Source organism: Pleurodeles waltl, chromosome 3_1, assembly GCF_031143425.1.
Source record: "Pleurodeles waltl isolate 20211129_DDA chromosome 3_1, aPleWal1.hap1.20221129, whole genome shotgun sequence".
NCBI lineage: Eukaryota > Metazoa > Chordata > Amphibia > Caudata > Salamandridae > Pleurodeles > Pleurodeles waltl.
Window position 1 is genome coordinate 1,153,001,593 of NC_090440.1, and position 144,179 is coordinate 1,153,145,771.

Sequence of the window (144,179 nt, forward strand, 5' to 3'; positions counted from 1 at the left end):
TAATTATGACAATGGTGGTATAAGCTGCTTACCGCCTCGGTGACGGCCGCCAAAAGACCGTTGCCGCGGCTACCATCCGTCTGCCAAATTATGACCACAGCCGGACTTCCGCCACAAGAAGGGTGGAAATACAGCTGTGGCCATACTGGCAGATGGTGGTAACGTGGTGCTGTTACCGCCAGCACCGCCATGCCAGTAGATCGCCGATAGCGGTATTATGACAAATAATACGGCATGGCAGTGTTCTGCTGGCGGTAGCAGTTCCCCGTCCTGTTCCCTGCTGGAAGACCCCCTGGATGCAGGTAAGTTGGGCTTCCGACAGGGGAGAGTGTGGGGGGTGGAGCCATGTGCATGAATGTGTGAGTGTGTGCATGAATGTGACTGTGTGTGTAGTGTTGTTTGCATGGGTGTATGCATGTGTGAGAATGCGTGTAAGAATGGAAATGTGAATGCGTGTCTGCATGTCAGTGTGAATGTGTGTACGGATGTGTGCGAGAATTAATGGATGCATGCGTGAATTAATGCGTGTATGTCAGTGTGAGTGAGTGTGTGTATGCGTGGTGCGTGTCTGCGAGTGTGTGTGTATGGGGGACCAGAAGGGGGAGCATGGATGGAGGGGGGATATGGGGGGTGTTTGGGGGGTGGGCGAGCCTCCTACCAGTGACAGGGAAGCAATTCCCTGTCACTGGTAGGGCCTACCACCATGGTTTTCGTGGCGTTGCGAATCCCACAAAAACCATGGTGGGAGGCAGGCTCATAATGCCACCGGTGGTACAATAGCGGCGACCAGGCTAGAGATTGTTATCTCCGGCCCAGTGGCTGCTACCGCCATGGCAGTAGGAATGGTAAATTGGCTGCAGCAAACCCGCCAATGTCATAATGTGGCAGTATGTACCGCCAGCCTGTTGGCGGTACTACCTCCACATTATCACCTACTGTCGGGGTCATAATGACCCCCAAAAGGTCAAGGGTAGGTATACCGTGCCCCCTAGTCCTTTTTAGGTGGGACCAAGTGGGACTCACCCTGATGTCAAAATCATATTTTTTAAAAACACATTTGCAATTATGGCAAATTCACAGTGTTTCAGGCACTCTACTGTAAAATATAAAAAAGAACACCCAGTAAGACCAGGGCCCGTGGAGAGCATCACATTCATCTATACAAGGGAGGGTGGCATGCAAATTCCCCCCCCACCCTCTCGAGCCTGTTGTTAGTCCCAGGGACCCCATCCCTAGAGTGATACTTTCTTTAAAGGGGAGGGAGGTGTGCAGCCTCCTGGAGTTTAAAGGAGACCCCAGGGATCCATCCACCAAAGCTGATTGTATAATTAGGGGAGGAGGGTATATGAGCCCCCAAGCCTCATTGAGGCCTCAGGGACCCAATCCCATGGGGTTGATATGTAAAATGAAGAGGAGGGGAAGTGCGGCCCCTCCTCCCTGAGCCATTCTGATGCCCCAGGAAGCCTATCCCAAGGACCATTTTTTAATTAAAGGGGAGTGGGGTGCATGTAGGAGGCTGGACTGGCTTGTAGTGAGTACCAAGGGGTACTTGCACCTTGCACCAGGCCCAGTTATCCCTTATTAGTGTATAGGGTGTCTAGCAGCTTAGGCTGATAGATAATGGTAGCTTAGCAGAGCAGCTTAGGCTGAACTAGGAGACGTGTGAAGCTACTACAGTACCACAAGTGTCATTTGCACAATATCATAAGAAAACACAATACACAGTTATACTAAAAATAAAGGTACTTTATTTTTATGACAATATGCCAAAGTATCTCAGAGTGTACCCTCAGAGTGAGGATAGCAAATATACACAAGTTATATGTACACAGTACTAAAAATATGCAGTATAGTCTTAGAAAACAGTGCAAACAATGTATAGTTACAATAGGATGCAATGGGGACACATAGCGATAGAGGCAACACAAACCATATACTCCAAAAGTGGAATGCGAACCACGAATGGACCCCAAACCTATGTGACCTTGTAGAGGGTCGCTGGGTCTATTAGAAAATAGTGAGAGTTAGAAAATTAGCCCTCCCCAAGACCCTGAAAAGTGAGTGCAAAGTGCACTAAAGTTCCCCTAAGGACAAAGAAGTCGTGTTAGAGGAATAATGCAGGAAAGACACAAACCAACAATGCAACAACTGTGGATTTCCAATCTAGGGTACCTGTGGAACAAGGGGACCAAGTCCAAAAGTCACAAGCAAGTCGGAGATGGGCAGATGCCCAGGAAATGCCAGCTGCGGGTGCAAAGAAGCTTCTACTGGACAGAAGAAGCTGAGGTTTCTGCAGGAACGAAAAGGGCTAAAGACTTCCCCTTTGGTGGACGGATCCCTCTTGCCGTGGAGATTTGTGCAGAAGTGTTTTCCCGCCGAAAGAATGCCAACAAGCCTTGCTAGCTGCAAATCGTGCGGTTACCGTTTTTGGACGCTGCTGAGGCCCAGGAGGGACCAGGAGGTCGCAAATTGGACCAGCAGAGAGAGGGGACGTCGAGCAAGACAAGGAGTCCTCTCTGAAGCAGGTAGCACCCGGAGAAGTGCCAGAAACAGGCACTACGAGGATGCGTGAAACGGTGCTCGCCGAAGTTGCACAAAGGAGTCCCACGTCGCCGGAGACCAACTTAGAAAGTCGTGCAATGCAGGTTAGAGTGCCGTGGACCCAGGTTTGGCTGTGCACAAAGGATTTCCACCGGAAGTGCACAGGGGCCGGAGTAGCTGCAAAAGTCGCGGTTCCCAGCAATGCAGCCCAGCGAGGTGAGGCAAGGACTTACCTCCACCAAACTTAGACTGAAGAGTCACTGGACTGTGGGGGTCACTTGGACAGAGTCGCTGGATTCGAGGGACCTCGTTCGTCGTGCTGAGAGGAGACCCAAGGGACCGGTGATGCAGCTTTTTGGTGCCTGCGGTTGCAGGGGGAAGATTCCGTCGACCCACGGGAGATTTCTTCGGAGATTCTGGTGCAGAGAGGAGGCAGACTACCCCCACAGCATGCACAAGCAGGAAAACAGTCGAGAAGGCGGCAGGATCAGCGTTACAGAGTTGCAGTAGTCGTCTTTGCTACTATGTTGCAGTTTTGCAGGCTTCCAGCGCGGTCAGCAGTCGATTCCTTATCAGAAGGTGAAGAGAGAGATGCAGAGGAACTCGGCTGAGCTCTTGCATTCGTTATCTAAAGTTTCCCCAGAGACAGAGACCCTAAATAGCCAGAAAAGAGGGTTTGGCTACCTAGGAGAGAGGATAGGCTAGCAACACCTGAAGGAGCCTATCACAAAGAGTCTCTGACGTCACCTGGTGGCACTGGCCACTCAGAGCAGTCCAGTGTGCCAGCAGCACCTCTGTTTCCAAGATGGCAGAGGTCTGGAGCACACTGGAGGAGCTCTGGACACCTCCCAGGGGAGGTGCAGGTCAGGGGAGTGGTCACTCCCCTTTCCTTTGTCCAGTTTTGCGCCAGAGCAGGGCTAAGGGGTTCCCTGAACCGGTGTAGACTGGCTTATGCAGAATTGGGCACATCTGTGCCCAACAAAGCATTTCCAGAGGCTGGGGGAGGCTACTCCTCCCCTGCCTTCACACCATTTTCCAAAGGGAGAGGGTGTCACACCCTCTCTCAGAGGAAGTTCTTTGTTCTGCCATCCTGGGCCAGGCCTGGCTGGACCCCAGGAGGGCAGATGCCTGTCTGAGGGGTTGGCAGCAGCAGCAGCTGCAGTGAAACCCCAGGAAGGGCAGTTTGGCAGTACCAGGGTCTGTGCTACAGACCACTGGGATCATGGGATTGTGCCAACTATGCCAGGATGGCATAGAGGGGGCAATTCCATGATCATAGACATGTTACATGGCCATATTCGGAGTTACCATTGTGAAGCTACATATAGGTAGTGACCTATATGTAGTGCACGCGTGTAATGGTGTCCCCGCACTCACAAAGTTCAGGGAATTGGCTCTGAACAATGTGGGGGCACCTTGGCTAGTGCCAGGGTGCCCTCACACTAAGTAACTTTGCACCTAACCTTTACCAGGTAAAGGTTAGACATATAGGTGACTTATAAGTTACTTAAGTGCAGTGTAAAATGGCTGTGAAATAACGTGGACGTTATTTCACTCAGGCTGCAGTGGCAGGCCTGTGTAAGAATTGTCAGAGCTCCCTATGGGTGGCAAAAGAAATGCTGCAGCCCATAGGGATCTCCTGGAACCCCAATACCCTGGGTACCTCAGTACCATATACTAGGGAATTATAAGGGTGTTCCAGTAAGCCAATGTAAATTGGTAAAAATGGTCACTAGCCTGTTAGTGACAATTTGGAAAGAAATGAGAGAGCATAACCACTGAGGTTCTGATTAGCAGAGCCTCAGTGAGACAGTTAGTCACTACACAGGTAACACATTCAGGCACACTTATGAGCACTGGGGCCCTGGGTTACCAGGGTCCCAGTGACACATACAACTAAAACAACATATATACAGTGAAAAATGGGGGTAACATGCCAGGCAAGATGGTACTTTCCTACAGTGCACAGCCCCCCTCCCAAAGCCATGCTATGGCCTAGGCTTCTGCCCAGCCCTTGCAGTAGGGCTGCTTGCAGAGAGCTGTCAGGCTGCAGGGCCTTGGGGCTTTCCTGGGGTTCCCAAAGAAAATTACATTCATGGGTGTCCTGGGCGACAAGCGCTGCTTTTTATCTCAAATATTAAATCACTCATGACATGACATCATTGATAAAATCAATGACATCATTGATAACAACACTGTGCATGGCAGAGGCAAGAGTTATATTTAGTAACTAGTGAATTTCAGTAGGAATTGTCATTTAAATTTCACATAACTATAACATCCCATTAACCTTTGTTTTTGTTTGTTTTCGTTTGGAAGCCACACTACTTTAACTATAACACACCTTCTTCATGCACTGCTTAAAACATTGTAAATTATCTCACTTATACTATACAAAATAATAATATTTACAAGAACAGTTATGACATCAGAAATCAAATCTTTTGTGACAACAATTTAATGTAGTGTGGCTACAGAGGTGAACACACTGCGTATGGAGGTGCATGAGTGATAATAAGTTGAAGGTGTTGTGTAAATTAAAAATTTAATGTATATGTTTAAAAAGTTACATTTTTGTGTAGTTTAGGTTTGGTTTGTAGATAAAGAATGAATAAAGTGATATTGATTTAAAGGTGGTGAGTACATTTATAAATGTAAGGCATACATATAACTTAAGATTTCGAAATGTGTGAGTATTTTAAGTTTGGTTTGTATATAAACAATAAGTAAAGTTTTCCTAACTAAAACAAAGGTTTAATATTTGTTTTTTCATTGAATGTCAATGTTTTTTTTTTATTTTTAATAAAAATGTGTTTAATTCATAGAGTTTACTGACATCGAGTGGAATATCATTAAGTGGAGTGTAGTACAATAGAGTGCATGAGATTGCTGTACAGTGTACTGATGTGGAGCATAGTGCTGTACAGTGGAGTAGTAGTAGGATTTGGTACAGTTGAGTGGCACACCTTGGCATAGTGTACAGTGGAGTGGTGTACAATGGAGTGATGTAGTGTGGAGTGTTGTACAGTGGAGTTGGGTGAAGTGGAGCGGAGTAGAGTGGAGTATCACACAGTACAGTAGAGTGTAGTGGAGTGGCAAAGCGTACAGTGGAGTAAATTGTTATAAAGTTTAGTGGTATGCTGTATAGTAAAGTGGCATGGACTGCACTAGAGTGGACAGACATAGTCTAGAGGTGAGTAAATTGCTATAAATTGGCGTGGGATCTTGTACTGTACAGTGGAGTGTGTGTCTTAGAGTGGAGTAGAGTGTTGTACATTAGAGAGTGGGGGCATCGAGTGGAGTGGAGGTTGTACAGTGTAGAGTAGGGTCAAAGAGAGGAGTACAGTACTGTATAGTGTCACCACTGTAGTAGAGTCTTGTACAGTGGTTTACATAGAGTGGAGTAGACTGTGGTACAGTGGGGTGCTGTATAGTGGGCTGTAGTACATTGTCATAGAGTGGGGTAAAGTGTCATATTGTGGAGTAGAATGTAGTGGAGTCTAGTGGAGTGGCATAAAATAGTGTGGAGTAATGTGTTTTAGAGTAAAGTGGTATGGGTCGAGTAGAGTGGAGCCCTGTAGTATATAGTGGAGTAAAGTGTTGTAGAGTGGAGTGGTGTGCTGTACCATGGAATGAACTGGTGTGTTGCAGACTGTCTGAAAGTGTCATAGAGTGGAGTAGAGTAGAGTGTCATAGAATTGATTAAAGTGTTGTACAGTGTGGATTAGAGTAGAGTGGAGTACAGTATGGTAGTGTGGGGTGGGATAGGCTGTCGAAATGTTGAGTGGCATAGAATAGCACACAGTAAGTAGCATAGAGAAGAGTAGTGGACCACAATGGAGCAGTGCCTCACAGAATAGAGTATATTAATTGAGGTGGAGCTACATAGAGGGAGTTGCTTAAAGTGTAGTAGACTGTTGTAAAGTGCTATGGAGTAAAGTAGAGTGCTGTACTGTGGCACTGAGAGGAGTACATTGTACAGTGTACTGCTATACACAGTGAAGTGGCATAGAGTCAAACATAGAGTCGAGTGGCATAGAGTGTAGTTGTGTATAGTGGAAAAGCGCATAGTTGAGTGGAGTTGAGTGGTGTACAGTAGAATAGTGTACATTGGAGTGGCGTAGAGTGTAGTGTGGTACAGTATTATAGCGTACAATTGAGAAACATATAGGGGGTTATTACAACTTTGGAGGAGGTGTTCCATAGGATATAATGGACTCGTAATACGGCTGGTGGTATATCCGTCACTTTACCATCACTTTTGGGACGGATTAACACCTCCTCCAAAGTTGTAATAACCCCCATAGTCCAGTTATGTAGAGTGGAGTGGTGTATGGTGGAAAGTGGTACAGTTTAGTGGCATACAGTACAATAGCGTAGAATAGATTGACATAGAGTGGAGTGGTGTAGAGTTGAATAGCATATACTGGTGTAGCATAGAGTAGAGTGGCATAGAGTGGAATAGCATATAGTGGAATGGTCAACCACGGGCAAACTCCAGAAGAGGCTGCAACGCATCCAGAACGCCTCCGCACGCCTCATCCCAGACATCCCCCGCCACTGCCACATCACAGACCACCTGAAAAACCTTCAATGGCTCTCAGTCAAAAAGAGAATCACCTTCAAACTCCTCACCCACGCTCACAAAGCATTGCACAACCAGAATACCTTAACAGACGATGCTCCTTCTACACCCTGACCCGGCATCTCCGCTCTGCCGACCTCACCCTTGCAACCGCCTCACACGTCCGCAGAACTACAACCAACGGTAGATCATTCTCGCACCTCACCGCCAAAACGTGGACCAGTCTTCCCACCCACATGCGCCAGACCAAAGACCTCCGTACCTTTAGGAAACTTCTCAAGACCAGGCTGTTCGAGCAGTAGCAGCACCTCTCCCCCTTTTCCCCCCCTTCCTCAGGGCCTTGAATCCCTCACAGGTGAAAAGTGTGCTTTACAAATTCCTGATTGATTGATTGAATGATGAAGGGTGAAGGGGCTTAGAGTGGAGTGGAATAGAGTGGAGTTGAATAGAGTGGATTTGCATAGAGTGGAGGGACATAGGGTGGAGTAGAATGATGTAGAGTGGAGTTGCCTAGCTGTGGAGGAGAGTGAGGTGGTGTACAGTGGAGTGGCGTACATTGGAATAGCATATAATGGAGTGGCATACAGTAGAGTTACATGAAGTGACATTGAGTGTAATAGTATACAATAGTGTCATACAGTGGAGGTGTGTACAGTGTAGTAGTTTAGAAGGAATTGGTGTACAGTGGAGTGGCATAGACAAGAGTGTTGCACATTTGAGCAGCGTACAGTGGAATAGCGTATAGTGGAATAGTGTACAATGCAATGGCATGTAGTGGAGCATAGAGTGGAGTGGCATCAATGGAGTGGTATAAAGTGGAGTGGCGTATAAAATGGAGTGGCACACAGTGGAGTATAGTAGAATGGACGTGCATAGAGTGGAGTGGAGTGAAGTAGAGTATAGTGGCATTCAGTGGAATAGCAGAGAATTGTATCTCGTAGAATGGAGAGGCATGCAGTGTAGTGGTATACAGTGGAACAGCATAGATTGGAGTGGAGTACAGTGGAGTAGAGTGGAATACCATGGAGTGTTATAGAGTGGAGTGGTGCAGACTGACATATTGTACAGTGTGATAATGTACTGTGGAGTATTGTAGATTGGAGTGGTATATGGTGGAATAGCATAGAGTGTGGTGAAGTCGAGTGGAGTGGCATCAATGGAGTGATATAAGGTGGTGTGGCGTATAAAGTGCAGTAGCATACAGTGTAGTAGAATAGAAGTGTGTAGAGTAAAGTGGAGTGGAGTGAAGCAGTGTGCAATGGAGTGCTATGAAGAGTTGAGTGTAATAGAATGGAGTAACATACAGTGGAGTAGCATACAAGAGAGTGGCATAAAGTGGAGCGAGGTGTAGGGTAGTTGTGTACAGTGGAACAGCGTAGATTGGAGTGGAGTACAGTGGAGTGGTGTAAAGTGGGATACTGTTGAGTGTTGTAGAGTGGACTGGTGTAGAGTGCAGTGTAGTACAGCTGTCGCGTAGATTCTCATTATGCTAATGAGGCTACTGGATTTGGGTGGCAGAATCGTATAGACTGTGGGATGCTAAGTAAAATTCCACACCATGTGATACCTATCACCCTAATCCGGGTTTCCAGCTAACTAGCATTGCCTCATCTCCACCCAAGAGCAGAGATGATTGTGGCAACTGGGCGCATGACAAGAAAGACTCCTCAGGGGAATCGTGGTCAATCAGATCCCATCCCTTTCCCTCAGTTATATTAGTCTCACACAGGCAAAGTCAACAGAAGCAGAATATTGTTCAATAAGGGTTTATTGAAGACACTGCATCTTAGATAAAATGGCATGTATTGGAACTAGGATGATAAAACACAATAAAAGCAATAAGGTGACCAGGAGAGTGAAACAAATAAAGGTCACACAATGCTGTCACTAGGAGTAGGATATAATTCTCCTACTTACGCTATGTTAGAGCACAGCATGATAAGCCTAGTCTGCCCTTCAGGTTTCCCCCTGGGAAAACATCATACCTCATAACTAAGTAGGGTAGCCTGTAGTCTTAGAAAGACACCGCCCCCATGTAGGCTAGGGGTTCGGCAGTCTAAGCAAGCAGCTGTAGCGAGGCAGTCATCAATCATCAATCAGCATGCAGTCATTTTCATCTGGCTGGAATCTCCCTCTAACGTGTATGGGACAAAGGAGTGTTTTTATAATAAAACTGTTGACATTCTAAGAAATGGTCCCCACATATGAGTGTATGTTTCTGTGAATGTTGGAGACACAGCGTACCGCTTTTGTCGGCAACCTATCTGACTGTAGCCTTGAAGAAAGCACAAAGTGAAATGAATGTCCTACTGAGAACGTAATGCTTTCCTAAGTGAAAGACAAAGTAGCTAGAGAGAACTAAAACAACACCGCAAATGTGGCTATTGCTAGAAAAATAATGCGATGCCTGAATAAAATGTTACTGGGCTAAAGTGCACAATGGAAGGCCTAGTTTGCTAAAATAACGTGTCTAAAATATTGCTAAAATAGCTATACAACACAGTGTAATAATGTACTGTGGAGTATTGTAGATTGGAGTGGTATACAGTTGAATAGCATAGAGTGCAGTGACGTAGAGTAGAGTGCCATAAAGTTGAGTAGCATACAGTGGAGTAGTTAAGAGTGGAATAATGTTAAGTATTACTGGCTCATGGTGTAGTGGCATATGGTGGAGTGGCATGTAGTGGAATAACGTAGAGTAAAGTAGCATTGAGTGTAGTGGCATAAAGTTGAGTAGCATACATTGAAGTGGTGTAGAGTGGAGTGGCGTGGAGTGGTGTAGTCGAATAGCATAGAGTGCAGTGGTGTACACTGAAGTGGCAAACAGTGGAGTGACATAGAGTGTAGTGTCGTAGAGTGGCATTGAATACAGTGGAATAACATGCAGTGTTCTAGTGTAGGATGCAAGGATGTGCAGTGGAGCAGCATACACGGAAGTGTCATACAATGCAGTGGCATATAGTGTAATAGCACAGAGTGGAGTAATGTAGAGTGCAGTGTGGTAAATGAAATAGAGGAAGCATGAAAGTGTGTGAATGCACATTGAAGTAATGTGGCAGGAAAAAATATTGCTAGTTGTAAATGTAATTTTTAGTAGTATGTGTGAATAGCGTAAGTAGTGCTAAAATTCTAATGTTCAAAATACTGAGCAGCAAATGTGCAGTCAGATGCAAAAAATGCCTTTATTGTGCAGGAGTGCAGATAGCACAGCTGAACAATAAAAACACTTTATGGCATCTGAGTGCACTTTTGCTTGTGTGTACAAAGGAATTCACAGACTTTATGGGAACTTACACTTGTCACGCTGTACCCACCTTTGATAGGGACCCATTACAACAAGGCTTTTTGTTGTTGTTATATATAATGGCTACATTTGTACTAAGGGTCTATGTTGTCATTGATGGGTTCTGGTGACATTTACAAATGACATATGCGAGTGGTTATAAATGTCATCTAAATCCTGAGATGGTGATGTACGATCATACTACACATGCTACTCATTATGTGTTTTTATATCACACAATTTAATCATTTTTTAGTGTTCTTTAGAAACAAATAGTGGAGTTGAGCATCGTCCATTTTGTATTCATTATTTTCTCGAAACTGCAGCTATGCCTGTTAATCTTTTGAGAAATTAGTGTTTTTGTTGGAGATAATGTGCTATTATTTAACAAATGCAACAGTGTGTATTATAAAATACATTTTAAATCAAAGAGAATTGTAAGAAAATTAAAAACATCCATTCTAAAATATGCTTTTCTTTTGTAGTAAAATGACACTATAGAATAGATTTAGCTAAAAGTGTATGTATGGTTAGAAAATAAAATGCATTATGTTTAGTGCTTTCATTGCTTATTTCCACTCACTGGGCAGTATTCATTGATAGATGCTTGCATGACGGCTGTGCTTGTTAGGGTGAGCTTGTCAGGTTTGATAATAAATGTTTTAAGAATAACACAGTCATTGTAAAAAGGTTATTTAACCATCAGAGAAATAAGGACAAAATGCTGTTTTTTAAACATTTTTAATTATTCAGGTAAGATAAATATCCTTCAGAATAATTCAGCACTGTAAATTATGTAAAACAATTCACAGATAGACCTCTTTTCTTTGAAATATGAGGTTTGAAACCAAATATACTTTATATTTATCTGCAAAAACTGTACCGTGTGTGCTTCTAATGTATTCCCCCACTCCTCTGAGGGCTCCTTTGCACACATCACTGCTACAGTTAAAGGGGGAATGCTTTTGTGGCTTTGAATGACTAATGATTTGAGGCTCCTGGGAAAAATGGTTAGTCCACAGGGAGGGTTAAACAATACCTTTCAGGCAAGACGTGCATATCTGGAACTGCAAGAGAGTTTCGTGCACAGGGAAGGGCATGGGTTTGAATTCCAGCACAACATGTGGTTGTTTGCACTTGCTCTAGTTCAGTGTTGTGGTTCAGCAATTGAATATTTGTGGTGGACAGTGGCCTTGCAGGCATTAGCATAGGCATAAATTCTGAAGCACATTGATGTAGACTGGTCTATGCCTCAGGCCTTCTGGTGTTCCAGAGAGAAAGTGTTTACGGAGATGTGAAAGGGAAGGACTTTTTAGAGACTTTTTAGAGACCTTCTGGAGGAAATCAATGAGCACCGATTCACTTGAGGGAACGATGCTGTTTCAGAGTCTGCTTCCTTGACTGACCCATCACTAATGGCCAATACCTTCGTCTTCAGATACAAGGATTTGATGTGGGTCAGGCAGGTTTTGACTGTGGAGGTCTGATGGTGATCAAAGTGGATACTGATTTGCACCGGGTTGGAACGGCAATTCTAGCACTCATGTGTAGGTCAATTGAAATGCAAGGTTCCCTTGTAACTCTTTATAGCAAGGGAATATTCATGTATAAAAAATGTTGTAACTGGGAATTCACATTGTATTGTATTTTATTTGTGTTTCTATAGCTTTTGCCATACCACGTGCAAGGTCTGAAGTGTTTATTGAGTAGGTACCAGGCAGGGCTTGATTGTTGTTGTATCTCCTATGTGATAGAAGAAAAAAAGTGGCACTGTGTATAAGGTTGTGAAGAAGGAGTGGCGCATTGCTTTGGGCTTCAGATATATAAACGTGTGTTGTGGAGAGTGTGAGGAATATACACTTGGAGATGAATGATATGTTCATATTTTTGTGTATATGGTTGCCATTGATGGTGTATGCATATGGCAGCTAAAACATGCTATTGATCCGCTTACAGTTGTGTGACAGACTCAGGTGCCAGATGTATTACCTATTATTAGGATTCCAAACACACCAATTCTGAGTTCACGACATTAGCAAACCCATTTTAGAAACCAGTAAAGTTTTACAACTCCTAAAATGAGTTTCGAAATGGAAACCAATTTTATATTTGGAAGGGGTGTGTTTTTGGGTATTGCTTCTAAATGCTGATAACGCGTCCAGCCCTTATAAATTACCTGTACCTGGACACGTTGGAGGTCGGTGAATCTTTTAACCGAGTCGGGCTCTCCTCATCCTCAATAGTCGAGTCACTCAAATCAATAATCAATAACTGTTGTAATCGATAATCAATACTCAATTAATAGATCAATATAACACATCAGAAATCAATAACAGTTGATATTTCTGCGCACCATGACCTTTCAGTCATGAATAACCACACCAGTTTATTAAAAGTTAGTGAATTTATTTCCCTATATTAACAAAGCTAGCACGATATATATGTGTCTCAAAACCAATTGATATATGTATATGAACATTACTAGCTGTCCATAACGGCGGAAGAAACGCAATCTCCGTAAAATCTGAATAATGATACACTCTGTTATAGCAATGCAGATCACCAATGTGACTAACTGTATTTGACTAATTGCATACATTCGGTCAGCATAACAAGATTTCAATTCTTCATGGTACATTGAATGAATACCTCGACTAACCTCTAATTAGCATTGGCATCTGGGACTTCATGCAAAACGAATTTAGTCAACACAAATTTGGAAAACTTCTAGCTAGGATCCTATCAAAATAGCAGTTGGTACCTAAAAGGAAAAACACAATGCATAATACATTTATCCTTTCATATTTACCAAATACAATCAGCATTCAAGAAAAGTCTTCGTCCTTCAGGTACCGGTTGATCAGCATGGGGCAAGTTTCAAAAGGGGGCAAAGTTAAGGGCAAGCTCCCTTGCAGCGGCAAGGAGAATGGGGCAAAGTTACTGCATGGGCAAGACGGGGACAAATCAAAGTTAAAGTCTCTAGGGTGAGAATTCTCAAAGTCTCTTTCTCTCAGATAGAGAAAAGGGCATCAGGGTGTCGTCCAAAATGGAGTCTGGCATCAGGCTTCAAACTGGCATCGAGGAAAATGGCTGACTTCTCTTTGTCCGGTGGGTTTAAGTAAGAAACATTCCAAATTCTGTAGGGTCTTCCATTGGAGGGTTCATAGGTTGGCTTCAAATTGTCCAATCAAAATTGTCTTTTACTAGCGCCCATTTATGCATACACTGTCCTTGGCGCCTTGGAACACAAATTGTATCATGGTTTGCCAATTATTTTACTATCTGTACCTTCATTGTCCGCACCTGCAGAGACTGACCTTGTATCAAAAGGGATGTAACCGGCCTAGCACGAAACCTTGGAGATAAGTGTACCAGCCAGTTTCTACTGGAAAAATACAACTTCAAGCAAGAATATATTTCATTAATTCAAGGAAAAAAAAAGAATCACGCAGTTAGAATTTGAAACCAAGCAACTAGGCCAAAGCCTGTACTAAATTTAAGCTAAGCAAAACAGTTTTCAAACAAGAAATCATGGCATACATTTGCGATTATGACGGATTAGTACATTTTTAATACTTCATGATTAATAAAGCTCGTTTATAATGATGGCGAACTACCCGAGGGCACAATTTCCCTCGTACATTATTTCTTTTACTTAAAATCACACTTCAATATATATGTCGGTTACACAGTGTACATGAATATATGTCGAACCCTCTTTTTCTGCGTCATCAATGCCAAATTATTACCATATGTAACAATGGTTTACAACTATTTCTGGTCGCAATCTGTAGAAAGTTTACTGACTCACAAGTTGGGGCGGTGACCTATTCGCAAAAAGGGAAAGGGTCTCCTTTAGAAACCTTCCCATATAGGTTTCAGAGGTAGTAAGCAGTGATGCAGGGAAAAGCTCCCATGTCACTGAAACTTTAAACAAATATATTTCTTTAAGAAAATTAGGCTACTTTAAAAAATCATTGGAAAGCAATCATAAACAAGGTTGTACGCTGATCACCTGCATGCCACTTGCTGTGATTGTCATCACTTGGAATGAGTCGTAATTTGAGACCTACCTAATGAATAATAATTAGGTGGGTCACACTGCTCCGACTCCTTATTTTGCAAATCTACCTAAAACTGCATAGGTAGGTTTACAAAATAAGTTTCTGTTTGCAGAAGATAGGAGTCAAAAAATTGTGACTGCTTTTTACAAGAAAATTAGTACCTGTAACCCTTAGGGCCTGATTTAGGGTTTGGCGGAGGGGTTACTCCATCACAACAGTGACGAATATCCTGTGCTCCAAAATATAAATCTCTTAGAATATAATGGGATTTATATTTCGGCATATGGAATGGAGTAAACCCTCAACTAAACTCTAAATCAAGCCCTTAGTTTCTTTAATAGGTTTCTGATCCATCCAGAAGCATTGTGAAATTACCCCACTAAAGCTCTGATTGTGACTTTACCACATGAAATTCTGGTTTGCCTGATTCATAGTGGATGGGTGCACATGATCTCGATTTTGTAGGTTGGTAATAACATCTGGTAAATAACATGAGGTTTTGGCTGCAGTAGCAGCCAAGCCTTATCCTAATATTTTCTGGCAGGGGGACCACACAGTGTTCCAATGCCAGAACTTACCTTTGCCTTCCCTCCCATTCTCCAGACAACCCCCTAGCCCACCTCAGCCTAAGGCGGAATCATACGTCCATCATCCTTTTGTGTTGCTAAAGTTGCCCTAAGTGGGAAGGGTATGCCCAGATGTGGGTCCCTTGCTCACTGTGCCACTGGATTCAAGCTAGCCTGGCTGATAAAGGGTGATACCCTGAAACCGGTCCCAGGATGCTTGTTTCCAGTCCAGGGAGGACCTGGCCTGGCAGTTTGGGCTGGACTGTTCCCATGAGGAACAGGGTCAAGACTGATTTGCACATGGCTGGGTCCAAACTGGGGTGGCATGGTGAGCAAAAGAACGATGGATTAAACCCAGATCTGTGACTGGGGCTGAGTGTTTGCATTGTTCAGCACTTTGTCCATCATCCTTTTGTGTTGCTAAAGTTGCCCTAAGTGGGAAGGGGATGCCCAGAAGTGGGTCCCTTGCTCACTGTGCCACTGTATTCAAGCTAGCCTGGCTGATGAAGGGTGATACCCTGAAACTGGTCCCAGGATGCTTGTTTCCAGTTCAGGGAGGACCTGGCCTGGCAGTTCGGGCTGGACTGTTCCCATGAGGAACAGAGTCAAGACTGATTTGCATATGGCTGGGTCCAAACTGGGGTGGCATGGTGAGCAAAAGAACAATGGATTAAACCCAGATCTGTGACTGGGGGTGAGTGTTTGCATTGTTCAGCCCTCCGACCATCATCATTGTGTGTGTCCTATCCATTACACAGTTACTTGCTGCATGCCTTTGCCGTTTGTATTTTTTCCTGTGTGCCACCCCAGCCCCGCCCTTGGTTGCTTTCCTTTTACCCATCACAATTGCTTTCACCAGAAGGTGAACCCTTAAAGGTAAAGTAAGTCTATAAAGCCGTCCCCAGAGACTATGACAAGACAGTTATTCTGGCAAAGTCTGCTAAGTAATGGATGTTGGGGGGTGGCCCAGCCTAGCCTTCTTCGGGCTCTGAAGGGCGTGTATGGGCCTGCCCTTGTCCCGGGCTTTGCCTGGGCATGGCCTGGGTGTGCCCTGCGCACGTCATGAGCTGCAGAGTGCCCCCTCGTGCTTTATAGGGCTCAGTGGTCTGGTCAAGTGGGAGCAGGTCCTGAAGAAAATGGCTACCTCCTGGGGCCACAAAGCAGTCTGGGATATGTAGTCCCTCTAGGAATGGTTAGCGCGTCCCACACTTTAGAGTGCCCCCTCGTGAATTATAGTGCTCTTTGGTCTGGTCAAGCGGAGCAGGTGCTGAAGAAAATGGCCGCCCCTTGGGGCCACAAAGCATTCTGGGATATGTAGTCCCTCTAGGAATGGTTAGTGAGTCCCATGCTGCAGAGTTCCCCCTCACGCTTTTTAGTGCTTGTTGGTCTGGTCAAGGTGTTGAATAAAAAGGCCGCCTCCTGGGGCCACAAAGCAGTCTGGCATATGTAGTCCCTCTATAAATGGTTAGTGCGTCTCGCACTGCAGAGTGCCCCATGGCGCTTTATAGCACTCGTTGGTCTGGTCAAGTGGGAGCGGGTGCTGAAAAAAATGGCCACCTCCTAAGGGGTCACAAAGCAGTCTGGGATATGTAGTCCCTCTAGGAATGGTTAGCGCTTCACGCGCTGCAGAGTGCCCCCTCGTGCTTTATAGCGCTCATTGGTCCGGTCAAGGGCAGTTAAAACTATGATGAGGAGGCTCATCAGGGGAGACTTAGAGAAGAGAACGAGACACCAGACCTACGACAGACATGGACAGAGTTCTCAGCAGCTTAAAGACAAGAGTGAACTAACTCCAAGTTTCCAAGTTCTTCACTTATTGAAAATATGCAAAATTAATTCATTGCTTCTTCAGGCGGGCACATTTTGGGCATCACTTCAGCATCCAGTCATCGCAGATGGCACCACCAAAGTTTGCAACCTTCAGAAATCTTCTCAGCAAAAGTGCATTGTCATCTTCCTTTGGTTACAGGGTTCTGCCAAAATATTACGGGGCAGATTTATGGAAAGTGGCGCTGCACAGAGTCCAGCGCCACTTTCCCTGTGCCCTTTAGCACCCCCCTACTTCCACCATGTGTGCACCATATTTAAAATACGGTGCACTATGGCGCAGGGCAGGGGGCAATAGCATAATTTTTCACTACGCTATTGATGTACTCTGCAGGAGTAGCGCCAAACTATTGGCGCTACTCCTGTGGAGTACATAGGGCTCTATTCTAAAGAATGGAAGGCCCCTTTTAATGTCTGCTCTTGAGCAGGCATTAAAAGTGCCGTAACAAATGGCGTAAGGAAATCTCATAGATTTCCTTACGCCATTTTTCCAGCTCCCCTAACGGGAGAACGCCCACTTTGCATACATTATGCCTGGCGCAGGCATAATGTAGCGCAAAGGGTTACAGAATGGTGCAATGCATGCATTGGGCCACCCTGTAAATAAGGCGCAGGGATTTCAGCCTTGTTGAGCCACATTAAGGTAAAAAACAATGACAGTAATGTTGCACAAGGTGTCACTAGGGCACTATAAATATGCCCCTACATTTTCTAATAATTTGCTACTCACCGGTCCTTTTCCCATGGCACACAATAAACTAAGCTAATATTCTTTCACAAGAATACTAATGATTTCCTCTTCCACTCAACAGCTAGAACAAATATTGTTACATTAGCTAAACTTGAAACATGCTCTTCTCCTGCAGTACAATAGAACATTCAACATTACATTTGCTGCATAGGAAAATAAATCAGGTCAGAGGGGACAGTATAAATGAGAATTGTTCGATGACTCCTTGCAAAATGAACCTTTCAGGTCTAGTCATGTTAAAAAAGCCTAATGCACATTAATACAATTAATACAACAATAAAACCTTTTTCGCACCTTAAAATTCAAATTAAATATTCAAAGCAGATCATTTCATTTAAAACATTATTCATGTTAGGTTAAAAACTAATTTAAACGCATACTTATTTTTCCATGTACATAATTCATTATTTCAATGTAAGTGTGTTTAATTCAAATTCATTTACTATGCATAATACAGTTTTATTTCTATTATTTCTATTAAAAAAAAAAAAAATCATGTTAATATGTATTAATAATTCACTCAAATAACAAATGCATAACTTTATGATATATGTGATGTCAAAATACGACTGGTAGGCACAAATGCCCACCACTATTTAAAATGTGCCTGTTTTCTTTTCTACATTATTTTTCTCTGTTAGGCCTTAAAACTGCAGATTTATTAGTTGCCATATGCTACCTCTATACCACTAGTTAATTAATAAAGTTGCTTTCTTTCATCTTCATATTTGAATCAGTTGTAAGTGCCCATTAACTAAACTAGTATATCGAGGTATGTTTCACACTGTCATAATGCACTCTGTGACAACTACCACTACCTTGAGCAGAATACTCTCCTATTTCATTCATTTGTTATAGTTTTGATACATGATCATCAATAATATTTGTGTGAATTTCACAAAAATAATATAGGAATCGTATAAAAAATAATGGATTTGGTGCTTGCTATCACATTGTAGAAAGAATATGCTTCACTATTATAGCAGGTAGTGGGTGAGTATGGCTAATAAAAATTGTGAATGTGTGATAGATTGAAACGTTTTGGTGTTCAAAAGAAAAAGGTGGGTTAACTTGTAGGTGTTGTGTGTCACAGCCATTATGGTAGTGAGTATTTGTTAAGGAGGTGGCAAATGAGTACTGGGTAATGGATTTGATAGCTGAGGTGAATACAGGGGGCAAGCGTTGGTAAAGAGGTAGTGTAACAGCAGAGAAGCAGGAGTATGGAGATGTTAGAAGATTAAAGGGAGTAGCGAAATAGAGTTATTAGAGGTGAGTTCATTTTTTCAGGGAGACATTACGGAGCCTGAGAACTCGAGGAATGAAAGTTTAGGTAGGACTTATGATTGGGAAACAGGAGTGGGATGAGTTAGCTCCTGGGCCACAAAGACTTACCACAGTTTGCTTCCCTGAGCTGAGTAGGTTGTGTTGAAGTGGTGAGTCAATAGTCTAAAACACAAAATTGCGCTGCTGTTGTGGATTTTTTTATAAAGCATACTATAAATATTTTGGTCATATACTAACATCTAAAATAAGTGATGTAATCAATGGTTTCACAAATTGCAGACTTTAAATCAGGGTTGTTCACAATTGCATATATAACTTAACAGTCTGTGACACAAGTGATAGTTAAAAAATGCCAATTGTTTCAGCACTAAGGGCCTGATTAGGATCTTGGTGAAGGGAATACTCACAATGGTGAGGGCTATCCCATCTGCCTTATTATGATCTCCATAAGGTGTACGGAAAATCCATCATGTTTGTGACAGAGTATTCCCCTCTGCCAAGACCTAAATCAAGTCGGAGATTTTTTGGTTCTGAATTCTTCAATAGATGTACACTATCTGCATCAACATGTTTAGAATCTCTTGAGAACAGTATGGGGACACTTCACCAGGAAAGAGGGCTCACACTTTTGTTGTACTGATTTCTCTTAAAGACTTTCGGCCTCATTACGAGTTTGGCAGTCTCAACGTGGGACTGCCAAACCCATGGGGAGGACACCACTGCCATAGTTGTGGCACTACCCCCCCCACCCTATTACAATGTTCTCACCGGTCTGACCAGCAGAAACATTGTAATAGAGCAGCAGGAACAGTGCTAAAAGAATCACTCTACTCGCTTAAAGGAGCCGAGTTCTATCTCGTAGCACAGGGGGGCCCACCAGCACCCTCAGAATGTACAAAGTAGACAGTTCATATTCTGAGTGTGCTGGTCAGGGAGGCTTCAGGCACGAGCAGTGCAGGGGCCTCCCCGTGGCCCAAGCACACCCTCACAGCAAGCCTTTCTATGCAGGTGAAACTGCCACGGAAAGGCTGGCGGCAAGGGGAGTTGTAATTAGCCAGGCAGCGCTGAGTACAACTCGTACTGTCATCACTGTGTCTGGAGCCCAGGCAGCGCTGAGTACACTCAGACTGTCATCACTGTGTCTGGAGCCATGTTCCCAGTGGGGACAGTTGTACCCTGGCAGTCTACCCCCCAGGGTTGGAATTGGGCTTTTGGATTGCCCGGACTGCACCACACTCGTAGTGTGGGGAAAATTAGTTTGAACTGAGTTAGAAACAAACTGTGACTATGTGAGAGCAGAGGTTTCAGAAAATGCTTGCGTTTGAGAACAAAAGAGTTATATCAAAAAGGAAAAGCTAGTTTTTAATACTAAACTAATTGTATTTTCCAAAGTTGATATTTTAGCATATTTAGCAAACATTCGGTACTAATATTTGAGGGCATGAATATGACATTTTATTAAAATGGCAAAATAATGCAAGGGGATAAACTAATCCTATTTTCACAGTGTAGTTAAAGTTTATATTTTAGTGATAATCCTTGTTATATTGCAAAAACATAGCTGGTTTTATTCCCTGCATGCCTGAGGGCATTTGGTACTCTGGCTGTTTTTTGTGTCTGTTTTGAAAATGGTGTTGATTTATACTAAATTATGTTAACTTCAGAAGGTGAAGAGAGGAAATGCTCTTTCAAGGGTAAAGAAGATGAATGAGTGGGATAACACAAATTTGATAGGGGCTCAGTAGCTTGAGGGTGCTGAAAGAAATTACATAAAAGCTTCCACGAGCTCAAGTAAAAATAGTGGGCCCAAGCAGTGGCTATGATGAGGGGTGAAGAACTTTAATTGCAAGATTTAAAAATGCTCTGACTGACAGATAGAGAGTTTATAAGAAATTAATGCTTTTTAAAATGAGACAGCAAAGAAACTTTATGCACAGTGGCAGTTGAGTTGAAAAATGTAAAGCAGGTGAGCTTCATGACAAGAAAACTATGAAAAGTAGCGCAAAGGAGACTACAAAAGATAGGAGCCCTGCATTGGCATAAGACTGGAGACAGTTTATGAAAAGCAAAGGGTTCAGTTTGGGAGTTGTTGCATCATGAAAAGTAAGGAGAGACAATTTCACCATCTGTAATCACATGGTAGTGTACAACACTCCCCCTCAGTGCGCATGTATGTTTGACCTGCCGTCTCGGGCCGGCCAGACACACATGCGCAACAAGCTTTCTCCAGCACAGCAACACAGTTCTGCACAGACTCCCAGTCTGCTTGGGAACACCCTGGCTGGGCACTTCTGCTCTGAGCAGCATCAGGATTGGTCACAGGGCAGACTGGGAGCCTGTGCCTGCAGCTAGCAGAGGAGCAGATGGACCGGAGCGGCGCAGCGATGGAGGTGTTTTTTTAATTTTAATTTAGTTTTTAATTACCTCCTCCCCCTGTTTCGTACCACCCTGCCCCTTCTGCTCACTGTGCTCCGCTACTGGCTAGTTATGGCTTTCTACCCATCAGCCAATTGCTGGGTCCTGTAGCTTCAATAGTTCCTTCAGTATTATAGGTGTTTAAGTCCTACCATGGATAATTATGCTGACTAGGAAAGAAGACCTGGCTGAAACTCACCAACCTGGCAACTTAACAACTTGACAGCTACAAATAGGCCTCCGAAGGACATTGGGTTTTAATATCAATACCATGATGAAAGTTCTTATTTATGTCACTAAACCTTAACTCAGGGGGAGAAGTTCAGTGCACCAAATAGGAAAACATCCTTGCAAATGGTAGGGTAATGGCACATGTGTTCTGAGTATTTTGGTGTCTCTATTGCACAACACCAACACCATCACTGACACCTTGAGATGCACACTATCATACAATTCTGGATAATTAGATATAATTCAAACATTTTATATCCAACAATTGGAGATAGGCAACACTGATAGCGGTACAGTGGCCTAACAAAACTGGAGGAGGCCCTCCTGTAATGAACCTGGGGGGGCCCATTCCAGACTCACTGAGGCTAGGTGGTGTGCTGAGGGGGGCCCCTAGAGCACAGCGGCCCCGCACTGCAGGCGGTGTGGTGGGCCTTTGTTCTGCCACTGAGAGTTGCAAATTACATACAGAGTGGTCAGGCTGCTGGTTCCAATCCCATCTTTGACACTTGACCAAAATCCATGTGAGCGCAGAGAACTGGGTTCTAATTCCTTTGTTGGCACCGGATTGAAAATTATGTGATTCTGTGTATCAACAGAGTTGTTTTTCATCCCTTCTTTGGCACCTGAACAAAAATTGGCTGATTCTGGATAAGGAGATTAATATCCTTGCACCTGAAATTTCACTTAGCACCAAGAATGGAACACTGGGAGCTGAACAGTCAATCAGGTTTCCTTTACATGCAATAATTAATGATACAGGCCCATACAGGAAATATTCTTTGGTGGTCAACTCTAGCTCATTGACTCTCTGGAGTGTATTGTCCTGTCCTGTCCTCAGGTACACTGCCACCCCTCTTTAGTTTCACTCTTTTACTGACTTTGTATCAGCTTATCCTAGCCCCAACAGCAAATGGAGCTGGTGCACCCAATGCATTGTGGCTACTGGGAAAAATAGATTCTCTGTGCCACTATGCAACTCCACCTCTCTCACTCTCTCTTTCTGGGTGTGCAAGTAACAGTGAACACTCGCCCTTTCTGCTGAATCCTCCCCTTCCTTCGTGAGAGGCAAGCCTGCATAAGTAGGGGAAAATAAGCGAACAAATCAGGAGTTTCTTTTTTTATTATGTTTCCGTGGTTGTTTTGGTTTGCATTGCCCCAAAGTGAGGCAACCAATGTAGCTAAGATACAGGCAAAATATTTTCGGTTATGTATGCCTCTGGGGAGAGATCCACACATACACAGTGGGCTAGTGACATTTTTCCTTGCACCCATGATTTGATGGATTTGCCTCCTCCTGGTGAGCTTCAGATCTATCTTTTGTTTGGTAACCTTTCTTTCCAGTAGGGTCTCTAAAACTATAATGTTTTATGTAAAATTTCATCCTCCACAGAAATTTTGTAAAAGTGGGTAACTTTGCTACCTTGTTAAAATGAAAGTGTCTCACTTTTGCAAATTTCAGCACCACATTTAGACCCAGATTTGAGAGGGCCTAGTGCCATTCTAACGACTTATTAGCATCATTTTTTTAACGCTAATGTGGCGTTAGATGGCCAAAAATACTGCACCATATTTAAACTGTGATGCAATGCATGCATTGCGCCACTTTGTAACCCTTTGTGCTACATTATACCTGCGACAGGCATAATGTATGCAAAGGCGGTGTTCCCCCATTAGGTGAGGCCAAAAAATGGTGCAAAGAAATCTAAGATATTTTCTGCACTTTTAACTCCTGCTCTAAGCAGGTGTTAAAAAGAGGCTCCCATTAGTTAAAGTGGGCCTCTGGGTGCTTTGCAGGATTAGTGTCAAAAAAATGTATGCTAATCCTGCAAAGCACGAACTAGTGTTAAACATTCTGATGCTAGTTCCCTAACTTCTGCCATTGTGCGCCTCATATCAAATACGGCGAACACATGGTAGCATTTGGGGGGGGTGCTAAGGGGCACAAGAAAAGTGGCGCGGCACATAGTGCCGCACCACTTTTCAAAAATATGTCCCTTAATGTTTCTACAGGCTTCCATTTAAGATCAAAATTAATTTCTTCAAGCCCTTAGTGTCATCCTTTCTATAAAGTATTTCATTGCTTTTCCAACCATCATGGTGAATGTGAATGTCAACCCAACTTCCCATCTTCCCCTCCCCCCACCCTTCCCTCCTCTGAGGTCACCGGCATCACAAATTCCTCATTCTTCACTTGTCCACCCATTCTTCTTGAACTTCTTTGGGCACACTCTCCCTTCGTATATTTTCTTTCTTTGTGTGCAGCATATGTCCATTTCCTTTCCTCAGTTTTGTATGCCTGAGGGTATTGAGGATCTCCACTTCAGCATTATTTCTCTTTTTGGGAGAAGGAACCATACCTTAAACAACATATGTTGGTAGGAGGTTTCATCCAATTCACTCCAAATCCCCAATAGGACCAATAGAGCTCCCATGTTTATCTGCCCACCAGTTGCAGCCTGCAGCCGCTCCCGCCCAGAACCCCCTCAGAAGTGGCCAATCCCAAGTGGCATTTAGGAAGGTCCTTTGGAATCTGCATATCCTCAAGTAGTAATCTTCTGTTGCTGCCTCAATTTTATATAACTGAACAATGGTGTAGTAGACCCTATGTAGTATCATATTAATTTGTAACAGGCCTTATTGGCTACTTATCTGGGGAACTGTAACATGCTTCCCTACCCCTCATCCACTATGTCCCCCATGTCACTCTGCATGGTGTCTCAGTGTCTCAAATTCTGTCTGAGTGTTCCTCATTAAGGTTTGATAGGATAAGGGAGATCAGTTTTCTAAGTAATGGGCCATTGGGTAATCTATTCTCCAAAGGGGAGGCTTCCATAACTTCCTGTTCTGAGGTAATCCTTGCCTGTAGAGCATGGACCAATTGTAAATACTTGAAAATATAGGAGGGGGACATCTCATATCCTGCCTGAAGTTGGGTAATGGCACTATGCCATTTACGTCCCATCCATCCGCCAGGGTACTAAGCCCTGCCAGATCCCATTATCAGAAACCACCGAGGCTGGGTACTTCTTTTAGCCTTTTGCCTGCCCAAGGTGAAGTCCCTAATCGCCATTCCATCCCATCACTTTGTGGAGGTCATGCCATAGTGTTACCATAGTGTTACCTCCACCTATGTTGTGGAAAGGTCATCTTCTTTTAGTTTCTCCCATAGAGAACATGTAAATATCCTTTCTCTCCTATCATCTCTCATTAATTATACTCAATTGTGCCACCTCATAGTATTGCTGTACATTGGGCAAGCTATCCCTCCTTCATAAGTGGAGTTTTAGAGTTTTGTAGCATAGAGAGTGATATTCTTGAGGTACCCCCTGATAAAATCAGCTTCCAGATTATTGCATAAACTTCCCTGAAAAATTGTTTAGGGATACTATAGGGTGTATTTTGCAATATATGACTAAAGCGAGGGAAGGCCACCATTTTGAATGGTGCCACCTTCCACATTAAAGAGAGTGGTAAGCCTCTCCAGTGTTTCACATCCATTTCCAAGTTCTGCAGCAAAGGTGCAAGTTTGGCCTAATATGGTGATGTTACCATTCGAGATATCTATATCTATATGTACTGAAGTGTGTTCCTTCAATCCACAGCAGAATTGAGAGTTAAGCCCTCGCCTTTCATGTACCAGTGGGAAAATGAGGGATTTCTCCCAGTTATTACAGAGACCGGAATAGTTCCCATAGATTGTAATATTTCACCTGCTCTCACTAGGGTCTTGTCGGGGTTGGCTAGATATAAAAGTACATCATTTGCATGCAGAGATATACTATCCTTCTATATGGGGTGCAATCTCCAGCCCTGAATCTGTGCATCCCTTCGCTTCCATTCCGCCAATGGCTCCAGTACTAATGCGAATAGTAACAGAGACCCATGCCCCTCCCAATCAGGAATGCCTCTGAGAGGATCCCATTCACCTTCAGTCACGTTTATGATCTTGTATAAAATAGCTGAATCCAAGCCAGAAATTTTGGTCCAGAACCCATTTATTCCAAGACCACAAACATAGGGCCATTCAACTGAGTCAGGCACTTTGTGTGCATATGGGAAGGCCACTGCCAGTGTTACCTTTAATTTTTTAGCTGCTGCTACATTATTGTGTAACCTCCTAAGGTTGATTTGTGTAGATCTGTGAGGCATAAACCCATTCTGATTGGATGGACCAACTCGAATATCACTCCCCTCAACCTATTTGCAAGAGCTTTTGCAAATATTTTCACGTCTATGTACAGAAGAGAGATGGGTCCTAGCAGTCCCATCTAATTGGAGGTTTACTCAGTTTTAAAATAGGCACCACCATCGCCATCTGCAAATTTTGTGGGATATCGCCCCTTTCATAGCCTTTGTTGTACATATTGTGGAGTGGAGGTACCAGTTTCCCAGATAGGTTATGTAGAAGCTCCGCTGGCAGAGGACTGGGGCCTTCCCAGTTTGTAACTGGCACAGTGCCAAACTGATCTCCTCTGTTAAAGCTGTCTCTAGTTCTAGTGCTTTCCTCTTGTCCAATTTCCTAATGGGCAATCTCTAACAAAGGCCCTTATCTCTGATTCCTTTCTCATGTGGCTCCCCCAATAGAACTCTCATAGCTACCCAGCCATGGCCTCTGATATATTACCACACCCTGCACGCTATTTACCTGTGAGTCCACTATTTCAGTGATGTGTGATCTAGCCACTTCCCTGGTTTCCAGTTGTGCCAAGAGCTTTCCTGCTTTATATCCTGCCTCATATATCTTCTGTTGTCTGGCAAGGTGCATCAATTTAACCTCATTAGTCACTACCAATTTATACTCTGCCTGCCACTGCACCAGGTGGTGAGTTATCTCATCTCTTTGGGACTGAGCCTGCCTACCTTCCAATTATTGGATCTCTCTTTCTAATTCTTTGCATTCCTGTGCTCTCTTACTTTTATCTGCCACTTCACCAGCGAGAAGCTCCTCTTTATGGTAACTTTATAAGCCTCCCAGAGGATGAGCAAATCTTTAGCCATTGTCACAATTTCCTGAAAATACAGCTCTTTAAGTTTAGTGAGCTTCTCCACCTCCTCTGGGCAGGTTAAGTGCCATGTCTATATTCGCCATTTGCTCAACCCTCTCATCTGCGGGGCCTGCAGTGTAACCTCTAGAGGTGAGTGATCTCATATTCCCCTTCTCTGAACTGTGTGTCTATGCATATGTGGAATGTCAATGTGGGTGTAAAGATATAGGCCCTCATTCTGACCTTGGCGGGCGGCGGAGGCCGCCCGCCAAAGTCCCGCCGTCAGGTTACCGTTCCGCGGTCGAAAGACCGCGGCGGTAATTCTGACTTTCCCGCTGGGCTGGCGGGCGGTCTCCTTCAGACCGCCAGCCAGCCCAGCGGGAAAGAGGCTTCCACGATGAAGCCGGCTCGGAATCGAGCCGGCGGAGTGGAAGCTGTGCGACGGGTGCAGTTGCACCCGTCGCGTATTTCACTGTCTGCGCAGCAGACAGTGAAATACATGTAGGGGCCCTCTTACGGGGGCCCCTGCAATGCCCATGCCAGTGGCATGGGCACTGCAGGGGCCCCCAGGGGCCCCGCGACCCCCCCTACCGCCATCCGGATCTCGGCGGTCCGACCGCCGGGATCTGGATGGCGGTAGGGGGGGTCAGAATCCCCGCGGCGGTGCAGCAAGCTGCGCCGCCGCGGAGGATTCAATGGGGCCGCGGTACACTGGCGGGACCCCGCCAGTGGTGCCGGTCCGACCGCGGCTTTACCGCCGCGGTCGGAATCCCCATTGGAGCACCGCCGGCTTGTCGGCGGTGCTCCCGCGGTCCTCCGCCCTGGCGGTCAAAGACCGCCAGGGTCAGAATGAGGGCCATAGTCTATGCAGGAGCTTTGAGCTCTTCAGTAGTAAGAGTATGTTGTATCCTGTTTGTGGAGGAAGTGCCAAACATTCACCATTCCCAGTCCCTGAACAAACCCACTTAATCTTCCCTCATGGGCAACCTGTATTGGTTCAACATAGGTCCTATCCAGGGTGAGGTCAATAATCATATTAAAGTCACACCTCACCAGTGTTGTAACCTGTGGGAATGCTATTATTCAAATTAGCACCTGTAGTGTTTCAATCTGAAACTCAAGTGGTATATATACATTAACCAATGCTAACATTCCCCTCTCCCAGCGTCCCATGGTCACTACATAGCGGCCAAGCGAGTCAATCCATATCATGGTCATCTCAATCACAGTAGCCACCCCTTAGATCCTGTGGTTACCCTGCATGTCCGACCCCTTTATATCTCCCTCTATCAAATGGTGGTTCATTAGTTCACCTCTTTTGAGTTTCATGCTTTAAAACTATGTCAGCAGCATATCTAAGGAGGGCTCATGCTACCAGGCACTGTTTGATTTTATGGCCTAATCCATTCACTTTCCATGTGAGTACCAACACATTTTTTTGTGTTCATGTGTTCACGTATATGTGTCATGGACTAGTTGACCTTTCCATACTTTCTTCCTATGCTCAGTGACCTCCCCAGTACAAAGTGTGGACATAAAAATCCCAACTTCCCTCCTTCCATACCTTACTGTGCTGTGGTTGTACAACTGTCTGCCTCCCCAATTCATGGTACGTCGTTCGCCCCCAAACCCCGAGTCACAAGTAAGCTGCATAGGTCTCTGTGGGAAAACAGGGCTGATTGCAGAGGCCCCCTAACTTTTTGCCCCCATTTTCCACTTTATGCTGGTGTTTTCCTGACTCTGATGGTGCCCTGGGTACTGCTAACCAGTCCCAGGGCCTGTGCTCTGTGTAAAATGGATATGCAAATTAGGCTAATTATAATTGGCTAAGTCAACCTACCTATAAGTCCCTAGTATATGGTAGGGCATGTAGGTTTAGGGACCACAGCATAGGTGGTGCACACCTAGGTGCACTGCTGAGGTGCCCAGTGTCATTTTAAAGGCAGGCCTGCCTTGCTGGCTGCTTTTAAATTAAAGTTATATGCAAATTCGACTTTGGAATTAAAGGTACTTCCAAAGTCTTAAACTACCTTATTTTTACATATAAGTCACCCCTAAGGTGTGCCCTATGTGCCCCTAGGGCTGGGTGCCATGTAACTATAAGCAGGGACTTTATAAAAATAGATTTATAAGCCCTGGTGAGGTAAAAACAGCCAAATTTGTTTTTCCCTCATTGAAGTAAATGGCCTTCATAGGCTAGAATGGGCAGACTTTATTTTAAATTTTAAAGTCTCCTTAAATGTTACATACCAAGAATTTGGTATCAAATTGATTGTTGTAATAAATCCCACAACTTCCAGTTGTGGGATTTAATATAACTTGTCCAGGTAAAAAGTTTAGACTTTACCTAAAAAGTTGCCAATTTCAGCTCTGCATTGTTTTTGCTGCTGTGCTCTGATTGGCCAGCCTGCAGCAGCTTCTGCCAGGCTGCCTTGATTAGGTGTGAAGTGGAAAGGCTTCACACAAAGGAATGTGCTTGGGGGAGAGAATCTCCCCTCAGCAGATGGTGAGGCAGGAAGGGGGAGGGCTGCCAAACTGGTCTTCAAAGGCAGAGAAGGACATTTGCAGCACCCAGCAACACCCCCACATCCTGCAACCCCAGACAATTAGGTGCCCCCTTGATTAGATTAGGAGAGGGCAGGAGAGGGGTGTGTTTATGATTTTTAGCCACACCAGTGGGTGGGCTCAGCCAGATGTAACCTCCAAAAATCAGATTCATCCATGTTGGATTTTTAGAGACTGTTGCCTTCTGGGATGGATTTTTGCCACACTTCCCAGGAAGTGGTCATCACAGGGGGACGACCCTGTCCCTGATTGGAGAACCAGGGCCCCCCTGCTTTTCACCCAGGAGCAAGGATAAAACTGGCAGACCTGCCCCCACACCTCAGATCCCTACCAGATTTCAACAAGAAAGGAACTAAAGGAGAAGAAGGACTGCCCTGCTGGACCCCTGGCCTGCACCTGGAACCTGCACTCAGAAGGACTGCACCAGCTGCACACTTGGGCTTCACCACAAGAAGGACTTTGCCTGGCTTCAACTGGTTCAAGGAGGGACTCCCTGTTAGCTACAGGTGAAAAATTGCTAACCAGAGTCCCCTGCACCAACTCCTGAAGAAAGCGACCAGCTGACCACTGTCCAGTGGCCAAAAAGGAGTTTGCGCCAGGTGCATTCTGGGAGTTGAAGTCCGCACCCCCCAAGGACCATCACAGAACTTCTGGACCCTTGGGGTGAGCTGTGGACCCCAAAAGAACCTTAAAAGAACATCTGGGTGAAGCCCCAGAAGTTTGGAAAAGATTTGAGAATTTTTGGAAAAAAGCTCCAGAGAGGGACCGACCCGCCGCAGAAATTCTAGCCGGCTTGCCTCAACCGCGACCCGGCCTGACTTCGTGGTTCGTCCCGGTAAAGAAAAACATCCAAAAAAGAGACTAAGTCTGAAGGTAAAAAGTTGACCGGGACCTCCCAGCCATCGTATCCGAGAAGGGCTCCACGGACGTCGGATCAAGATCCAGGTTTACCCCGGTCGAAGGATTTTCATCTCGAAAAAACGACTAAGTCCGAAGGTAAAAATCACCACCGAGGAAACCGACTTCGCGTTTCCGGACAAGGGCTCCAGGAGGTCGGATTCAACTGGCAGGTTCGTTCCGGGGAAGAAAAACATCAAAAAAGAGACTAAGTCAGAAGGTAACTTTTTAACCGAGGCCTCCCGCGACCTGTAGCCGAGCAGGGCTCCATCGCGGTCGGGCTGAAAGTTTGACTTTGCCCCGGTCGAGGTGCAACCAGATGACCCAATTGGCGCTTTTTGTTTCTAAGCGCTAGAAAAGTAATAATTCTTTAATAATTCATATCTCCGGTTCCCCTGAACCGATTTTAATCGTTTTTGTGTCATTTTAAAGATAAAAATATAAACTATTTTTATAAATTGGTTTTGGATTTTTAAACTGTTTCCTGTGTTTTATTTAATTACTGTTTTGTGATATTTGAATGCTTTACACTTTGTCTCCTAAGTTAAGCCTTGACGCTCGTTGCCAAGCTACCAAGGGTTGAGCTGGGATTAATTTACTGAGACCTAACTGTACCTAGGTGGAGGTTAGTGGCTTGTTGCTAGGTGTAGGTACCTACCTGCCCTACCAATAACCCATTTTCCAACAAAGGTCCAATGTTTGTAGCAACAAGGTGGAATTCGTGAGGTATATAAATGCACCCCCATTTCTACTCAAGTCACCTGCGTGCTCAAGATCAACTATATTATTTCTCCTGAAGTCATTGGTGTCACTACTAGTGGTATGGTCTTCATTCCTGAAGTTCCGGTCACTGATCTCTCATCCTCTGAACCCTCCCTCATGCCCCAAAGAACATCCCAACTCATTCCCCCTGGCACTGCCTGCTGCCTATGTAAAGCCTCCTCTACTTTTGCTTCCTCAGTTTCCACTTGTTCTAAGGTAGGTGTTTATGCCATTCTCCTGAGTGGTTGACGTTGTTCCTTCACCTGTTTCCCTTCAGAAGCGGATTGTCTCTCTTGATTACCATGTGGGTGTGGGCACCTCTGGCGTTTGAGCCATTCCCATATCTCTGTTGGATTCAAGAAGAAGTGCATGTCAGGATAATGCAAAGTCTCACCAGGAAAAACAGAGCATATTGTATATTTAAGGTCCGTAGATGTCACTTTACTGCTATGAACACTGTGGTATAGTCTGGGTAGAAGGATACTGCTGCTCCTTCCACCTGCCAGGGTCCTTTAGATCAGGCTCTTTGCAGTACTGCATACCTGTCTCTGTAATTCAGGAGCCTGACCACTGTCTCCCTGGGAGGAGCCCTTGGTTGCAGTGGTTTACCCAGTACACAATAGGCTCTTTCTACAGTGAACCATTTGGAGAATTTTCCCTCTAACACCACTGTGGCCAGACAGTCTCCCATAAACAATTCCATTGATGGTCCTTCCACTCTTTCCGGGAGCCCCATCACTCTGATATTATTTCTTCCTGAGTGACCCTCGGCATCGTCTATCTTCCCCCGTAGCAATGTTATTTCCTTCTCGATCTGGAACAGGTTTATCTCCTTGGGTCAGAACTGTTGGCCATGTCTGCACTAGAGTTGATTCAGTCTCCGCTACTCTGTCGACCAATTTCCTATGTTCTTCTGGTAATCATGTGCTTCTGTCTCGATCATTGTTTCCAGCACCTCTTTAGTGTCTTCGATAGTTGTCAGTATTATTGCTGTATGAGATTCCAGAACGTTTTCTGCTATCAACTGGTGGTGTGGAGCTATTGCTTCCTGATCCACTTTTTCAGGCTTGCTTCAAGATTGGTGTGTTGCTTTGATGTGTGCCATCTTGTTTCCCCCACCCGCAGCCAGTGGGATTAAAAAACTTTTATATACTCTTTAACTGTAGGCTGCTTTAGTCCGATATGAAAATATAGCTGACTTCTTGTCTCTTTTAACACCAGTGCTCCCTGAGCACGAGCACCCCATCTTGGACACTGTAGAATTCTGTAATTCATAACAGAGTCTCTCAAGCAGCGTCAGTTCCCTTTTTGCCAATTCTGTTCCTAGTGGAGGTATCCGCTAACATCAAACGTTCCACCCCTTGTCCCCTCTGCTATCCGGTTGGGATAGGGAATCTCCCTAGTCTCCTTGTTTCCCTGTATTCAGGAGAAACATCTGCATATGTTGTATCTGGATATGTCATCCTCACCCTGTAGTCTGGGAGTCTCCCCCCTTGAGTTATTGCCCCCCCTACATTCTCAGTGGGCCAGAACATTTACAAGAATTAGGGAGGAGGGGAGTTTTTACCTCCACTCCGTTCAGTCTTTTCCAGCTGATCCATGCATTGCACTCCTGTAGAGACATCTAGGGTGATATAAATTACAAATGCAATTTTCCCTCACTGGTTCCTTGAGGCTTATTATCACGTGGGAGTGACTAGTTTCCCAACGTCACCACCCATAAGCTAGCAACAGTTTTATAGGTTGAATTCTGGTCCCTGGGTTATTAGGCCTGAGTGGGTGCTCCACAAAAGCATTCAGGCTCCCTAACTTTCCCAGAGTGTGAAACAAAAATGAATGACCTACGGAGGGAGGGGAGCAATCACTCCATAGGCCACAGTGGCTTTAGGCCAGAGTGGCTTTATGTGTGGCCCTTAGTCTGAGTTTTTAGTTTCATAAAAAGATCCCTCCATGTCTCCAGGACCTACCTGCTTGTCGCAGTCTGCAGGTCTTGCAATCTGCTGTGTTAGTCTCTGCACTTCCCCCTTGACCACTGGCCTCGTGGTTCATAGGCGCGCGTTCTGATATTGCTCAAAGGAGGAGACAGTGAAAGGAAAGAGACACTCCTCTGTCACCACCTCTCCCTGGCCTGGAGTGTGCAGGCTGCACCTTACCGGACGATCTCTCCCTTGCCGCCTCTTTCCTTGCTGCGGTCTCCATCACTGCAGCTGCAGCTTCGGTGCCGTGTTGGTGTCCTTGCCGTGGCTGCAAGGCGTCCTCCTCCTTGCTGCATCTCCTGCAAATTCAGGAAATATTTTAGCAGTTGCACGCGCGGATACCCGTCCTGCATTCAGGGAGCTGTTTTTCACTGTATGGGGCCATATTCTTGCAGGATAAATGCCTCACAGGTCCGCGGCCTTCCAGAGCGTGGCAGTTATGCTGCTGCTGCCATGCTCTGCAGGCCACACCCCCTTCCCAATCCTAACATTGCATTTTAACATTTGTGAACATAAGCTCAGTCCTTTTTAGCAAACAGACTCTTCATTAATTGCTCATCACACATAACATCCAACTCATAACCATTATTTATTTAGCGTATCATTATGTCTCAGTACTTTTTTGCCTAGTTATGGATGTTGCTTTCTATGTCCTTTTGGAATGTGTGGTATTTAACCCCAAAACAGCAGAAAACAACTCATTAATTGTATTGAAACTGCATTTTGAAGTCTTTAAATTATTTATATTTGAATATCTTTTAAAGTGACTTTAAGCAATTTAAGTTACTGGCTTTCATAAAGTTAATTGTTTTGTGGTTTTGATTTGGGTGTGAAGTATTATGAAGTCTGCATACTTACAACTTCACACTGGATATGGGCGAGACACTAAAAGCTCCAGCCAAACTCAAGCTTGAAGCCTGGCTCTAGCTGAGCTTGAGGTCCTTTTGGAACCTTGAGCACCAAACGAGCTCAGATTTCATGTGGCTTCTGCTTGCCTTCCTCTATCCATGATTTGGCATTAAGGTCAGAGCAGCCGACTGGGGAAACAGGCTTGAGTCTCTGTGTCATCTTAACATCCTGTGATTCTAGGAAAATCATTTGGGGCCTGATTACGCCCTTGGTGGAGGGGATTACTCAGTCACAAACGTGACCGATATCACACCTGCCGTATTACAAGTTCCATTATGTCCTATGGAACTTATAATATGTCAGACAGGATATCTGTCCCATTTGTGAGGGAGTATCCCCTCCCGCAGGGTTGTAATCAGGCCCTTATGGCCTCCTTATGATCCTAACAGCCGGCGGTAAGCTGGCGGTAACACCACCAACAGGCTGGGGGTGTTCCGCCAGCTATTATGTGCATGGCGCAATAGCCACGGCCATACCACCGGCCCCTCACTATACCGCCAGGCTTCAACCTGGCAGTCATAATCCCCAGCAAGCACCACTGCCCTGGAGATTATGAGTCCCCTTAACAACACAAAAGGATGATGGACGGAGTGCTGACAATGCAAACACTCACCCCCAGTCACAGATCTGGGTTTAATCCATCGTTCTTTTGCTCACCATGCCACCCCAGTTTGGACCCAGCCATGTGCAAATCAGTCTTGACCCTGTTCCTCATGGGAACAGTCCAGCCCGAACTGCCAGGCCAGGTCCTCCCTGGACCGGAAACAAGCATCCTGGGACCGGTTTCGGGGTTTCACCCCTCATCAGCCAGGCTAGCTTGATTCCAGTGGCACAGTGAGCAAGGGACCCACGTCTGGGCATACCCTTCCCACTTAGGGCAACTTTAACAACACAAAAGGATGATGGACGGAGTGCTGACAATGCAAACACTCACCCCCAGTCACAGATCTGGGTTTAATCCATCGTTCTTTTGCTCACCATGCCACTCCAGTTTGGACCCAGCCATATGCAAATCAGTCTTGACCCTGTTCCTCATGGGAACAATCCAGCCCGAACTGCCAGGCCAGGTCCTCCCTGGACTGGAAACAAGCATCCTGGGACCGGTTTCGGGGTTTCACCCCTCATCAGCCAGGCTAGCTTGATTCCAGTGGCACAGTGAGCAAGGGACCCACGTCTGGTCATACCCTTCCCACTTAGGGCAACTTTAACAACACAAAAGGATGATGGACGGAGTGCTGACAATGCAAACACTCACCCCCAGTCACTGATCTGGGTTTAATCCATCGTTCTTTTGCTCACCATGCCACCCCAGTTTGGACCCAGCCATATGCAAATCAGTCTTGACCCTGTTCCTCATGGGAACAGTCCAGCCCGAACTGCCAGGCCAGGTCCTCCCTGGACCGGAAACAAGCATCCTGGGACCGGTTTCGGGGTTTCACCCCTCATCAGCCAGGCTAGCTTGATTCCAGAGGCACAGTGAGCAAGGGACCCACGTATGGGCATACCCTTTCCACTTAGGGCAACTTTAACAACACAAAAGGATGATGGACGGAGTGCTGACAATGCAAACACTCACCCCCAGTCACAGATCTGGGTTTAATCCATCGTTCTTTTTGGACGCAGCCATATGCAAATCAGTCTTGACCCTGTTCCTCATGGGAACAGTCCAGCCCAAACTGCCAGGCCAGGTCCTCCCTGGACCGGAAACAAGCATCCTGGGACCGGTTTCGGGGTTTCACCCCTCATCAGCCAGGCTAGCTTGATTCCAGTGGCACAGTGAGCAAGGGACCCACGTCTGGGCATTCCCTTCCCACTTACGGCAACTTTAACAACACAAAAGGATGATGGACGGAGTGCTGACAATGCAAACACTCACCCCCAGTCACAGATCTGGGTTTAATCCATCGTTCTTTTGCTCACCATGCCACCCCAGTTTGGACCCAGCCATTTGCAAATCAGTCTTGACCCTGTTCCTCATGGGAACAGTCCAGCCCGAACTGCCAGGCCAGGTCCTCCCTGGACCGGAAACAAGCATCCTGGGACAGGTTTCGGGGTTTCACCCCTCATCAGCCAGGCTAGCTTGATTCCAGTGGCACAGTGAGCAAGGGACCCACGTCTGGGCATACCCTTCTGTAGGAGGCTGGACTGGCTTGTAGTGAGTACCAAGGGGTACTTGCACCTTGCACCAGGCCCAGTTATCCCTTATTAGTGTATAGGGTGTCCAGCAGCTTAGGTTGATAGATAATGGTAGCTTAGCAGAGCAGCTTAGGCTGAACTAGGAGACGTGTGAAGCTACTACAGTACCACTTAGTGTCATATGCACAATATCATAAGAAAACACAATACACAGTTATACTAAAAATAAAGGTACTTTATTTTTATGACAATATGCCAAAGTATCTTAGAGTGTACCCTCAGTGAGAGGATAGGAAATATACACAAGATATATATACACAATAGTAAAAAAATATGCAGTATAGTCTTAGAAAACAGTGCAAACAATGTATAGTTACAATAGGATGCAATGGGGAAACATAGGGATAGGGGCAACACAAACCATATACTCCAAAAGTGGAATGCGAACCACGAATGGACCCCAAACCTATGTGACCTTGTAGAGGGTCGCTGGGACTATTAGAAAATAGTGAGAGTTAGAAAAATAACCCTCCCCAAGACCCTGAAAAGTGAGTGCAAAGTGCACCAAAGTTCCCCTAAGGACAAAATAGTCGTGTTAGAGGGAAAATGCAAAGAAAACACAAATCAGCAATGCAACAACGATGGATTCCTGACTGAGGGTACCTGTGGAACAAGGGGACCAAGTCCAAAAGTCACAAGCAACTCGGAGATGGGCAGATGCCCAAGAAATGCCAGCGGTTGGTGCAAAGAAGCTCTTACTAGGCTGAAGAACTGTGAATACTGCAGGAACGACAAGGGCTAGAGACTTCCCCTTTGGAGGATGGATCCCCCACGCTTTGGAGAGTCGTGCAGAAGTGTTTTCCCGCCGGATGGACGCCAACAAGCCTTGCTACACGCAAATCGTGCGTTTGGCGTTTTTGGACGCTGCTGGGGCCCAGGAGGGACCAGAAGGTCGCAAATTGGACCTGCAGAGAGAGGGGACGTCGAGCAAGACAAAGAGCCCTCGCTGAAGCAGGTAGCACCCGGAGAAGTGCCAGAAACAGGCACTACGAGGATGCGTAAAACGGTGCTCGCCGAAGTTGCACAAAGGAGTCGCCGGAGACCAACTTAGAAAGTCGTGCAATGCAGGTTAGAGTGCCGTGGACCCAGGCTTGGCTGTGCACGAAGGATTTCCGCCGGAAGTGCACAGGGGCCGGAGTAGCTTGCAAAGTCGCGGTTCCCAGCAATGCAGCCCAGCGAGGTGAGGCAAGGACTTACCTCCACCAAACTTGGGCTGAAGGGTCACTGGACTGTGGGGGTCACTTGGACGGTGTCGCTGGATTCGAGGGACCTCGCTCGTCGTGCTGAGAGGAGACCCAAGGGACCGGTAATGCAGCTTTTTGGTGCCTGCGGTTGCAGGGGGAAGATTCCGTCGACCCACGGGAGATTTCTTCGGAGCTTCTGGTGCAGAGAGGAGGCAGACTACCCCCACAGCATGCACAATCAGGAAAACAGTCGAGAAGGCGGCAGGATCAGCGTTACAGAGTTGCAGTAGTCGTCTTTGCTACTATGTTGCAGGTTTGCAGGCTTCCAGCGCGGTCAGCGGTCGATTCCTTATCAGAAGGTGAAGAGGGAGATGCAGAGGAACTCGGCTGAGCTCATGCATTCGTTATCTAAAGTTTCCCCAGAGACAGAGACCCTAAATAGCCAGAAAAGAGGGTTTGGCTACCTAGGAGAGAGGAAAGGCTACTAACACCTGAAGGAGCCTATCACAAGGATTCTCTGACGTCACCTGGTGGCACTGGCCACTCAGAGCAGTCCAGTGTGCCAGCAGCACCTCTGTTTCCAAGATGGCAGAGGTCTGGAGCACACTGGAGGAGCTCTGGACACCTCCCAGGGGAGGTGCAGGTCAGGGGAGTGGTCACTCCCCTTTCCTTTGTCCAGTTTCGCACCAGAGCAGGGGCTAAGGGGTCCCTGAACCGGTGTAGACTGGCTTATGCAGAATTGGGCACATCTGTGCCCAACAAAGCATTTCCAGAGGCTGGGGGAGGCTACTCCTCCCCTGCCTTCACACCATTTTCCAAAGGGAGAGGGTGTCACACCCTCTATCAGAGGAAGTTCTTTGTTCTGCCATCCTGGGCCAGGCCTGGCTGGACCCCAGGAGGGCAGCTGCCTGTCTGAGGGGTTGGCAGCAGCAGCAGCTGCAGAGAAACCCCAGGAAGGGCAGTCTGGCAGTACCAGGGTCTGTGCTACAGACCACTGGGATCATGGAATTGTACCAACAATGCCAGGATGGCATAGAGGGGGCAATTCCATGATCATAGACATGTTACATGGCCATATTCGGAGTTACCATGGTGAAGCTACATATAGGTAGTGACCTATATGTAGTGCACGCGTGTAATGGTGTCCCCGCACTCACAAAGTTCAGTGAATTGGCTCTGAACAATGTGGGGGCACCTTGGCTAGTGCCAGGGTGCCCTCACACTAAGTAACTTTGCACCTAACCTTTACCAGGTAAAGGTTAGACATATAGGTGACTTATAAGTTACTTAAGTGCAGTGTAAAATGGCTGTGAAATAACGTGGACGTTATTTCACTCAGGCTGCAGTGGCAGGCCTGTGTAAGAATTGTCAGAGCTCCCTATGGGTGGCAAAAGAAATGCTGCAGCCCATAGGGATCTCCTGGAACCCCAATACCTGGGTACCTCAGTACCATATACTAGGGAATTATAAGGGTGTTCCAGTAAGCCAATGTAAATTGGTAAAAATGGTCACTAGCCTGTCAGTGACAATTTGGAAAGAAATGAGAGAGCATAACCACTGAGGTTCTGATTAGCAGAGCCTCAGTGAGACAGTTAGTCACTACACAGGTAACACATTCAGGCACACTTATGAGCACTGGGGCCCTGGGTTACCAGGGTCCCAGTGACACATACAACTAAAACAACATATATACAGTGAAAAATGGGGGTAACATGCCAGGCAAGATGGTACTTTCCTACACCTTCCCACTTAGGGCAACTTTAACAACACAAAAGGATGATGGACGGAGTGCTGACAATGCAAACACTCACCCCCAGTCACAGATCTGGGTTTAATCCATCGTTCTTTTGCTCACCATGCCACCCCAGTTTGGACCCAGCCATATGCAAATCAGTCTTGACCCTGTTCCTCATGGGAACAGTCCAGCAGAACTGCCAGGCCAGGTCCTCCCTGGACTGGAAACAAACATCCTGGGACCGGTTTCGGGGTTTCACCCCTCATCAGCCAGGCTAGCTTGATTCCAGTGGCACAGTGAGCAAGGGACCCACGTCTGGGCATACCCTTCCCACTTAGGGCAACTTTAACAACACAAAAGGATAATGGACGGAGTGCTGACAATGCAAACACTCACCCCCAGTGACAGATCTGGGTTTAATCCATCGTTCTTTTGCTCACCATGCCACCCCAGTTTGGACCCAGCCATATGCAAATCAGTCTTGACCCTGTTCCTCATGGGAACAGTCCAGCCCGAACTGCCAGGCCAGGTCCTCCCTGGACCGGAAACAAGCATACTGGGACCGGTTTCGGGGTTTCACCCCTCATCAGCCAGGCTAGCTTGATTCCAGTGGCACAGTGAGCAAGGGACCCACGTCTGGTCATACCCTTCCCACTTAGGGCAACTTTAACAACACAAAAGGATGATGGACTGAGCGCTGACAATGCAAACACTCACCCCCAGTCACAGATCTGGGTTTAATCCATCGTTCTTTTGCTCACCATGCCACCCCAGTTTGGACCCAGCCATATGCAAATCAGTCTTGACCCTGTTCCTCATGGGAACAGTCCAGCCCGAACTGCCAGGCCAGGTCCTCCCTGGACCGGAAACAAGCATCCTGGGACCGGTTTCGGGGTTTCACCCCTCATCAGCCAGGCTAGCTTGATTCCAGAGGCACAGTGAGCAAGGGACTCACGTCTGGGCATACCCTTCCCACTTAGGGCAACTTTAACAACACAAAAGGATGATGGACGGAGTGCTGACAATGCAAACACTCACCCCCAGTCACAGATCTGGGTTTAATCCATCGTTCTTTTGCTCACCATGCCACCCCAGTTTGGACCCAGCCATATGCAAATCAGTCTTGACCCTGTTCCTCATGGGAACAGTCCAGCCCGAATTGCCAGGCCAGGTCCTCCCTGGACCGGAAACAAGCATCCTGGGACCGGTTTCGGGGTTTCACCCCTCATCAGCCAGGCTAGCTTGATTCCAGTGGCACAGTGAGCAAGGGACCCACGTCTGGGCATTCCCTTCCCACTTAGGGCAACTTTAACAACACAAAAGGATGATGGACGGAGTGCTGACAATGCAAACACTCACCCCCAGTCACAGATCTGTGTTTAATCCATTGTTCTTTTGCTCACCATGCCTCCCCAGTCCACCTGAGTCCCCGACCGCCAACCTGGCCACTGTGGTAAACACCACCATGGATAGGCTCTCGGTGGGGGGGACTTGGGGTGCCCCTGGGGGCCCCTGCACTTGGCATGGGCAGTGAAGGGGGTCCCAGGCATAGCCCCGTCACGCATTTTACTGCCTGAGTTTCGGGCTGTGAAATGCGCAACGGGTGCTACTGCACCCACTGCACATCAGCATTGCCACCGGCTCTATTACGAGCCGGCAGCAATGTTGATGTGACTTTTCCGTTGGGCGAGTGCGAAAGTCGTAATAGGGAGCCAGAAATACCCCCAGCACTGGTGGTATTTTGGTGCCCGCAGCCTCAGCGGTCTTTGGGAAAGACCGCCAAGGTTGTAATGAGGGCTTTAGTCTTCACATGTCTATAAACAATGAATGTAACCATGTGTAATGTAATTGGCTCTCATGTAAAGCACTACAATACCATTGGGTCGAGGGCCACTATATTTTAAGAACTGCAGAAAATGCACTGAAAGGTTAAAAAAAGCCTTAGCATGAGCAAAGAAAAAAAAAACGATTCACTGGCTGACTAATAGAAATTAAACCAGAAAACCTGGATAAATCATGGCTTTCCCTTTTAAATTGTATGATCTTGGGCAAATATTGAATTTCACCAAAACACTTTTTTCTTCATTATCGACTATGAAAGCACTTTCACATAGGTAGTTCAGACTAGCAGATGTACAAAAATATAACTTTAATAAGTACTTCTCTGTGGAATACTATACTGTGCCTCTTAATATCAAAGCTTTTACATGTTATAGGAATAAACTTTTTAAAATTTTGAACAGACTTTGGACCTCATTCTGACCCTGGCGGACGGCGGAGGCCGTCCGCCAGGGTACCGCCGCTGAATGACCGCACCGCGGTCAAAAGACCGCGGCGGCCATTCAGACATTTCCTCTGGGCCGGCGGGCGCTCTCCAAAAGAGCGCCCGCCGGCCCAGAGGAAATGCCCCTGCAACGAGGACGCCAGCTCAGAATTGCAGGGTGCAGTTGCACCCGTCGCGTATTTCAGTGTGTGCTTAGCAGACACTGAAATACTTTTCGGGGCCCTCTTACGGGGGCCCCTGCCGTGCCCATGCCATTGGCATGGGCACGGCAGGGGCCCCCAGGGGCCCCGAGGCACCCCCTACCGCCATCCTGTTCCTGGCGGGCGAACCGCCAGGAACAGGATGGCGGTAGGGGGTGTCAGAATCCCCCATGGTGGCGCAGCAAGCTGCGCCGCCATGGGGGATTCTAAGGGCAGCGGTAAACCGGCGGGAGACCGCCGGTTTGCCTCTTCTGACCGCGGCCGAACCGCCGCGGTCAGAATGCCCTGCAGGGCACCGCCGGCCTGTCGGCGGTGCTCCCGCCGACCCTGGCCCCGGCGGTCTTAGACCGCCGGGGTCAGAATGACCCTCTTTATCATATTTTATGTGGTGTTTGCTGTATTATTTACATAGCAAATATTCTCAGGGCTCGGCTTGTGCATGGGCTCTAAGATCTGAGCAAGATCCTTGGCTCAGCTCTGGCTCGGCTTTCCCTGTTAATTGGTTGGCTCACCCACCTCTACTTTGCACATTAATTTTATTTAAAAAAGATACAGGAGCTTTGCAAAGAGTGAAGCTCTTGAAGTTAAAAAAAAGACAATTGTTGCCCTTTACAACACTGGAAATCCGTCCATGCTGCTGCTGAGAGCAACAAATGATGCCAGCTGGTTGCAGTAGCTGTCCTCAGGTCTGAGCCCCATGTATATGGTCCATCCTTGTGCATGCACCAACCACAGTCAGTTACTTTCCCATCTGGCTGCACATCTGCACCCTACATGACCCTGTCCCAGCCCCTTGCACCATCCTCTACTTTCACCCTCCCCAACACCTTATACCGGTGATTGCAGGAAAGCACACCTCCATTGCCGCAGTTTCATTTTCAAAATGTGCCTCACCCAGTAATTGCAGTGGGGATTGATGATGTCTAGAAGAGGTGAGGCATAACACTTGCCACAGGTTCACCTAATTCTTTTCAAAAAATGTTTTTTATTTCCCCTATATTTTGAGTGTGGCAGTGTCAGAACTTTGTCATGGTTATTCTCCTATAACAAGAATTCGATATGTCAGTGCCAGAATTTTGTCATTGATACTGCCAATATAAGGTGGTTGAACCATATGTCAAAAGTTATCTTCAGTATTGCAAAACCAGCATTTTCCCATGGTTTGCTTCCTCCGTCCAGACCTACCACCCCCAAAATGCCGTGGTTGCCAAGTATTACCTCCAGCACCAGCCAAGTATTACTTCCAGTATCCCTCTTTGCTTGTGTAATTCAAGGAAAATTGTAAAACGTAGCCCACATTCACGAAAGGCAATGTTTTGCTACTTGTCTTGACCATGCACCAATAGGGTTAAGCTTCACCCATTTCTAGGTCGGTGTTATAAAAATGTATTTTGCGGCCGGAATAACATACATAAATCAGGTACAACGTGGACAGCAGCAGTGCAAGCTTCCCTCGCACACAGGACAAGTACCACAACGAAAGCAGTGTAATCGCCCTTCACATGCCAAATTTGTATATGAAGGGCAGAAGCAATGCACCTTCCTTCAGAGGCTGTATAGAGGCAGCAGCACCGGAGCAGGTCAGACACAGGCAGCAACAACTGTGCAAGCTTTTCTCATACCATGACATTGGTTTGAGAACGGACAGCAGGAGAGCACACTTCCCTAATGCAGGAAACATATCTAACTCAATACTCCTTCTGTCCCAAGGTCCTCAGGCCTTTCAAAGTGACTGCCTGGCCTGCTTTTTCTTAGTCCCATTGTTATACCTAGCCACCTCTGATCAAACCGAGAGTCTAGTCACCATATGTTAGTTTCCGGCTTCCAATACCACATTGTCACAACTTAGTATTCATTTATGTCAAATCTGTTTAGCAAGTGGCCTTTAAGCTTCCCCTGCCTATAGTTGCAATCCTCCACTGGTTTCCGTTCTCAGACTTGCTTTTTCACCCTCCCTGGCCTCATTTTCCTGTTGTTGAGCTCTCCTCTTCACAAGAGAAAAGTTCATTCTCTTGGCGAAACAGATGCTTAATTAGGTTAGATTGACTGCCAAGAAGTAATTATCGCAATAGCTGCTGTTGCTAAGCACTGTGGGTATGGAGTAATGCACATACTTGCCAGGCCATAACAGTTGCTCTTGTGCAAACTCACATCCCACGCCTTCCGCCTCCCCTGCCAAGCTTCTGTTCTTCACTCAAGATTTCCCCACTTTAGCTCTGGACATCTTGGTTCCATCCCCTTTTTGTCAGTCGTCGTCACTTCAGGAAGTTGCAAAAGGGTCTGGTTATGTTCCGTGATGTCAAATGACAAGACTGACAGACTTGGCATGGACCTTCTCCTTGCAGATTGATTGAGAGCAAGCAAAGGTGCAAAGTGGAAGTTACAAAGCTAGGGAAGTGGCCTGCTAGACTGTAGTCAGAGAGTTCCACTTTATATGCCAATACCATACACAATCTTTGGCACCCATACCTTTGAATGTTTGACATTCGCCCACCCCTCGTCATTGCAGTCAGCTATTTAGCTCATCCGCCTTTTTCTCCTTCGAAATATCTGCTCTCTCATTTGCTGTGCAATGATGTTTTACACCCTTTACAGACTCTCACCTAAATGAATTGCTTTTTTTGTATTAATTATTTATTAGCGTACAAATTGCCAGTATACATGTATTGTAAACACAACTCCTGAGAGCCACCCAAATGGAGCTTACCACATTGTACCATTGTATGAGCCCTATGCCAGGCATTGCAGGAGGATTCAAGACGAGGTGCCTGATTTAGATGTTGGCGGTAATGGTCCCACCATCGACTTTTCAAATTGAAACCCCCCTACTACAATGACGGTCCACCTGCCGTATTTAGATGTCAGCAGGAGCATAAGCCAAAGACTGCCAATGGCCTGTCGTTACTGCCAAGAAACTTTATCTGTGTTGATGGCACCATAGGCAAAAGCGTCAGGCAGCGGGATGACAGCCCTTTTTACTGTTGAGTCAATCACGATGGGCATTCCCGCCAACACAACTGTGGCAGCTAAACCTCCACCGGTAAGTTGGCGGATTGGGAGTCATAAAAAGACAGAACTCTTCTTTATAATGCCCTCTAAATATCCTGCCGCCATGAACCTGCTGTTACCAGTCCTGCCATTGCTCCTTGGCCAGGTCCAGGATGGAATTCAATCCTGCCAACCCCGGAAGAGAAGGTAAGTCATGGCCATTCCTGTTATCCTTGGAGTTGTAGGTTCACAGTAATACTGTACTCGTGCATAGCTCAATATTTTGTGCACACATCACTATAATGCTGTGTAGTGCTGAGGTGTGCAATGTTGCAGTCAGAAAATCTATTAGAACAGACCTCGAGATATAAGTAGCACCCACAAATCTAGAACAGACTGCTTTCATGGCAATGGACACCTACACAAAAAAGTCTGAACAATCACAACTAGCAATGTGTACACACTGGTGTTTGCAGTAATCTACACTACAACATGCTACAGGTAGGTGTACACAGAATGCACCAGACATGGCAGAGATGTATGAAGGTCACATGTCCATTTGGTGTGTGCAACACATCAAAAAACAAGATCCCATTTAACTGTAAAGTGCCAGGTTTCCTTTGTAATGCATATGTGCATTTTATTGACACACAATGTCAAAATAAATACACTGCTTTCTCCAGTCACAAACACAGAAATATATATAGAATCTTGGTGCAAGTGTCTAGAAACAACATGAATGCTTGCACCCAAAATATTATGTCCACACAAATGTACAACAATTATGTATGCTCTGAGAAAAGTCTAAAATATACAATCTGTACTTGCCACTTTCACAAATGAGAGTAAGTGCAGGGCACACAAATTAGCAGAAAGTACACCAGCAGCTAACAATTAGTAACAATCGCTAAATAAGACTAGGACAAAGGTATTCTCAAAACATTTTTGTTTTAATTGAAATTAAATAACTCTGTCAGAAGTCACTTAAAATAAACTGTAAAGAAAATACAAATGCGCATGGCTAGTAGTAGATGCATGCCCATAACTTGCCTCCTAATGTCACTGCCAATATAAACCTACTCTGAAGGGGCATCTAGGGGGCAGAGAGTAGGCACTTCAATGATCTCAAGAGGGTGGGTCCCTGGGTTTGGGAGGGGTGGTAATGGGTTTGGGAGAGGTGGGTTTGAATTTGGAAGGTGTGGAAGCATGTTTGAGAGGGGTGGGCTTACGTTTGAAAGGGTGGGGTGGTGTGGTATATGGAAAGGGTGGTTTGAGCAGCAGAAGGGCTGGAAAGACATTTGGGAGTGGTAGTTTTGGTCAGGGCCATGGATAAAGTAGGTCCTCCTTAAGAAAATTGGTAGGGTGGTTTTCAAGGAGTTTGCATTGGGAGGTAGAGGATATGGCTACGTCTGTTGTGAAAGTGTGTTTAAGGTGTGGGTTTCTGAGGGTCTAGTGAATGTGCTGTACCCTTAGACTTGTGCCTCTTACTGATTGTCTGTTAGGTGGGTGAGTCTGGGCGTTTGGGTTCAGTATTTTTGTGTGGATGTGTGTGTGTAGTGGATGTGGTATGCGTTGGTGTGGTGTCTCTGGGTGTGCTGGTGCATGCATGTGTGTTGGTGGGTGCACTGACTAAGGGTGTACTTGTGATGTGGGTAGGTGCTGGTTAGGCCTGGGTGGAGTTTGTGTAGCAGCGATATGCAGAGCTATGCGGAGTAAAGAAAAACTCAGTCCAACTACGCCGAGTTCCTCTAGTGGGTTGAGCTTCCCGCCACGCCCGTTCGTGTGACATTGAACATCACTGGCAACGCGAAGTTGCATCTCGTGTTGGGATTCTTGCACAAACTGCACCATGTGGTTCATATAGGCGCGACCATGTTGTTTTTTTTGCTTGTTATAGTGCTAGGGCCTTCTTTTATCCTATCTATATCCATCCATCACCCACTTTTAAAACCTTTTTTGCCCAGTTTATTTTTATTATATTACTTTTTCTCTCTATTTTTTTGTGTTTTTTTTCACTTTTTAACTTTTTCTTCACATATTTCCTTCCTTTTTCCTAATCCTTCCTTCCTTAGCTCTCCTCACTGCCCCAAGTCCCAGCACCATGGCACATCAGGGGAGCACCAGGCCCCTATCTGCCAGCCGCCTTTCTTGTGGAAGGCGGCGACATCAAGGGGGGCAGCCCTGCACCATATATTCAGAGGTGGAGGTCTTTTATGTGCAGCGCCACCTCCCCTCCATCTTGGCAGCAGGCGGCAAGGCCGGTTCTGGGTACGGCCTCCGGGAGCGCTAGCAGTGCTGGGAGAGGGTGCGCTGGGCTGTGGAAAAGCTGACGCACTTGTGGGCCGACATCCTGGATCAGGAGACAGACATGCTCAACCTGCTAGGCGTCGTGGTTTCGGGGCTCAGTAAGTAAAAAATCAATTATTATTAGTTGTGCTCTATGCTAATAGTTTTTCTTCCCAAATAGCAAGCAGGCTGTTCAGTAACATGCATGTAAGTTAACATTATGTTACAAATATAATATTGTGTGATCGTCATCCAGACAGATGCTCAGCACTACCTAATTGTACTTCTTTTTGGCGCTTGCTTGGGCTGATTAAGAAGTAATGCAGATACTACTCCTGAGTCCCGTGTCCTGTCAAAGATAGTCATTGTTAATATATTAGTGTTAATGATTTTATCTGTGCCTTTCTTTTTTGCAGCTCATACCTAGCCCCTTGGCATGCAATTTCCCACTGATGAGTAGTAGCTTTGTATGCATCCAATCTAATGCATTGAGAGATTGATAATGAGATGAGAACTGTAGAAATCATTCATTGCAAGTTATTAGTAATTCCAAAATGTAGTTTAAGAAATTAGGAATAGGGTTAGGAAATTTGAAATAGGAGGATGGTCCCTGATACCAACATTATTATATTATCCCGGCCCCCTGAACCTCTGATGTAGAAATGCTACTTCATTTGACTTTTCCTTTAAAAAAAAGTAATATTCTTGGAGAGATTATTTATTAACAGTACCACTAATCTTTTCTAATTTTTCTTCTTACATCATCCAGCATCCAGGGGCAGGAGGAGGGCTGTTGAGGTGGGCGAGGCAGCTAAAGGTGGCCCCTCCACAAGTGCTGGGGCAGATGGGTCTGCTGGCCCCAGTAAGTCCTACTTTTGTTGTTAATATTAATATTTGTTGCCCAAACGTTTTCCGCTCCATACTTAGAATTATTTTCTACCTTTTTACTGTGCCTGTCTCCTATTTGTTTTCCAACTCCACTTGGATTTATCTATTTAGTAAAATCTTCTTATCCCTGCATTATCCTATTTACTTATTTTCTATACTTTGAGTTTCTTTACTTCAAACTGTCTGGCTATAGCTTCCTTTTTCTGCTTCCCCCTCCCCTTATGTATCATATCTTGTGGAGTGGTGGTAACTGGTAAGTCTCAAAGAACACATGCACTGAAGATTGCAGGTCACCCAGGCCCGACCCTGGTTAGTGCTTCCGAGATGGGTGCATTCAGGATGGCAGTAGGTAGTAAAGGTGCTGTTTCAGGCCTCTTGTGCACCGGCCTGCCCCGTGTGCAAGAGCACAGGGGACAGACCAGTGCACAGGAGGCCTGAAACAGCAGCTTTAATTGCCTATGGCCCTGGCCTGAATTCAGAGAAGAAAAAGTCTTCCCCAGGGGTCCTCCTCTCCGACGAGTCCTCCTCTCCGCGCTGCTGCCTTTCTCCTTTGCTCCAGTCCAGTTATGGACTGCAAAGCGCAAGCGCAGACTGTCTGCGCTTGTGTTGTGCAGTCCATACAGCCCTGAGTGAGCTCCGCTCCACTGGTAGAGCTAGCAGAGTCTTTTGGACAACTCTGTGCTCCAAGAAACTCCGTTAGCTCCACCAAAGGAGCAGAGCTTCCCACACAGCCCTACTTTTAACAAATTTCAAAACATCAAATTGCCCACTTGATATTTTGATCGAAAATAATTTGTACCCGAAATATAATAATGTATTTTTGGATGTATTTTGCTATTAGAAAAAAACACTATGGGGGAGGCGTATGTGGCATCTAAATTGTGTATTTTTTTTCCTAGCTGCACCGACCACCGGTGCCAGGCTCAGCAGTGGTAGCACCAATGCGGCTGAAGGATGTGGGGGAAGTCTCTGTGGCGGCAGTGGCAGGTAGTGGTAAGTCCTATTGCTTCCTTATTGACAATTAGTAATATATAGTCACTACAAGGGTGTACTAGTGTTGTTGACTCACTCGTCAACAACACCCTGTTTTTGCAGATGCAGCAGGAGTTAAGTAAGTATTGGACTTTTGGGTGAATGGGTGAAAGGATGAATGGGTGGTTATTGGCTAAATGTTTGTTGGCAAAAGGTTAGAAGAGAGCCATGCTTGGAATTTGGAAAATGGCGAAGGACTGGATGAGAGAATGTAAAGCTTAGCTTAAATGGCGTGTGTCAAAGCCAAGGGTGAAGAAGAATAAGAGTATTAGATGAAGCCATTTGCAATGATGATGAGTAGATAAATGCTTGGAATGAAGAACAAAGGGAGCTCTTCTCGATAGGGGAATTCTGCTCAAACAATTTACTTGCTTGGAATGTTTTTTATCAAAGGTTTGATGCAAAAGGTTGGATGGTATTTCAGAATATTCACTTGACTCACAGTATTTTTCAAGTAAGGCAGGTAATAAATAATAGGTATCCCATCATTCCTTAACCACCACCTCCCTCCCTCACTATGGCCTTTCACCAGTGACACCCACGATGACCTAACAGCTGCATGGTTCAATTCAGCAGAATTAGCACTGCAATGTTGGTTGTGCAATGTGCGTCTGTCAGCTTAAGTTAATGTGTCAATCACTTTTCAATGCATGGCAATGCTAAAAAAAGGTGTGTTTTCCAGTTTCCTCCCAATGCCCACTGTGTCAGTCACTTTCTAGTTCTTCACTCTGTTAATCTGTTTTAGGTTTTGTTCCAGACTTCAGAATAATTTGGGAAAATCAATCTTTGGTTGTGCCACATTTTTCAAGCGGAGTGATAAATATAATTAATTATGTCTTCCATAATGGATTTACTTCTGTTCTAATTTTATCCTTTCAACGTTTGCCAACCACAGTGAGTCACACTAATAACCAAATCTTAGGCACATGGTGATGATAAGTAATTGATAGATCTGTAAAGTGCGTACTCTACCTCCCCATTCTAATGAACCTACTTACCCTGCAGTTGAGTATGTTAAGAAGATTTCTTTTGTTATGGCAAAGAAAATGTATATATTTTTTGCAAAAAAGTAGTTATTACAATGTGTGACGGAGAAGGGGCATGAGGACAGTGAGTAAAGTGGTCCATAAGAAAGTGCCTTGATTTTCCCGAATGGGATTGCCTTTGATGATGCAAATGCGCCGCATACAATCTAAATCCCATTCCTTAATCCTTTCCCTCTACTGCAGTGCATTGCTTCTCCCACAGCCTACTTATGGCAGTCAGGATGTCTGCATGATTGATTATACTATTTATATGACGTGTCTCGTTCTTAGTATTCATCTGCCTTGTAGTCCAAGTACAAAGAAGAACAGGGCCATTGGAAAAAAATAATTTTCTAGTACAGCTACTCCTGCTGCAGACAGTAACGAGTATGACTATGGTGCCATTTGAGCTAGTCATGCCACCATCAATTTAGCACAACGGTATAGAGAAGAATACTTGTGTTCCATAGTGCATATTATGACTGAGACAGATATCACCTAAAAATTGAATGGCCTGAGGTGAACATCAAATGTACTGCTACTGTGTCACTACACTACATGATTTTAAACAAGTGCTTTGACCAGAGCATTGTTTACAATTTCTCTTTTTCTTTCTTGATATAGCTATTCCTGCTGGTCCACCATCACGGCATGAAATAGCAGTCTGACTGCGGCGGACGAAACCAGAGGCCATACGGGCCAAGTACCAGCAGCTGGTGGTCCTTATGGAAGAGGAGGCAGCAGCAGTCGCTGCTGCTGGTACTCAGGGCCCCAGTGCCTTCAGCCCAGCAACACCTATGCCGCAGTGCCAGGGCAGCTGCCCGCCGTCACATCATCCCTGCCACCCCCCCTTTCAGACCGTCTTCCAACGTCCCATTCTGTGGAGGCTGGTGCAGCTGGAGGCCCGTCAGGCACGCATGGAGGGGCTCCTCTGGAGAATCCTGGCCCACCTGTAGTGCCCTCCTCAGCCCCTTTTTTAACCTTTTATTTTGATGGGTGGGACTTGTTGTGGGTAGAGAGGGGGGGAATGGGTTTGTTGAGGGTCTTTTTTGCTATGGACGTTTGGACATATTATTTCTGTTTTGGACATTATTTGGGTAAAAGGGAAAATTGTTTGGGCTAGGTGTGGGAATGTTGTGGGTTGACAGGGTGGGTATTTTTGTATTATTATTTTTGTTAGGGACGGGCTTTAAAATAAATAGTTATGTACAGTTCTTTATACCTAAAATCTTTTTGGGGGTGTTTTACTTTGCACTGCTGCCTTCATGCAGCATGTTTTCTAAATCTACTGATAGTGTTTTCCTTTTATCACAACATGTTTTACAAATCTGCTGATATTATTTATGCAGTTAGGTAAACTTGTCCCAATACTCTTCTAGTCTCTGCAGGGTATTCTTCAAAATTTGACCCATAGAAGTGGGGTGGAGAGATTTTCCATTGTCAATTATATTGCCTAAACTGAAGATAGAACAGTGCTCTTTCATTATCTTACCTGAATGGATGAAGTGAGGACTGAATGGTTTCTCAAAGTACCATGGTGGTGTAGCAGTAGCATGCCGTCACACTAGCAGTGAAGGCATCGGAAGCGAGGTCCCACTCCACCTAGGTGAACTGAAATGAGGATCCTGCACACTGACTTGAGGTTGCTTCTACCACATCTACCCCACCAAGAGTGAGATTAATCAATGGAGTAAATTAAGAAGTAATACCGCAATCCAGGGAAGGAGGTTAGGGATTTGATGAATAGATAGGGAAGGGATTTTGGGAAAGGTGTGACAAAAAGACAAACACAACACAAACACAATGTATTGGTCAGTTACATTTGCAAAATAGTACATAATATAAAAATTAGTCTTAGGGTGAAGGTAACACACACATAGTTTAAAAAAAAAGAATATTGGAACAAAATGATACTACTCTGTATTGCTAACAAATTGGATGGTGCATCTGCAATCTACTGGCATTGCTCCGTCAATCTTCTTGGGTTGCTGCATGAAGCAGTCTGATAAGAAAAGTATGAGTGTTATGGTGCAGGACAATAGAAGGCCTGTGGATTGCCTGTGGATTGCAAAACAGAAATGATTTTCAACATGATATTGTAGAATAAAGAAGTATGGAATGAAAGGTAAGCTTCATGATGAGTAGTGTCACAAGAAGACTTAGAGGTGGCAGAGCAAGAGCAAAGACCTTTGCAATCATTCAGCAACAATCACAGACAGGTGTCAGCAGTGTGTATTGGGATGATCTAACTCGCTACTGTAATTGTCATCATAACATTTAGCCTAGAGCACTGCATAATGTGACATTATTATCATCCAGCACGTCTGTCTCCTCCTGTTTACTACAACAGTCCCCCACCCAACTACATAGTTTCAAGTTTGAGCCAGCCAGCAGGCACACACAGCAGGATTGCATTTTCCAAATCAAGTAATTGAAGCACCTCTCACCACCAGTCGACAGACTGGAGTAGGCCTCTTACATTCCTCCTCACATCACCCCTCTTGATTTCCATGAAGTTGATAACTTCCTTCTTCTGGCAGTTGCTTAAGTTGTCAAATAACGCTATGATTCCTTCCATCAGACTCGAGTTCAAACTCTGCTTAAAGGCTATTATGTCCAACTCCAGTCCATACCAACTGATATTGAGAGTCATAGTTCCACTCACGGCGGAATTGAGATAGAGCCACTTGTAACTGTTTAACAAGAGAAACATTGAGTATTTTTTTTTTCTGGACTAGAATTTTGTTTGTTAGCTAAATGGACTGGTCGGGTCTTCTTTGACAAATGTGAACCAGAAAGCAAAGCACCAGAAAACAAAGCATTGTGAAAACACCAGCAAAAAAGTTTGGTAAGTGTGAAAAGGGGAAGGGGAGAAAAAAATCACCATCAGGAAAAGAAATCACCAATTATTATTTTTATGCTACCAACATTGTAAATCGGTCATGACACAAACACAAGCCAGGGTAATATATTTAAACAGTATAAACACCCACACTCACTATCTGCTCCCACTAGACACGAGTCAACCCAACCATCTCAATTCTCAACATTGAAACAAGTATCCCTCATATCAATCATTGAGGCATGTATAGCATTACTTACCTGTTCCAATCAAGCATAGTGGTACATTGCTGATGCTCTTCGATTCAGGAAATGAAAAACACATTGGACGGTAAGTTGTAAATCAAATATCTAGGGCAGTCCTGCTAGGGGACAAAAGAAAGGATAGGCACAGAATGGAGGCAGGTATTGTCTCTCAAATGTTCTTGAAGGGATTTTGGTGGGTTTTGGGGATTCATCAATGCACACTGGTCCAACTACAATTCATCCATACATGTGCCTAAAACGGTTGTAGTCCATTAGTCATTTGGATAGAAACAAACAATATACACTTAGAAGGCTCCCATAGCAAGATATTTTTTTCTCAAAGCTGTTCATAATAGAAAGTAGAAAGCTCTAGGGTGCCCCAGGTCTAGTCAGGGAAGTTGAGTTCATTCTCAAACTTAGATTTTTCACCCAGAAGTTGGTCAGCTAAGACACTACCATGACCTTAGTCCAACCAACCATCACTCTCATCTACCTCATGTTACACTTTAGGTATGCTGCAATTTGGTGATATAAAGTACTGATTCATTTTGATCATGATCAATGTGTCGACATTTTGGGGCAAGAGAGTGGTCCTTCTCACTGGCACAACTGCGCCAGCTGCACTGAACACATGCTCAGCAGACACTGGCTACAGGGCAAGCCAGATTTTACTGTCAGCCTGCTGAGCACTATCAGTTGGTGCCTCTTCCCATACCAATACACCAATGGGTTTTGATCCAGATAGACCTCCGTTGGGCCATCCAGGTAGGCCTGGACCAACCGCTCAATAGTCATTGGTGCTCCACCTTGCTTGAGCTCTGTTTCCTTCGCCACTGCAGTGGACTTAAGCTATGCCTTTAGAAAACCAGTCAAAAGCATATTTTGTGGTGGCTGCTCCTGTTCCTGTTGTTGCTTTTGCTGGTGTCGACTTCAGCTGCTATGAGCCAACAGCACTCTATGGAAGTTGTAGGCTGCACCCCAGAACTTCTGCTCGTGAGTGGGCCTCTAATTTCCAGCCGTTCTTTTTCTGGGTCTCTGGCCTTGCTCAGCAATCCATGTTTTGTAGGTTGAAACATCCTCATCAGAAAAAAAGAAAGTGGCCAGTAATTATACCATGGGACAAGAATTGGGGCACAGGTCTAATGTTTGGATGACACAATGTCTCTTTGAAGCCTTGTATTAACGGATCAGTGAAGGATTAAGCTCTCCACCAACTCCTACTCATCTGTTTTTTCATCCACACCTGCGTATGTTTCAGGCACCTCCTTTAGCGGTTTCTGCAGCATATGCACTAATGGGATAGCTTGAGACATGATACAGTCCTCCTTGCTGACTCCCCATGTAAAAAATTCTAAAGGAAGGCAGCATCTCTGTCAGGCATTTGCAGGCCCCATTGGTCCATCCCAATGATCATGCCTTTCACAGTTGCACCCCCTCTGTGCATGACATATGCATTGATTGGCCTGTACTGCTCAAAAAGAAATTGTTACATGTAATAAGTAGAATTCCAACGTTTTGGCACTTCCTGTTTGAGGGCTTTAACTGCCATTCTATTATCACACTGGATAATACTCAACAGCTTGCAGGCTTTAAAAAATGGCTAAAATGAGTGCAGATTCTTCTTCACGTGGACAGTATTTCACTGATTCGAGGTTCTTTTTTGAGGAAGTCCTACACAATGATGTTTATGCAGTGCGCCAAACACAGAACCCTGAAATAGCTACCATCTGACATGGCCTTAACTATATTACTGCCATTATCCATGGCAACAATCCAATGTTAAGCACTGTGGGGTGCAGCCATTCAAAGACCTTGTTGTCAAAGTCATCCAAGATATTTGCAGCTGTTTGGGATTTCTCCAAGGCAAACATAGCTACCGTTGCATGTTTCTGAGCACCATTAAAAATTTCAGTTAAATCAAAACCTGCAGATACCATGTCTTTAACCCCCACAAAAGATATCCAGTGTGCAGTGGTGCACATGTAATCAGTGGCGTGGCAACTGGTCCACATGTCTGTCATCAGGTGGATTGTCTAGACAGCACTCTGCTGCAAAGCTTGTCCAACCAATTCCAGCACATCATGATGTAGCGCTGGTACGGCAACTCTGGCAAAATAGATCCAGCTGGGAACCTTCCATTTCAGGCAGATAGCCACCACAAATTCTTTCTCTTCGTGCACTTAAAAGCAAACATGCATGAAGGATTAGTGAAACATGGCATCATTGCAGTTCCATTAGTAGTAGAAACAAACAATATCATAGAATGTTTACTTAAAATGTATAAATAATTATGAAATACAGTGTATCCATTCATAAAAACAACTTACCAAAATTAACTATCATTAGCATGTAAGTCATGAAGGAAAAGGAAGAGCAACAACTATAACATACAGAATGTAACTGTTAGCTTTATCAGTCTACATCAAGTTGGCATGTGGCACTCAAGGAGGTGCTGGTGACAAGCGGAATAATAATCCTTGTGTAACATATTGTTATGAAATGTAGTGCAACTGTACGCTTATGGCAGACATGGGGCTAATGGGAAAAATTTGAAAAAAATAAATGAGTTAATTTATGTAAACAACAATCGAAACGCAAGAAAAAAGTATGAAAATAAAATAAAATATTGTTATTAAACTGATATCATAAAATTAAATAAAATAATTGCTGTGAAAAAATAGAACAAAAGTATAAACATTTTTTAAAATAGATTTCAATTGCTAATGTACTAACGGCAGGGGACTAGCATGAAAACCACAGGGATTTGGGAGGCAAGGAGTGGTGGAGTTGACAAATGCAAAAAAAGTATATAAATATAAAAAACTGTGCATACACTACATTTAGTAATAAGCATCATTGAACTACTAGGCTTGAATATACAACACACAAAATGGCCGTCAGCCACTTGATCAAAAACATCCAGCAAGGAGTCATGGCCACCAATATATACAGGCGTAAAGCACACTGGCTGCCTACACAAAATGGCCGCCAGCCACATGGTCAAACAATAACTAGCAAGGAGGCATGGCCACCACAACAAAGAAGAACACATGCAGGCCTAAAGCACACTAGCTGCCTACACAAAATGTCCACCAGCCAAATTGTCAAACAACAACCAGCAAGGAAGCATGGTCACCACAACATAGAACATATGCAGGCCTAAAGCACACTGGCTACCTACACAAAATGGCCACCAGCCACATGGTGAAACAACAAAGAAGAACACATGCAGGAAAAAGCACACTGACTGTCTACACAAAATTGCCGCCAGCCACATTGTCAAACAACAACCGGCAAGGAGGTATGGCCACTGCAACAAAGAAGAACACATGCAGCCCAAAAGCACACTGGCTGCCTACTCAAAATGGCTGCCAGCCACATGGTCAAACAACAACCAGCAAGGAGGTGTGGCCAGCACAGCAAAGAAGAACACATGCAGGACTACATGCTGCCTAAACAAAATGGCCAACAGCCACATCAAACAACAAGCAGGATGGATAGAAAACATGATGGCCTATAACAAACACTCATGCACTGGCCAGACACAAAAGCCATTGGTATAGGAGACAAATCTGCATTAAGTCAGTATTAGTAACTCCAAAAACTTAAATTAAAGGGGCTACAAAACTTTACAACAATAGCACACATCATACAAAGGCATCAAGTACTATATGACTCCTCCATACACTGTTTTCAGAACAAAATCTGAAATACCACCAAACAACATTTTGCCGTCTTTAATCCATTGCCATCCATTGTGTTTCAGTTCCACGGACACCACAAACAGTTGTTTTCAATCATGCACCCATGACTAGTACTAGGCCTACAGCTGGAAGGCCTATTACATTAGCAGGCTAATCCACTTTACATTAACATTCAATTTAATGAATATTGCAATTTTACAAAACAGAACATGGAGTAAATGCAGTGCACTGTTAAACATTTTTCAATTATAGAACACAAATTACAAGTAAATAAAATAACTAGCCTACAAATGCAGGCCACCCACCAACATAAATGTAAAACAAAACAACAAAAAGTACAGATAAATCCTGGGGCATGCCCCCTATCAAACAAATAAGTTGTACAACACCCTTATGCAAGTGTTTTTAACTTACTTGTGAAAACTCAAAGTTGTAGATTTTAGCTGCTTCAGCTTTGCCAGGCTGCAACAGCAGTCGATCGCGCCTGCCTACGATGCACCGGAAGTACTAGTGTGGCGCTATCTCTCACGAGCGGATAAACAATCTCGTTTGTGATTGTGAGAGAACAGAAGTCTTTAGTCTCACCTCTTGCAGGCGTGAACAAATAGATAGTGCGCGCTAACGGGGGGAAAATCTGAAAAAACTCCACTAAGATGCGGGGTGTGAAGTCTATTAGGAACTCTGCATTGTCCTCAGAATGCAGAGTTGCCAAATTCTGCAAACTCCGCTAGCAGAGCAAAGTCAGGCAGCCCTAGTGTTGGTGTAGTGGTGTGTGTTATGTCTGTGCTGGTGGTAGGGGTGTGTTTTTGTGTCATGGTGGGTGGGATGCTTGTGGTGGTGGTGTGTGTGGTGTCTACATTTGTGTGTCTGTGCCTGTGTTTTTTGCTGTGTAGGTGCTGGGATGTGCTGCTTGTTGTTGTCATTGTGGGTGCATGCATATTTTTGTGTCTGCTTTGGATAGGGCTGGGTTGAGGGATTTGGGATGAGGGAGGGGTGAGAGTGTGGGCACATCGTTAGGGTGGGAATCTTTGGCCAAATAAGAGGCCAGCCCCTGGAATGACTTCTGTAGGCCAGACAGAGCACTGTGAATGCCATCCAGCTAAGCCAGCACCTGGGTGTTCTGGCCAGCCGGTCCCTAGAAGGCATTCAGTGCGGTCTGGCTTACCGCAATCATCATTTAAAGGTCAAGAGCCTCCTTAATGAGCCCAGCCTGGGACTTTAGGGCAGGGGCAGAGGTGCCTGCAGCAAAGGTGACACCACCACTTTTAGTGTGGGAGCTTTGCCCAACTGGGGTGGTGGGCAAAAGGGAGGGTGGAGATTGGAATGGGGGGTGGACGAAGATGCAGGTGTCATGGTCACTCCCGGGTCCGCCCCCACTACAGACTGGTCTTCATTGGAGGCCTCTGTGGAGGAATTACTCATGGCCACCTGGCCAGTCCTCCCACCATCTGTGCCACTGGTTCCTTTGGTGTGGGTGGTGTCCACCTGCTGATGTGGCTGCTATCACCTTCGTCTTGCCCAGTTGATGCTGAAAACACAGATGCAATAGTTTTAGGGTATCTGTGAGAATTCAATTGGACATCAATTTACATCACACAGCAGTTGCAACAAGTTCAGTAATCCTCCATCTCAGCTCCCATATCATGTATGCCTTTGTCACTTATACACATGTAGTTCACTCCATGATGAAGGGTTCCAACAGCATAAGTAAACACATCGGCCTGGATACACCTACCTCTGAGCAATTACAGTGCAGACCAAAAATTAATTCACTTCTCCCAAAGGGTACATTTTTGGGATGTAAATTGACTGCTCAAGATGGGACACTACAACATGTATGTGATATAACCTTCCATGTGCAAATGCCCCTTTCAATATCACATTACTGTCCATCATCAATTTATCCTCTGGGCTGGACTAATGACACCAAAATGTTGTCTGTGGGATGTACAACTCTCTCACCAATGTGAACACATTCCTGTCTGTCCAATACAGTTTGACAGACAAATTCCATTGGTAATCACAGACTGGCTTACATGCACATTTGTGAAGGACTAAAGACTCCGGTCCACCTGCTACTGTCCACATTCATTTGATAGATGTTTGCTGAACAAACTGCTTTTAAACATGTGACAGATAGGGAATTGCATCACTGTACACAGAATACCAATACTTTTGGTGCAAATGCACATTCTCATATTGACAAAGCACCAACATACCAATGTCAACTCTGATATCAGCTGCATTATAATTGTGCAGTTTGCCACAGTTACCAGTAATGGAGCCCACATTCACTACACACATTTGTGACATACCATCCCACCTGACTCCTTCATAACATGGGTCATGTTTTGTGAAACTTTCCCTCATGGCATTGTGAAAATGCTGGCAATCCTTTTGTTTGCATGCAGCCACGTGCCTGCCTACAATAGTACTTGCCTTGTGGGGAGGACTATAGTGCCATCCTTCAGCACAGAGCAATATGCCACACACAGGCTCTGACACTGTCTTATCAACTTACATCTCCAAAAATGCTCATGGGCTTTGGATGTGTCACAACCTCAATGTTGATAGCATACAGCATAGCTGGAAAGTAAAGAGGTAATAACACAACATCTGTTGAGAGTGACTTACCCCCTTTTGCTGCTGTTGGGCCTTCAACTGCTCATCAAGCTCCGGGCAAGCCACTACAAGGATGCAGGCCATTAGGAGGAGTCAAGGTGCAGCGCACCTGCATTGATTGGTCAGAGGACTACCTGACTTGGCTCTCAGCAGATGTTTGTATTGCCCGACGCAGTTCCTCCCACATCTTCCAACAGTGAAGGTTGCACCAATTGTGGCCCGCCAGGTTCCACAACTACTTTGCAATGTCCTTTCAAATCTCCCGCTTCTGATGGGCATTGACTCAAAAGAATAAACAAGAAAAGAAAAATCAGTGTTTCTGTTTGGTGGTACTGTTGTGACATTCCATTCTGGGTATTCACACGTACATTCAGCAAACAGTGAATAGATTCTTTCTCCCAGCCAAATGTTATAGGTAGCTCGGAAATACTGATTTGTAGTGATCTCATGTGTGTCAATACTTGCTAGATTCTCATCTTACCTAATCAGGCGTACAACATCATCTTGGCCAGAGTTATGCAAGCTATCCTGTTGTGAGAGTCACCCATGATTACTCACAATCATTGTGAGCTACTAAAGGCCAAACCACCTGTACAATCCTTGCACATAATCACACTCACAAATACATTGCCTTCCTGCCTAAACTCCCAAGAGTCAGAACCCATTGTCTGCATCACTTACAGTGACTAAGGGCAAGATAAAATGGCTGCTGTGTGTCAGTGAGAGCAGGGATTTGTGGGCTGTATGAACAAGTGTGTGTTGAAATGGGTCAGACTGGGATAGATGATTGTGAGCCAGTGTCATCTGAACTTGCTGCACATGAATTAACTTTACCTATTTGTGGCTTCATGACCCGATTAAACCATACAGAGCAACCTAATACACATTATGTGATGGAATCCCACAGAACAGTACTGCATCAGACAACCCCAAACTCTACATTTTACTTCAACACCTGCTTAATTCCAACATTGGCTGTATGTTGTCACACATACTACTGGTACACTGTCTACTGGCCACTGGTAGTTGCCTGCAGCTTGTGTGATGAAATAGGATTTGTGTGTTGCATGGACACATTGCTGCTTCTACTTTTCGGTGACTTAACATTGGCATGCACAGACATTTCAGACAGTGGCAAAAAACAATATGTCCCAGTTACATCATTCTGTCAGCTCAAGTCACAACAAAACCCACATTACCAAAAAGGAGCAAAATAGCCTGTGTATCAGAAAGGAAGACGTCACTCAGTCAGACATTCCCTAATCAGACATGTTCTTGTTCCTCTGGTATCCCATTGAGCTAGCTGAAAAAGGTCAGAACCTCCCTGGCAAGGAGCTCTAGCTACTCCGTGCAGAAGGCAGGGACCTTGTCACCTGCTTTGCTTGGTATCCTGACTTCCAGAGGTCGGTAGCAGCAGCAAAAAACCAAGGAGGTCTTGATGGCTGCAGTGTTAGGGGGCAAGTTTTTCGCAACGTGGTGTACGAGTACACAGATCCATGATGAAGACAGACACAGCCTTTGGCTTTCATGCATTGCCTTCACACACGTTAGCCTATGGCAGGGCCCGTCATGGAGGCTATCACCTACTATGCGGTCAACTTCTGCTGACAGCCATCAGGTAGCCGATGCCCTGATGGCAAGTTTAGGCAGCTGCCATTTTAGGGTGTGAAGCTGCGCATTTTTCAATTGTTAGTTCATCACCAGCCCTCAAAATGGAGGCTAGTGTATTTCTAAATGTCAAATTCAAACAACACTTTTCTTGGCAAGATATGATACAATAAAATGCAAACCATGAATGTGTTTGACACCAATAGTGCCTCAGGGGAAGTACTACCTCAGATGACTGTATTTTATTAAGGACATTTTTTAAAATGATGTGCAAATAATACATTTTGAATCTATTATCTGCACATAATGAAACATAAATGTAAAAATTCAAAATGTGATGTTAAAGTGTGTACATGTACTACCTAATGACATTTCTACTGTTACCAAGAAGTCAGATGTGTGTTGACATCAAAAGTATAGTATGACCATTTCAGCTGCTATTTTCTTTCACATACATACAGCCGTCTGAACCCAGACAAGGGTAGGACGAGACGGCCTAAAATGTTCTGACCCTTTCCAGACCTTGCCACCATGGAGGAAAGGAATTCCATCAAACAGTTTTTGCTAAATAGGCAAACTATCCTGGATTTGTGTCAAGAATTGGAGCCTGATGTCCTGCCTCACAATATGAATCCAACAGCCATAACACCTATAGTGAAACCCATGGCAGTAGTGCATTTTATTACCACTGGCACTTTTCAGTACACTGTGGCAGTATCAGGGGGCATGTCCCAGCCAACATTTAGTGGTGTGCTACAGAGAGTCCTTGCTTCCTTGATGAAACACAACAACAGTTACATCCATTTCCCACATACAGGATTTAGCCACCATGAAGGGAGAATTTTATGCTTTGAGTGGACTACCACAAAAGGTTGGAGCAATAGATGGCATGGATAATGCCTTGGTGCCATCACATGCAATGGAACACATCTATCACAATCATAGGAATCTGTATTCCATCAAAGTGCAAGTTGTCTGCTTACCATACTTATACATCTCAAGTGTGTGTACCTATTTTCCTGGATTCATTAGTACTATGGAACAACAACACACCCATGCAGATGTCACAGCTTGCACCGGAGAGGGCCTGGCTTGTGGGATAGTACAATATGAATTGATGATTTTTTGCCTGAATCCTAATTTAGGAAGGGATAATGTCTTGATATGTGAGTAATCCATTGATGTGTTGCTTCCATACGGGAGACTCAGCATTTCCTAACTGACCGTGGCTATTCACAATGCTGAGAAATCCAACAACTCCAGGGGAAGTCCACTTCAGTGAGGCTCATGGAAGAACATGGAGGCCAATGGAGCGGGCTTGTGGCCTCCCAAAGGCCAGGTTTAGGTGCCTGGACAAGACCAGTGAGCCTTCCTCAACTCACCCGATAAGGTGTGCCACATGACAGCTGCCTGCTACATTCTCCATAACGTCGTCCTGCGGAGGAGCGTTCCTGTAATTGTAGCGGAGGGGACTGTGATGAGCCCCGGGAGAGGATGTTGAAATGCCCAATGAAGGTGACACTGGTGAAGAAGAATGAGTTGACATATGGCAAGAAGTGACTGGTCACTTCTTTGCCTGAGTATAAGCTTACTTTTACAAACTGTAACCTCGAATGTCAGCACAACTTGTGACATAGGGAACATATCAGTCTGCTATGGTAATTTGTTAGGAATGGTCAGTGCAGGAAAGTTCAAGATGTTAGTGGAGTTTCCGTACATTGACTACTGTGGTCATTGACAGAGATTAACTGTGTTTGTGCTAAGTAGGTGTGTCCTCATGACTAGTCAATTGAGTTTGATTTAATATGTGGTAAAAAATAATTTTCCCTTGTTATTCTATTTCAGGGTGCTTCACCATATCATCTCTAAGTGGGCATATCAAAGTTGTGCCATTTGCTGTGATATGTTGCTGTACAAAGTGAACATGTGTTGATCCTGGGAAAGAGACCCACTTGGGGTGGGCAAATCTTTTCCAGATACAACCTGCATTCTGACAGAATGGAAGTACACTGGTGAAGAAGAATGAGTTGACATATGGCAAGAAGTGACTGGTCACTTCTTTGCCTGAGTATAAGCTTACTTTTACAAACTGTAACCTCGAATGTCAGCACAACTTGTGACATAGGGAACATATCAGTCTGCTATGGTAATTTGTTAGGAATGGTCAGTGCAGGAAAGTTCAAGATGTTAGTGGAGTTTCCGTACATTGACTACTGTGGTCATTGACAGAGATTAACTGTGTTTGTGCTAAGTAGGTGTGTCCTCATGACTAGTCAATTGAGTATGATTTAATATGTGGTAAAAAATAATTTTCCCTTGTTATTATATTTCAGGGTGCTTCACCATATCATCTCTAAGTGGGCATATCAAAGTTGTGCCATTTGCTGTGATATGTTGCTGTACAAAGTGAACATGTGTTGATCCTGGGAAAGAGACCCACTTGGGGTGGGCAAATCTTTTCCAGATACAACCTGCATTCTGACAGAATGGAAGTACACTGGTGAAGAAGAATGAGTTGACATATGGCAAGAAGTGACTGGTCACTTCTTTGCCTGAGTATAAGCTTACTTTTACAAACTGTAACCTCGAATGTCAGCACAACTTGTGACATAGGGAACATATCAGTCTGCTATGGTAATTTGTTAGGAATGGTCAGTGCAGGAAAGTTCAAGATGTTAGTGGAGTTTCCGTACATTGACTACTGTGGTCATTGACAGAGATTAACTGTGTTTGTGCTAAGTAGGTGTGTCCTCATGACTAGTCAATTGAGTTTGATTTAATATGTGGTAAAAAATAATTTTCCCTTGTTATTCTATTTCAGGGTGCTTCACCATATCATCTCTAAGTGGGCATATCAAAGTTGTGCCATTTGCTGTGATATGTTGCTGTACAAAGTGAACATGTGTTGATCCTGGGAAAGAGACCCACTTGGGGTGGGCAAATCTTTTCCAGATACAACCTGCATTCTGACAGAATGGAAGTACACTGGTGAAGAAGAATGAGTTGACATATGGCAAGAAGTGACTGGTCACTTCTTTGCCTGAGTATAAGCTTACTTTTACAAACTGTAACCTCGAATGTCAGCACAACTTGTGACATAGGGAACATATCAGTCTGCTATGGTAATTTGTTAGGAATGGTCAGTGCAGGAAAGTTCAAGATGTTAGTGGAGTTTCCGTACATTGACTACTGTGGTCATTGACAGAGATTAACTGTGTTTGTGCTAAGTAGGTGTGTCCTCATGACTAGTCAATTGAGTATGATTTAATATGTGGTAAAAAATAATTTTCCCTTGTTATTATATTTCAGGGTGCTTCACCATATCATCTCTAAGTGGGCATATCAAAGTTGTGCCATTTGCTGTGATATGTTGCTGTACAAAGTGAACATGTGTTGATCCTGGGAAAGAGACCCACTTGGGGTGGGAAAATCTTTTCCAGATACAACCTGCATTCTGACAGAATGGAAGTACGGTAGATTGTATCAGACCTCTTTTCTGTGTGATACTGCCATCAAGGCAATATGGGTCACTTGATTTGCTCAAACCATGTGTGTATGTAAAAGCCTAGCATACTGTTCTTCCTAAACATTGGCTAAATCTTCAATTTGTGGAACTTGGAGGTAGCTTTTGGCATGTTTCTTCATAGGTGGTAGAACTTTTGGTTAACACACCACTGATTGGTTAATGTGTCATTGCACCAGATTCTGCCACGGTGTCCTGTAATGGTCTTGTGGCCTCAAATGTTGTTACTGCCATGATGTACCCCATTGGTGTTATTTATCTAAGATTTCTATTGTGAGTGCAGGATGTATGGCTACAACTGAGGTCATGCATCAATGGTAGTTTGGCTATTTTATTTGATACCATTGCATATTCCCTTTCCTCCATTGTGTCAAGGTTGTGGAGCTTATAACCCTGAATTGCACAGATTATTGGGGTTAGGCCTTGTTATTAAAACCTAGATTTCATTTCTACAAGGACTTCTTGCCAACGTTTGTAAGTTCCAAATACATTCAGAGTTGAGTTTGTTTTCTTTGAATAAATAGGTTAGCACTTTAAATCTTTGTCATTTCAACTTTTTGGGGGGAAATTAATGTTTAAAATATCTGACAACATGATGGAAGACGGGCCTGACAAATGAAGGACCACAAACAATCCAACAATAGTCTTGTAGTCTGTGTCTATAACATTTATTAGCATGACACAAAAAAAACTAAGGTGAACCAAAAAAAGATGAAATGAACAAGTAAAGTCTATCATGATGAATGGGAACATGGTAGTAGAGCCAAAAAGAGTTTTGAGTCCAATGTTCCAGATATACATGCCCTCAGAAAAGGTAAATGTGCCCATGAAATAGTCCATAGAGTGAATAATAGACAGACAGACTCAGGAGGAAATTAGTTTCTGTGTCTCTTGGAGGTGGTGGCGTTGGTCTTGCCATCCTCTCCTGCTGGTCCTGATGACTATCCCCTCTGGCGAGGAAGGGGCTCCAGGTGCCGGGACGGGGTGGTAGGAGCAGGTTCTTCATGTAGCAGGGCCTCCCTGTCTGTGGCTGGCAGTGGTATATTTTGCCCAAATGTGGAGGGACCAAAGACAGGGGAAGATGTAATGGTAAAAGCCCTGCACATATGGTGACTGATGTCATATAGCGCCACATTCAGGGAGCTCATTCTTTCATTGCAGTTCTGTAGTTTCATGATATGCTCCCTCTGCACCTACTTGATTGCCTGGAGCTCAGTTGCACCTTGACCAATCATGTCTTGGGACTGTTGTACTGATCCCAAGACTTGGTCAATGGTGGTCTGGCTGACAAAAGCCCAAGTGGCCTCATTTGGCTGGCCCACAGATTCCCTCCCATGACCCCTACCCCAACTAACCTGTGTCCTTGAGGAAGTCTGCTCCGTCCCACTGGCTCCTGCCAGAAATGGATGCTCTGTTGGTGGTTTTTCAACAGCAGCTAGGACTGGGGGAGAAAGGATTGGTGTGTACCACTTCGTTGCACAGGAAGGGGAGGTGCCCTCATGCTGAGATGTTGTTGTGGCTGAGGTAGGAGGTGTAGGTGTGGGCAGACTTTGACTCACTGGAGCCAGACAGACCAGATAGGCCAGCTGGCTCCTGACCATGCAGACTTGCATAAGTGGAGTCCTCACTGAAGGCTTGCTCCTGGACTTGAGCGGAAGTGTCTTGCTTGGCAGATGGTTGTCCACTGGGCCGAGTTGTTGGACCTGTTAACGTTGCAGAGAATATGCAATTAATAAATAATTTGGCATTTAATGTGTCTTAGTCTAGAAATGGGCAAACCTAAGAATGTAGAAACAGAGAGATAGACTGATTAGACCTTGGTTTTATTTTCATTATTTTACACATGCAGTCTGATGTACACGAGTGACAACTCCAGTGCTGAAGTTGTCAAGATGTCCTGAAATGCAAAAGTTTTATTTCAGAATTATATGTTACATGTAGTGGATATTGAACCCAATAAAGTGGTGAGTAGATTGCAGTACTTGGCCATTCCATGGCCTAGCAGGCAACAAAACATTGGAATCAAAGTGGTTCAGCTTACACATATAACTGTATTTGGTCATCATATGGACAGTGCAAATTAACTTGTGTGTAGCTACTACTTCTATTCAGCATGCCAAAGTACATTTTAGGACAATGTGGATTCAATAGACAATGAATTATGTAAGCATTTTCATCAATTCTATGTCACTATAAGCAGATGTCAACATGATTGTAATACACAAGAAGAGACATTTTAATCCATAGCATGACATGGTGACTGGCAAGTGCACTAGTTTTTGAAATGTGAGTACATATGGAAGTAAAGGACGGTGGAACAATATTAAAATGGACTATTGTTTTTCAGATATAAAAGCAGAGAATCATGGTAGTTGTTGTCATCTGTTAACACCATACAATAGTTGTTTGAAAAGTAATTTAACCATAGCACTTTCAATTACTATATTAGAGATGAACACACATTTGCAACATGCACACCCATATGGGAGAAACTACCATTAAGAAACACTATGGGCCTGATTTAAGAAATGTGGTGCTGCACAAACTGCAGCGCCACTTTTCTTGTGCCCTTAACACCCCTCTAAGGCCACCATGTGTGCACCGTATCTAAGATACGGGCGCACCTTGGCGGTAATTAGGGGAACTAGCTTTAAAAAAATTACGCTAGTTCGGAGCTTTGAAGGATTACTGCCAAAATGTTGACGCTAATCCTGCAAAGTGATTTTGGCTTTGTTGGGCCACATTAGCATGCACAAAAATGACCAAAAATGATGCTAATGTGGTTCAAGGAGGCAATAGGGGCTCTCAACTCAGCCCCTATACTTTCCTTTGAAAATGGGTGTAGTTTTGGTCCTGTTTTCAGAAGGACACAACATACATTGACAGAAAGCAATAGGCAGAGACAATGCACGGAATGATCCACGGAAAACTACACACAAAAAGACTATACATATTGCACATTGTTAAATGGAAACCTACAACCATGCTGCTAGTAATTGGTATGACACAATGGGGGTCATTCTGACTTTGGCGGGCGGCGGAGGCCGCCCGCCAAAGTAACCCCGTCGGAAGACTGCTCCGCGGTCAAAAGACCGCGGGGGTCATTACGACTTTCCCGCTGGGCCGGCGGGTGACCGCCAAAAGGGTGCCCGCCGGCCCAGCGGGAAAGACCCTGCAACAAGGAAGCCGGCTCCGAATGGAGCCGGTGGAGTTGCAGGGGTGCGACGGGTGCAGTTGCACCCGTCGCGATTTTCACTGTCTGCAAAGCAGGCAGTGAAAATCTTTACGGGGCCCTGTTAGGGGGCCCCTGCACTGCCCATGCCAGTGGCATGGGCAGTGGAGGGGCCCCCAGGGGCCCCACGACACCCGTTCCCGCCATCCTGTTTCTGGCGGTGTAAATCGCCAGAAACAGGCTGGCGGGAAGGGGGTCGGAATCCCCATGGCGGCGCTGCTTGCAGCGCCGCCATGGAGGATTCTCAGGGCCAGGGGAAAACCGGCGGGAAACCGCCGGATCCCCTTTTCTGACCGCGGCTTTACCGCCGCGGTCAGAATGGCCCTGGAAGCACCGCCAGCATGTTGGCGGTGCTTCCGTGTCCCTCCACCCTGGCTGCCATGACCGCCAGGGTTGGAATGAGGGCCAATATATTTTGTGGAGTCAAAATTAGCTATATCTGTTTAGCTAAGGGTGTTGCAGCATTCTAAACATCAAACATAAGGGCAGAACTCCATTTGTGATTAGTGATACACATAAAGGTGTAACTAATCAGTCCAATCCACCAGGGATTCCTGTCAAGCCCTCAGCATGTAGGATCTGCAAGACCTTCTACTCCCAGGGAAAGAGTTGTAATCGGAGGCTGGGAGAACCCCTACCAGTCCTCTGGGACTCCAGGTGATGCTAGAAGGCCAGTGAACAAACTTTCCCCTGCAGGTCAATCCACCTCTTTCTAGTCTCCTCCTGTATGCACAGACTGTTAGCTACAGCCTTCACTGTGTCAAATGTTCTGTGCCCCAATTACTCTTCTGCGATATGATTATATTGTGGACTTGGGCTCCAAACAATTGTGCCTCTACTCTTATGATTTCATCCATCCACTATGACAGACAACTCTCTGAAAAACAGGGATTTTTCCTCCCTGCCTTAGTGAATTATAGAGAAAAACTAAACGTGTAACTGGTGCCCAAAAAGATGAGGGAAAAACAATCAAATATGGTTTTAACAAAAAAAGATAGTGTCAGAGGGTGCTCTCATCGCCATTGGAGTCCGCGGATTTGGCTGCTGGATGCAACTGGTGCAACGGAGTACACTTCTTTGTGGCAATCTTTTAGTTAGCCACAATTCAGATAAATACAAGGGGCAGAAGACCACCGACATGATATTTTTTTGAGGACCACCACCGACGCGGCTTGATGGTGCGACCTCCAACATCTAATTCGGGATCTAGGTTAAGTTCTCTTAATCCTGTATAGACCTAGTGTAACGGATCACCAAATCCTTCCAGACCTCAGGAGGGGGCATTCCTATGGGACCCACTTTGGTATTTAGCTGAAAGTTTTAATTATATACACTGAATAAGCCAGTAGGTGGGCTACCCAGAAGCATTCCAGGTGGGATAATCGCAGTCAGCAGCATTGTGACCTCCCACTTTAGCAGCTTATGTGAGGGTATCAATAATTTCATAGTTTTACTTTGGTCTTAGCAGGGCTGCAGACAAAGGCTCATAAACGTTTTCAGGGAATACCAGCGCAGGAACTAATAGTGAGATGTAAATGCTGCTACAGCAGCTAGGTTCAGTAAAAGAGAGACGAAAATGATGGAAATAAAAAAAGGTTCAAAGAGAGCAGAAAAGAGTGTCCTAGAGAGAAAGGCAAGTAAGAAAAAATAATGTGAGATAAGAGAGATTTGTGGTAGTTAGAAAGTGGACAGGAGGAAGGGGAGAAGGAAGAAGGTGAAAGTAATGATAGATGCAGAGAAGGGAGACAATGTCAAAGGAATGGTGGATGAAAAGAAAAAAGGAAGAGCGAGTGCAAGGATGGATGGGTGAAAGGTTGAATGGATGATAGAAAATAAAGGATCGTTTGGTGAAAGGACGGAAGAAAGGACTTATAGAGAGATGGATAAGCGAATGGAAAGATGGACAGAAGAGTGAAAGGATGAATGGCTGGAAAAGTGAAAGGATGATATCTCTACATGTGAAGTGAATGGCTTTTGGACGGATGGATGGATGGATGGGTGGATGGACAGATGGGTGGAAAGGTCAAATGGTGAATGGATGTGTAAAAGGATTGATAACCAAGTGAACTGGTGGATGAATGGAGTTTAAGTGGCTGGTTAGAATACTTAAAGGATAGATAAAAAGGTGAAAGGCTGATGGATGGGTGAAACAATGGCAGGATGAATTGATAGATCAGTGGATGTCAGAATGAAGAGAACGAATAAAAGAAGGCTTACTTTCTCCACTTGCTTGGTGTCATTAGAGGCTTAGCTGAAAGTGGGTGTTATTTTAATTGCCTTGTTATTCCCTTGGCCACACTCCTCCCTTTTTCATAGGGTAATAAAGTTTGGAACCTTTTCATTCTCAGTCTACTCTCTTCCCAAATTAACTTCTGAATGCTATTATCTTTTTGTCTCAAAAAATGGCCATTGGCATCTATAAGGGCATCATTCTGAAAACATAATTGAATCTGGGCACCACAGTCATTTTCACCACTTGCACCTTCCCCAATAGTGAGGGTTTGAGATTATCCCATCTTTTAAAGTCCATGTATGTATTTTCTAGTAGTGAAGAGATATTGTCCTGCACTATGTTATCTGTTCTCGATTAACACAAATACCCAGATAATTTAAGCAGCACTAGTTCCTTCTAAAGGGTAGACCACCCGGTGAGGTCTGTGTCATTGTTGATGTCATTGGTAAGGTGTCAAATTTAGACCAATTAATATGATAGCCCAAAAAGCCAGAGAAACTCTCAATCAAAGCCATCAGTACTTCCACTGATGCCTTATAGAGGGTCTTGTGTTCTCCCACTACAATATTCATCCCTGTGATTCTTTCATCTTGTCTAACGGCTATGGCCAGAGGTTCAAGTGCTAGCAGAAACAATGAGGGAGGCAAGAGACAACCTTATAAAGTCCCTAAATGGAACGGAAAATAGGGTGAAGTAAAGCCTTTAAAGCTAAACGAATTAGATGTTTGTGAGAATATTCTTGAATATATGAGATAGGTATGGGTCTGCTGGTAATATACTAGTCGACAAGATTTTGCATCCTTGATAGTTTTTGTGGTCATGAGTTCAAAGATGAGTAAATGCAACTGTTTTCAGTTTTTATTAACTGGCGAAGTACACTTTGATTTGTGGATGAGAAGTAGCGATGGAAGCAGGGGGACTAAAACTGTAAGATGTATGGGAAGAAATGCCGGTGTGCCAGTCAAACAGCAAGGTCCAGTCTGCTGTGGAGGCAGTCTACTGTGCTTGAAAGTCATTAGTGTATCATAAAGTGCTACCACTTCACATATAGTGGCTGGGTAATCTTTTTTCATCTGCCTCTACTTGTGCGACTGGTGATTGCGATTTCAAGTCCCCAGTTGAGTCTGAACCCCCCTCATGAGCTCTTCCAATCAGGAACTCCTGTCTCATGTTCAGGTTTGTAGACCACTGTCAGCTCTCCAGGCTTCAAGTCATTCCTTCCGGAAGGAGGTCAGCTCTCCAGGACATAGGACAAATCTCTCTGAAATAAGGCAGAAATCAAGTCTCATGGCTCACTGCCCTGGTTCGGGCCAGCTTTCCTCACTACATCGCCTGGTGCCATTCTTCAGAAGAAAATATATATATATATCTATGCTAGTCACCTCTTCATGGGTGAGCAAATGCTATTTCTGCAGGTGTGCGCTGTATTGACCTGGCCAAAGATTAGAAAAAATGTATATTCCGTCCAACGATTATAAGTTCACACATAAAACTGCATTGTTTTCTGACCACACAACATCGCATTCACAGGAGCCAACTAAGCATGCATAGAGTACACAGACCATAAGAAAAGCCATATTGAGTATGAAAACACCTAATATTGCATGAACATGTCCTTTGCTAAAAAGTATAAGCATTCTGACTGTCCAACTATGCACTGCATGCTTCTTAACTCTGTGTAGTCACTATAATTCACTTAATACTATGTTTTCAATGGACGTCAAGGGCACATTGTGTGCAGATATGAATTATTAACGATTACTGACAGTAAAGGCATTAAAAAAGTAATGAAATCAAGGTGATTTTGAATACAACTAGCGGTGCTATAAAACAGTTCTATGCTTCTGGATAGTCACAAATACTCCACAACTCATAACAAAACTCCATGCTGTTCTGTTGAAGATATAAGATACTGTATAGTGCTATGATGCATTTTTAAAAACACCTTAATGGATCTGTTTCAGAACGTTTGCGAATTAGAAATTTTAATTTTAGGTCTGGGCCAAAGTGGAGCTGTCATCGACCTTATGTGATTAACAAACAACAGTGTTGAAGACAGTTCTTGAAATGGAGTAAAAAACAGTGCTTGAAAAAGAGAACTGGACGTTCAGGTACCCTATACTAGAGAATCTACTTGGTTCTGAGAAGTACTGGCACTCTCTAATTACAAAATGTCACACCTCCGCTAAGAAGTGCAGGTACTCTCATACTCAACAAAGTGCAGATACTCAGTACCTGACAGTACTGGTCCATTTAAAGCAGTAGTCAAGAAGCACAATGAATAAAGGGGCTTTGCTTATGCCAGCATGTTGTTTGCCTCTAGGGCAGCATTTATTTGGGCAGATGTTGTATGCTGCTGCTGGAAGTGCTTGCTGCACTTCTGTTGGCTCCTGCCTGAGAGGTATTCCCTCACCTAAAATAGTTTCCCCTTAAAAATGTAATCACAGTGTGCAAAGGGAAGACCCCAGCAGACCATACAGAATGTTACAGCCAGATTTGTCCTGGTTCTCCCTAGTCAAACCCACATCACCCCCTATCTCAGGGAGCTTCACTGTCTCCCTTTCTAGAAAAGATGTCATTTCAGGCTCCTGACCCATACATATGAGGCCCTACACAACAGCAGACCCACCTCCTTGAACTACTGCCTCACGTCCATCAGCCCTCCAGATACCTCCGCTCTGCCTCCATTTCTCTAAAACTCACTCTCCTCATCCGACATAGAAGGTGTAGAGGTCTTTCCTTCTTCTACCTACCAGCAAAGACATGGAACAAGCTATCCTTCCAGATCCAGACCTCCCCATCTCTTCCAGAATTCAAAAGGTCCCTGAAGACCTGGCTATTGAACTAATCAACTGGACCCTGCCAGCGCCAAGATACCCTCATGTGTAACAAGAAGTGCTCTACAAATCTACTGATTGATTGACTAATTGATTGACTGTGTTGTAAAAGTATTGTGTAAGGGTATTGCTTTGTGAGAAAGCAACATTATAATTGACTAAAGCCTCATGATGTTCTCACCTTGCTCATTAACTATAGCCTGGATCATACTGGTGAATAGCGGATTCTGAGAAGGGTGCTTACCTCACTGAAAACACCAACAGCACGTGACAAAGTGGTGTCTAAGCCTATTTTCTTTTCTTTTTTTTCTGTTTATATTTAGGTTGTGCTGAAAATGTGGTTTGCTTTGCATTCTGGTAGGCCAAACGGTATGCTGATTGCTTTAGCCTGTAGCTCCATGCCTCAATAGACTCATGCCAATCCTCCCTCCAGTACCAATCCACAGCCTCAGTTCGCTCTGCTCAATTGCACTATTCCTGGAAGGTCAGCTCACCTCTCCTGCAGCAGCTCCCACAGCCTGACACTGTTCTCCCTTAAGATATCGGTCCCCACAGAGCCACCATGCAACTAACCTGCACCAGATGCTGGTCTACATCAGAGTTGCAAAAACAGCCGATTTGGCTAAAGTTGACTCCCGCTTCCACCGCTTTGGCCATTATGTAGGCCAATGTGGCCTATTGCATGGCCAGAAAATACCTCTGGATCTAGTGCCCACTTCCCCCATTTGCTCTGTATCCTTCTCATGCAGTCTTGACTCGATTCAAGGATTAGCCCAAAACCTCATTCGAATCCCTTCTATCAAATACTCTCTCCCCTCCTGCATCCTTCACTTCTTTTCACCTCCTACGCCACATCACCACTTTCTTCCTGGCTCATACCCATTGCCTAAGACCTAAACCTGCTTCCTGCACCTTCCCCCAATGTTCTGCGTTTTCATTTCAGTTTTCAGTTTACTCTTCCCTCTTGCACTTGCCCTGCAATTGCAGATTGAATTGAAGAGGCTTCTAGTACGACGGAAACAACAAATATTCTGCAAGTACCTTTGTATACATATGTGTATGTTCATGAGTGTTGCGTAATTTAGTGTGTGCAGGGTGAGAGGCGTGCTCATGCAAGTGCTGGGTAACGGAGAGTGGCGTGAGTGCAGGGGGAGTACTGTGAGTGCAGGCTGAAAGCTAAGTCCATGTGAATGAAGATGTAGCGGTGTGAATGCCGGATGAGTGGTCAGAGCAAAAGGCAAGCTGTTTGAGGTATTACCTGAGTCCCTGTGTGAGTGCACGGTAAGCAAAGAACACGTGTGAGTACATTTTGAGCTGTTAGTGAATGCTGATCTATTCATAGACATTCAAAGTAACTCACCATGTAATTGATGGTTGGCATTCAGGTTTCGGATGTAGTTTAAACTATGGTTATCATGGTATCAGTCGGGCATTTAGGATGAAGCAAATGCATTATCAGCTGATCCTGCAATAAAACACCATCGTCTTGGACATGCCTGGAGTCACTCTTCCTAAAATACGTTGTCCCACAATGGCAGCAGCAATCATTTACAAGTGAAATTACTAGGCAGAGTGGGTAACACAGGGAGCGTGGGGAGAAGTGAAAACACACTAACAAGGCCTCATTAACCAATACATTTTTTAAAAACCTGCGATATACTTAGGATGTGGCGGATGTTGATGCTCCAGCCCCTGCCCAATCCTCCACAGCTTAAGAACTGTGTGTCTGGCCTCGAATCTGAAGCTGTGCTGCCCAGGCTAAGGTAGATGACAGTGAGGTCTGCTAAATCCCTTTCAGCCAAACAGGCGTTGAGCCAGAACCTGGCACACATGATTATTCAGTAAGCAATTTTGACTATCTACCAGAGTGTGATAGCCAAAACCTTTTAAGAGGCTCATCCTGAATTTATGAACTCACTGCGTGTAGCATTCAAGGCAAAAGTGTGCCTCTCAAAATGGCTTCCAGACTAGCTAAGAAAGGCAGGGGTTCCATTAGTTATTTCTTGATCAGCACCTATGAGCACCTCAATTCATTTCATTGCAGCTTCTCCCTTCTAAGGAAGGCTCCTGTGTTCCCACACACAAAAAGGCCATTGTGTAGTTTCATCCCACCGGCTTCAAAGTGCATATCTGTGAAGGCTTTTTAGCTCTAGCAGCTGAGAGGCAGTAGAGACCCAACCGGGCCAGTTTCTATTACCATGTCCCATCTGACAACCGGTCCTAATGGAATCCAATAACAGCCGCGTGAGATGAAATCCCGCGCTCTTGAGTAATGGAATCCCAGCGAGTGTCCGCCGCCTCAGCGGGCCGCCGAGTGCTCGAAGCCGCTGTCTTATTACGGGGAGGGAGGGAGATGGATGTTTTGATTTAACCAGAGACCCTTAATTTTCAGACAAGTTATAAAGCCAATAACATTTCCTGCTTCCCAGTTGCGCATCCATTGTCACATGCGGTCATATTTCTCGAGATCCCGCCTGCAGTTTTGTGCTTTAAATTGGTGCATAAAAGAGCAAGAGAGCGAGGTAGGGAACTTCCCACTGCAGAGACATCTGCGTGATGCATCATGTGTTATAAACGCCGCAGAAGCTCCCTGTTTTAGACCCTGGCTACTGCTGTTGGATGTCTCTTTTTCGAGTCTGTGATTGTTTGTCTTTTTATTCTGACCCTCCTTTCATGCACAGCTCTCATCCAAGTTACACCAGCTAGAGTAACCAACCCTACCGTTACTCGTGAGGCTTAGGTTAGAATTTGGAGCAAAAGCTCGAATTGCTTCACTCTGCAGAAGCAAAGATCTGTGTGTTCGAGGAAGGCTCAACTTGGTTTGCCATTTGTCTGCCAACAATTAAACTAGATAATTGCTAACCTGGCAATGTGATGCTGGTTTTAATATTGTCATTTCTGCTCACTATATACTTGACTAAAATAGTATTTTCATGGCCGCCAGCAGCTCCACCTAGCCTATAAAAGATGAGTAAGTGGTCTAGGGCCATGATGGTTGCTTGTTCATGGAAGTGCCATTCCTCGGAACGAGGCTTCTCACAGGGGCCAGTTTCTTGTTTTACTAAGAAGTTCAACACCCCTGATATCTCTGCACATTATTGTCAGAGAGCCACACCATATACAATTAGGAACAGTTGCTCTCAACTGGATAATGGACCCTCAGCCACCTATTGCGGCATCCATGATCGTCTATTGACCCATTTTGCTGTGGGAATCTTCCTGGATTGGCCCTAATATTCTGGTGAATCTTTCCATATATGTTTTAGAAGGGGGAGTGATACGGTGACTTGTGTTTGTAGGTATGGGAAAATCATGAGCAGGTAAAAGTATGTGTTGAGGTGAACTACCACTCCAGTGTAAGATTTATGTATGCCCCTCCCCTAAAGACAAGGTTAAAATATGACAGGTGGGTCATATTCTCAGGCACAGACTATCACGGGTGTCAACACGTTTCTGTATGTTTCATGGTAAGGTGCTTTGCTCTGAACTGTTTCTGTGTTACATTTAAAGGATAGAGTGACCAAAAGGTCTCTTGTTGCGGAGTATCACAACTGCTCAGAAAAGGTTAGAACGCACTATAGCAGTGTAGTATGGCAAAGAACCGGGGCCATGATTCCAAGTGCTAGTAGAGTAAGGGGAACATTTATGAAAAGTGGCACTGCACTTAGTGCAGCGCTACTTTTCTTGCACCCCTTAGCACCCCCCTAACGCCACCAGGCATGTGCCGTATTTAATATACAGTGCACCATGACGGTAGTTAGAGAACTAGAGTCAGAAAGTTTGATGCAAGTTAGGCACTTTGCAGGATTAGCGCCCAAAATGTTGATGCTAATCCTGCAAAGCACCGAGAGGCCTATTGAGACCAATGAGAGCCTCCTTTTAACACCTGCGCTGAGCAGGCGTTAAAAATCCCAGAAAAAAGAACACAATTTTACGGCCCTCCTAATGGGGGAACACCCCTTTGTATGTAGCGCAAAGGGTTACAAAGTGGCGCAATGCATGCATTATGTCACTTTGTAGATATGACCTGGCATTTTTTGGCCTTCTAACGCCACATTGGCTTAAACAAGTGAGGCTAATGTGGAGTTGGAATGGCTCTAGGCCCTCTTAAATCTGGGCCTAAGTGCTGTGTACTGCCGTGACAGTCTTCTGTTTCATCAGTTTGTGGTAGCACACCTCCAGGGATGTCTGTCCTACGCCTGCTTTTGTGAATTAGTGACTTAAAACTTTCATTAATTGAAAGGGTATGCCTTCTTACTGAGAGAGAGCGCACAGCTCTTTGGGTCTCTTACATCTATCTGCAGTTTCACTAAGGAGACGGCCTTGGGCTCAGAGAAATCTTTTCTCTTTTGATTACATTTTGTATCTGTTGAACTTTCACCAGATAATAGTTGTTCTCAGCTACATTAATTCTTCTTCCTCCACTCTTCCAGCTAAGCCCAGCTATGAGTAAGCAAAATGCAATATTCATAGGGATGTCTGACAAAAGCATCGTGTATATACATTATGTACCCAAGAAGGTACCATTAACCTTATTTTTGTATGATGTATTTGACATATAGTATAACCCTAGCTACACAGAAAAGCAACAATTGTAAGAGCAGTTATTTACAGGAGGGGACAACCACTTATTGGTATGTGTACACGAGAGAAGGGAGATGCAGGTTAGAGGAGAGCAAGGTGTATTGTAATGAACTGAGGTAACACAGGAAGGTGTGACTGATGAGTGTGCACCTGAATTGGGATAGTGATCTGGTCAGGGGAGCTTGGTGGTCACATAGTCACAGCATGTTATGTTACCTGAAGGAAAGGTTCTTCAGCTCTTTTCTAAAGTGGAAAATGGGTTTAAGATGGGTTGCAAGGTATAATTGTATATTTGTCTTAGTCAACATTTATTTTCAAAAGAAAGTCTCTTTTTGTATGACTACTAGGAATTTGTTCGCATCACACTTGCTGGTAGTCCTCGCAAATTTTACATATTTTGCCAAAGGTGGATCCCACGTGGGCGATATCCCTTGCTGGAGGTCAATATGTAGAAATAATTGAGCACTAGAAATATATTTTTTGCCATATCGCATTATTGAGTTCAATATTTTTTTGACATGGATTATAGCTATCTCTAATGATATTACACTGGGATTTAGTCCATCGGATCATACTTCCTTTCCTTTTGACTTGCACTGTGATTTTCACTATGTACCTATTTTGCACAAATCTCATTTGGGGTATATGTGGTTTTCAACTATGGACTACATTTTGGTGTTTATAATCAATGAGCGTCATCATTGTGCAGAATGCACGTATATGACACGTCTTGACAATCCAAGATGGTAATCACATTTGATATTAGTTGTTTCTGTTGCACACCTTCATCACTTTCCAACTATTTTCACTGCATTGCACAAAAAGAATGCTAGTCGGCTCTGTATGTCGCAGGTATCAAGGTCCTGAGGGACTGAAACATTTAGAGTTTTTTGCCTGTCAATAAACTTCAAAATGTTGGTTGAAACCAAAATGTTGGTTGAAACTGTTCCTGGAGTGCGCATCATTTTCTATCTATTTATCTATCTATTTTTTTTGTGTTTTGCTAGTAACTTTTGTGCCGTATGTGGAATCTTCACAAAATCTTCAAAACTAGTTTGCCTTTCCCTTCAGCTGCTGTGTGGCAAGTTTCGGGGTGATCTGCCAAGCAGGGGCGGATAAATAGAGGGGGGTCCCAAAACGTGTTTTACCCATGCAATTTACCATAGGGATTTTAGATATGACTCTAGCCTGAACCACTAAATGGAATTACACCAAATGTGGCAGAAAGCTAGACCCTGGTTTCAGAAAGATATTTGTTTGTAATCAGGTGTAAATCTGTTCAGTAGTTTTGGAGTTATTAAAGAATAAAGATGTATGTATCACTAGAGAAATGGAGGGTCAGTGGATCCAACAGATCTCATGTTTCAACCAGGAAGTGGTGGCAGCCATCTTGGCACTAGGTCGAGTTCCAAGAAAAAAAGCAAAAAAAAACAAAAAAACAAGGGGAACATTAGTAATTTCCTGAAGCCTAGACATGGTGGTGAGGACCCTCAGGGACCTGGCCGGAACCAAACACTTTTTTTTTACATTGCTGCATATTCGCAGAGCATTGTCAGATCTGCTTCAAAATGTTTTAAAAAAAGCATAGGTTGGCCAGGTCCTGGGGAGGAACTCTTTATAATAATATGGGGGACACACGGCCCCCCACTTTCTCTTGGCTGCTTTTGGCCCTGAGGACCGCATCCTGAGGGCTAGATGCTAAATACAGAGGGGGGGGTGCATGGCCACCATCCCTAGTCGCATTTTCACTTCGGAGACCCCATCTTCTGGGGCCCAGCTAATACATAAAGGAGGCAGGGGCCCCTCTACTGGCTACTTTAGGCCCCAGGGACCTCATCCCCGGGGCCCAGCTGTAATAACTAAGCGGGAGGAGGAGGGCACGTGGCCCCTCTTCCCTGGCTGATTTCAACCTCGGGGAGCCCATTATCCAGGGGCCGGCCAGCTATGTAAAGGGAGAGAGAGGCCATGCAGCTCCCTCCCGTGGAGCATTCGGGCCTTGGGACCCCATCCTCTGGGGCCTGGCCATGCATAAAATTGTGAGGGGGTGCTGCACGGTCACCCTCCCTGAGCCATTAATGGCCCTGAGGACCCCATCCCCCAAGGCTAGCACCGATCTGTCCAGGGGAGCCTCTCCCTGGGACATAGCGGATTCCCCACCCGCACTGATGTGGGCACAGAAACCTGTGTTTGCTCTCGCTGGGCCCACCAAGCGAGAGCAATAACTAAGGGCCTGATTTAGAGTTTGACTGAGGGGCTACTCCATCTCAAATGTAACAGATATCCCATCCTCTGTATTACATAGGCTATAATGAAATTGTAATATGGTGGACGAGATATCCGTTGTTTGTGACAGAGTAACCTCCTCTGCCAAACTCTAAATCAGGCCCTAAGTCCACTCCCACAGGTGAAGGCATGAAAAATGCTCCTGGCAGTGATAACACGTCCCGCCTTTAATAATTCACTTATACGGGGACTCATTTTAGGCCAATGAATCTTTTGACCCTGATTGGAGACACCTTAAGACGAGATAGCCAATCAACATGTCAGTCAATAGATCAATAACCTCATCAATATTCACAATGGCAGATTAATCCAATTAGTTAATGACATTAATAAGACCCAAAACACACCATGATCTTTCAGCCACGAATAACCACACAGAGTTTAGTAAGATTTATGATATTTATTCCCTATTGGTTATAATCTACTAGCACGTTTATTAGTCTCAATACCATAAAACACATCAACAATGTTATAATAAGGCAACTCGAATAAGATTTGAGCAAAGTAAAGATCATAAAAATTAGAACAAAGCACAACGTCAACATGAGTTTATCTCTAGCAGAGTATCATTAGCGCATTATTCAACAAAGCATAGATTCAGTCATTTGTCTATTTGTGTCCGTTTAGTGAACCCCTTAACTAACCTCGAATTGGCATTAGCATGTTGGGCTTCATGCAAAGCAATTTAGCAACACAAATTTAGAAATCATCTAACTATGGCCTCTGTCAAAAGAGCAGTTGGTACCTAGAAAGAAAAGGCAAACAGACAATTACAATTTCATTATCATATAGTTACCCTCCGTAATGGGTCAGCATACAGAGTCAGTCTCCGCCTCAGGACATCAGTTGATTCGCAATCAGCCAGGATAGAACAGCAAGTTCAGCATACAGGGCAAAGTTCTTCCCTCATAGGGAGGAGAAGTAAGTATCAGGCAAAGGGGCAAGATGAGGATGGTTAAGAGTAAAAGACAAATGTCTCTCAGAATAACAGGTAAGGGCAGGGGCAGAAGTCCAGTAATGGCTGATTTCTTCTTGTGACACGCGGTTAAATTGAATTTACCAGACAAATCTCTAATTTCCCATTGGTCAGTGTCCAGCGCACCATTCTCCTCATCCAATGATTTAGTAATCACCTTACTAGAATTATCCACCTAAGACAGTTCTCGTGTAGTTTATTGGCTCCTGTAATTGACGTCCTCAACGGGTAGAATGTCAGGTACAAACTTTTATTCATGCGGATTCAGTCAGTAGTACCATTGTCTCTACCAGTTGAGGCGACCTTGTACCTGTTGCAAGTTTACACTGTTGCATTCAGCAAGAATGTCTCCTTGAGCAAGTCGAGTCTCATGAGAAAGAATTTACTACGGTTACACCCATCTCCAACTTCTGGAAAAGTGCGGCTACATGTCCTTCAGCAAGACAGCACATTGCACGTTAGAAAAACACATTTAATATGAGATCGGCAGCTAAGCCCCGACTCATGCTAACTAAGGCCTAGTAATTAATTTAGCAAATCTTAACATATAACTCTTAATGCTAATATAAAATCATACATTAGTACATTAATAATTCATTATTAGTCAATTTCATTAATTCTTTGTACACATTGATGGCCACTCCCCGTGGGCACATTCCATTAAAGTATACTAAAGCACAGCAATACATTTTCTATGCGACATCATCATACATTAATTTTGCAAGCAGTTTGTGTTAATTTATTGATTATAAAAGCTACACTCCAACAATCCCTCCTCTGATAACTCTTGTCATCACACAAATCCATTTCTTAACAGCCTTTTCATTTCTGTATCTCGGTCATCTCAATTTCTTCTTTTTGTTTCGCCTTTTCATATTTTGCCCTGAACATCTTCTCCCTTTTCTTTTCTTCCCTCCTCGCTTTATGTTTTGCCAATTTTGCTTTAAACCTTTTGCTAATTTTGCTCAATAACCATAGTCCAAATAAACAAGCCAAAACAATTACTATTCCCTGTATTAATTTTCCCAAAAACCTATGCCAAAGACTACTAAACCAACTTCCCACACGTGCGAATCCCTGTCCAACCTTTTCCCAAACACCTGGTTCTTTCAGTTCCTTCAAATCTGCACTATCTCTTGTTAGGTTAGTAAGCATACTTCTAATCTCATTACTATTGTCTGGTATAAAAGCACAGCAGTGATGCTCATTAAGCATCTTACAGACTCCGACACTCTTCGCTAAAAGAATGTCTAAAGCAAGCCTATTTTGAAGAGTCATAGCCCTCTCCGCAGAAAGTTCAGTATCCATCAGGAGTATGGCCCCTGTAAAATTTGTCACCATGTTGTCCACAATAGTAGACAACTTCCGAATCTTTATGGAGTTCAGGACAACCCCAACTGAAGGGATTATCGCTCCAAATATGTCTCCTACTACACCAGCAGCAGTTTCTCTCTTTTGTCTAGCACGAAGTAATTCTGTCACTTTCGGGAATTTCTTTAGATCATCTAGCTGATAGATCTTTGGGAAAACTAACCAAATATGTCCCATACCATCCCTTTGGAAGACGGTAATAAGCACTAAGTCCACAAATATAATAAACCCCTGGGATCGCTTGATCCATTCCATTTAGCATGAAAGTCTACTTATTCTGAAACAAAAACACATGCTTACACTCACTCGTTCCAACAAACACATTGTCATAATATGACTTCGGACGTGTAATGCAAAGTTACCTACATGTTTCGCATCTAAAGCTAGTTTTCCTTGTTCCCTAATCCCATTATTGCTATTGCTAAGAAATGTTTGTTGCTGCAAGCCTTTTTCTAATTTCCCCTTTAAAACCCTCCTTCTATCTTCAGTGTGATCTAGAAAGCTCTTTTCTACGGGTGTAAGCAAGCATGTCAAATTATTGCGGTGTGCATATGATGTACTAATCGTCATTCTAGGCTCAAAGAATCCCTTAATCAGCTTTATGGCATAATATTTAGCTACACTATTCAAATCTTCTATAACAGGCACATAAGAAAACACAAGATCATGTTTTGAGTAAAAATATTGCACTTCTTCTTGATTATAGAAACGTGTTAGTAGCAGACTACAACTAATCCTGTATGTTAGTGGCAAGCTGTGATATGTAACGCCCTCTTGGACTGAAAGAGGAATTACTGTACACACATAACAAGCTTTCGCATCCATAGTGTCAACATACTCACTCAGCAAGCGATAGAAAACATTAGTAGACAGCTCCCCTTTCGTATTAGTTTCGTCATGCAGGTACTTTGTATCTTACTCAAACTTCTCCCAAGGTGTTAGTGTAGCGGTCTCAGAAACTGTAGCATTATTAGCTTCATTCTCATCCACCAAACGCATCTCCACAAACAAGGCTATAATGAATATCACGCTTACGACACCCAAAGCAACACCTCAATATTTACAGCACCTATTCCCCTCAACGTCATCACCCGACCTAGGCATGATCTGTAAAGAATCAGAAAGTAAAGTACTATAAACGTAAACAACTAAATTGAGGATAGTAAAAACTTTTTTTTTTTTTTTTCAACAAATTAAGCAAAGTCTTTCTTCAGCAAGTATTTATAGCTTTCTCATTCACTCCAAGGGTTCTTGTCAAATCAGGTTAGCAGCTTGTCACAATTGGTTTTCAAAGTCAATTCGGGTTAACAGTGTCACATCCGGTAATTCATCAGTCTCTTTTCTCGGGTCTTCCCTTAATTTGATTTTAACTCAACACAGTCCTTTATTTATAGCCAACTTCAAGTACCATAATATTGACCTGGGACTTCTCGATGAAAACACAACGCCAAGAACGCTTGTTGCCATTTAGCTGAGGTTGCATATGCCCATTCAGGACCTGCGTATCTTCTGTTTGCTATTCTCTTTCTTTTCAACTTGCGGTCACCCTGCAATTCTCATTCACTCAGATCCTCTTTCCTTGTGGTATCGACCTCTTCTTCTATTGTTTCATCAATGACCACCTTTCATTTTTCAGCTTGCGACTCTGGCCACTTATCTCCTCTCAGCGTCTTTTTACTTTTTGGCTTTTCAGGTTGCTGTTCAATGCCCTCCTCTTGTGCTATGGTGTTTTCTCTTGCTGGAACTGCAAGCGGCTCAGGATGAGTCTGGACACTCTGACCTCCTTCTGCCTCTACTCCTTCGCCTTCCAGGTCTGTCAGGGGCTCAACTTCAAACCTGTACCCGTCTGCTTCTGGGAGAACCTCTCTTTGGGTTGGTTCTCCTGGTGCCTCAGCTGAGATAGGCTCACCGTCACCCTTCTGAATCTCTTTTACTGGCTGAGTGACCAAGCAGTCCTCAACGGGCTTTCCTCCAGTCTCAGTTCCCCTTTGATTACTCTCCGGCCCTGAGACTTCCTTTTCTACAGCTGTTATTTTCGACAACTCAAGTTCCTCATCATTTGGACACGTCACCTTCTTTGTGTGACTGGCATGGATCCAGTTTGGAATTCCCGCACACTTCACAGCAGTAGAAGTCATTAGTATCACCTGATACGGCCCCTTCCAACGTGGCTCCAAACACGACTTTCCCACATGTTTCTTGACAACAACCAGCTTTCAGGTTGTGACCTGGATCATTAATCAGTGGCAGTGTGGTTGCTTCCACCTGGTGAGAGAAAGAGCGGACCGTTAGCCAGTCCCTTGCAGTAGCCCAACACCATATCATCCGTGATATTCACAAGAGCATTTGCAGGCACAGCGGGCAATCGCATAGCTCGGCCCACGAGAATTTCATGAGGAGACAGTCCTGTTTTCTTGTTGGGTGTATTTCTCATTGCATTAGCACTAAGGGCAATGCATCTGACCATTTCAAATTTGTAGCTGCGCACATTTTTGCCATCCTCGACTTCAAGGTACCATTCATTTGCTCCACTAATCCTGAGGCTTCAGGACGGTAGCTACAATGCAACTTCTGCTCAATGTTCAATGCTGCACATAAGAGCTTAACTACCTCATTGTTGAAGTGACTTCCTCTATCTGATTCTAAAGAGATTGGGAACCCGAAACGTGGTATCAATTCCCTAAGCAGCAACTTCGCTACTGTGAGACTGTCATTCCTACATGTAGGGTATGCTTCAATCCAGTGACTAAAGATGCTCGCAATCACCAATACGTATCTCAGACCTCCACATACAGGCATCTCAATAACATCCAATTGCATTCTGCTAAATGGACCTGCTTCTCTCCCAATGTGGCTCAAATTCACCATGGTCCCTTTCCCCCCATTCATCTGCTGACAGATGATGCACCTGTGACAAATCACTTCTGCAGCTTGTCTGAATTTCGGATTGAACTAATTGATTTTGAACAACCTAATCATGGCGTCTCTCCCAATATGTGCTTGACCATGTTAAAACCTTGCAAACTGTGACAACAGACTGTTTGGCATAACCATTTCCCCCTCATCTGAAACCCACAAATCATCTGGTCTTTGTACTCACTGCATTTTGAGCCAAGAGCGTTTCTCTTCTCTGCTGGCACGTCCCTGTAACAATTTTAATTCTTCCATCGTGTCAACCACCCTCAATGCGTAACCTGTGCATGTCTCATTTTCTGTTTCCGGTAACAATTCCCACTGATCTTTGAACGCTATAAAGTTCAATGTGCAAAACCTTGCGACTTGATCTGCATATTCATTTCCCATTGACACAAAATCTTGTGATTTCACATGAGCGCTGCATTTCACCACAGCAATTTCAAGAGGTAACTGAATTGCGTGCAACAACTCCTTAATTCTTTCACCATTTTTTACTGGAGAACCAGAAGAGGTCATGAAACCCCTCTGTGACCATAGCTGGCCAAAATCATGGACAATTCCAAATCCGTACCTTCTGTCAGTATAGATAGTGACTTTTAATTTGTCAGAGGCATGCCCTAGTAAGAGCAACCAATTCAGCCACTTGAACAGAATATACTCTTTCGAGCCAAGATGCTTCCAGGATACCAGTGATTGTACATACAGCATATCCGGCTCTCAGCACTCCTACTGAGTCTCTCAGGCATGAACCATCAACAAAGATAATGTAATCATTTTCTTCCAATTGGGTATCTTTAATGTCAGGTCTCGGTTTGGTGCACAGTTCTGTTACCTCAAGAAAATCATGTTCTACCTCCTCAGCATCATCAACATCTGTATTCTCATTAGGGAGCAAAGTTGCCGGGTTTAACACAGTATAGCGCTTTAATGACACATTTGGTGACCCCAATATAATTGTCTCATATTTAGTCAATCTAGCATTTGTCATATGCTGGGTCTTAGTTCGGGTGAGTAGTATTTCGACTGAGTGTGAGACCATTACTGTTAAAGGATGTCCCATCACTATGCCTTCACACTGAGCAAGGCTTTGACCAACTGCTGCAACTGCACGCAAACAACCTGGTAAGGCTTCTGCGACTGGGTCCAAAGTAGCTGAAAAATATGCTACTGGTCGGTTTGCACCTCCATGGACCTGTGTCAAGGCAGACAAAGAACAAGCATCACGTTCATGACAAAACAGTACAAAAGGCTTTGTGTAGTCAGGCATACCTAAAGCTGGAGCCCTGCACATACATTCTCTCAGTTCAATGAATGCCCTCATCTCTTTCTCGGACATAGTTAGGGTATCCGGGCCATCCTTAACCTCCTTAACGGTTAGCCTCACCAATGGCTTAGAGATAATTGAGAAGTTTGGACTCTACTGGCGGCAGTAGCCCACCATTCCCAAAATCATCCTAACATCTCTTTTGGATGTCGGAGGATTCATCTGCAATATGGCTGTCACCCTTTCTTCAGAGATTCTCCTCGACCCTTTCTCAATCAGATGGTCTAAGTACTTCACCTCTTTCTGACAATACTGCAGCTTCTTTGGGGACACTTTATGTCAGTTTTTCCCAAATGATTCAGTAGGGCAGTAGTATCATACCTGCAGTCATCCTTCGTTTTAGACGCAATCAACAAATCATCTATGTACTGCACTAGAGTCGAATTAAAACGCAATTCTAATGACTCCAAATCATTCTTCAATATCTGATTGAAGATGGAAGGAGATTCCGAAAATCCTTGAGGAATTCAACACCAACTGTAAACTTTGTCCAAGAATTTGAAACTGAAGAGAAATTGGCTATCCTCATGAAGAGGCACAGAAAAGAATGCTTGAGACAAGTATACGACTGTGAACCACTCTGCATCACATGGAACCTGGAACATGATCACAGCTGGATTTGGCACTTTGGGGCAACATTTTACCACTATGTCATTAATTTTCCTCAGATCTTGGACAATTCGAACTTTCCCACAAGGTTTTCTCAGTCCCATTATTGGTGAATTACATGGGCTGCTCATTACTTCCTTCAGCACCCCTTGCTTCACAAAGTCTGCAATGGTCTGTGTCACCTGTATAAAGACATCTTGTGCCATGTGGTACTGCAGTACCTGAGGAAACACGGCATTTGGCTTCACATCTACTTTGATGGGTCCTACTCCTTGTATCAATCCCACTTCCTTTCCAGTCAAATCCCACACCTTCTCTGTGACTGTTCCCTGTAATTCGGTTGGCAAATCGGTCACTGTGAACATTGGGAAAAAGCTTATCAAAGGGTACTCTTTTTCTGTGGTCTCCTTCTCAGGCTCTGAGATCTGACCATCATCTCCTTCGTCATCACTGTTTGCCTGTACCTCAATTCCTTGATTGGAACAGGTGATTGAACACCTCGTGTTACATAATAAGTCTCTTCCCAGTAGGGACACAGGACTTGAATCACAGACTACAAACCTGTGCAACCCCTGAAAGGTACCAATCTCAACTTGGACCGGATCTGTAATCGGGTTAGTTAGGAGCTGATTTGCTACTCCAACCACCTTTATGGTACGCTCCGAAAGTGGCAATTTCGGATCCTCCGCACTTCTGACTATAGAGCGTGTAGCTCCGGTATCAACCAGGAATGATACATTGTGACCCATCACCTTTCCCTGCACATAAGGTCCCCTCTGATCTACTTCTAGGGACGCTGCCAGCCTGCACTCCTCACCATCTGAGCAGTCATCCGACCATTCATCGTTTATTCCATTCTCACCACGCAATGGGAACTGTAGTACTGCATTATTTTGATTCATTGTTTGACCTGTGACCTGTTGAGGAAGCATCATCTGTTTCTGTCCCATCGGAGCTAATGGCAACTGCATTTGCTGTCTAGGTACCACTGGGATCTGCTGTTGTACTTGCTGCATTTGCACTAGTTGTACACGTGGCATTTGCATTTGTTGCATGGGCTGGAGACCCTGCATGTGAACCATGTTATTCTGAAAGTTTGGATTTGGACCCCTCATTCATGGACCCCTCATATTTTGAAATGTACCAACATCATTGCTTTGTTGAACAACACCATCCTGCACCATCATCGGGCATTCCCGCTTCCAGTGTCCCACGCCCCCGCACGCATGACATGGTGACATCTTTTTCATCCCTTGCACGTCATTTTGAACCACAACAGTATTCAGATCTGGACCACAGTTCACAAAACCCCCTCGACCTCAGCCTCTCGCTTGCATCTGAAACATTCTGTTTCCTTGAGGTTGCTGCACCATCTGTTGTACTCCATTTCCCTGCATTCCAGCTTGAGCTGCCTTAATTTGCATCACCATCACCTTCTCTTTCAGCTTTCTCTGCTTCAACTCAATCTCATCACTACAGTACTTCGCATACTGCAACACCTCATCAATCGGCTTCGCTTGCCAACAGATCAAATGATTCTTAATCATCTGGCTAATCTCTGGCCTCATTCCCTCAACAAACCTAAACACTAGGTGATTCATTTCTTTCGGTTCTATGACCTCTGTTCCACTCTAATGCTTGAACACCTTCAACAACCTCTCATAGTAAGCATGTATCGATTCCTTGCCTTCTTGTGCTGTTCGATCGATTTTCTGCCAATCAGTATCTTTCGGCGACACCTTCTGCTTCAAAAACTCAGTCACCTTATAGTAGTACTTCATCACCTCAGGAGATGGTGCTCCTGTAGCTCTGTCCCTTGCCGGTTCCGCTGTCTTCCAATCCACACTTCTCTTGCACTCAAGCCACAAATCAGCTGGAACTATAATCTCAAACAAGGTGTTCAAGTCTTCCCAAAGACATTTCACAAGCTTCACAAACCTGTCCGTTTGCTGATACCATTCTATCGGCTTTTCCCTCAACCTGGGATAGTCATTTGTGAATGACAAAATGTCACCTCTAGACAATGGTACATGAACTAGAATCCCTCCAGCTGTTTCCCTCATCGGTAACATTTTTATGGTACCGGTATCCGGCGCTGGTTTTGCCTGGGACTGCTCCAAGCAGTCACTTTTTCTTTTGTCTCTTTTCTTTGCCCATCTGCCTTCCCACTTCTCCAAGGCTCCCCAAACCTGCGCACTCTGTAAAATCTCCTTAAGGTGTGCTTTCATTCCAGTAGACCTCATGTGATCAAAATCTTTAGGTTCGAAGTCTAACCTGTACCTCCTCTTTAGATGTTGAGTATTATCTAGGTCTATGCCATATTTGTCTGCTAGGTTTGCTAACCTTTGGTGCACCTTACTCACTTCTTTGGTTATTTTGGGGCACAGATACCTCAGTTCTGCTTCAGTGTATGATTCTAATCTGTTCACTCCCATGCTTCCTTCAACTAACTCAGCTGCTTCCACACCCAACCTCACAAAATTCAGGTATTCCTCTCTCTCTGACTGCTCTGCTGTCGCAGGAGTAGTCTGTGGAGTGTTAAGCTTGTCTAACCATTCATTCAATTGTTGCGCCGTTAAACCTTGCAACAAGATATTCCCAGCCTGCATCGTCGGCATTTGTGACGTATTTGCACTCAGTACCTGTGGAGTTAGTAGACCCAAGCCTGCTTGTCTCATTGTCTCTAAGGGAACCCCAATCGGACTGACGTCCAAGAAGGATCTAGACCTCTCTGTTGTCTGTTCTCCCGGTGTCATCCCTTGAGAGCTTCCTGTGAACCTTCCTCTTATCACCTCTTGAGTCATTACTCCTTGGTCACATACATTAGGCTTTGCCTGCGCATACAGCGGTACTGGTGTATCAACAGTAATTGGCAAAGATATAGCAGCTGGTGCTTGTCCATTTCCCAATCCCGGTGGAGCATTAACTCCCACAGCTTGATTCATTACAGGTGCTGTGACTGGCTGCGGTCCTGTGACCGAAGTGTAATTCGGAACCATCTGTTGCTGCGGCAGCAAATGTGGAGTTGGCTCAATCTGCACTAACTTTGATCTCGTATAGGCTGGATCAGGCGGCACCATCAAATTCGTAGTCGTCTCTAATACTGGGACATCAGGGTAGAGCCTCTGAACTGGCGGTGGCTGCAACTGTGTCTGCATCTCTGGTGCAGTGGATACACTAGTACCATTCTGTATCGGAGCTGATGTGGCAACATTATTCGCCTGTGCTGTATTCGTGGTCCCCTGATTCTGTGTCAAATTTGCAGGACCTGCACTAGTACTTGGTCTATTATCATTCATGGCATATGGTGGTGGTCGATCATGTAACAACTGATTGAGAAACTCATCATCATCTGAATCATCTGCATCTATCCAAGACTTCTGAGTCTCCTTTTGCTTGCTAGAGCCCTTGTCTGTTTTACAAGTACAAAAACAAGGTATACACAGTTCAACTAAACAAGTATAATCAGGGAAACCACATTGGATCCTGATCCAAGAAAAAGAAGAGGAAAGAACAAAGAAAAAATGTCCCTGGAAAAATGATTTCTTTGGAACAAGAGCCCTTACTCACCGAAGGTGACAAGCTTCATCCTTGGCCTCTGCTCCATGTCAGGCCGGCGCTGCAATGCCTGACGGGCCCCTCAAGGGGGCTCTTTGCCAGAGATCTTTTAAGATATATGGCCGTTTAGAAAGTGGAGGGTATAGGATTGGAGAGAAAGGATTAAAAATAACTAGAGGTTAGGCAAATTTTATTGAATAATCCAACCACTGTCATAATTAAAACCAAAAACAGGGGAGAGAAAAGAACAAGGTCTAGGCTCCCCAAAATCATTTCCTCACTCAATTTGAGGTTGGGAATTGTACGTACAGGATCCCCTGTACGATTTATCAAAAGGTCAACATGTTTCTCGCTATTTATGTCCTATGGATCTGGCGCGATTCTTCAGGACCTAAGCTACCTAATCCTATGTGAAAATGTATCCTGTAGTAAGGAATATTAGGTTAATGCAGGGACCTGAAATGAGAAGAATAACAAACAAACAAAAGGACAACACATTATTCACATGCACAATGACAATTGTAATGTGCTCTGTGCAAATCCACACATTGGTGAAATATCCCCTCTGTGGATAAAAGTGTAAATAAATGTGAAAATGTTGATGAAAACATGCTTACCCTCCTCGTATTAGTGGATGGGCCGCATCAGGTAAAGCACCAAGTAACGGAGGTCCTACTAAACTGAATACACGGGTTCAATTATCGATTTGTAGTCAGGAAAAATGACAAAGATAGTGATATCGGGAAGCAAAAGGGTATAGCACTTGCCAAATGCTCAGGTATCCCATCATCAACTAAATAAAAATCTACACGTACTAAGACAACCCAGTTTATAAAAACTCATATGACAGAGGATATGTCAGTTGAATGTAAATTACGTAATTTGCTGATTAAATGTTGGAAAAAGATCAGTAGGAGTGTGATAGACATACACACTGATCCACAACTTACAGGCGGCAATATTAAGCCCCCCTAAGTATGGAACTAGAGATTAGCGCGCACATGCCACCCACATAGTTAGGGGCTGCTTACAAGTAGCCTTTCTTCCCTGTGTATCAGCTTCTTGAGTTATTGCCGGAAACATTCTGACTCCGTCTATTATTTCCCTTCTCCACATCCTAGTCTCACTATCCCACCTAGCCTCCGCTAGTGTATTTTCAGCTTTTCTTATTCTCCTCTCAAACTTTTGCTGCCTTTGTCGGATGGCCATTAATTCCCAAATTGCTAACGCCTCAAACTGTGCTGGCCTTGGAGGCGACTTCTGCTCATTTAACGCCTTCCGCAAATTCTCTAGAATCCCTATGTTAAATGTTCCATTCTCTGGAAACGCCAAACACCCATCTTTCTCTGTTAATTTGCACCATTGCTTTAGCCAAAGACATGGCACGACTCCCTTCTCTTCCATTACGGCATAAGCCGGAGTATGCTCTGGCGGTGTAGGCTCCCCCACACTCGCAGTAATGTACACATCTCCCCTCAGAGCACTCTATAATGCTTTGAAAAACTTCATTTTTGCGTCTCTTATTTTGTTTAGAATCCAATCAGGAAGTGACTTTAATTCCCAGAACACCCTTCGCCTACCATCTCAACCAATTGCCTCTCACGGACGGCTGCCAATCCGTGCGCGACCCTTCTTTCTAACTGACCTATCCCAGCGCGGCTCCAATGACGTCACACTCACACACACTGCGGCTGACAAAGTCTTGCGGCTTGTCTTCCTTACTCTCTATTCATACAAAAACTAATGCAATATATTGCGAGCACTTCAACAACAAAACTCAAATTTGCCGGTTTACTACAGGAAGGGTAACACAATCGCTTCAGAACTTTAGGGAGATTTCACTTGAAGCCCCAGCCGCTACTCTCTCCTTCTCAGATCCTGCACTCGCAAGCAGAATTTGACCCGCAAACTCTACTCTCGACTTGTCAATGGTTCGTCCTAGTGCACTTTAGAACTTACCAAATCTCCATCGAAGTTTTCACTCACACACTTTGACTCAAACTCGACTCGTCAATCACGCCCGATTGACCTATTAAACCGCGCAAATTACAACATAAAGCAAGTGTCTCATACACTTATCAATATACTCCGGAGTCTTAGACCAAGCCGGGTCCGTACATCACCAACAGCCACGTGGACAATTTTTGAGCACAAAGCGCAACATTCACTACTCTCATACTGCGGAGTACGCCAACTCCTACTAAAACATTACCTGGCCTAAATTCTCGCAAACCTTCACAATTCAACTGCAGTATGCATGAGCTGTGCAAGCACAACACCTACTTCACTCATACCATCACTAGAACGCCAAGAACATATCCACCTCTCTTCGGCAAGCTCCGAGATTCGGGGAAAGTCATTTGGGACTTAGGGACACATCATACCTCCAATTTGCATTATTTCGAAAACAATTCTAAAACAATGATCCCTCGTCCAAGGGCCCCGAAGGGCCTAAACCGTCCTCTGCTACCAGAACTGATAGCGCGTTCCGCCTTTAATAATTCACTTATACGGGGACTCGTTTTAAGCCAATGAATCTTTTGACCCTGATTGGAGACACCTTAAGACGAGATAGACAGTCAACATGTCAATCAATAGATCAATAACCTCATCAATATTCACAGTGGCAGATTAATACAATTAGTTGATGACATTAATAAGAACCGAAACACACCATGACCTTTCAGCCACGAATAACCACACAGAGTTTAGTAAGATTTATGATATTTGTTCCCTATTGGTTACAATCTACTAGCACGTTTATTAGTCTCAATACCATAAAACACATCAACAACGTTATAATATGGCAACTCGAATAAGATTTGAGCAAAGCGAAGATCATAAACATTAGAACAAAGCACGACGTCAACATGAGTTTATCTCTAGCAGAGTATCATTAGCGCATTATTCAACAAAGCATAGATTCAGTCATTTGTCTATTTGCTTCCATTTAGTGAACCCCTTAACTAACCTCGAATTGGCATTAGCATGTTGGGCTTCATACAAAACTATTTAGCAACACAAATTTAGAAAACATCTAACTATGGCCTCTGTCAAAAGAGCAGTTAGTACCTAGAAAGAAAAGGCAAACAGACAATTACAATTTAATAATATAGTTACCCTCCGTAATGGGTCAGCATACAGAGTCAGTCTTCGTCCTCAGGACATCAGTTGATTCGCAATCAGCCAGGATAGAACAGCAAGTTCAGCATACAGGGCAAAGTTCTTCCCTCATAGGGAGGAGAAGTAAGTATCAGGCAAAGGGGCAAGATGAGGATGGTTAAGAGTAAAAGACAAATGTCTCTCAGAATAACAGGTAAGGGCAGGGGCAGAAGTCTGGTAATGGCTGATTTCTTCTTGTGACACACAGTTAAATTGAATTTACCAGACAAATCTCTAATTTCCCATTGGTCAGTGTCCAGCGCACCATTCTCCTCATCCAATGATTTAGTAATCACCTTACTAGAATTATCCACCTAAGACAGTTCTCATGTAGTTTATTGGCTCCTGTAATTGACGTCCTCAACAGGGAGAATGTCAGGTACAAACTTTTATTCCCGCGGATTCAGTCAGTAGTCCCATTGTCTCTACCAGTTCAGGTGACCTTGTACCTGTTGCAAGTTTACACTGTTGCATTCAGCAAGAATGTCTCCTTGAGCAAGTCGAGTCTCATGAGAAAGAGTTTACTACGGTTACACCCATCTCTAACTTCTGGAAAAGTACAGCTACATGTCCTTCAGGAAGACAGCACATTGCACGTTAGAAAAACACATTTAATATGAGATGGGCAGCTAAGCCCCGACTCATGCTAACTAAGGCCTAGTAATTAATTTAGCAAATCTTAACATATAACTCTTAATGCTTAAATAAAATCATACATTAGTACATTAATTATTAATTATTAGTCAATTTCATTTATTTTTCGTACACATTGGTGGCCACTCCCCGTGGGCACATTCCATACATGTATATTAAAGCACAGCAATACATTTTCAATGCAACATCGTCATACATTAATTTTGCAAGCAGTTCTTGTTAATTTGTTGATTATAAAAGCTACACTCCAACACCAGCAGGGAACATACTTTCCATCTGTTTTGCTGCCTGCAGTAAAGTGGGCAGGAAAACAGATTAAAAGATTGCTACCACCCACATGGAGCAGCATTTTTAGATTCTACCTGTGGCAAGAAGCAATGCCGGCTCCCGCTGGAGGCGCGGAGCTGGCTGGTGCCATGGGGCCCTTGTGGCACCCCCACACATCCCCCAACCATAGTGTGGTAGGTACCGTGCATGCCCCTTCTCCCTTTGAAATATGACTGGGTGCCCATGAGATGGGGGGCTTCAGAACTGAAATCGGCCTGGGAAGGACAACTGTGTGCCCCTCTTCCCCATATATATAATGGTGGGTCCTGGGAATGAGGTCTCCAAGGCCAAAAATTGCCAGGAAGAGAGCCCTGTATCCCCTTCCCCTAACAAAATGCACTGGGCCCAGGGGTGGGTGTCTCTGGGGCCAAAATCAGCCCAGGAATGGGGGCTGTGTGCCCACCTTCCCCATTAAATTATGTGCCAAGCCCCAGGGGATGGGTTCCCCAAGGCCGACATAGGCGTGATGCATAAATTATGCAAAACAAAAGCGAGAACTCTGGGTTGGTCCAAGTTTAGTTGTAGAGCAGCTCCAGTAGGAAGCAACATGCAACACCAGCGACAGTCTATATTTACATAGGATTAGCCTAATGCTATCATTGCCGAGCTGTAAAATGACAAAAGCCTTTCACCTCTCCAGGCACAGTATTACAGCTTTGGATGGATAAAATACCATCCAACCCAACCTGGAATTAGCAAAAGCAACCCATGACGTTTTTCAATGTCATTACATCTCTTCAGAGAGGTTTAGCTTTGTCCAAACTCAAGGAGGCACCCAATATAAGTCAAAACAAAACCCTTCCAGAGTTAGAGTGACGCATAAATTATTCAAAACAGAACAGAGATCTCTGGGTATTTCCCAAGTTTAGGTGGTGATTAGCTCCTTTAAGGAGCATCCTGCAACACCAGTGACACTCTGGATTTGCTCACCTCAAATTTTTGTTTTTCTAGCAAAGTTTTTAAGCATAGGATTGACACAGTGCCATCTACACCGAGCTGGAAAGCGACAACGTTTTTTGCCATTTACATAGCAAAATCTTTAAGCATAGGATTAGCCTGATGCTATCCTTGCTGAGCTGTATATTGTGCCCTTTTTACTGCAAATATCACATTGATATTATTAGTGATGTTATCAAAGATGTCATGAGTGCTGTAATTTGTGGGGTAATTAGCAGTGCATGGCGAGGGTACGAGTTATAGTTATCTTAGGGGAGTTATAGTTACTTAAGATAACTGTAACTATAACAGGTAATTTTCTATGGTTTTGTACAATTAAAGTGTGAGCCTAACTATAATGCCCCTGAAACCTTTGTTTTTCTTCAGTGATTTTCTCTGTTTTAAAAAAAAAATCTATTTCCTAACTATAACGTCCCTGTAACCTTTGTTTTTTTTCAGTGAATTTCTATGTTTTTTTTAATGTGTAGTAATTTTCATTACTATATGTTAATCCAACCACGGCCACGCACGGCCTCTGGCAATGAGCGGTGGCGGTTGGCCACACTAACCTTCTATAAGCACACAAACTTGCACCGTGCATGGCTTTCACCTGTGCGCAGCAGGGGTTGCCAGCAAGGCCTGGCCATCAGCCAGTCCATTCGGCCAACACCACTAACCACCTAACCCTGCTCTGCACACTGCTCTTTGGCTGTGTGATTTGGCCGCACCCTATCTCTCTAGGTGTGAGAATAGGTTTAAGAGGGTGTATCTGAGGGTGAGAGGGGCTGTGAGAGTCTCTGTCTGGGTGTGAGAGCGCGTGCATCAGTGTCTTAGTGGGTGCGTCAGTGTCTGCACAGATCTGTGAGTGGCTACATGAGGTTGTCAGTGGCTCTGCTATTTACTCCACAAATTACGGCACTCATGACATCTTTGATAGCATCATTGATAATATCAATGTAATATTTGCAGTGAAATTTTGATGAAAAAACTGTGCATAGCGAGGGTACGAGTTATAGTTACCTTAGGGCACGAGTTATAGTTACTTAATATAACTCTAATTGGTGAATTTCTTTGGTTTTGTACCTGTAAATTCATAACGTACCTATAACATACTTGTAACCTTTGTTTTTCTTAAGTGAATTTCTATATTTTTTTTACTTCTATTTCCTAACTATAACATCCCTGTAACATTTGTTTTTTCAGTGAATTTCTATTTTTTTTAAAGGTAATTTTCATTACTGTACGTTAATCTAACCACCGGCAAAGGCCGTGGCCAACCCCTATAACCACGCAACCTTGCATGTCACACGGCATGCGTGGTAGGGTAGGTTAGAGAACCTGGCCTGTAGCCAGGTCCTACCACCAACCCCCCTAACCACCCAACCTTGAAAGAGAGAGAATAATTGAGGGATTCAGAGAGAGACATCGACTTAGGCTCTGAAGAATGATATACATAGAATGAGATATTTTAGAACAAATTAAAAATAAAAGTGTATTTGTCATTTAAACCAATCACCTTTCAGTATGAACCTTTAACTTTTGAAGTTTAAAATAAATTAACAAAGGGAAAAGGCCACAGGTACACCTGGAGTGTAACCCCCAACTTTCAGTGTGAGGTTCTGTGACCTTATCCATTACACCGCAGGTGACTCCTTACCCTGCTGTTTCCAGACAAACCTATTACTTTCAACCCACACATGTGATAGGAAAGATACATGAATGTTCCATCACTAGGAAGGTTCAACAGTCAAAACATTAGAGAATAAACAAACACTCTGCCAAGCCATACTAGGAGTTGGCCCTTCAGCCTATTGAATGACAACACAAGACCTTGACCATTAGACCAGAAGTGACTCTGTTCCGCTCTGCATCCAAATGTAATTATAACATTCATACCAAACATCTTTTAATTTGACGCTTTGAAGTCATTTTATGGAGGGACTATTGGAATGACAATCTGTCTCTCTCTATTCCATCTGTTTATGGGATGGAAAAGAGAGAGAGCGAGAGAGGGTGACAGGACTGTGGGGAGAGCCTCAAGGTCCTGCGGTCCCGCGGTCCTTGCTGGCTCCCCACATCCTGTGGGAGCTGGCATTCCTCCCACAAGAACGGAGCTTCTTTAAATAGCAGCTCCCTGTTTGCGGGAGGGACTGCACAGCTCCCCGCAGCTTAATTTATTTGAAGTCCCAGGGAGGTGGCAGTCCCTGGGGCTGTGTGTGGGGGGGGGGGTGCTGGGTGGCCCACTTATGTTTTATTTGTTTGAAGCCCAGGAGAGGGGGGCAGTCTCCAGGGCTGTTGGGGGTGGTGGGGTTGAAAAGGACCCCCCTCATTGTTTCATTTCAGCCCTGGGGAGGTGGTTGTGCCCAGGGCTTCGGAGGGGAGGCTGAGCCCCCCTACACACACAGTATAACATTGCCCCGGTGTGGTGGCTGTCCCTGGGGCTGCGGAGGTGTGAGCGGATCCCCCACTTCACATTCGATTGAAGCCCCAGGTAGGTGGCGGTCACCAGGGACCCGGAGTAGGCCCTCATTTTAAAATAAACTTTTGCCTGAGGAGGTGATGGTCCCCAGGTTGCAGGGGAAGCCGTGCGGTCCCCGCATTCTAATTACTGATTGCCTCCAGGGAGGTAGCGATCCCCGGGGCTAATGGAAGCCATAGGATGGGGACCCCATGCACCCCCCTCCTTAATTAAAGGCCCCAATGCATCCAGGGCCTGGCCCTGCCAGGGCTAATTGAAAGAAAGGGGCTGAAGCGACTCCCAAGATGGCTGCCACCACTTCCGGCTTGAGGTGTTGATAGCCAATTCAATATCTCCATGGGGACAGTTGGATCCATGGAGGATCCGTCTCCCTATATATTTTAAACTCTAATTTCTCCAAATCTCCTGAATGGATTTTCACCAAATCACAAAAAACATGCTTTTGGGACCAAGATCTAGCTTTCTGCCAAATTTGGTTTAATTCCATTCGGCGTTTCTGGCTGTAGTTGTGTTCAACAATTTGAAAAATCCAAGTGGCATAGAATGGGGAAAAAGTGTTTTGAGACCCCCCCTTTTTCTCAGCCCTCACTTGACAGATCACCCCAAAACATCCTAGAAAGAAGCTGAACTGACCAAAGTGGGTACACTTAGCCTCTTTTTCCACATGATTTGATCTTCTGTTTCCAGCATCCAAAAGAGTTTTAGAAGTTTAAGATGATAAGATTTGCATGAGCTGCATCATAATCTGAGGTTTGGTTCCCCTTCAACCTTCACCTTTCCATCCATTCTAATCTGTTATAAGAAGATCCTGCAGATCAATGATGGTTAAACTGCTGTCATATGTCTTTTTTCCACTCTTTATTGATTTCTACTTATTGATCCCAATGTGGATTAATGAACTCCTCTAGAAGGAACAGTTAGCCCGTAAATTGGTTTTGGCAAGTTTGTCTGGTCAGGAAGAAAAAGGAGGTGAAAAAGGTGATCCGAGGACCTTACTTAAAAGGCATAGTTGACAGTTGATAAAAAAACACTACTGCTTTACCTACATCTGTAAAATGCCTAACCTAGTAGGCAAGTTATTAATATGACACTGACTCCATCAAGAGTCTCACACAACCAGCTATAGTACTGGTTAGGTACACATACCCCTTTCACGCCAGAAAAACACACTCTCACCCAATGACTCTAAAACAAGGGTGACAAGGTGAAGTTTTACAAGAATTCAAAATGTATATAAATTTGCATTTTACCAAGTCCAGACCAAATGGCTTTTTATTCTGACCAATGAGATCAATGGACTTTAAAATGTATTGGTTGAAGTCCTGTCTTTCAATTCCAATGAACCTTTTAAGAACAATTTAAATAATAATCTTATTAGCTTGGATTTAAGTCAGGAGAACCAAGCATAACACCATGTCATAACATTATGTCTAAATGGACACATAATCAAAAGATGAAAGTGATCAATTTGCTTTGAAACTATATTTATTTTGGTTCACAATAATGAATTGAAACACTTTTCACTAAACTTATTGCACTTTACATTAATAAAATTAACTCTCCTGTAATAAGTAAATCACATCTCTTAATGTATGTTAAACTGTTTTTTTAATCTAGTGCACTCTCAAGGGGTGGTTGCTATGGTATCTCCTTGACTTTTTTTTATGCTGTAATGAGGTAAGGAGGGCCTCCTTTAGCAGTCATTTTGACAATGTACAAACACCACTTTCATGTGTCTCAGGAAGCATGTCACCAAACTGGGAAACAATACAAGGGCATAACAAGTGAAAACATATCTTGTATGTTTTCTAATTCTCTGGTTCTGGTGTTATGAGTTCCAAGGGGCAAAGAGAATCAAATCAACACTTTCTGTACAATTAACAGTGTAACCCACCTAGTCACACATTAAATCTCAGAGGTGGAATTTTGAGATTTATTCAGCCTCAGATTTATTACAAATTCAAGGCCAGACTTATGTAAATGAGTCTCAAAAGCATGCTATACAAATATATAGCATCACAAAAGGTGAATTAAAGCTTCTAATCAGATTAAGTTGTACAAGAGTAAGATTTTGGTGGTCTGAATCCAAATGGCGATCCTCCTGTCTAATCATTTGAAAGTTAATCTAATCTAAATATTCTAACTAAGCTATTACGAAACCTACGTATTTCTGCGGTAATGTAAGAACTGAATAATAGTCGAAATTGTCAGCATAACAGAAACCTCAGTAGAAGTTCTGAAAGTCAGATGTGCTTAGCATGAAGCCACTTAAACAAAGTAACAGTAGAGTGATCTCTACCTCTCTAGGTCTCAAGGGAATCCACTCTAGTCAAGGGTAGAAAGGGTCTGTCTCTTCTAAGTAGCATACCACAACAGTAGAGCTTGCAGAGTCTTCAAGATTTTGCGTCATCATCATCACTAATTTTCCACCTTCCGTCAATTGGAATTTGCAACTCCCATTAGACTTTCATTCTACGACCCAAACATCAGGATGATCTTGGGTACCTCCCAGGTACCGGTAGCTCTTCCTACTTCCTCCATTTGTTAGTGCTCCTCATCCTTGCCAACATATACTCCCATACCCCTTTATTTCAAATACACAATATGCCTTTCAATAACTGCAGACTTGTGCAGATGCACCTGCAAATAAAGAAAAATACAACGTGAACAAAACTCCACATTGAAGGTTAAGCATAGAAAAGTATTGCGGGCCTTCACTTGAGTTAACGAAACAAACATTTCAATGCACATTAATTATACGTGCATTTCTCTTCATAAGTATAATAAATGGCAAATAGCTGGTAATTATACAAGTTCTAACAGAAAAACCATAATCCAAATACATAAAATATATAAATACATACATGTATTTTAATTGAGTCGATTAATGTAAATATCAAAACATGCATATACATTTCTACATTTCTACTTGTGAATGCACCTTGATTAATATGATTTTGATGCACCACTTAATATCAGTACATTAGGGTGCACATTTCACATGTTGTTGGTTACATTTTTATATCACTTCTATAACACACAATGGCACAGCCAAAGTTTTGTATTCTCACAAGGTTTGACAGAAGTTGTAGTGGAATCTGACACAGAATGACAGTAGTAGAAGACTTAAGCATGAAATGGAACTGAATAGCAGTAAAGTGAATCAGAAAGACAAGAGAGGGTGAAAGAGAACAGAATTCTGGAAAGGCTGCAGAACAAGTGTAAACAAAAAACTCAGAGACATACATGAGTAGCAACGCTGGTCTTGGACCCATTAACAAAAATAAACCCTAAGCTTTCTTCCTAACCAATTGTTTCGATAGTGGAACTAAAACACCCCCAGTAAACGTACTGTGTGATATAAATGTGGGATCAGAGTCACCACAATTTTTATTTGGGTAGTGAGGCCTGTAAGATTGAACAGTGCAACATCTTCCATTGGGAGACTCATGAGTATCACCTCCTTCCACTGAAAATACTAAAAATGCTACCTCTGAACTAAATGCTAAGAGAAGTCATGGGTGCAAAGGTTGAAGCAGCTGCCCTGCAATATTGGCCTGCTGCTCCAAAGAAGTGTCAGTCTGATTGACCGCTATCTGCAGCAACTGAACCCTCACCTCTCATGTAACAGGCAAATTATGTGTGAAATATGCATGTCGATTTAGAGGTGAGGCGTCGACACTGTGGTCATTACTTCAACACAGCTGAGGCTGAACATAGCATGAACTCAAATGCTAGATATCATTCCTTCTACCTGCTGGTTATCCCCTGTATATGGAAACGGGCTAATATAGGAAGGTACACTACTAATTGTTCTTTAAGTCCTGAACTCAAAATCAATGCCAGGCCGTGTGGCAAACGCCGCATAACCAACTAACCTTGCGCCACGCATGGCGTCTGAGGGCCTGACCAATGAAATAACTAATTATGGGATTTATTGCAACAACCTAAGGCTGGCGAAATCAAGTTTCTCACATATCTTTGAGTATGTTTTAACCTCTGCCAATAGGTTCCATTAAAAAATAAGGCAATATTCGAATCATCCTTCTCAATTTTAATTGGCTTGCCTAAACAATTATCATAAGTCAGCTAGGTAATTTAGTTAGACACTTAGGACTGTTGTTACTTTTTAATTCAGGTCGCTTGTTGCCTGTTTTGAAAATAAATAAAAATTTTCAGTCGACATCTTATTCCAGAAGTGTTTGTATTGAATTGCCTTTAATGTACAAGATCCCATCTTATTCTAGAAAAGCGAGAATTACAAGACTCTGACATTAATCATTTTTAGATTTCCTAGTAAATCAAGCGCATTTTTTCACTTTTCATTGATATTTAGTATGTCTGAACTTACAGATCAAATGTCACTTTACCTTCTTACAAGCGGGCTCTGGACCATAAGACATAACTCCAATAAAATTAACCATCTGTATAGAACACTCGTAACATAGTGTTTCCTGTGCACAAATGAGTCAACATTTATGGATATTTCAGAAATGTTTTCTTCTGGTTTGAGCAGTTGCAAACTCATATTCGTGACCAGATTCTTACATTCCTAAAATATATGATATAGGCCGCATTATTAAAATACACCTGACCGCTGACAGGATTGCTATTTTACTTTGAGATGCTGCATGAGTGATGTCATAAATGACCTCATAGAAAATGTAATGAGTGATGTCAAATCTGAGGTCATAAACAGTGCTTGGCAGGAGCGCAAGTTATAGTTTGTGCTGCTAACATCAACTGCTAAATTTCTGTTTTTTCTTACTTCCAAACGAAAATTTCACCTAACTATGATATTACTTTAACCTTTGGTTTTTTCAGGTATTTGTATATATATATATATATATATTTTTTTTTTTAAACCTATTGGTGGTTGCCAATAGGTAGTTATAGTTAGGACCAGCGTTTTGTGATTTGCCTATATCTTCGGCACAGTTTGACGAATCTTAACGAAATTTTCCCCAAAAAAGTGTTGTAGTGATTCTTGTTGTGTATGGAAAGTTTTGGGGTGATCTGCCAAGCAGGAGCCGAGAAGAAGGGAGGGGCTGAAAAAAGTTGTTAATTCCCATATGACCTTTAGACGTGTCTGCAGCTCGAAACACTGGACAGAATTACACCAAATTTGACAGAAAGGTAGCTTTCGGTATGCAGATTGTGCTTTCACTTATTTGATGTAAATCCTTTCAGTAGTTTTTGAGAAATTTAGAGAAATCCAAATTTGTATCTCTCTGGCTGCGAAGTATTCACGAAAAAAGATGAGCTTGTGCGGGGAAATGCACAGCTCTGATTGGCTGCCAACACTTAAAACTAGGAAGTGTTGGCAGCCATCTTGGGACTCGGCTTCAGCCGAGTCCCTGAAAAAAACACAAAAAAAAGAAAAGGCGCCAGGGTATAGACACTGTGACCCCTTAGCTCTGGTGGTGGGGTTCCTGAGGGACCCCCCAGAGCAAAAGAGCATTTAATTTTTTTTTTTGCTGCATAGTTGCGATATTCATGAATTTGTGTAAAAAAATAAATAAAAAGATACATGCTTGTTTTTAATAATCCCTCGAGTGGATCAGGTCCTGGGGGCATTTATAATTTTGAATGTGGAGGGGCCTCATTGCCCCCCCACAACCCCGGGGACAACCACCTCCCCGGGGCAATTTTTGTGGTATATGAGGGGGGGGGGGCACTCCCCCGTGCCCTGGCGACCACCACCTCCCTGGAAAGATTTTTGTGATATGTGCTGGGGGGCCTTGGCTCCCTGCACCCTGGGGACAGCTATCTTCCTGGGGTAATATGCTTTAAATGTGTGGGGGACCCCCACCTCCTCAGGGTGACATGAAAAAATAGAAAGGGGGTCAGTTTCGGACCCCCTTAGCCCCACGGACCACCACCTCACCGGAGCTATGCACTTTGGAGGGGGGGCACGTGGACCCCCTTGAGGAGCCAATGATGGCCCTAGGGACCGCTACCTCCAAGGGCCGGCTCCTGCCATGTCCTGGAGTGCCCACCCCTGGATGTAGCTGTTAGCTGTGGCTTGGCTGCAGCTTTCACAGCTGCAGCCAAGTCACAGCAAATACTCCACTTTCTGAGAGCTTGACCTGTTAAACAGGGTAGGAATACCCTGACCCCCTTGTCATGGTGCTGGGGGTCCCCTGGGATCCCACCAGGGCAAAAAAGCGTTTTTTTTTTTTATACATTTGTTGCCCCCAAAATTGGGCATATTCCCAAATCTGTGGCAACATTTAAAATGAAACAAAACAAACACAGTCTCCTGCGCTTGTTTTCAGTTTTGCCCCTGTGTGGGCCAGATCCCATGGGCATATGGGCATTTCATAAAACAAAGAGGAAGGCGCATGGGCCCTTGTCCTAGGGCTCCTACTAGCCCCGGGGATATCCACCTCCCTGGGGCTAAACAGACAAAGATGCAGGAGGCCCAGTGCTAAATTTGTAAATAAAAAGTTGCCGGTGCTCAAAGTCCTCCACTTAAACAAGCGGCCCCTGCAATTAAATGTGCGAACACGGAATACTGAAGCGGCGTAATCCTGAAGCCATCTCGGGCCTCTTAACTCAATTTATAGCCACTTCATGTCCCTTTTGCTCACTCCAGCAGCTTTCTGCTCTCTACCTTTGTAACGCTTTTTCATTTTTTCTCTTCCTCCGTCTTTCCCAAATGTCTTTTGCTCGTATTTAATGCTTGAGGCAGCAAACTAAGCGCCGGCCCTCAAAAATAAGTGCCAGTGCTCAGCACCGGAAACTTAAAGCACAAATTAAGCACTGAGGGGGCCGCACGGAATCTCCCTTCCTCCCCGGGGTCTAAAATTACATCAATGATGACATCACTAATGACATCATCCAATGAGTGTGAGTTTCCTATATACTTATGATACTGAAAATTAGGAGTGGGGCCTAAAGCAAATTTTCTTCAGCTTCTGAACTGCTAAGAGTTTAAGTGTATGTGCATGGTTGTCCACCTAATGGGACTTGCATGTGTGGAGAGTATGTGATTTCTATGAAGGCTTGTCTACCAGACAAAGGCTGTGCATAGTAGAAGCTTTACCATCTAACTGGGTTGGAATGTATGTAGGTAGTGGGCTCTCCATCATAAGTTGTACACAGGGAGTTGGCTGGGCCTAGTAGCGTCTGGGCAACATATTGTGGCTTGGGTGTCTGGAGGGAGTGCCCTGTCCATGAAGAGGAGGGCACCTGGTGAAGGCTGTCCATAGTGGAGGCTTGCCCACCTCGTGAGTCTTGGTTGTCTAGAGGGAGTAAGCTGTCCAAGAAGAGCTGTGCAGTAGAAAAAGGCTGTGTGTAGAAGGGACTTGCCCACCTAATTGAACTTGGATGTGGGGAAGGAATGGTATCTCTGTGAAGAAATGTGTACAGGTTTAAAGGCTGTACATAATAGGAGTTTATTAACCTAAGTGTGCTTGGGTGTCTTAAAGGAGTGGGCCCCTAATGAAGAATTTTGCACAGGATGAAGCCTACATGTGGTAAGAGTTTTGTCACCTTTTGGGGATTAAGGGGGTCATTCTGACCCTGGCGGTCTTTGACCGCCAGGGTCGCGAATGACGGAAGCACCGCCAACAGGCTGGCGGTGCTTCCAAGCCCATTCTGACCGTGGCGGTAAAGCCGTGGTCATAAAACCGGGGCCGGCGGTTTCCCGACGTTTTTCCCCCGGCTGGGCGAATCCGCCAGGGCAGCGCTGCAAGGAGCGCTGCCCTGGGGATTCTGACCCCCTTCCAGCCAGCCTGTTTCTGGCGGTTTTCACCTCCAGGAAGAGGCTGGCGGGAACAGGTGTCCTGGGACCCCTGGGGGCCCCTGCACTGCCCATGCCACTGGCATGGGCAGTGCAGGGGCCCTCTAACAGGGCCCCATGAAGCTTTTCACTGTCTACTTAGCAGACAGTGAAAAGCGCGACGGGTGCTACTGCACTCGTCACACGCCCGCAACACCGCCGGCTCCATTCGGAGCCGGCTTCTGTGTTGCAGGCCTCCTTCCCGCTGGGCCGGCGGGCGCTAACATGGTTAGCGCCCGCCGGCCCAGCGGGAAGGTTGAAATGCCGGCAGCGGTCTTTTGACCGCGTAGCGGGCAAATGGCGGTTCCCGCCTGGCGGGCGGCAACCGCCGCCCGCCAGAGTCAGAATGACCGCCTAAGTGTCGAGATGTAATGGGCTGCATGTGAAAAATTGTGCACCTGGCGATGGATAAGCATACTGGGGGTCTGGCTACTTAATGGGGCTTCTGTGTGTAAAAGGACTGTGCTACATTATAATCATTTTAGGTAAGCACAGATGTTGATGTAAATTTGTGTTACGTGATCCTGGGCCATTTAGTAATTATTTACTTGTTTCAAATACTGTTCCATTTTCTAGAGTAAATTCAATAGCAATATGTTGGATGATTTTTATAAGTGATGTCATCAATGATGTATTTGAGATGCCATGAGTAATGTCATCAATGATGTCATTGAACATGTCATGGGTGATGTAATATGTGAGGTCATAAGCAGTGCACGACAAGGGTGCAAATTATAGTTAACTCAGTGAGTATAACATCTGAATATCAATGTTTTTCTTAGTATAAAATGTTACTTTTGACATTTTCCCTTAACTACAATGCCACATTAACCTTAGTTTTGAATGAATTTCTAAGGTTCTTTTTAGTATACATAACTATAATGTCACTTTAATGATTGTTTTTTTCAGTGGGTTTTTTAAAGTCAAGTCAAGTAAATATCTAAAAGGAAAGCCTATTGGCTTTGTCAAGGGGTGACTACATCAATATACAAGACAAGCCTAATGGTTTTGCCAGGGTATCACCACATCAGTATGTGGCTTTGGCTTTCTGGCTTTGTCAAGGAGTCAAGTCTGCTGATTTTGTCAATGAGTCAGGATATAAATATATAAAGGCACACCTATTGGCTTTATCAAAAGGTCATCACCTTAATAAAACCGCATTGACATGGACTCCAAAAACACAATCAAAGATATATGCATAATCACTAGTCTAGTAGTTCTACCTTCAAGACGTTCCCTAGGGAAAATCTTCAACTCTGCTAGCAAATGATCCGGGTTAAAATTATTGGCTACAGGCTGGTAAAGTTTATTATTAATTATTTCAGATTTGTGTTTCCTGAATTGTGCACAGACTTTATAGAAAACCTCTGGATGCACTGTTTAAAATCATTGCACCTTGATGGACTGAACATCAATCACAATACCATCTTCATATCTTAAGAGATCTCAGCACTGCATTGATTTCACATTCCAAATGGAATCTTCACTCATTATGCTTTTCGAAAATCCAGCAGTGTCAGCTATGAAGCCCCTGAGCAAACAATCTTGTACTGCCTAAAGAAAGCAGAAACCAAAACTTTGCAGTGGAAATCTATTTTTTTCTTTGGTCAGTCCATCTGTTTGAGTCACGTCTTTCATATGTATATCCTCTGAAAAAAAACAAAGATTAAAGTGACATAGGTGACAATGCTAGTTGCAAAATAAAATTTTAAATAAAATAAAAACACTGAAATTCACCAGTTGCAAGTAACTGCAGTAACTATATCACAGCCTTGGAGTACCTATAACTTGTGCACAGATTTGTCATAAATTACTACTTTTAGATGTCATTAGTATGTTATAAATGCTCTCATTGCACGTCATCAGTAATGTAATATGTCAGGGTATAAGCAGTGCATGATGAACCACCTTGAAACATTTTCAGGAAGGAGCTGAGTTGGCTTAACTTTTTTTGTGGAAAGATTTGTGAAGATTTGTCAAATGGCAAAAAAGTTATTAGTGGACCAAACAATCAATTTACTATGAAAACCTTTTCCTAGCTAAAACTACACATTGTTCTGTGTAGCAGTGTTTATGGGTCTGGGTAAGGGGTCTGGCAGTTGTCTTGGACACACATTAAGACACAGGTCGTAGCTGCTCCGTGTGAACAGAAAATTCTGGAGCACTTTTAATCCATTCCATACCAGTTCACCTGTTAGCTTTAAGGCTTCTCTTATAAACCCATCTATTTTTTAGGTGTTTATGACATTTTGCAATCTGTTCATGGAGATATACTTTGTCTTTTTGCTTTGAGAAAGTATGTTGTTCACAGCTGAAAAATAAATTTGAAGTGAAGGCATACATGCAGATATGATTTGATGGACAAATGTAGCAGTGTCTTGGCCAGTGCCGTAGCCTGGGTGGAGAATGCTGGGAGGTGATGCTGGTTGCCAGTGGTTGATATTTAATGTGTACTTGCTCCCAGTGGAAAGGAATGACTTTCCTGGAGACTGAAACAGGAGAGGGCAGTCAAGATCCAGGTGCAACAGATAGCAAACCCGGCTACCATGCTTTGGGTATAGTATTTAATATAAGCACAAACGTCTCTGAGAAGCCCCATGTCCATTTAATCTTTACAAGCAGAACCAATCTGGACTCTAAAATATCAGTAGCAGAGTTGTTTAGGGCTAAATAGAACTGAGTCCCGAAACTGCATTAGTAGTCCATGCCAATGCTGATCTTTGAAGTTTATAATCACACGCTTGAAGAAGGAAATGGAGTTCTCGAGTTGAGGAGACACATTCTTTACCATGTTGAGTCTCAGGTCAGTAGTATTCCTGCGCATGGGGTATTTCAATGCATCACAAAAGTGACACTAATGTCTCATGAAGTCACCAATTTTCACAGTCCGTTGATCGCCCAGATGATGTAAAGCACAGTAGCTGTGAACAGGCTTCACTTTGAGTGCCCACAAAATCACAGTCCTTCAATACAACAGCCAGCAAACGCTCAAGCACCCTTATTGGAAACCATAATCTTGGACTGATCAGTAACCAGCCCAGCTCCATTTTGGAGGCCTCATATGTGTGTATACCACTAAAGCAACATAATAATATATGCCCTTTGCATTATATATACAAACACGTATTATAGTCACAGGCAGTGATTTGTTTTTTTACAATAGGGTACACCAATTATGGGTAATTGCGTTTTCATTTTAAGGGGTTTACAACTTATCAATATTAGTTGTATATTCTACAATTACACACTTTTAGTCAACTAAACAACTGAAATTTGCTTTGGATCACTGCCCCGGGGTAGTACTATAACTGATGTCAGGTGATGTTATGTTTACATGTTATTGAGTCAGTGGGAGTGATGACATATGCAAAGGTCACGGCATGCAGGGAGTGCCTTATTGATAGCACCGGACGCATTACTAATGATGCTACTTCAGTGAGATGAATGTCGAAGTGATGAGTCATTTCGAGATGGTGGTATCTTGATGGTAGTCTATGATGGTTGGGTATTACAGTGATCCGCGTATTCTTGGAAATCCGTTCAGTGAGCATTGTGAGCTTTTTGGTGACAATGAGTGGGTGGTACCTTCATTAAACAAAGTCAGTATGTCTGTTCGTAGATCTGTTTGAGGCAATTTTTTCTCCCTCAGAGCCCTACAGAAATACCGCAGCAGCAAGTAATTACAAAAGGTTGTTCACTGCTTCCCTTCAGCCTTCTTCTCAATAATAAGAGCTGACTCTCAAAAAAGCAGAGGAGATTGTCACACAATTATCAAAAGTCTCTTTTTGAAGTGTAAAACTGACTTTGTTAGCGCTGCACAAATACTCACGAATTCACAGAAGAAGCAACATTTAAGGCAATAAAGAGAACCTTCAAAGAAGAAAGTGTAGAAAAATGTTAACAATTTAGGTAGGTGGAGCAGGAGACATACCTCAAGGGTTACACTCTGCATAAAAGAAAAATGCAATATTAATGGAAGTCAACAAAGAAAGAAAAGTGACCATCGGTGAGCAGGATAAAAGCCTGAACAAAACATTTTGCTAAAGAAACCGAGGGAAAGGTAAATCTTGCATAGATTATAAAGTATTATTAAAGCATAGTGAAGAAACATATATAATGCAAAGAGGGCAAACAGTGAAAGAGATGGCTATGTGAGATTATACTTGCATGATAAAAATGATGTGCAGACCTATATTAGGGAACTAATGTGAGTGATTAAAGGACAATAGTGAAAAGGTTTCAGAGACTTGGAGAGTCCCCAGACGTTAAAGGATATTCAACCTGCATCGCAAAATCCCTAAAAACCCAGATCATTTTCTTGCTCTTCACCAACCCCAGTATTAATTGTCCAAACCAAATGCATCCTTCGTAGTGTAGCTGCACTACGTGGGAGATTGGTATGCCATATGCATCTCCAACAGAGTGGAGGGCATCGACGCCTCATGCTATTTTGGAATGATGTTTGAAAATGTTTTAAATTAGTTGACCTCGCCTCCTCTTCCCAACTACTTGCTTGTAATTAGTCTTGCTCTTCAGAGTGGAAAAGAATCCTAGCCTTAAGAAATTTGCCTCCATATTTGTCTTACAGTTGTAAGCTTTTAATGCTGGCAAGTGGTTTCTGCCTGTTCTACCAGAACAGTTCTAAGGTTGGTGTAACTGGTAGAGCAGTGCTGAAAGCTGTTTTCGGATTCACCTTATCACGGTTGCTGACGGGACTATGTCCTGCTTCATACTGCCTCCTAGAATCATGGTAGAACTCTCTTCCTCCCTCATCAGCACGCTAGAGTTCCCACGCTCCAGGTCAGAGGCCAGGAACTTGGCATCTTTAGTATTCTGGACTAATCTGCTTAGCACTGGTGGTGCTGTGTGCGACACTCTTTTTTTGGTGCCCTCCCAACCCGATGACCACCACCTCAGATTTCCTCACTACCACCCAGCAAATGTGCCCCTCAGCTCTCCATAGCCCCCCTTTCACATACATTAATTTGTTTCAAAGCGCTTGTAAAGGCTGCCTTTACTAATCCACTCAGCCATTTACAGCTATTTAGCGCTTCGATGCATCTGCCGGAATGCACTCTAGAAATACCCAATACATACATACATACATACATAAAATATAGGTCTGCTCTCTGCAACAGGTACATTAACCATCTACGCAACTTTATGGCACGTCAAAGCTGTCGCTAGACAAAACTCCTATCTCTCTTGCTAGCAGGAACATTAATCACAAGAGATAGCTTGACATTTTAATTGCTTCCTGAAGGTTGAACGCACAAGGAACTTTTCAGCAGGTGCTTTTAAATCTCAAGTTTCGTAAGTTATTGCTAAACCCAGTGCTCCACTGAGGTCAGTACCCCCTAATCCAGACCGCACCCAGTGTGGCCGCACCATTTGCAACGCCCTAAGGCCGGGCCTGTGTACAAGGATGAAGCAGACTTCTTCCCAATGTTCAGGGTAGTCTGGAGACATAGGAAAAGGGTTGCAAGTCTGACCCAGTTGCAGAGCACTAACTGCCAGTCAAATGCATCATGGAAATGGACAGCAGTGAGAGAGCCCTACAGAAAGATGGAGGCATTTACAGTAATTAAGATAGATGTCTCAATTACTCCACCCAGGCAGCACATGCTGGACAAATAAAGGGACATTATGTTGTGTAATGGCCAGAGCTGCCAACTGTGGAACTGGGGAACCAGGTTTGAGTCCTGGCATGGGCTCAAAATCCTGTGATTCTGGGCAAGTCACTTAAGGTTCCTGTGCTTAAAGAATAATATTTCCTTGTGTATTGTTACTGGTACTCATGTAAAGCTCTCCAATACCTCAGGGTTGAGTTTGCACTATATAAAACAGCAATAATAATGATTTTCAAACGTCCTCTTGTTTCTGCAAACTAGCTCTAGCCCAGAGTTACAGGCTAAGCAGTGGTTGCTTACGTTGCTACCGAGGGACTGAAAGAAAACAAACAAACTTTCCTCCTACATTCTCATTAGGTCTGGACGGAGTTCACGGAGTTTGACTCCACGGAATTCTGCGGAGTTGAAAAAAAAACTCAGTGGAATTCTGCAGAGGCGGAGTTCTGTGACCCGGGGAGTCCTGAATGCACCCGATTTTGGAAGTGCTAAACAGGGTCAGGGTTACATTGTCTGATATTGCCCAACTGTTTTGGGAGAAGTTAAAAATCCACACACCGAAGGCCTGCTGGCATTTAGGCAGAGGGTGGAGGGCGGGCAAATGTGGTGTTGGTACGTGTGTGAAAGCGTGTGTGAAGGCGTGCAAGTTAAGTGATGTATGTAAATAAAAAGAAAAAACACTTACCTTGCTTGCAGCATGACATCCGGCATCCTGCGTCCTCCTGTCTCCTCTTGGGCTCCAGCAAATTCCCTGAGGCAAGCCTGGCTCTGCTTTCATGCTGGTAACTTGCATTAAAAAGGCATCAGGATTGGATGGAGTGGCCTCTCTCAGTGGTCTCAAGAGCACTGGAGGCTAGTGCTTTCTCTAAAAAAGCCACAAGACAGCCCATGTGCACTTTAAAGTGTGCACAGCTCACTGCATCCACTCAGCAGCAGTGGCTACACCTCATCCGGAAACTCTGTTCAGGATGGGCATAGATGGAAAATAAAATGGTAATAAATTAACTTTATTATGATTTCATTTTTCATCTCTGGGGGCCTTTTAGGCATGGGGGGAGGCTCCTCTGCCCTAAAGGACGAACTGTCGCTGCCTAAGATAAGTTTACAGCATGATGTCACCGGATGCCATTGGCGGATTGTAAAGTTTTCAGCAGGTAGGGCATAAATATACTTTGTTTACCACAATGAGTGAGCAAAGTGAGGCATCCAATTTTGTGTCTCCAGCATAGTAAGGGTTGAAGGGCTTCTCATCAGAAAGAATTTTGAAAAACAATGTAGCTTATTATGTTTTGTTTTACATTTCAATCATCAATGGAAAATGGCTGAAAGCTATAGATTTAATAGTCCTCTCTTGGAGGTACATCCATAAACTTCCCTAAAACTTAAAGCACTGGCATAGTATAGAAAAGCCCTACTCATTTATTGAAATAAACAAGGCCAATCATAAAATTATGTTCCTGAAAGATACTGAATGCATTGTGCAGGAAAACACAGGTACATATTTCCTTCTACAGTGTAGTCAATAAAAATGACCTTCTTTACAAATACAAAGTTGTGTCAGGTAAAAGCTGATTGAGGCTGTGTGGTGCATGGCTGTGCTCATGAAGACAAGCAGTGGTTTACTGGGGGTTTGTGAGGACTTGTGTGACATTAATTTATTCTGGCAGGAGTGCTGAAGGTATTTTGGGTTAAAAGGTTTATGTGTCTGGTTGGGGAGTGGGCTGGGCCTTTACATCAATGTGTAATTCTCCAGACTACATAATACTGCCCTGGCAATGTTGCATCTGATGGAGGCATTGTTGGATACTGTGATACTGGCTTGGCAGTTGCTACTTAAGGGGATTATAGAAAATGTGTGATGTCGAGTATGTGAAGCTGGCATATTAAGTAGAGCCCTAGATATTTTAAAAGCGTCACTGGTGGGCTAGTATGTTGAACATCACACCTACAGCAACATCTGTTTATCAAGTTGTCATAGCTCTTTTTTAAGTCTAGCTATTGTGATACAACAGAGCTTGACTTTTAGGTTAAACTAATGCCACTGCAATGCTCTCTGTCGCTTAGATAATTATGGTATTTGTTCTTCTCTGGCAGCAGCACAGATGGGACTAGTGTAGTCAGGAGGAATCTGTTGCTGTGCTTCTGTCTCAGCCACCACCCTTCCCTTTCTATCATGAACATCAGAAGTGCCTTAACTTGGCACTCCTGGTGAGAATGGTGTTTTTTCTTTCTAATTCCCACTTTTAACATTCATAGGCTATTATGGCTTTTCTGAGCTTCTGTGCTTCGAAGAGACAATTTATTATTATTTCAATGTACTGTTTAATTTTTTTTAAATCCAATATTAATATTATATTTAATTTACTTGAAAGTTAATATTATATATACATATTTAAATTAATTTACCTATTTAATATATTGTAATGTTTCCCTTTCCCTGAATCCTAAAAAAAACACTTGCTGCTCCTTAACACAACCTTTCCATAAACCCTAAAAACTCCTTCCTAACCCTTAATGTTATCCTTCCTTGAACCATAAAAAAACATTTTAAACCCTTAACTTTACCCATCCTTGAACATTTAAAACTTCTTACTATCCCATCCTGCTTTTCTGTGAATATTAAAAACTACTTACTACTGCTTAATGCTATCCTTCCCTGAAACCTAAATACTCCGCAATATCACTTGGAGCTACCATTTCTTGAACCCTAAAATACCATTGCTATCCTTTGATGCTGCTCATCCCTGAATCCTAAAAATGTCTTATGGCCCATTACACCTACTCTTCAGAGAACCCTTAAACACCATGCTATCCTTCCCTGAATCAGAAAACATTACTACCCCTTAGATCTGCCCATCTCTGAGATGTAAAACCCTTACTACTCCTTAGCACTATCATTTTCTGAACCCTAAAAGTCCTTACTATCCTTTAAAGCTATCCTTCCATGAACCTTAAAACCTCCATAAAATCTATTATTGGTACCCTTCACTAAACTCTAAAAAATGTTTTATTACTTCTCAACAGTACCCTCTCCTGAACTTTAAAACTCTTTTGTACCTCATAATTCTCCCCTACCCTGAACCCTAAAACCTTCTTGCTACCGTTTAACGCTATTCTTCCCTCAAACCCTAAAAACCCACTATATCCCTTAATGATACCCTACCCTAAACTCTATAAACCCTTTATCTCTACCCTTTCTCAAACCCTACAACCCCCTTTACTAGTCCTTAAAGGGACCCATCCATGAATCTAAAAACTCTAACTGTTCCTTGAGCTACCTTTCATTGAACTCTAAAACCAATTACAACCCCTTAATAGTACCCAACTCTGAACCCTAGAACCTCTTACTACCCCTTAATACAACCCTTCCCCGAACCTTAAAAAGGTCTTTCTGCTCTTTAACCCTACCCTCCTATGAACCTAAAAGCTCTTTTATACCCCTTGGCTCTACCTTTCCTTGAAGCCTAAAAATGCCTTAATACCTTTTACCGCTACCATTCCTGAATGCTAAAATACACTTACCCCTAATGCGTACATTTCCTGAACCCTACAAACCTTTCAATACTCACTGAGAGCCTAAGGGCAAACTACAATACAACTGGGAATCAAATTACTGGTTCCCTGGTAATTCCTAATTTCTAAGGCAACCCAAAGATTCCACTCTGTTATTTCTATTGCCACACTCCATCCCTCAGTTATCATTGCCCCCAGTATCAGTAACTCTGGGGAGGAGTTGCCAGATTATATCAGGGACATAATTATGATGCCCTTAGTGACATTGAGCAACACAGAAAAGCTCACCACTTAGCTAACCACTTAGTAACCACTTTAAGGAGCTAGCACATTTTTAGGGCATGAGTGGAAGAACTTTCAAGACAGCATTCCACTGTGTATGTACAGTGGATCTGTGCTGCATTGTCATTTGGTAGAAATAAGCACCAGCCCACTAATGAGGTCAATTAGAAAATATAGGATACTTTCCTGGTATGCCACAATTCAGAAATACCTTTACCACAACCAGTTATCATAACATTACCACAGATTTAGAGACAAATGTGCAAGCATTGTTTCTGTCTCCTTTGCAGCAAATACAGGTGAATAATTAACACCAGATTGTTGCTTGTGCTCTGGTGCTAATAGGCATGGAATGTAGTACTTTTCTAATAATGCAAAAATAGTGTTATATGCAGTGCAACTCACTTTTCGCACATAAAACAAAATGTTTTACGAGTACCCACATATTCTGAATAACCCCTAAAGTAGTATGTTCATGAATGATATACCTATCAAATATTAATGCATGATTTGCTAATAGCCTATCTAGGCATGATCAAGTTCCCTTTTTAGGTCTGTCTTGACAGTCCTGTTGTCTGAATGACATATTTGAGGGATTCTCTAAAATATGCATAGAGTGGGCATTGGTTTGCCTTCCCACAGATGAGTATTTCTGTTTCACCTTATGCTATCAGCTGATGATGTATCATCTTACCTTCCAGGAAGTGCTTTCATTATAATGCATGAGGGATTATTCCACATTTGAACAAGAAACCCAACTTTGATGTTTAACACATTCTGTTATTTTTCTATATTCATTCTACACAGAAAGTTAAATTTTTTCTAAATGTTCCCTTTGTTAGAAAAAGCAGTAGTTCACGATTTAAGTAATAAATTACATTCGTGCATGCAATATGTACAAACAGCTTTTGTTAATGAATGTGTTTCAATGTGTTGGTACTCTAAAGCCAGTCCTATTGGCTTTGTCAATGCTTGGTAATGCTAGTGCAATTTCTGCTACAAATCCCCATGCTATAACATTTGGCAGGTATGACTCAAGATATTTCTTTGTCTTTTCTTCTGTGAAAGAGTTGCGGAGGATCTCTAAAGAAGTAGCGAGTCTCTTGTAGTATGAGCATATAGTCAATTTAAACCAATGTTCAAATCCCTTCTTAGAAGTTTTTTCATTTGATACTCGTGCATTAAGAAGAAACTTAGGGCGTCATTATGAACACGGGTGGGAAACCCCGCCGTGTTCATGCTGGCGGTCTTTTCGCAGACTGCCTGCCCCCTTGAGACCCTGCCGGACGTATAATGTACATGCTGCTGGGCCGGTACATTGCCAATGGCTCCACATGGAGCTGCCATCAATGCCACTGTGCGGCGGGTGCAGCAGCACCCGTTGTGCAGATCACTGCCCGTAAATCGGGCAGTAACCTGCGCAACGGGGCACTGCCAGGGGGCCCCGGAGCGCCCCTTCCGCCAGCCTTTTCCTGGCGGGTTCAGACTGGAGGAACAAGGGTTCATTATCCGGAGGGCAGTGCTGCTTGCTATCTGCCATCGTCAGGCTGTCTGTCGGCGGTAGCCTGGCGGTGGCGGAGGGCCACCTGTGGCGGCCCTCCCTTGTACATTATATGACGGTTCAGACTGTCATGCCGGTGGCGGAATGGCGGTTTGAACCACCATGGTCATTATGAGGCCCTTAGTCTGGAGCCTACCATTCAATTATATATATTTAATGAAAATGCACTTGAATGTGGATACAGTATTTAACAAGGGTAATGAGATGAGTAAATGGCATTTTGTTGGATGTATATGTTATTAATTGTAAGGTTTTGTTTGACTGTCACATGTGTAAATCCACTTACAGTAAAGACTAACAGAATGATAAAATTGCTACATGCTTAGAAATTATAAATATCTGCTTTTGTAGATGGAGTGGCTCAAGGTTTTCAAAACTCAGGATCCACAGCAGACAAATATTTGTGCAGTATCACAGTGCCTTTGGAGCATGCACTTTTCAGATGGGCATATAAATAACCTGTGGCTACAAATAATTATCTTGCGTACTGTGGCAGAGGCTGAATTACTGCAATATTTCATAGATTCCCCTTCAGAATGCCCTATAAAATCTATTGTCTTTTGAATGATATATTTGTGCCGTTGTGCTGTTAAGAGAACCTTTTAACACAAATCCTTGAGTCATCTGTTCATTTTGATAGATGTGTATATTGTTTTTGTATTCTTGTGTTATGTCTCTAAAATTGCCATTCTGTCAGGAATTTGCTTCTTTAAAATTAGCCATGGTCCATATGTTTCTCAGTTATCTTCCAGAATATGACTTTGTGAATGTTGGTCCTATTAGCATTCCATGTCAGGAGATGAATGGCCATCACTTTTTTTGTACCAGCTATGCTAGTATAATGCCGTTGAATAGTGTTACAGTTTAAACACAATTTCTACTCAATTATTTCCAAGTGCCTACAAATATGCCATTTTTCTGGGTGCAGCGTAATGTGCCTTGACAAATGAAGACTACAGATCGTATAGGATAAAAATTCATTATAAGTGAAATGCTAGATACTGTCTCGGACTTTCACTAGCACATCAGCATTTGTTATGAAAATTGCTATTGCACAATTCAAAGGTGCTGGTATCACATGCCCAGTACTTTAGTGATTTTGAAAATCTGAACTTCTGAGTAATACGATTTAAGGCTGTAATGTAGCAACACATTTACCCATAGGCACAGAATGGCTAAAATCCTTTGATAGATCAAGTCCTAAAAGCCTACGTTTTCTTACCGTTAAAGTAAATCACATGTATTTGGGGTTGTAGAACTCAATGCAACATTACCCCTGCTAACCAGGGATAAAATGTTTGGGTTCTTCCTTTCAGTAAGGTAATACTGAAATATTTTTTATTTGTATGTTTAAGTTACCTATTTGTCCATAGGTAGGGTACAAAGAGTACCCAAGGACTGTAAGCTAAACATACGAAGTGGTCTGCAGCATCCACTGTGCCCTCCGCTACAGCGACTGTGCAAACATGACTGCAGGCCTACCATTTGTAGCCTTGTTATTCAGTTTTAAACTGCACATTCAACCTATGAAAACCTTCCTCTTAATTATACATGCCATTCCTAAGTAGACCTCACTGCCCATAAGGCAGGGTGCATGATATTTAAAAGTAGGACATGTAAAAGTTTAATGTTACACATGTCCTCAAAGGGAAAAGGCCCCAGAATGTATTTTCACTGTAGCTGAGCTGGGTGTTCCATATGCATGCTAATGCTGTATCTCCGGAAAAGGATTAGCTTGTAAATATGTAAGGCACTATTTTTATTAGGTATTAAAAATCCAGTTCAATAGTGAAGTGATATTTATAGTAAATATTAAGGGAAAGTAAATTTTAGAAAGTTACTGTTTGCCTTCCTGAGGTTCCTGGAGACTAATCTGCATTTTGCTGTCCCACTTCTGCCAACCAATAATTTGCATTTAAATATATGTGAATAGATGTGGAATGCTTTTCAGAATAAAACAATAGGCTGACATGAATGGGCAGATAGGATCGCTCTGAGCCTGACAAAATATAAAGGGTTGGGTTGTGGACATCCTTTTATGACATTATAATGTTAAATACTGTTTGACAGGTCTGCTGGTGTTTTTCATATAACACTTGGGGCACTCTTCATTAAGGCCTCTCCTGTCAAAGGCAAATGCTAGCTGACACCTGGATAGGACCCATCCTTTGTACTCCCAAACAAGCAGGGTCCAATCACAATAGGGTACTTTTTGACATTACCGTGTCAACGTCTGCTTGACAGGATTTCTGATTTTACATATATCACTTGGTACACTTCAAAGGAGGGAAGAAGGGTTCCAAAATAATTCTTGTGTATCCGCTAACTAATTGCTGAAAACTCAGCTTTTGTTCCATCAGACTTCAGTCTCAGAGGTTTTCCTGGATGCAGACCTGCCTCAAACTGGATTTTAGTGTTAGGTGTGGGAGTTCTATAGGATTATCATATTACACTCCCCACACACACCTTCAGCCCTCAGGGCCCAGTTTTGTGTGGTTGAAGAATTTCTCCATCTTGAAAATGCCAAAAGTGGGAAGGGTTAGCCTCAGCGTAGGCTTTATTCTGTTGGGTAGAGCATGCCTAGAAATCATCCCCAGCTACTAGCTTGCACCAGGCACAAATGTAGCATCTCCATTCACCCACTTCCGAACACTCATGGACCTGTAGAAAACCATCAGAATAGGACTGGACAGGCTGCCTGTAAAGAGCATTGAAGACTGAATCTGCTCCCTCCCTTGTATCCAATTCAAGGAAATTAACTCTAAGGGTCATAAGGTTGATCTCCTGTTAACAGTACAGGGACAAAGCAAGTTACCAGAGGCCTTTCCTGCAACTGCCCAGCCAATCAGTGGCAAATTAACATGGATAGGAACCTCCTATGCGCCTTTGTCTTCCACCCTGTGAATCTCTTAGTTTTTCCCCTAAGGTCATGGAGGCTTTAGAAGTGTACTCTTGTGGTGGATTAGAACTAACGTCAGAAAGTAAAATCTTAGACCAAGATGAAAGTGGTTGGTGTATGCGACCCATGCTTCATCGAGGTCAGCAGCAGATTGTGCCTAGGTCCTGGTCTACTGCAACCTTTGACTATCATTGCCACTTTGTGCGTCTTGGTGCTATATTTACTTAACACTCACATCTCTGTTCCCCTCGTTGGATTGTTGTCATTTGTATGTCATTTTCTTTAAAAAATGCTAATTTATTTTGAGATTTTTGTTTTGCATTTCAAGTTTATTACTGATTTAGTACCTCATAAATACTCTAGACATTGCTTCTCCATAAATAGAGGCTTTGTGCCATAGCTACTAGGGGCTGGGCTCAGGTGCATTTAATGACTCTAGTGGTTCTCCCTGACAAGGACTGAGATAATTACATGAGATGGGTAGTTATCCCCACAACTAATAACCCCAAAAAGTGCTGGTCCACAACTTTTTCTGAAGAGACCAGCATTATACTTGGGCTCATGGATGAGCAGCCCACTGTTGAGTGAGGAGGGGTTGTAGGCCAGGAAGTAAAGGATTTTTGCCTCGCCTTTTGGACCATTTGGGATTCAGCAGCAGCTGCAGTGTCATTACTGGACTGGGCCTCCAACTGCTTCTCAAAGCTGGCCACACTTCAGCTCCCTATAGAGCAGCATGCAAGCAGAGAGATCAACCAACTTTCTTTTATTTCCAGTTTGTTTTGTGTAGATAGAGCAAGGACTGCCGATACACTGAGGGGCATATTTATATTCTGATATTTATATTCTGTTTGCGCCGAATGTGCGTCAAACATTTTGACGCACATTCGGCGCAAACCGTGCACCATATTTATACTATGACGCCCGACTCCGCGGACATCAAAATTCCTCCATGTGCGTCATTTTTTGGATGCAGGAAACTGCCTTGTGTTAATGACATGCAAGGTAGGCGTTCCCGCCCAAAAAATGACTTTAAGGCCTGTGCGCCTTATTTATACTCCAGCGTCATTTTGACGCACAGGAGGAGGTGGGCCTTAAAAAACGGCACACAGTCTGATGTGTGCTGTTTTTTAACACCTGGGTCAGGGCAGGCATTAAGGGACCGGTGGGCTCACTTCCATGGTCTCTGACCATGGAAGCAGTCCAGAGGTGCCCTTCGCTGCCCCCAGGGACACCCCCTGCCACCCTCGCCCACCCCTGGAGGACACCCATGGATGGGGGGACCGATCCCAGGTAAGTACAGGTTAGTTGAGGTAAGTATTATTCTTTTTTTTTTTAAGTGGCATGGGGGGCCTAATTTGGGCCCCCCTACATGCCACTGTTCCCAATGGCCATGCCCAGGGGACAGAAGTCCCCTAGGCATGGCCATTGGGCAAGGGGGCATGACTCTTGTCTTTGCTAAGACAAGAGTAATTTCAATGGGGGTTGTGCGTCAAAAAATGGCGCAAGTCCGGTTTGAGCCATGATTTTTTACTCAAACCTGACTTGCACCATTTTTTGACGCACAACCCCCATTTTCATCTACGCCGGCGCTGCCTGGTTTGAGTCTTTTTTTTTTACTCAGACCAGCCCACAGCGCCGGCTAACGTCAATCCTTAAATAAGGTGCCTGCATGGCGCGTAGGAATGGCGTTAGCCGGCGGTAAATTGTTTGACGCAAATCAGCGCCAGCAACACCTTGTAGTTGACAAAAGAACAATCTGCACAATCACTGCTTTTCTTATACGTAAATCCTACACATAAAATGTATGGAACAGATTTATCAAGACTTTGCCCTGCGGTGACGCAACGTGACACAAAGTTTTGATACAGTATTTCCTTTCCAGCACAAAACTTTTTACAGCAGTGCCTTTTTTAGTGCACATGGTGCTTTGTACTCCTTTGTGTCAAGAGAGTGTTCCATGGATAGTACTTTGGTGTTCCAACAATACCAGCCATGGTTTTTGATGCAACGCCGTAGCTACTAAAATTGTTAGAGCTTTGCATAACAAACTAACCCCTCCTTGAGACCTTGAGGCAGGCACGAAGGAGACTGTTTTTTATTTCTCCTAACATTTCACACATTGAATGTGTGCTGCACTGTATAGCAAATATCCCATGTGGGAAATGTTTTAAAGTCTGTCCAGGTATTGCATTTTGTACTGGCATGGTCTATTACCAATAAAAAAATAAACTATGCTAGAGAGCACACACAGATCTTTGCGCTATGGTGCAAAGTTTTGTGCCTGGCCCTAGGGACTTAATAGACCATCAGCACAGGGTAAGAGGCAGCTGTAGCACATATTTAGAACATATGGCCGTGCTCTGCTTTCTCCCCCCTGCACAGCAATGACCAGCATCTTTGCTTCTACTCTGTGCTGCCCAGTACTTTTGGGCATCTGCCCGGATGCGTATAAAATGAAACTATTTCAAAAGGTCTCTGGCAGGTTAATGGTGAGCCCATGTTCACAATTAGTCATCGGCAATCCTCCGGTAGTAGTATATGATGCATGCATTTCCTATTCCCCACCCAGAGTCATTTGGGCACTAGTTGGGAAATGGTTTCGTTTGACAGATATAGTCAGCGATACGTAAAAAGTAGGGGTGTGTCAAATGTGCATTTTGTCTAATTTCATTACATTTCGGAAAATTAACTGAAATTACAGAAAATGCAAAACATGCATTTGGTGCTATATTTTAGGACAAAATGTCACGCTTGTATGCTGTTCATTTCATTGTCCATGTGCCTGTGCTAAATATTCGCAGGAAAGAGTGTGTAATCTCGATATGATGTAATTTGGGGAATTTCATGTAACAAGTATGACACAAAATTACACAACATTACACTGGTAGAACAGAAATTTCACCGGGGCCTAGTAAAAGTTTCTAGAACATCATGGAGGAAAACAAGGGCATAATCTTGGGAGAAAGGTATGGGAGAGAGTTCTTGCACTATGAAACAGGAAATGTTTATCATGGTAAACATAAGCAGATGATAGTCCTTTCAAGTCATTTGCAAAACTATTTGAAATAGAATACCTAAACAAATGCAGCGCCTAGAAGGCAACTCAGTTGAAATGGTGGTGCCAAAGGAAATGAATGTTAATGTGACAATAGCAGAGTTAATCCCTGCCATTTTCACCCCCTTTCCAATGCCACGAGGCAGCTAGACCCTGAGGTCTCGCTCGAGAAGGCGAAGCAATAGAAAATGTTTAAAAAAAACACCATGGAAAAAAACAGAAAAATAAATGGACCGGCTTTCCGCCTGCAAATGGTCTCAGAAACACGAGCAGGATGCTTTCACTGAGGCTAGATACCAGAAGGAAACCCCAGCCCAGCAAGCCAGTCCAGGCTCCTCCAGCTGACGGGGGAGTGGGGAACGAGTGACGCACTTTCATCTTAAAGAGCGTTGCCTACCGGCTCTCTCCTTCCACACTTAAAGATGAATTGAGATATTTTTGTAATGGTCATAACTGAATAAAAATAATCCAGGTAGGTACTACTGCTGGATTCGCCTACCATTACTCAAAATAATCAAGCTTTCCTAAAAGCACCTGGCAAAATCTGATCGTTTAGTTTTTGGGGATTATTTTCTCACTTTGTGCAAATTATTGTGACATAAAGGATGTATTGTCAGTATCGGATTCCACTTTTACGGGAAGACGGGTTGCAACCAAAAATTGGTATGACACATTCACACCACAAAATCAGTTTTGCAACACAGTTTTTCTTATCAAGGCACAAAAATATATGTGGTAAATTTTCTAGAATAAATAATTTCTCTTGCGTGGTGTTAATTTGTCGTGCACGAAATTAGTAACTTTTCACATTTCATAAAATGTGTTTTACATGAGATGAGCACGAGTGGCCAAGGCAGTATCGCGTGAGTTCACAAGAAGAGTGAAACAATAGACAGAACTAGTTAGTCACTCGGTTACGCCACACCTGATTCAATTGCTCTCACTTATGAGTAAAGGAAGTAGTAGCCAGTGCTTAATATTGTTCATTCACATAAAGGGGCATATTTAAGTGCCCTTAGCGCCACCAGAGCATAACCAAAGGAGACGCCCCGGATGCTATGCCCTGCGGTGTATTTACAAGGTAGCTTTAAGCCACTTTTTGTGGTTTAACGCCACATTGTAAATACGGTCTCTTCACACGCAGCCCTTCGCCTGGAAGGGGGCGTGCATTGGGTGTTGCTATGGGCGTGCTACAGCAACACTCATTGCATTTTGTCGCTGACTCAGATTACAAGTTTTATTCCTCCTCGTTTTGTGCATTTTCTATGCGTGCTGTATTCTGCAGCATGCATAGAAAGAGAAAAATGCCAGAAATTATTATTTATGTGCTGGAAGGTGTCCGTTCCGGCGCATAAACAATCAAACCTCTCAACACAGACATCCTTGCATGATTGTGCAAGGATGCCTGTGTTGGCGCTAGGCAGCTCAATTTAGCGTTAGCGCAGGGAGAAATGCAGGGGTGCGCCGTCATCTACTAAATATGGTGCATCCCTGCATTTCTAAAGTGACGCAGCGCGGCACTGCAAATTTTGGCGCAGCACAGCGCTATGCCACTTTTTAGTAACTCTGGTCCATAATCTTTTGTTCATGATGTCACAATGTGTGCAAACAATGACATCACCCAGAACACCTTCAATAACGTTATCCACATCACTGATCCTTATTATTCACAAATTCTACAGTAATTGCAATAACAAATATTTTGGATGTCTCTCAATTTGCCTTATGACTTGCTATGCGAACAGGTTTTGCTTATTGGCACAGGAATGTTGCTTGTGCGCTAATAAAGACATCGGATTGGCCACAACACAGTTTTCAGATATTCTCTGCTCTCTCTAAAGCAGCAGTGGCATACACTGCAGCGGCAATCCCCCAGAGAAATGTGTTTTAGGTTAAAGAGGTGCCAAACAATTTAAAGTCACGTAAACAGCCAAAAAAAATTCTCAAACCAATTCAGAAAAAAAATAATTTGATGAGCAAAAAAAACATAAGCACGATTAAAATTAGTTAATTTGAACTAGAAATTTGAAATTTTTAGGCCCATATTTATACTTTTTTTGCGCCGCATTTGCGTCGTTCTTTGACGCAAAAACGGCGCAAACTTGCAAAATACCATTGTATTTTGTAGGTTTGCGCCTTTTTGCGTCAAAAAGCGGCGCAAATGCGGCGCTAAAAAAAGTATAAATACGGGCCTTAATGTTTTAAACAAAAAAGTGCCAAGATATCACAAAGCACCAATCAGAAGTAAGGGTTCATTGTTGAAGTAGAATTTTTCACGATTTCAGGCTGATGATGATGGAGTGGAGATCAGGTAGGCCAAGCAAGTCATACCTTCTGAACTTAGTTTACTTTCTGAAGCTCAAAGTCGGCTGGACGATGGGATGAAATAGGGAAACAGTTAGCTCATTCCTTGATGACTGGGTGACTACATGAGTTGCGACCCCTCCCCAGACCATTCAGCATAAAAAATATCCCCACTGGGGTGAACATATATTAACAAGGAACGGAGAAAGTTTTTTGTTATTTAAATGGCACTTTTCACATATAGTGAAGATTCGGGATCCTTCTATAGCCCTGAAGAATGCCTGAGACCAGTATATGGTAGTGTAGGGCAGAAACATGTTTGGCAGACTATATGGATGCCGTGGGCATTGTACTGGAAAGCATCCATTGACAATACTTTATAGTATTTTTCATCATACCTAAAGGACCACCCAATAAAGGATACCCCTGTGCTATTCCTTAAGGTATTTTAGAATACCTGGGTCCTGGAATTATCCAGAAGGTTAATATATCTTAAGGACTCCCTCAACAAAGGTGAGATTGAGTCCGCCCTGGTGGTAATAGCTTACCAGGGTGGGATAAGTGGCCAATAATGAAGCCTGCCATATTACATGGATGAGATCACCTCATCCAATATATTTGCATTAGTCAAGCCCCTAGGATTACGGATATGGTAATGGTACCCTCCTGTAACAATTCCTCTCTGCACTTAGTTGTTTAATGTATTTGTAGGAGGTAGCACGGTGAGTGATCCTCCAATTCCTCCAATTCTCTCCTTGTGTTAATAGTAACAGGAGGACAACCGCTTGCCCCTTTGAAGGCAGTTTCTGTCCCTGAGTGGTGGCAAAAGTAATAAGTCCTTCGGTCTTCTTTCTTCCATTAGGTAGACAGAGGCTTCTTGCTTAAAATGTATGTCTGCATGAATGTATATGTCATTTGTATTGCTCAACCATAGCCAAAAGGCAGTGGAGTGCACTACATTATCAAAGGTAAGGATAGAGTGAACAGGTGATTGGAGAGGTAGCTGGTTTGTGGACTGTTACTTTATCAAGATGTAGTGCCCTTTAAAGGAACACTTCCAACTCTTTCTTAAAGTGGAGCAGGTTTGGAGTGGTTTGCATGGGATCTTCAAGATGTTTGTTTCCAGGTCTGAAAATGTCCTGAAGGTGGACGTAAAACGCCTTCCTTTTCTACTGCACTAGCCAGTGTCTGTGGAATTCCTGGCCACTGTCTTGCCGAATTCCCAAAGCCATTTTCAGCATGTCCACTTTCTTACTGCAGACACTACCAGAATCCCTCAACCAAGCTAGCCTGTGCCATCTTCCGGGTGAAGGAGCCTACTGCTACATCCTAGACAGCTCCCTATGAACATGGGGTTTCCTTTGCTCTCCAGTGCCAAAACTGTTTTTTCTTCATGCTGTGGGCACAGAAAGAAAGTCTTGGGTTGCTCCGTTGGTTACAGCGCCTGACAGTCCCATTTAGCTTCTCTACTTCAAAAGAAGAGCTTCAAAAGTGTCCCTTTAAGTTGGGAAATGTGTATGACCCTCTTGCAGATGGCTAATCCCTGTTAAGGGCTATTTTAAAAAAACACTCAAACCTTTCTGCTGCCAGACACCAAACTATTTATTTCCAGTAGGTGCATCACTAACAGCCAGCCAGTGATGTGTATTCTGTTTCTGGAGCAGAGTTCCAGAGAAACAAACCAATTTAATATCAGACAGCACAAAGTAAACTTTTCCAAAATTATTTTACCCGAACGTTATCAATAATCTACTTTACCACTGAACTAGATTTTTTAAACTAAGTGAAAACAATTTATGTTGTCCACTAGAGCATTTTAAGCAGCGAAATCGCATAAACTGAACTTATTCCTAACTAAGCCCTTTTTTATAGAAAATGTAGCTTCACCTACACATGTGACACAGTTTTTCTAACTATTTGCTCTTGGCGAATACTTTTTCTAATATCTGTAACATGCAAATTTATATATTAAGCACCCAGCCCGGAAGGTTTTCAAAGTACATATATGGACAAATTAGCTATTGTATACAAGTTGTTTTTTCTTCAGTGCAAAGGGACTTTTGCTTTCTATGTATCACTGCAGTAAATTGGAGCCCAGTCAGAAAACAATGGTTTTCTCTGTAGACATCCTGTATATCAGACACGTCTGTAGTGTAATACATGCTGCAGCCCACCTATGTCTTTTCACTTCCATGTCCTTAGTGCTATCTGTGCCATTTACCATGGACTTACTGGAAAGTTCAATAACTCATTTAGGTGAAACCAATGCACAGTACATGTTTGAGGCGGAAAGCACAGCACTATGACATTGTGTAGCACAGTCCCTGCGCACAGATGCCTAAAGCCACCAAAACCACACAGGAAAACCCGGATCAGGAGGAACGAGAAAAAAAAATCCAGTGTTGCTATCAAGGGTAAAATTATAAATAGTGCGATTAATCCCAGTTCAAGGTGAAAATAATGAGCAAAATTGATTGAATTTTCTACCCAAAATGAGATCAGCTGTGAGCTGTTAATCAAACCCATAAATGACTTCAGCACTGTAGAGCATTGATTATGGGCAGTCACTAAACGTTCAGGTTATTGCACAGGTATGCTGCAGACTGCTCTGTACTGGCAAGCTGTAGTTTTACTGCTTGGTAATATGTTTTACAGCATAACAATATTCAGTAAACTGCTAGTTAAGTGCAGGGGCATATATATTCTGTCAGCTGTTCTTAACTGCTTTGTAGGAGATCCACCCAGTGGGTCTACTGTTCACATAGTTGCAAATTATACGACAATATCTCCAGAAAATAATCACAGAGTAACGCTAACCTAGGTGCAGCTGTTCTGCTTCTGTAATGAGAGCGTTGATGCTGGAGTTTACTATTCATTAATTCCAGGCATTTTTAAAGATGATGATGGTAGTAATGGTGCTGATAATGGTTGAGGTAATGGAAATGGTGGTGATGGTAATAGTGGTAAAGACTGTGGCTGATGATGGCAATTCTTGATAGTGTAACATGCAGTTGCAACAGCTGTAGTAGTTGTAATGTCAGTTGTAATGGAGGTTGTGGTAATAATAAGGTACTATTTTGTTAAAATTGCAAAATGTCACGCCCTGGCTCTACATAAGCTGTTAGTGAGCATTCCCATGAAGAGTAGCAACATGATAAATGAATGGCCTCCCAATTACATCAGAGCTGCTGATGGGTGCTCAACACTGGAAAGAAACGAGAAGCTCAGCGGATAGATCAGGTTACTTAACAGGTGCAGGCAGAACAGAGCAGTAGCTAAGACTGCTATAAGCCACAGTCAGGCACTCACAAGGAATTAAAAGTGGAGTAGAGGCCAGGACTGCCTTGAGCCTCGTTGCCAAGAAGGGGGTAGCAAAGCAGGAGCTGGGATTCTGAGCCAATGTGAAATGTTGCCATGGAGGAAGGGATAGGGAAGAAGTCAGCAATGCTATGAGCCACGGTAACAAAAAGGGAAAAAGATCTAAGTATATCAAACACTTAAACATCAAAAAGTAAATTTAAAAAAAACACTCCAAAAAAAATACTTTCCTATCATTCTCTTTGTCCTCCTTTCTCCTTATTCCACCTTTCTTTCTCTTGTTCTCAGTCAGCTTGAGCGATGGTGCCACCATACGCAACCCTGGAAACAACAAATACTAGGATATCTCATTCAACCAATATGACAAAATATGTTACGTTATGTTATCATCATTTAGATATTGCTTTCTACTTTTAATGTGGCATCATACTTCTTTCTTAATCTGAGTACCCTTTACATCCTTTTATGGAATTTCCATCTATCAGCTGCCTATTGTAATATATCTGTAAAATGTAGATGTTGGACTTAGTCACTTTCGGCAGAGTCATCCCCAAAAGCTTTGCCATAACCCACCTGTTGTATGTACCGGTTTTTGTTGGCCTTTAGGACTCTGCTCACTTTACCACTGCTAACCAGTGATAAGGTGCTTGTGTTTCCCCTGTTAAACATTGTAATAGCAACTGACAGTACTTGTAAATCCCTAGTAAAATGGTACTACATGTACCCAGGGCATGTAAATTTATTTCTTCAAGTGGTCCTGCCGTGCTGATTGTGTTACCTACTTATAAAGCCCTTTAAACATGCCTCAGGCCTTCCATTGCAGCCTGTGTGTGCAGTTTAAACTGACATTTTGACCGGGCAAAATAAACCTTTTACCAGGACTAAACCTTCCTATTTAATCCATATAAGTCCCGCCAAATTAGGCCCCCCCTATGCCACTTTAAAAAAATAATAAAAAATACTTACCTCAACTTACCTGTACTTACCTGGGATGGGCCCCCCATCCATGGGTGTCTTCCAGGGGTGGGCGAGGGTGACAGGGGGTATCCCTGGGGGCAGGGAAGGGCACCTCTGGACTCCTTCTGAGCCCACAGGTCCCTTAACGCCTGACCTGACCCAGGTGTTAAAAAATGGTGCACATCAGGCTGTGCGCCGTTTTTTAAGGCCCACCCCCTCCTGTGCGTCAAAATGATGCTGGGGTATAAATAAGGCGCACAGGCCTTAAAGTCATTTTTTGGGCGGGAACGCCTACCTTGCATATCATTAATGCAAGGCAGTTTCCCGCATCCAAAAAATGACGCACACAGTGGAATTTTGACGTCCACGGGGTCGGGCTTCAGAGTTTCAATATGGGGCAAGGTTTGCGCCAAATGTGCGTCAAAAGTTTTGACGCACATTCGGTGCAAACAGAGTATAAATATGCCCCTGTATATCTCTGGTTCTACTTGTTGGATTCTTGTTGTTTTTGGTGTAAAATAATTTATTACATTTTACTCTATTTTTCTAACTTAGTGTGGGATTTCTCTTGTGATGCATTTTCACTTTATTGCTGTTTGAAGTGCTGCATAAATACTTTACACTTTGCCTCTAAATTAATCCCGACTCCTTTTGTTCCAAGCTACCAGAGGGTCAATCACAGATTAATTTGTGGTTGCTTGTGTTTCATCCTCACAAAATTTGTGGTTACTGCTTGAGACACCTCAACCAGTAACCAATAGGATGAATTTGATCCTGCTAAAGATCTTAGCCATTTCTTATGTGTAAGGATTGGAGTGCCAAAGGACATAACCAATTTTCATTGTACTGGTCCGCTTGTGTTAAACACTTGTGTGAATTTAGTGGCATAATCTCATAAACTGGGCATGAGGCATGATGTAGGAGAGAACAGAGACCTTGCTATCAAAATCAGGAACTGCTGACAAGAGATATTTGTGAGAGGGAAGAGGTCTTGACACTGAGGCACACAAAGAGAGGCATAAAAGAGACCCCGTATATTATTTCTAATAAGCTTTTTTTCTAGACTTAAATGCATGTTGAACTTAAGTAATAATGTCAGTACTGTTTTGCGTAGTTTGATTATTTTTGCCTACATTGAGACCAGCTTTCCCCAGATTTCTTTTTTACTGGCAGAAATGCAAATATTGTTTTTCATGTATTCACATACATTTACGAGCTGCCTCTAACCATAACTCTCGTCGGTGGTTGGAAAGGCATGAAAGGCAGCTTGCTGCTACCTTCGGTGTGGTGTATTAAGGATGTAGAGGAATCTGTATTTATACATTAGCTGATTACTCTGTAGTCTGGGGAATACATAGTACCCTTCCTTGTCCCTCACCTTGCTTTCCATCCTCCCTCCCCATTGCTACTGTGCTCAATCCCTGGTGTTTGATGATTACAGGAAGAGAGTGTGCTTCCTCTTTGTGGTTTCAGAGGACTGAGGATGGAGTATAGTGGACAGGGATAAGGTGTTCGAATATTCAGTAGGCCACATCAAGGTTTTTTAGGGCTTGTGGACTCGGCGTGCTGCAGTGCTTCTCTGTTAGAGGGGACAGGTAAATAAGCCGAAATCGTCAGACACCATGGCCTCAACATTGTCTCATATGCCTACTGCACACAGTTCATTCTCTTCCTCACTAATGAACTATCAACAGACAAAAAGAAGTTTCACAGCGAATTGAAGGCAGTCGCCGAATGGATGAGAGACATCTGCCTCAAGCTCAACTCGGACAAGATGTAAATCCTCATCCTGAGCCCCACCACTAAGTGCCCTCGGAACTGCCCCATCTCCTACCGACCATGCATGCAACGTAGGCATCATTCTCGACTCGTCACTGTCCATGGCCCGCCAAGTCATCACTGTCTCATTCCTGTGATTCCACAATCTCCGCCTTCCTCAGAAGATCTTCAATGGATACCCATTGACGCAAGAAGGACAGTCACCAAGGCACTCGTTAGCAGTAAACACGACTATGGCAATGTACTCTATGCCATATCTCCGCCTACCTGAGAGAACTACAGTGGCTCCCCGTCAACAAACGCAAGCTCCTGACATATGCGTAAAAGGCCCTTCTCAACATCAGACCCCCTACTTCAACAACCGCCTCTCATTCTATACACCCTCCAGGCAACTCCGCTCTGCTCAGCTGGCCTTCGCCACCATCCCCAGGATCCAGAAGACCACGGCTTGAGTAAGATCCTTCTCCTACCTAGCTGTGCAGACCTGGAACACAATGTCGACCCACCTCAGGCAGTCCCCTTTGCTGGCTCAATTCAGGAAGGACCTCAAGACCTGGCTCTTCTACTGACCCACGACACCCAGCTAACGCCTTGAGACCCCACAGGTGACAAGTTGCACTTTATAAATTGATTTATTGATTGATTGACCTTAGTAACCAAGGGCAGTGCAGGGGATGGACCTGGAGGAGATGGTGATTAATTCCAGCTGCACAAACCAAAGGAGTAATTGAAACTGCCACAAGCATTGCAATTGAAAGAACTAGTGTCTATGTGTAAATCCACTCTCCCCCACCCACCTCAGTGTCAAGCAGTCCAAAAAGTAAAGGGCAATAAACTTGCAGTGGCTACTTACAGCAGCCCCAAAGGCACATTTGATAACAACACCACATGCTCATATGCCAGCCAGGGGTAAAAGGTTCTTGCAAACATGGAAATGGGCCCTGTATCTACAGACTGGATACTTAACAAGACAGGTATAATTGCGGTGTTAAGGAATTTCACTCTAGTGGGCCTTGACATCACTTCAAATGTGGTACAAATGGTGAATAGGAAAGGAACATTGAGAAAGTGCTTTGAACTTCTAGCCCTACTCAGTCATTGGATGTGAGTGCAATACAAATGCTACATTGTATTTGGCTCAGCCTTCACAGCACCTCTCATGAGCAAGGCCTTGATGGCTCGACACAGTACATCAGAGAGTTGTGGAGGTCTGTGAGGACAATATTCTGATCAGCAGTGAGGACATGATTTGATTCCACTAGCAGTGGCTTACCGAAACTAGAGGGGGAACCCCTGCAAAGAACATGGAAGTGCCTCCCTCCAGACTCACTGAGGCCAGGTGCTGTTCTGAGGGGATCTCCTTGAGCTCAGGCCCACCACACCACGGGGCTTCTGGGCCTTTGTTACGCCACTGTCTGCCAGGTGTTCCATGCAACTTCAAGATCTTGGAAAGTATGACAGTTTTTCAGGCTTTCGCCAGTCCTCCAGTGAACAAAAAGTCCTTTGTCACTCTTGAGCTCCCCTTGCAGAGTCCCAGTTTGTGCTAGTTTTGCTTTTGTTGCTGTGCTGCGAAATGCTTCCTCTTTGAAATCTGTTAGCTACCTCAAGGAAACTCAAAGTCAGGGGCTGCCCGCACCCCTTCAGAAGAAGCAGATGTTTAATATTGTTTTATAGTAAAAGGGGCTAGGCTGTGACGAGACAAAAAGGGAGTGCGCAGCACGCTCCCTCAGTGCGCATGTATGTTTGGCTGGCAAAACACACTGGCGCACTGGGCTTTCTCCAATCCAGCAAGGCAGGCACTGCGTTGCTGGGTTAGAGACAGATGGCACAGACTTCCTCTCTGTCTCAGAGTGCCCCGGCTGGGCTCCATCCAAACCATCATGGCAGCAGCATGAAAGCAGTGTTAGGATTGGATGCAGGGCAGGCTGGGAGCCTGTCCCTGCAGTCCAGTCGAGGAGTTGATGGGAGCGGTGAGATGTGACACGGCCAAATGGTATGGTTTTTTAAATTAGATTCTTATTTTTTTTTTCATTGTGCCCCCTGGCACGTGCCACACTGCCTCTTTTCACTCCCGCGAGCTGTCACTGCACAAATTACCTGCATTCCCCTCTTGCTCTACTTTCTTTCACTATGCTTCTGTTCCGATTTTGGGACCTCCCTTGATGGGAAATTAAACCATGTGTCACTTTCTTAACCTGTGTCTGTAGAGCCTCGGGTGAGGATGTATGGACTCCAGAGTGTACACAAAATTCAGGATGAAGCTAATAATGTGCACAACAGAAGTGTAACATATGGCCAATGCAGTCATGTGCCTTTTCTCTGTCCTAGACTTTTCTCTATCTATGAAGAGTGGACTTCCGCTGCGCCTTTTTTCACATTTTGCGGAGAGGACATAATTTTCATTCATACCCTGGTCAAAGGGATTTTATATATTAATATTCCCTGGCAGCTTTAGCATTGTGACAATGGCTCTCCTCCAAGAATCGTCAGCTATGTCTAGCTCATAAGGTTTCGGTTCCAAGCAATGAAGGGGTGTACTGAAGCAAAGACATCAAATATTGGGTGCCCTACATGCAAAGTATTTTTTTCTTTTTTTTAAAAACGCATATATATTTTGTCTTTCGAATTTCTCTTACTAGGCAGCATATATATTTTGTCTTTTGAATCTCTCTTACTAGGCATGTAAAGCTTTCGAAATACCCTCAGATACCTTCTGAATTAAATAACCAGTTGTTAAAGAGGATTTCTTTAAAGTACTGTGCTCATTATGGAAAGATGGTGCTAGTGCAAGTGTTTTAATAAAAAGAATTAATGAGTGTTCTTGTACTATGAGTAACGAATTTGTGTAGACAATGTAAGAACACTGGAAAATAATGCACGCATTTGAAAATGTGATCATGATGAGTGGCCGTCAATGTTCATGAAGTATACTTATTAATGGTTTATTAATATGAAATGTTGAGGATATGTTAGATTAATGTAGTAATATGTCATATTAAGGGTTATGCATTACGCCTTAGCTTTACTAATTGTAGGCCTTAACTTAGTGGAGGTCTTCGCCTAGTTGCCCAGTCTCATTTCAAGCTGTATTTCTTCACTTTTAATAAAATGGCTATTCAAAGAGTTTAACTGTGATTTTCTATTGGATTGTCTAAATGTGTTCATAGCTAAAAGTGTTCTCATGAGAACCGATTGCTAGAAGTTGCTGTTCTTGCTAAATGTAACATTATGAGTGAAATGTGTGTAAGACTGACTTTCTCAGGAGGAGAACAATGGAGACACTGACTGGAGTATAAGCTGCAACAATATTGTTACCTGACGAGCCGGATGATGAGGACATTGCAGGACAACCAATCAACGACATGTGAACGGAGTAGTGGTAGAATTCATAGAATTGATGTTTTAGTGTTATTGGACAAAGTGTGAACATGCGATCCCTGAACCAATAGGGACTTGGGAAATAGTTTTAGGGAAATTAACTTAACAGACTGCACTGAGAAGCAACCATTTAGCCCATTGCTTATTTTCTTGATGGCCGAAAGGTCAATATTTTCTTGTGCGTCTTGACGAGAGACGTGCTTAACGTTACTGCTTAAAGACTGCATTTTATGAACTTTGATGCTGAATCATCCTGATGCCTTGCTGACCGAACTGGTGTCCTAATGACAAAGACTATCTTAGCTTACTGATCCAATTGAGGAGAGGTAGTACTGTACCCATGTGTTTGTTATGCCTATTTGCTTTTTCTTTCTAGGAACTGCACTGTTAGATGTTAGATGTTTTCAAAATTTGTGTTTACTAAATTGTTTTGCATGAACCCCATCATGCTGATGCTAATATGGTGTTAGTTAAGGACTCTCACTAATGAAAGTCTGCGATAGGGAATAACGTTGATGTATTTCTTTGCTGAATCTAAATGTATGTGATATCATTTGTGCAATTGCTCCAAATATTAATTTGCACTGTACCCTTAGATTGTGTAGTAGTTCAAGCTTTGATTAGATTGTGTTTCTTTCACAGGTTTGGACAGCCAGTGTTGTTTCTGTTTATCATTTAATTTTGAGATTAACTTACGTGACTTTAGCATTGTTAATATAGTGAAATAACTATTTCTAACTTTTACTAAAGGTGTGGTTATTGATGACTGAGAAGTCATGGTGCGTGACAATTACTAACTTCAGTTGATTAGTAATGTCTTTGTCTATCATTGATTATTGATGTTACTGATTATTGATCTGCATGTACTGGCGTTTTTGTGGGAACATCTTAATTGCGAGTCAAAAGGTTCATCGACCTATTTGCGTTCCCTTGTAAGTTTACTTATTAAGATCAGACACGCTAACAATGGCACAAGGATCTGCAGGTGTCAACACTTTTTCAAATAGAGAAGCAAGCACTGTACTTTCACCTAAGTGCATGCAACTGTGGAGTACACTAGAACACATTTCATTAGCAGCCCTCTGCGTGATCTCCCACATCTAGCCTAATGCAAAGATGTAGTTTCACTGTCATTGCATGAAGTACATAGGCGGTGTGAATTTTATACACCACAGGAATAAGTCCATTAGAGGACACACCACTGTTGGGATTATGTGAATACCGCAAAGTGCATCAAATTGCAACCCAGTGAACTTTTTTTTTTTACTTAAAGAGCTTAAGTTTTAGTGGGCATTTCTCGTGGCTGGAGACTGTGGGTGGCTTCTACATATCAGCAATCTTGAAGGAGGCCACACCAACTAGCACTCTTGTGCCCCCTCCCCTTCACCTTGTCCTCTTTCTCCTTCTCCCAGCCATGTATGCACCTCAGTGTGTAATAATAAATAAAAAAATACAAAATAAGTGCAGGTACCCATATGGCGACCACCCACTTCAGCACTGGCGCTGCCACTACTGGCATAGACACTGCCCTTAGTTTGACTGGAGCGAGCGAATTAAGAGAACCTGCCTTCTGCAAAGGGTCAACATGATACCTGCACTACCCATCTTTCGGAGTCACATGTTCAAAATACAACTGACTCCACTTTAATTTCAGAAGTCTTTCAAAGACTTTACATAGCTCTGAATTTACCAAACGCACTTGTCTTTTAGATGCACAAGATTGAATTTTGACTTTCACTGTAGTCCTAGTACCTCCGACTAACTCTTGCCTGGTATTTTACTGCCTCTTGTCCAGCAATACCAGTCTTTCACTCACTGGGATGAATAGGTCACTTTTGATCCCCATTTCCATTTCTATTGTGATGGTAAATGTTATCAGATTAATTACAGAACCAGTCTCTCATTCTATCCCCCAAACCGACACTGCACTTCAGCACGGGGGCCGAGCAATACATTGTTGTGTATGTAGGCTGAGCTCGCCAACTCAGTAGTCTATCAGTGGGCCATGTCAGAATCTTACAGATCCTTCAAGCACTTGTTCTACACCCCGGCACCGTTTGCAAAAGCAGAATCCAGATTCACACTCGAATTTGAAATACAATATGCTCCATAATTGGCTATATACGCAGTACAAGAAAACATAATGGCCCGTTAAAGCCATCTAAGATCTCTGGGAGCTTCGTGAGACAAGAAGCATACTCCCTGTACTTGGGCTCCCCACGTTACATAGTCAAGAGCCTACAGGTAGTACGAAATGTAGTGGCCCATCTCCTATTGAATGTCCCAAGGCATCAGTAAGTATTAAACTTTCTGGTTTTGTTTAATTGGATGCTGATAGACCAAAGGGTACGATTCAAGGCCCTCTGCACTGTTCATATCACAACAAAGGCCCTCAGCTGTTATAATATTTATGGCAGCCTTATACACCAGGTAGGACCTTGAGGTGTGGAAATTCACAATTGACGATTATTCCACAAATTCGTAGGGTGAGAAGTGTAAGGCACTCCTCCTTCTACCTGGCAACTATGCTGGTAAACTCTTTATCGACCAGGCTGTGCAAATCTGAAAATGAAGTGACTTTTAGGAAAATGTTGAAGGCATGGTTGTTTGTTAATTTAAGTTCACCTGACTGAGTTAAGCATTCAGTTCAGTGATGAATCAGAACCTCTTGATCATTTAGCGCTGGGAGGCCCATTTGGTAATCATGCGCTTTACAAATAGTGTAGAATAGATTAGAATGAGGAGTCCATCCTGGCTTCCTTTATGTACAAAACAATCTGTAGGACAATCGCATACTATATCACAACATGGATGGTGCCTAACATCGCCATAATCGTACGTTCGTGTGACTGACTACGCTCAAATCATTCAGACTTCTAGCTGCAAATCTGGTATGTGTCTGACTCTTTCCCAAATCAGCCAGCCTTTTAGATATCTGAATGGTGTTCAAAAGGCAGTAGGTGTGAATTAACTATTCAGGTGGCACAGCAAAATAGTAATTATGTGCTAAACAATGTAAAACAACGGCACAAGCATTAACTAACTAATCAGCAGACAACTCACTATGTTACACAGCTGGTGGGATATTATATGGCTCTAGAAGAATTAGTAAGGTTCTTAAGTTCGTCGCTGTTTGGCCCTTATATGCCAGTAGTTGAAAGAGGTCGCCATAAGGATGGACAGATGAGATTTTAGTTCCTTTATGTTTAAAATGTAAAGTTTATTGAGCATTTGGATAACATAACAGATGAATATACAATCATGGAAAACATTATGATGAGAAGAATGTAAGAGTACATAGTAAGCAAGGGAGAAGAACTCCACAGAAAAAAAATAAAAAGGAAAAGTGAAAAGAGAAAAAAATATATATATGTACTCTCTTAAAACATTCCAGAGATACAATATGATTGCTAATATGTAAGAAACAAAAGTGCATTGATAATGGATTTTATCATATTTATACATAACAGCAGTAAAAAGTCTTGGAGGTTTGGATTTTTCTTCGATCTGAGGATCATGTGAGTTGACAACTTGGGTAGAAAAGTCCAGGAAAGACATCACGGGTAACCAACAAAAAGTCCCATTTGATGGTAAGAGATATTGAGTTGACATATGCTCTCTCAAGTCTGTGATTGTAGGAAACACCATACCACCAGGTTTCAAAAGATATATTAGAAGAGTCTTTCCGTGATTTGGTGATCTGCTGAAAGGCAACTGAAAGACATAAATCCAATACATTAATTTTATCTTAATGAGAAGACCTATCCTCTGAAATACTGACAGGAAATATATTTGTGAAGGGGTAAAATAGCGTTTATTTGTTTCCAGACTTTCAACCAATATTGATATATAAAGGGACATTCAAATAGCATATGTTTAAGGTCAGAGGTGTTGATATTGCTGGACCAACAAGTGGAGGAGGAGGTAGGATTTATTCTATGTAAAGTGGCTGAAGTAATCAAGTCTGTTGTAAATAATAAATCAACTTTGGGTAGTATTAGCTGCTCTAGAAGATTTTCTTAATTTAATCTGAATCTTGTTCCATAGATGGGTTGAAAAGGAGGTATGTAGGTCCCATTACCATTGCAATTCCACATTTGTTTTTATCTTAGAGTGATAGGACAGGGGTGGGGTGGATTGGATCGGGATGAGGTAAACTGAATTGGATTGGGGGCGTCTGGAGTGGGGTGAATTGGAGGGGGTGAATTAGACTGGACTGGAGCGGGATGGATTCGACTGAACTGTTGTGGGGTGGATTGGATTGGAATGGAGTGGCTTGGATTAAAATTACCTGGATTGGAGTCGGGTGGATTGGACTAGGGTGGGGTGGATTGGACTAGTGTTGAGTGGATTATAGTGTGGTAAATTAGATTGAATTTGAGTGGATTCGCTTGGAGTGGGGTGGGCTCGATGGACTGCACTGGAGTGGGGTGGACAGGGCTGGGGTGGGGTGGATGGTACTGGGTTGGAGAGGGTGGATTGGAATATTTGAGGTGGAATGGGGTGGATTGGAGTGGAGTGTGGTAGATTGTATTTGGGAGGGGTAGACTGGATGGGGTGGATTGGATTGGAGTGGGGTGGATTTAAATGGGTGGATGGATTAGATTGGGGTGGACTGGAGTAGGGTGGATTGGATTGGAGTGGGATGCATTGGATTGAGATCGGTGGGGTGGATTGGGGTTGATTGGATTGGGGCTGAGTTTGATTGGGGTGGATTGGATTAGGGTGGGATGGATTGGGGTGGGGTGGATTGTGTTGAGGTGGGGATTGCATTGGGGTGAATTAAATTGAGTGGGAGGGACTTAAGTGTGGGAGATTGGATTAGAGTGGGGAGGGTGGATTGGATTTAGTGGGGTAGTTATAAGTGAGGGGTACGGGAGTGGGGTGGATTGCATTGAGGTAGAGTGGGGTAGACTGGAGTGGGTTGGACTTTGGTGCAGTAGATTGGATTGGATTGGAGTGGGGTGGGGTGGGGTGGATTGGAGCGAAGTAAAGTGAATCACAGTGAAGTGGATTGGATTAAAGTGATGTGGATAGTATTGAGTGGGGTGAATTGAACTGCAGTGGATTGTAACAGGGTAGATTGGATTGGGGTGGAGTGGGGTGGATTGGATTGGGTGGAATGGAGTGGTGTGCATTGATGTGGCATGTATTGGAGTTGTATGGATGTTTGGAGTGGGGTGAATTGGAGTGGAATGGATTGGAGTGGTATGGACTTAAATGGAATGGACTGGAGCGGGGTGGATTGGATTGGAGTGGTATGGGTTGGACTGGAGTGGGGTGGGCTTTTTGGAGTGTGGTGGATTGGAGTGGGGTGAATCGAATTGATATGGGGTGGGGTGAATTGGGTTCGAGTGGGGTAATTGGACTGGAGTGGGGTCAATTAAGGTGGTTTGGAGTAGGGTGGCTTAAGGAGGAGTGGAGTGAGGTGTATTAAAATGAATTGCATTGGAGTGGAGTGGGTGGATTGAAGTGGGATGGATTGGGTTGTGGTGAATTGGATTAGAGTTGGGTGTATTGGAGGGTGGATTGGACTGGAGTGGAGTGGATTAGATTGTAGTGAGGTGAATTGTGGAGTACTGGATTGTAGTGGGGTGAACTGAGGTGGAGTGCGGTGGGGTGGATTGGATTGGTGTAAGGTGGATTGGAGTGGGGTAGATTGGATTGGGCTGTATTACATTGGTATGGGGTGGACTGGAGTGGGGTGGATTAGAGTAGGGTGAAATGGGATGGAGTTGGGGGGACTGGATGGGGTGAGATGGATTGAACTGGAGTGGGACAGATTAGAGTGGGGTGGATTGAAGTAAGGCAGATTGGAGTGGGGCAGATTTTAGTGGGGCAAATTGGAGTGGGGCAGATTGGAGTGGATTACAGTGAAACAGATTAGAGTGGGGTAGGTTGTTTTGAATTGGAGTGGGGCAGATTGAGGTGGGGGAGAATGTTTTTTATTGGAATGGGGCACATTATTTTAGATTGGAGTGGGGCAGATTGGTGTTGGGAAGATTGTTTTGGATTTCAGTGGGGCAGATTGTTTTTGATTGGAGTGAGGCAGATTGGAGTGGGTCAGATAGTTTTGGATTTGATTGGGACAGACCGGAGTGGGGAAGATTGTTTTGGTGTGGTGTGAGGCAGACTGAAGTGGGGAAGGGTGTTTTGGATTGGACTGGGGCAGATAGTTTTGGATTGGAGTGGGGCGCATTGTTATGGATTGGAGTGGAGCAGATTGTTTTGGACTGCAGTGGGGCAGATTTGAGTGTGGCAGATTGGAGTGAGGCCGATTTAAAAGGGGCACATTGGATTGGGGCAGATTGTTTTGGATTGGAGTGGGACCGATTAGATTGGGGCAAATTGGGCAGATTGGAGTAGTCCTGGTTGGGATGACTGGAATGTGGTGGATTGGTGTGGATTTGGGTGAGTGGTTTGGTTTGGACTTGGGTGGATTGGAGTGTGGTGAATTGGATTGGTCTGGGGTTAATTGGATTGAGTGGGGTGAATTGTTCAATCAATCAATCAGTATTTGTAAAGCGCGGCTACTCACCCGTGAGGGTCTCAAGGCACTGGGCGCTGGGTGCCTTCCTCTGTGCCGCCGGAAGTGGTGCTGTTCATTCGGGCTCAGGATTGCTGGTGGTGACGGTGACAATTCTCTATACCCTATCACCAATCTCATCGAAAAGCTGCAGAATGAGGATGTGCAGCTATGCCTCAAATACCATCAATAAACTGTCAACCATTGCATTAGCATTGGGCGTTGAGCGAACTCGAACCGATTGCTGTGGGGTGGATTGGAGTAGGGTGGATTGGAGTGCGGTGGATTGGGGAGTATTGCATGATTTTATGTTAAAGCATATTTTCTGAAATCACACATAGGAAGGAAACAATGCTGCTCTGCAATATTTAGAACAAGATATTTGTAATCTTTTGAGAATAGTGCCTACAAGCAAAAACAAAGCAAAACAGGAGTGAAAAGTGTTAAAATAATTGCCAAAAGAAAAGAAAAGAGTTAACTATAGAAAATAAAACTTTGAAATGTTGTTTCTCCTGCTGGGAACGTTTTTGTCAGTGACATGCCTTCTGTTTCAAGGTCCCTATAATTTAAAAAGAAGTACCTCAATCACTTCAGGAGCAGCGGATGGGAACTGATTAATTTTAATCAATTAGTGCTTGGTCCCTGCTGCACAGACAGGAATGGAAATGATGCTTGGCAGGCAGTGATTAATTATAAGGCTTCAAAGAAGAGTGCCACATAAGTGAACAAATGGTAAAGAATGGGTAGGTTCCAAGCCCTTTTTAAATAACAACAGAGCCTTTCAGTGAGATGCACATGCTCACGCAGGCTTGAACTTAAAAAGAAAATTCCTATACAGCATACAAATAGTTGAGGGTGGTGGAGCTACAAAAGGGGAATAACATAACCAAACTCCAAAACAGCCAACACAGGAGGGGAGACCAGGCCACACATAAAAATATCCGTAAATGGATCAAGAAGGAATGCAAGTATATTAGCAACAAAGTAGAACATAAATGATGTGAAAACATTGAGCATATTATTTTACTGGTAGTTAAATAGATGATGACAAGGCAGGTATCAGTAAGACTCCATTAGAAAATATTTGAATTCAATAAAATCAGTTAATATTAGTTTTAGAAGTGTCCATCACCTCTCCTCTGCAGCTAGCAATACATTTTTGCAGAAGGGAAGGATCCTCATAAGTGGCAGTTTTGTTATTGTAGGTTACTTTGAATAAACAGGGTTGAAAAAGACCAAATCTGGCATTTGGAGAGTATAGAACCAGTCACATTTTGAGAATTTTCTTCTCTCTATACGCTGTTGATTTTGCAAAGTCTTGCACAAAGAACAAATTGGATCCAGACCATGAGATACGACTTTTGGCCTTGGCTAATTTGATGATTTTTAATAGATCTAAGTATTCTAAATGAATACTCCCCTAGGCCTCAATGTAAAGTGACAAGAATTTCCAAGTCTGTGTGCCCTTGTAGGTAGATATAAGACTTTGGGCAGAAATGATTGGAAGAAAGATGTGGGATCTGTGCCATGCACTCCTTCAACTAGACCCTTGATGCACAGTTTATATCTTCTGTTGCGATTCTCCATGTCTTCAGCATGCTTTTTTTAAGGATGTTACTTCAGATTGCATTATTTTTACAGTCTGTGCAGTATCTCTGAGCAAATCAACCCTCCGTTCCATCTGATATACTCTATCCTCATGCATGTCCATTTATCATCCACAATTTGAAGTTGTTTCTTAGTTTCCTCAATGTAAGGCTTGAGCGCGCAGATTTCCTCGAGGAGAAACTCCATCAAAATTGCAGTAGTAGATTTTGTGGGCAAGGAAGATCCTTTTTAATCCTTTTGTTAGTTGAGGCATTAGAGAATGCAGAAAATGTAGAGGGCATCTTAGTAGGAGATGATGATTGAAGACCAACCAAACTGGAGGAAGACGAGGACGTATCTTAACAAGCACCCTCAGTATCCTCCATATCTTCCAGAACAGAAAAGGAATTAAAGGTAGTGGCTCTGGTAATGTTCTTGGTGACCAGTGTTTAAATAGTGTTAAGTTGAAGGTTCCTGGTCCTACCTATATGAGGTTCATAGAATCATGTAATCAAAGGGCCAAATGATAACTCAAGATAGACAGGTAGACATAGTTAAACAAGTAGTTTGTTAAAAATGCCAGAGTTTCGCTCAAGAAGTAACAATAGCAAGGGGATACTAGAGGAGATAAATAGCCATTCAAAATTGACATTTTTATATAGTCAAACAAACAGTTCGCTAAAATTGCCAGAGTTTCTCCCAAGAAAGTAACAATATCAAGGGTATAGTAGTGGAGATCAATAAACTGTTATTGTAATCCTCCCTTCATATTGGTAGAAGAGGCAGCAGCATTATGATGCAGCAGAAAGTGAGCATAACACATTGAAAAATAAAAACAAAATGGTGGGTGCAAGCTTCTAGTCAATGCGACTGCTAAATTTTAGAAAAAGAAAGTCCTTATATTTGCAAGGAAATGTCCTTGCAGCAAACATGCAGCATCAGTAAGAGTTCCCCCAGTGTTGCTTCAGAAAATGCACCTCATGGTCAGTGTCAGCCAGTCCTCACGCTGCAGCTGCAGTGTAGCTCACAGAATGACGGCCAATCCGGATCAGCACAAAGCCACACTCCCCTCATGAGATTTCAGTTCTAATGTCCACCAATAATACCAAAATCCTGTTAAGAGTATTATAAGAATGCAGGGCAGAGAAGATCCCCCTGCTGGCTTTGCTCGATGCAGCATTCACTTAGAGGGATCACAGTGTGTCCTTTGAGGAAGCCTCAATGGAATGCTGATGCCAGAAGCACACGTCACAGGGGAGGAGGCATATTTCTCGGCTGCACTGAGGGAAGGGAGAAATCTTGGGTGTGCCGCTCTTCATGAGCGGACAGTCCCTATAGTAGTCATCTGTATCCCACACCTCATTGTGACGCTGTAAGCATACATTTACTGTCAAGCTCAACAGCACTCTTGGGTGTCGGCTCTCAATAGTCTCAAAGCTCCCAATGGCAGAGCAGTGGATACCTTTACTCAGGCTCTGGGCTCATTAATGCAGGTTCTTTACACTCCAGGCACCTACCTGCTTCTCTTCCTAAAGTTGCTGCAATTGAAAGTCTTTTTGTTACCCGGAGCATATTTCCTATTTGTTCAAGGGAGAGTTTAATGTCTCTGATTCAGGCCTATCTCTGAGCGTGTGCTCTTCTAAGTTACAATTTTGAACTTTTAATCAGCCAAAGGGTTTGACTTAAATGCAGAAACAGTGGCAGTTGGTGCATGCTGATGTTTAAAGATGCCCCTTTAGCTTTAGAGGGAATCAACCCTATTAAAATGGAGCTTCATGTAGATGTTGTACAGTTCCATGGCAACCAGCTCTGAACAGTTCACTGTCACTGCAATTCCCTTAGGGATAGGTGGTGATCTATATTGTCCACTGTATTTTGTTAATTGGGGCCAAAGAACCGTCCATCCATTCAAGTTTGGGTGCAGGGATGTTGCTTCTCATAGTTTCAGTAACCAAGATGTGAGTTAAAGGCAGGTGGTTCATGTGTTTCCCCACTGAACCACAGGCTGACCTGCTCTGTGGTCTTCACTTAGCAAAGGTGACCACAAATCTTCCTGATCTGTAGGAAGATAAGTAGATTCGAACCAGTCACAGACTGTTCTTCTTTACAATAGTTTCTGTTTG